Genomic DNA, 144,179 nt, shown 5'->3' on the forward strand with positions numbered 1-144,179 from the left:
GGCCTACCCAGGTCCGTCTCCCATTCCGCCCGTGCCCGGTCCTCCGCACAAGGGAGCAAAGCCGCGCACGCCTTGTACAGTCTCGAGACTATATGGGCCCCGTCTCTCTGTCAATAATAATGGTAAGGGGTTCAAAGGAAGCAGGCTCAAGGGGGAAACCCTCAATTGCCGCCCTGGCCGCGCAATAGAGTCGGCGCAGAACGAATCTGTCCATGAATGTAGCCTCGCTAAAGCGCGCTTCTTCCGACGCCGAGAATATGTGCCCTTCCGGGTATAAATCTCCCATCCTGGTGAGGTTAAATTTACTCAACGTTCGCTGCACAATCGCCTCGTCCGTGCCCGGCAGTAGTCCCGGGTTGCGAATAGGAAGCGAAGAGGAATATAGGCGAGGGTGAGCTAAATAGCTCAAAAGTTTCTTCCAGGCCCAGCTAGTGGTGGACACTGTTTGGATATCTACTGGGTTTCTGGGGATACCCTTGGGCAAAACGGCAGCCAACCGACCTGGGAGCACAAAGTCTGCCTCAGGGCACAAAAACGGGATTCGAGCGTCCGGATGGTACCAGGCATACGCATGTGCGCACTGCACGACCAGATAGTACCGGTACAGATCCGGTATGCCAAGGCCTCCCCTATCCTGCGGGAGTGTGAGAGTCTTCCAACGAATCCGGGGGTGTTTCCCGCCCCAGACCAGACGGATCAGGAGGGACCTCAAGGTGGAGAAGAAAGACCGAGTGAGGAGAACAGGGATATTGTTAAAAAGATACAAAAATTTGGGGAGCACAATCATTTTTATGATGGCTATTCTGGCCGACATGGAGAGCGGGAGGCTCAGCCAACCCTCCACCTGCGTCTCCAACCGCGCCACCGCGCGGCCATAGTTGAGGCGGATGATTTCGTCTGTGTTCAAATGGATCTGAATGCCTAAGTAGCGTACTGAGTCCGAGCACCACTCCAGTGGGAACTCACACTGCCATGGGGAGGTGCCACTAGTCAATGGGAATATAATAGATTTGTGCCAGTTGATGCCCAGTCCCGAGTGGCCACCAAAGCGCAGGATCTCACGAATCAGGGGGGCAAGATTGATCTGTGGTTCCCTTACATACAGGATAGTGTCGTCTGCGTAAAGGGAGGCCAGCAACGGGCCCGTCCTAAACTGGAGACCCCTGTGGAGGTGCCGCTCCTGGAAATGCCGTATCAGGGGGTCCATGGCTAAAATGAACAAGAGCGGGGAAAGCGGACAGCCCTGGCGTGTGCCACGTGTTAGGGAGAAAGGGCGGGATAACGTACCATTGATACGTAGACGTGCCATGGGGCGGCTATAGAGGAGACGAACCGTGGCCAGAAAATTCGCCGGCATGCCCATGCGTTCCATAACAGCAAGAAAGAATGGCCATTCTAAGGAATCAAACGCCTTCTCGGTGTCAAGTAGGATCGCAGCTGCAGGTGTGGCTGGGTTGATTCTGTGCAAAACCGTGAATAACGTCCGCAAATTCAGCGACGTCGAGCGGCGGGGGACAAAGCCCGACTGCATGGGCGATATAATGAACTCCATCAGTTGGGAGAGTCTGTTGGCCACTATTTTGGCTAAAATCTTATAGTCGGTGTTTAAGAGGGAAAGGGGCCTATACGACCCACACAGCAATGGGTCCTTGTTTGGCTTCGGGAGCAGGACCACGACCGCCTCTCGTAGAGTAGCCGGGAGCGAACCACGCTCAAACGCCTCCGCATAGACCTCTATGAGCCTAGGCGCCAACAGATCAGAGAAGGCTTTGTAAAAATCTCCGGAGAAGCCGTCAAGACCCGGAGCGGAAGAGCTCCGGAGCACTTTAATCGCTCCCCGTACCTCTGTCACTGTTATGGGCTCCGCCATAAATTCCTGCATGCCCCTATCCAGAAACACAAGCGCGATCTCAGACAGGTAGGCGTCCCGAGCGGCAGAGGATTCACCCAACTTGGAGGTATACAACTCAGTATAATAGGCCAGGAATTCATCCCGAATCTCAGTGGGCTGTGTGCGGAGCACACCATCCACTCCCCGCACCTCGGCTATCAGGGACTTACTATACGGCGGTCTCAAGACCTGTGCAAGCGTGCGCCCCGGCCGATCCCCCTCCCCATACCGCCGAGCCACGTGATATTTCCCCAGATACAGGATCTCCTTATCCGCAGCCTCCCGAAAGTCTGACAGGAGGCTCAAGCGCTGAGCGAATATCTCATCGGAGGGCGACCGTCGCGCCTCTACATCAACCGCATCCAGCTGCGCCTCTAAGCGCGTGATTGTCGAGCGTAGTGTCCTCAGGACCCCAGCCTGTTTAGCAATGCAAACCCCTCTGATATAGGCCTTGAACCCCTCCCACAGGACAGCCCATGAGTCCACTGAGCCAGTGTTTAGCGTAAAATAGTCTTCTATGGCCTCAGTCACCTCATGGACAAAGAGATCATCCAGAAGTGCCTTGCCGGGAAAACGCCACTGCCGCTCAAACCCCTCCGGGCGAGGGACGTCCAAGCCCAGCACCACCGGCGAATGGTCAGAATAGGTTCTAGGGAGGGTTCCTGATGTGCGATACCAGAGGGACAGGGCGGGGGATAGGAGCCAGTAGTCAATCCTGGTCCAGGTGTTGTGTTGCCCAGAGAAGTGTGTGAATGCCGCGGCGCCTGGGTTGCGCCTGCGCCATACGTCAGTGAGGGAGAAACGAGTGCAAAGGTCCAGGAGCGCGCGTCTAGCCCTAGGCTTGGAGTCAGCGGCCCCTGAGGTGCTATCTAGCCCCACATTCAGTAGCAAGTTGAGGTCGCCGCCGAGCAGGATGGCAGCGGGTGCAAGGGAGGCCAACTGGGCAGCAAGCGCATGGAAAAAATCTGGGGAATCCGTGTTAGGAGCATAGACACATACCAGAGCGACCACATGTCCCATCAACACTCCTTTCACAATGCAATAGCGCCCGTCCCTGTCCCCAAGGAATGCCTGGCAGTGGAACGGGATTCTTTTATGAACTAAGATCGCTGTGCCTCTAGCATAGTTGCTGAAGTTGGAAAAATAGCGATGGGCGCCCCAGGAAGCTGCAAAACCGGTATTCCCCGATGCGTGTAAGTGTGTCTCTTGAAGAAAGGCGATGTCAACCCTGTGTCGATTCAAGTAATGTAGTATTTGTTTGCATTTACGCTGATTATTAAGGCCACGGACATTCCAAGACATGAGGGAGAGATGGGCGGGAGTTACATTTAGACCTATCTGAGCCATCAATGCCAAACTGTACATAAGAAGAGCAGGAGCGAAGCAACATCTCTGTGTACCAAAGAGAACAATGCGCACAAAGCCATATCATGAAAATCAAACTTAAACATCCCCCCACCCCCCTCCCCCCACCCAGCCAAACCACGCAAACGTGAGGCAATCCCCAACCTGGAAGCAAGAAACAGAGCTCTAAATAATAATACCGAATGTACATCACAAAAAAAAGGCAGAGCTTCATAGCCCAGAAGTATACCCAACGGTTTCAACCAGAGGGGGGTGACGACGATCCGCATACAACCCAGCGCTGTATGGCAAAAAATATTTATAAAGTGTACAATATAGTCCTCCAATAACAAGATTCAACGTTAGCAAAGTTAGAGCCTGGGCGCCATCTCAACTGACACCGGAGGTCGCAAACAGATCCTGGCTGTGTGCGGAGCCACCGCGAGGGGAGGAACGTCCATCCTCGTCGTCCCTCGGTGGGCTCCGACGCGGCTTGTAGTTGCGACAGAATTCCTGCACCGCCGTGGGGGTATCAAAGAGCCTAGTGCGGCCCTCGACGTCGACCCGTAGCCGAGCCGGGTATAGCATTCCATACTTGAGGCCCAGATTTCGCAGCGCAGCCTTTGCACCCGCATATTTCCGCCTGGCCTCTTGGACAGTGGCCGTGAAATCGGGGTAGAAGGAAAGTCTCGAGCCCTGCCAAGTGATCTCACCCTTGTCTCTGGCTAGGCGCAGGGCAGTGTCACGGTCCCGGAAGTTCATGATCCGGGCAATGAGCGGGCGCGGCGGTAACCCCGGGTTAGGCCGCGGTCCCAAGGAGCGATGAGCCCTCTCAATCACAAAGCCCGGGGTGAAAGCCTCTCGCCCAAAAATGTCCGTAAGCAACTGTTCCACAAAGACGTCAAGTCTGCCCGTGGCCGTGGATTCCGGAACCCCGGTTATCCGCACATTGTTGCGCCGACTGCGCGATTCTAAATCTTCATTCTTGATGGCCACTTCTTTCAGGATACGCTCAAGCCTGTCCACCCGCTTAGACTCCTGCACAGCTCTGTCCTCTAGGGTAGAGACCCGGGCCTCCGCCTCACCCAGACGCTGGTCATGAGCCTGGATCTTAGCTCCCATGTTCTCCAACGTCTTGTCCAAGGCATCGAAGCGGCCATCCAAGGCCCTGAAGCCAGCTCGCATTTCCTGAAGCCAGGCCGGGGACGGGGCATCAGACAGAGGGCCGCCAAACGCCCCCTCGGCCGGGTCCGCCATGGCAGGGCGATCCTCCGCCGGCCGCCCCGGAAGTTTCTCGAATGGCAGTGTCTTCTGTTTAGGGTCTTTGCGACCCATGCCACCAACTGTTCGAGGGCCACCAGCCCGATGGCTGCAGAGTGAGGGCGGCTCAGCTATATCGGAGCAGTAGGCCGGCAGGACCGCCCAGCCTGTTGTCAAGCAGCTCAGGCCACCAAGGCGTCGCAGCGTCCACTGAATGCAGCCGCCGACCCGACTACATCGCGCCGCCGGACTGGGGCATCACCAGGTGTAGCAGGCAGGGTCCAGAATGTGTTGGGGGGAGCCGTAGCAAGGCCGACCTCGGCTGAGCATCAGCGATGCCAGGTCTGGCGAGGTAGGACAGTTCGACCAGGCCGCAGCACCCAGGTCGCGTCCAGGGAGGGCCCGCGGAGAGAGGCGGAGACAGCCCGAGCGCCAGACCAGCGCAGCGTCCAACCCGCCCCCCCACACCGCCGGCGGGCCACCCCGCAGCCCCCCCCGGTCCCCGGATCGCGCGACCAGGGGCCCCGGGGAGTAGGCCGCGCGCAAGGAACCGCCCGGCAGACCCGGCCAGGTCCGGGCGTCTGGCGCCCCCCAGCCCACAGCGGCGCAGGGAGGACCGCAGACACCCGCCAGTCCGCTCCCTGGCGCTCAACGCCCCCCCCCCACGCCCCGTCCCCGGGTACCTGACTCACTGGCAGCCTCCGGTCTCGCACTCCCGTTCGTGCAGCCAGCATCCGTCTGCCATCTTGGGACCCAGGGTGATACCTCCTCAGCCGGTCCCGAGCGTCCCAATCACCGTCGCGGCGTGCTCCGGGGGCTCAGGGTCTGCAGCGGTGACGCCAGGGGCACCGCGCCCGTGGCAGGAGGGGAGGAAAGGAGCTTCAGCGCCGGGCTGGCAGCGGAGCTTCAGAGCCGCGCAGCCATCTTAGCTCGCGGCTTACCCACGCCCCCCGGGAAAGGAACATTTAACTATTGGATTTCTATATAATTCTCTTAATTTACTAATGCCGGAAGATTTGATATTGCGTGCTAGGAAGTGGGAAGAGGAAATTGACATTTCGGAAGATTTATTTTTCCACTCAACCGAATTAGCACAGAGTCTGTTAATCCCGGCGCGGCTACAAGCCCAGTATTATAAATCCTGCTTTTCATTATATTATACTCCGAAAAGGATCGCGAAATGGGGGACAGGGAAGGGGACCCTTTGTCCTAGATGCTCCTTGTACCAGGCAGATCTTAGTCACATGTTTGCTTCATGTAATAAATTAAGTAGCTTGAAACAAGAGATCGCAAATTTTATAAAAGAAGTGCTTGGAAGGGACCTTGATCTCTCACCATCCCTGATCTGCCTTGGGGTGGATAAGGAGATCCGTGGAAAACCGGGAGAACAATTGGTCTTTATTTGCATGGCAATATATCGGCTTTGTCTAGCTTCAGCTTGGTCAGATCCAACCCCACCAGGATTTCATCAATGGTTAATATGATTATTATCAAACTATAACTTTGAAAAAGCTATTTATGGGAATAGAGGGATGCATGCTCGAAGGAAAGGCTTAAAGGATATGGGAACCACTGGCTAAATGGCTCGAGAGGTAAACTAATTTAATTTAACGAGTCAGACCTGTTAACATTACCTAAATGAATTTTCATGTCCAACCCCGGGGACGGGAGGGTAGGGAGGGGGGGGGGGGGGGGAAGTTAATCTAAAATTGTGCATGTTGTATAGCGTGAGATTTAATTTATATTCACTGTATTAATATATGCCCTAATGTAAATATGCCTGTATGTATGTAATACAGTATTCTAATAGTAATCATGCACTAATAAAATAAAAAATTAAAAACTTAAATTTAAAAATTTAAAAAAGAAGAAATGGGGATCTCTAGTCGACAGTGGCTGGCGCCGATGTCGAATAGCGACCCTTCTTCCTAAATCAGAGTAAGGGGGCTACACCCTTTGATAACCCCTGCTCAACCCTGTGGTAACGTAGCACGAGCAGACAGGCCTATTTCAGAGGCAGTGTGTGAAACATTTAGGACCATACACAATAACGCAGGAAAGACGCTACATAATAGACACCACAAGCAGTTATAAAAAAATAGTTATCTTTAAATAGATTAAACACGAAACTGAGAAAGGCTCAAAGAACCACAATGCACGTAATTACAGATTCGTCTGAAGAGCGAGGAAAGCACTTGTGCGTGGGGGTGGAACGAACTTGGTTCGGGGCCGGGATCTCTGCGACCCGGTGATGCACAATGTACAAGGTACTTAGGATATAAAGGGGCACGGGGCACAGCTCCTCAGGGAAGGTGCGGGATGGCAGGCGGACCCCCAGCGGCCACAGTTCCTGTGTGGTGGCGACGATCCGCAGCGTGCACTCTCGATAATCCTGTGACGGGTAAAAGCGGCACCCAGCGGTGCACGCGGAAGTTGACAAGGCTCCCGATGTGGGGCTAGCGTGGGCACTCAGCGGCGCAGCTCTTCAGCTGCATCGGCCCACGATAGCGATGATTCTTGTGGCAAAGTAGGGATGGGCACTCAGCGGCACAACTTCTCAATGGCGGCGGCCCAAAACAGTGATAGTAAGGACTCTCGTAGCAAAGCCAATGCGGGCGGTGGTACGGATTCTCGTAGTAGGGCAAATGCGGGCACCCAGCGGCACAGCTTCTCAGCGGCAGCAGCCCACAATAGCGACAAGGTTTTTGTAGCAAGGCCAAGGTAGCCACTCAGCGGCACAGCTCCTCGGCTGCGGTGGCTCACAATGGCGTCAACAATGGATCTCGTTGCAAGGCCTATGCGGGCACTCAGCGGCACAGCTCCTCCGCTGCAGTGGCCCACAATGGCAATAGCAATAGTTTCCGTAGACAAGGCAAATGCGGGCACTCAGCGGCACAGCTCCTTAGGTGCAGCGGCCTACAATGGCAATAGCAATAGTTTTCGTAGATAAGGCAGATGCAGGCACTAAGCTGCACAGCTCCGCAGCTGCAGCGGCCCACAATGGCGATAGCGATAGTTTCCGTAGACAAGGCAAAGGCGGGCACTCAGCGGCACAGCTTCTCAGATGCAGCGGACCACAACGGCGATAGAAATAGTTTCCGTAGACAAGGCAAAGGCGGGCACTCAGCGGCACAGCTCCTCAGCTGCAGCGGCCCACAATGGCGATAGCAATAGTTTCCGTAGGCAAGGCAAATACGGGCACTCAGTGGCACAGCTCCTTGCATGGCAATATATCGGCTTTGTCTAGCTTCAGCTTGGTTAGATCCATCCCCACCAGGATTTCATCAATGGTTAATATGATTATTATCAAACTATAACTTTGAAAAAGCTATTTATGGGAATAGAGGGATGCATGCTCGAAGGAAAGGCTTAAGGATATGGGAACCACTGGCTAAATGGCTCGAGAGGTAAACTAATTTAATTTAACGAGTCAGACCTGTTAACATTACCTATATGAATTTTCATGTCCAACCCCAGGGACGGGAGGGTAGGGAGGGGGGGGTAAAGTTAATCTAAAATTGTGCATGTTGTATAGCGTGAGATTTAATTTATATTCACTGTATTAATATATATCCTAATGTATATATGCCTGTATGTATGTAATACAGTATTCTAATAGTAATCATGCACTAATAAAATAAAATAAAAATAATTTTAAAAAAAATTAAAAAATTAAAAAAAGAAGAAATGGGGATCTCTAGTCGACAGTGGCTGGCGCCGATGTCGAATAGCGACCCTTCTTCCTAAATCAGAGTAAGGGGGCTACACCCTTTGATAACCCCTGCTCAACCCCGTGGTAACGTAGCACGAGCAGACAGGCCTATTTCAGAGGCAGTGTGTGAAACATTTAGGACTATACACAATAACGCAGGAAAGACGCTACATAATAGACACCACAAGCAGTTATAAAAAAATAGTTATCTTTATATAGATTAAACACGAAACTGAGAAAGGCTCAAAGAACCACAATGCACGTAATTACAGATTCGTCTGAAGAGCGAGGAAAGCACTTGTGCGTGGGGGTGGAACGAACTTGGTTCGGGGCCGGGATCTCTGCGACCCGGTGATGCACAATGTACAAGGTACTTAGGATATAAAGGGGCACGGGGCACAGCTCCTCAGGGAAGGTGCGGGATGGCAGGCGGACCCCCAGCGGCCACAGTTCCTGTGTGGTGGCGACGATCCGCAGCGTGCACTCTCGATAATCCTGTGACGGGTAAAAGCGGCACCCAGCGGTGGACGCGGAAGTTGACAAGGCTCCCGATGTGGGGCTAGCGTGGGCACTCAGCGGCGCAGCTCTTCAGCTGCAGCGGCCCACGATAGCGATGATTCTTGTGGCAAAGTAGGGATGGGCACTCAGCGGCACAACTTTTCAATGGCGGCAGCCCAAAACAGTGATAGTAAGGACTCTCGTAGCAAAGCCAATACGGGCGGTGGTACTGATTCTCGTAGAAGGGCAAATGCGGGCACCCAGCGGCACAGCTTCTCAGCGGCAGCAGCCCACAATAGCGACAAGGTTTTTGTAGCCAGGCCAAGGTAGGCACTCAGCGGCACAGCTCCTCGGCTGTGGTGGCCCACAATGGCGTCAACAATGGATCTTGTTGCAAGGCCTATGCGGGCACTCAGCGGCACAGCTCCTCAGCTGCAGTGGCCCACAAAGGCAATAGCAATAGTTTCCGTAGATAAGGCAGATGCAGGCACTAAGCTGCACAGCTCCTCAGCTGCAGCGGCCCACAATGGCGATAGCAATAGTTTTCGTAGGAAAGGCAAAGGCGGGCACTCAGCGGGACAGCTTCTCAGATGCAGCAGACCACAACGGCGATAGCAATAATTTCCGTAGACAAGGCAAAGGCGGGCACTCAGCGCCACAGCTCCTCAGCTGCAGCGGCCCACAATGGCGATAGCAATAGTTTCCGTAGGCAAGGCAAATACGGGCACTCAGTGGCACAGCTCCTCAGCTGCAGTGGCCTACAATGGCGATAGCAATAGTTTCCGTAGGCAAGCAAAAGCAGCATTCCCCACAGTAGATCCAGAGGCCTTGGATTTCACGACAGAGGCCTCACCTGCGAATAGGATTTCTCTCAATAGGAATCCGGGCTGCTGATGAATGAAGTCTAATGTCCCTGAGACTTCGGCAGGAGGCAAGCTCAATTCAGGCCCTTGGGTAGTTGCTTCACTGGATGGATGAAAGTTTCAAAGTCCTTTCCCTCTCGTTTCCACGGCCAGAGGTTCGGATCTTTATACCCCAAAAGTCTTTGTTCTTGAGAAAGTCACAAATCACTCGACCCAGCCAGAACCAGTTTGGTGTCGACTTGGGTCACTTTATTTACGAGGCTGCATCCTCCCTTTCAGGGAGAGGGGGCCCACCATCAGCCACCCAGCGGGAGGTGGAGCCCTCATTCACCTTGCCAGGCACAGCCCTGCTCAGATCAAAGGGGTCACCTCTCCCCATACTTCAACAGCAGATTGCTCCGTTCAACCCAGGTCAGCCCCAGCCTGCCCTGGACCTCTAAACCAGACGACCAATACACATATTAGTGAAACACACAGAATGACTTAGACAAAAAGATACCTACTTTCCAAAAGTGGCAGTTGTACACGCAGAATATAAAGATAATCACTACTACCAGATGCACTTTAATATTTGGAGCGGAAGCATACCTAATTCGACTTCCCTAACATGTTCCTTGGTACTACTAGGACTACACCGATTCATCAGTTATTTTATAATAAGGAGCATTCCCGCTGTGTCACTGAATGGCAGTGGCACAGAGCCCAGAACGTCTAACGTCAGCAACCATGACGGAGACAAAAACGACAAAAATGGAAGGGAGACCTACGCCAATGGTGCCAGGTCTAACAAGGAAGAACTGACCAGCAGCAACTCACTAAGACTTCATGAAGTTTGTAAAAGTATCCCTGACTCCGTGCACTTCACTTCAGTGTCTCCACTCTGCACCCACTGGACTGCAGGAAGCTCTCTTCCACTGGCTGGGGAAGCTCTCTTCGTCCGTCGTCGTCTGCAAAGCCCAACAAGACTCTCACCACACACAGTCATCACACATGTACTAGATGAATGCTAAACAAGCACATGTACTTCAGGTATACACAATATCAGAGCATGGATCAGTGTCACATAAAAGGATACACTTGCATAAAAGGGGTCAGTAGGCAACACTCTCAATGACACAGATAAAAAGGCCTGGTCACCTTTATACGATCCCAAGAAGCACCTATGCCGCTGCTGCTATATGTGCTAAACCCAGGACAGGGACAGCCGTCCTCTGCCCACTATGAGAGCATTCTTGGTGCGCCCCTTCAGGCCTCGAAATAGTTCCTGATCATAACATCATCATGGACAAGACAAGGCTTCTATGCGCATCCTAGAGCAGACTGTGATCAGGACACCAGTTTCATGTGCAGTCAGGAACGCAGGCCAGGGGTATTTGCAGGTTCAGCATGCAGGGGGCCTTTCTGTACCATCAAGGACCTGTCTGTGTGGTTTCAGTAGGCTGGGGCGCAGAAGGCGGTCAGTCTTATGGAGGCTGAGGGCTGGGAAAGGAGTTCTGGGGAGAGGTCAGGGTGTCTGAAGAGCCCTGAGGAGAGATACGTTGTGTGCAGGTGCCTCGGGACACAGTACGCTAGGGAAGAGAAGACAAGGTGGTAGAGACTCGTGGATTATGATCCCTTGTATAAAAGGTGCCTGCAGGGCTCAGAGTCACAGTAGGGGGTTGAGGATCTCCACACTGTCAAAGTGGTGGAATTTAAGGGTTACTAGAGAGACACCGAGGGTGTCTAAAAGTCAGCAGAGAGGGTCCGAGTGCTGGCTTATCACCTCTTTCGGAGTTTATAGATGGTGTCTCAGAGCCTGGTACGAGTCCCGGGGTCCTTCAGTCCCCTCTGGAAATCTGTGGAGGTTCTGAAGGGCTCTGAGAACACTTGAGAGCCTCAGCACTGTGGACAAACGGACAGTATAGAGGTGAAGAAGAATGAGGACTCTTTGAGGGTTCAACTGAGAAAAGAGGGTGAGGTTCGGCCATCTGGAGGTGCCAGAGGTCTGGCTGATGGTATCTATGGGCCAGCTGCGGACCTGTAGGAGGTGTTTAAAAGTGATAGAGGCCGCCTGGGGATCATCCGGGGGTCAGCCTGCACCTCTAAGGGATCGCAAAACGTGTGATGGCATTACTGAGGTACAGTGAGTGCAAGCTAAGGGCCCTTAAGAGGCAGCTGACAGTCTCTGACAGAAAGTTACAGCCATCTGACAGACATCTGAGGATGCCGAGTAAGTCACTGGCAATTAAAGGGGGGCTAAGGAGAGATTTGGGACAAGACACAGTCTTAGAAGATACAGCACCCGATATGAAGGGTCTGAGACGCTGTATGTCCTGTAGAGATGATCTAAGGGAGGGCTGAGAGCTGGGAGTGGGGCCGGAAGGACTATGGGCTACCAGAGGAACTCTGGGAGCCAGTTTAGACGTCTTGGGATGGGTGTTGGCTGAGGAAATGCAGTGGCCTCTGGAGTCTGACTTTCTGAGGACTGGGTGGGTGGAGCCCGAGGGACAAGTAAGTGTCAGGGCTTTCCTTAGGGAAAACAGGGGGCCTTCTGACAGGACTGAGGACAGTGTAAGAGGGGGGTAAGTGCAGCCTCAGGAGCTAAATGTTGTCTCATGGCATCATAAGGGGACTGAAGGGGTGGAGTCCAGCAGAGAGGGATAGAGTCTAAGAGACATGAGAGAGGTCCTGAGGACCGAGTTCCAGCTGTAACGTCTTAGGGTCTGAGAGAGATGGCTGGGCGAATGGAAGTGTTTCTGAGGCCTGGCTGGGTAAGCATGAGGGCTGGCTAGGAAGGAGTCTTGGGGTTTCTCTATGGAGTTCAAAGAGTTTCTGACTCCGAGGGTCTTCTGCCAGACAACTGGGAGCAGGAAAAGAGTGTCAGACGGCAGGCTGAGGGTGAGTGGGGAGGGTTTGTTGAGCTGAGGTGAGTGGAGAGCAGGGGACGGATGCCAAGGGGTAGGCTGAGGGTGAGTGGGGAGGGTTTGTTGAGTTGAGGTGGGTGGAGAGCAGGGGAAGGATGTCAGAGGGCAGGCTGAGGGTGAGTGGGGAGGGTTTGTTGAGCTGAGGTGAGTGGAGAGCAGGGGACGGATGCCAAGGGGTAGGCTGAGGGTGAGTGGGGAGGGTTTGTTGAGCTGAGGTGGGTGGAGAGCAGGGGAAGGATGCCAAGGGGCAGGCTGAGGGTGAGTGGGGAGGGTCTGTGGAGCTGAGGTGGGTGGAGAGCAGGGGATGGATGCCAAGGGGCAGGCTGAGGGTGAGTGGGGAGGGTTTGTTGAGCTGAGGTGAGTGGAGAGCAGGGGACGGATGCCAAGGGGTAGGCTGAGGGTGAGTGGGGAGGGTTTGTTGAGTTGAGGTGGGTGGAGAGCAGGGGAAGGGTGTCAGAGGGCAGGCTGAGGGTGAGTGGGGAGGGTCTGTGGAGCTGAGGTGGGTGGAGAGCAGGGGATGGATGCCAAGGGGCAGGCTGAGGGTGAGTGGGGAGGGTTTGTTGAGCTGAGGTGAGTGGAGAGCAGGGGACGGATGCCAAGGGGTAGGCTGAGGGTGAGTGGGGAGGGTTTGTTGAGTTGAGGTGGGTGGAGAGCAGGGGAAGGGTGTCAGAGGGCAGGCTGAGGGTGAGTGGGGAGGGTCTGTGGAGCTGAGGTGGGTGGAGAGCAGGGGATGGATGCCAAGGGGCAGGCTGAGGGTGAGTGGGGAGGGTTTGTTGAGCTGAGGTGAGTGGAGAGCAGGGGAAGGATCCCAAGGGGCAGGCGGATGCCAAGGGGCAGGCTGAGGGTGAGTTGGGAGGGTTTGTCGAGCTGAGGCGGGTGGAGAGCAGGCTAAGGGTGTCAGAGGGCAGGCTGAGGGTGAGTGGGGAGGGTCTGTGGAGCTGAGGCGGGTGGTAGAGCTGGCATACAGTTAGGCTGTGGTCTAAGAGAAAAGGATCGGACACAGGCTTTAAAAACAGGTCTCCGGGTAGATAATATAACACCAGCCGAGAGCAGCCGGCAGATGTGCAGGGCAAGAACTTTGTGGCCAAGCACTGAGCTGTGACGTGTACAGGTCTTAATTTGTACTGACGTCAGCATCAGTGATGGGGTGAGAGGGAGGGGCTAGGAAGGTGAGGGTACATGGGACGGCAGCCCTCTCCACCCAGCTGTCAGAAGCCCCAGTGGGCGCCATCGAGGTCCAGAGCAGGACTCACCGCCTCGGACTCCTTCTGTCTCGGGTGTCAGAGCCCAGGAGGAGAGGAGTGACTCCAGAGAAACGCCCGGAAACCATGCATCCACTGAGGCGAGGAGGCGCCGAATCCCTGCTGCGCATGCGCACGCTCGAGGCACTAATCACCTACTTTTTCTACAATTGAGCCGTCATATAAAAGTTTATAACTCACCGGGTCAGGCGTGAAGGTTCATATTTTTAGATGTGATTGAATATGAATTAAGACCTCTATTTTTCTCTTTCAAATCTCGCTCTTGTTTGTTCCTCAATTAACATACATGTAGTGCACATGCGCAGAACACAATACACTAACCTCTTATCACGCTGCGCATGCCCAGAGCTTCAGACATATTCGTACCTGCGCACGCGCACGCGCATTGCCTGATATACAATCTCACGGGCAGAGGATGCGGTGAGGCAGTGGCCTTTTCTGCCTTATCGGTCTAAACCTTTTTCCTATTGAACGTCCCTCAGGGCTCTTCGCTGTCATCGATGATTTTTTAATAATGTGTACCTGCACACTTAATTCATTTAATTACATCACAGGGTTGCAGGTGTATCTTTGTCATTTATTTTCTATATTTATGGTCCAGAGTCCTGGATGCAGGAGCAAACACTTCCCTCAATCAGATAACAGAAGTTAAAACGGAACATACAATACAAGGAAATGAATTACATGATATGTCATCAGTGATCTCATAGAACATTTCTGAGTGATGTCATGTGAAGTTCTAAGCAGTGTATGGTGGGGCGTGAGTTTTAGTTCGTGCTGCTAACTATATCTGGTGAATTTCTGTGTTTTGTTTAGTGTAAAACTTTAACGTTAACACTGACATATTCACCTAACTATGACATTATGACAGTGAAGGTATAGTAGGTAGTGGTGGTCGCATCTATGTAGTGATAGGACCTAGTTTCCATAAGAAAAACTTTTTTTGTTTTACTTATAACTTAGGCACCATTTGACAAATCTTCCTGAAATTTAAAAAAACTAGTTTGTCATTCACTTCAACTGCATCTGGAAAGTTTTGGGGTGATCTGTCATGGGGCAGAGAAAAAGGAAAATCTCAAAACACATTTTCCTCATGCAATTTCCCCATAGGGATTTTAGACACAACTACAGCCCTAACCGCTAAACGGAATGACACAACATTTGGCAGAAACCTACATCTTGTTCCAGAAAGAGTGCATTTTGTAATTTGGTGTAAATCTGTTCAGTAGTTTGGAGTTATTAAAGAAAATTGATTTATGTATATCTAGAGATATGGATCCACTGTGGTGGACCCAAGCGCCAACAGCACTGCCTTAGATTTGCCTGCTTCAGAAGTGGTAACCTTAGTGAAGATTAGTGTTTGCAAAAGAGAATAAAGTGCTAGGTGCTCTGTGCAGAACGTCCATTGTGAGGACAGACAGGCAGATAAGCAACAAACACAACAGACATACCTCGCCTTGGGTATGCAACAAGAAAGTGGACGGTGTTAAAGCAAAGTCTACTAGTAGGAACCTGTGGTGATGATTATTGACCCATTAGAGGTATGGCTCAGAGGTGGAATACGTATTAATGTGGGGGTGAGCAGCAACTGTGGACATTCCTCAATCTTTCTGCATCCTTTCCTCTGCACACTTAGCTAGAAACAAATTATTATGTGGTAACTAGCCCCAAAGGCGCTAGGATTCAAGAACAGCTCATCTATGTCCAACCAGTTACAGATCTCGGATTTGTGTGCAATCCAGGGTATTTTAGAGTTTTCTTCCAGATTTAAACATTCAGCCAAAAGTGTCCGTATGGTTTCCCCTTTGATCCAACCATAACAAAAGAGGCTAGTGCTTCAGAAAATCGCTTATGTAGTACCCTTGCCGAATTTCCTTGTGGCATATGTAGGTGCTGGTGGACTTTGGTACAGTGAGCAGCCTTTTATGGACCCATTTTCTACCTTCTCCAGTGCGGGATGGTCGCAGATTGCCCTGTCCCCCCCCCCCCCCCCATATGTTATGTCTGGGCAGAAGTGCGCCTTATAAATTGCTAGCAACTCTTTAATTGGTTTGCTGCTTAATGTGTTAATGTGGCCGCAAAGCCTAGGACCACTCTGATGCTTCTGACTAGAGCAGCAGCCCTGCCCGCTTTAAAAGAGCTCCAGGGTAGCCTGTCATCGAATAATATTCCCAGATAGGGGTAGGAGGGAACACTGCTTATCCTTGTTCCATTGACAAAGAAAGCCCTGCTTCCTTGTTTCAGCAGACAAAGACTATGGTATGGGGTTTTGACTGGTTTACCATCAGATCTAAGATAGAAATGAAGGAGCAGATGTGATCTAGTGACTGCTGCAACCCGATTGCAGTCCTGGCAAGCAAAACAGTATTGTCTGTGTAGACCAATGCCGGTATACGGAATCTGCCGACCATACGGCAGTCTGTTCTAAAATACAGTAATTACCTCTCCAAACCGTTAACATATAGGGAAAAGAGAAGAGGTGCCAGTATGCAATCCTGTCGCACACACAGTTCAAGTATAAAACGGTCTGTAGTTTCCACACACGCAGTTACCTCTGAGTGGAGCTTCCTTAGAAAATCTATGATACTGGGCTCAAGCCCTAGTTTGGCCATAATTGCCCAGAGTTTTAGCATATTAACAGAGTCAAAGGCAGAGTTCAAGTCCATATAGGCTGCATACATTTTGCTTTCCTTTGCCACCATATACTTATTTATTAACAGGTACAGTTTGAGACCTTGCTTTATGGTCCCTAGGTCGATACGGAACCCAAACTGGAGATTGGAAAGGACGTTTTTGTCAGTTGCCCAGGTATAGCCGCTCCAGTAGCATCCTGCCCATTATCTTAGCAATTGACGTTATTGGTGATATTGGACGATAATACTGGATCCTTTAAGATTGGGCCATAGCTCTATGGTCCCTAGGCTGATACGGAACCCAAAATGGAGATCGGAAAGGACATTATTGTGAGTTGCCCTGGGTTGTAGCCTCTCCAGTAGGATCCTGCCCATTATCTTGACCGTTGACACTTACAGATGATATAGGATGATAACACTTTGGATCCACTGAGATAAGTTATTTAAGAGTGGGACTATGGTTGCGTGTGACCAGGCTTTGGGAGGGCCTGTTGACAAGGCAGCCTTGAGAATGTTGGTCAAGAGGAGTGCCCGAAGACATAACTTAGCCCCAGAAAGATCAGTTGGAATCCTGACGGGCCTGGGGCCTTTAAGGCGGGGCGCTTCCCAATGGACTCTATCACATCAGTAAGGTCAACCTCTACATTGGAATGGGGTTGAATTGGAGCTGCCGGCGTCATAGATCGTGGTCGGAACATGCCTCTCTGAAATGGCAGGGTCCGAGTACAGTTGGAAAAAGTGCCTGACCCAGACCTCTGGAGGAATCACTGAATCTAGCCCAGATTCCTGTTCTTTCTCCAGGTAATTTCTGTTCACAGTTTGTCAGAAAAGCTTGCTATCTTTGCGGTCACTGGCCTTCATTAGGTCATGGTAGGCTTCCTCTCTTAGTGTCCCCTTTCTTGCCTGTAATTTAGTCTTACACCCTCTTCTGCAGGTACACACCCTTTCCAAATCTCTTGGCACAGCTTTAAGTGCCAACAGCAAAAAGCTTGTGCGCTTTAGTGCAGGTGGTATCAAACCGCCTCGTATTTTTATTATGATAGATGTTTAACCTCATGGTTGGGATTTCCCGTGCGAGTCCACAGATTTTATCAAAGCTACTGATCCACCTTCCCCCAACTCATAATGACCCCCTTATTATGCAAAAAGGATAAAGGTGGTAGTAATGGTTGGGCTATCATTTGCTGTTTGTCAAGGAAGGCATCGCTTATCGAGACTGCTATTAGCCTATGATCGCACAGGGGGGAATCTAGAACCTTATACGTTCCCAGCCATGCGCTCAGATTATGTGACGATAAAATAAAATCAATGAGGCTAAAATGACCATGCCCCACAAATGTCTGGCCTCTATCAGTCACTGACGGGCCCGCACTTAGGCTGGGCACCTCCCATGCTGTAGGGAGTGTCTGAGCACTTTACTGCACTGTCAGCAAGATGCTGTTGTGGTGAAGGGTGGGGCCTTCTCCTGCCCTGGGACTCGAAGTCCCTGAGTGCCAGCATCTGCTGAAGCGCCCCACTCTGCGGGGAGTGTCTATGCGCTTTATGTCAGTGCGGTGCCGGTGCGGTGAAGGGTGGGGCCTCCTCACTTGCACCGGACTTCGCAATATATTAGTATTGTGTGCAGGCACAGGTCATGCATTACTGGTTTCACCCAATGCCAGATCTGCTGCATTTGGCAGTTGAGGCCAACAATGCTAGGCTTCACCTGTTCCCTGCAGTGCTTTGTGCCCCCTTGTAAGCCTTAGAGGGGAGACTAACACTGTGAAATGCATAGTGTGGGCGTAGTATGGGCTGCGCCGCAGTGCCCAGCTGCCTTGCCTATATTCAAGTGGATTGAAGCTGGCACAAAATCCGATATTGCCCCTTACAATGAAGTGTATACCTGCTGTTATATTCCATATAGGTACCCTATATAGGCACAGGTAACATTGAAATCTTTCACCTATATTCTTCCCTACATTACATACCTAACGGTTCATAGGGACTGACCTTTTACCTAGATACGAAACTGCATTCACAACGCAGGTTTTTCCCTAGTTCGAATCTCATACATTATGCATGAGGCTTCTTGGAAGCACAGCAGGACTAACATCTCCTGTATAATATCTCTGTATAAAGTTCAGGCCCGACGTCATCCTTTGGGCCGACACAGTAGCACAGCAAGGTAGGACCCCTGGGAAGACCTATGGGTATATACATCACATCTTGCTTAGAAAGGAAGAGGAGACCGAGACTTCCCGGCTGACACACTGACCAGAGACACTGAGGTTCCTGCATGCAGACGCTCCAGCTTGCAGTGGTCTAACAACCCTCGCGGGGTGTCCAACTCGAGACCAGGACAGGGTACCATATTCTCTCATTCTCAGGTAATGGGGTTGACTAATTCCTAGAGAGATTCTTGACATAACACCTACACAGATGCTGGGTACATTTAGGTACATCTAGTTAGGGAGGCATCATAGGAGTAGGCACTTTTTATCATATGTGTTATATACTTGTATGTATTCATGATTATTACAAAATGGTAGAACTATACCATCCCTTTACTTTCATAGTACTTCTAATCATATATCTCTGCTACTGTCTAATGGTTGTTGCAGCTCATCTATTCTACACTAGAATAGCAGCTGTTTAATAAATTCTTATTGAAAATGCCCAGCCTGTTTATTCTGTGTATCTCTCTGAGACAAATTAAGTGAGCACGATTGAATGAGCGAGAAGTAGTACATTGTTTCCACGATTCTGAGGGATCAGGGTTGTCCTGTTCAGAGGTTCAAAGAAACTAATTTCTCCCCGATAAGAGGAGACTATAGTGGCACTGTGAGCTAGCTGATACAGACAGGCTAACATACCGGTGGGGGTGCACGGAATTTGTCTGCCACCAGTCCCACAGTTTATGTTATCCAAACACGCATATCCTGTATACGTTATATAGGAACTACACGGCATGGCGCAGCCAACGTTGGTTGGGTACTTATTTAACAGTAGACTCTGAGTAGTTCAGTCGTGCTATTCTCAGAGACACAAACTCACAAAACACCAGAGACGTCTTGAGTGGATGGGCACAAACTCCTCCACAGCTGAGGAGGCTAAGTCGTGCATAGTTTGCACCTCTCAGATGAAGAAGAAAATGTAGATGCAATTCTGATTGCAGAAAATTTTACCCTGAAACTACTTGCGCATGGTGTAACGGCCAGGGGTGGCACAGTAGCTTTCGTGATTGAGGCACACTAAGCATACAGAACAGAGGTATTTTATTCGTGGGTTACATTCCCAGCAGCAAATGCAAGAATAAAAACATTTCACTCCTACACAGGAGGAGATGCGCCAGCGGAATGTTGTCTGTTTGAGGACATTGAGGTTATGCTCGCGTGCCAGGAACATTTTATACTGGTTTAAAGGTGCCCTACCCCACATAAGAAGAGTGAGACATGGCCCGCTCGGAAGAGAAGGGACAACATGGCCAATATTACCAGCATACACTCCACATCCTGACATGGAAAACAATGCCACCAGGAGACTTACGCACACAACACAAAGAATTGATAATAATATACAGAAACTTGATGCAATTCATCATGAGGACACTTACAGTCCAACCAGCAATGGTTACAATAAATGGAACTCAATCTCAGAATACACCAACTAAAATCACACCACAAACATTACACGCGGTGATTGGTAAAATGCCCACAAAACGTGAACAAATGTCATTCGAGGTAGCTCAGAAAATAACACAGCTAGAGGCAGTATTTCCGAATACTACCCCTTATGAGAAACACAGAATGCTAACAATCTGCTTGCCCATGGGGATAACAACACAAATAGAGAATTGTACCACTTTGCTGCCATTTTTACCAAAACTCATGGTATCCCGTCATTAGCAGTAGTACCAGATGTATTGAGACAAATACAAAATGAGTACGGAGCAGAGCCTGCTCTGAACTTAGGGATGAAGTTACTAGGTAACTAGGCCCAGGTATCAGCCATATTATTAGCTAATATTAAAGGGGAAGCTGCTTCAGTGGCTATCCGCCAACACCTGCGGGAGGTCAGTCCTTTAGAACAGGAACAACAGAAAATAATTGAAACTGCGTATGCAGAATTAGGTAGAGACAGTTTGGGTGGAAAAGCTTTAAAACCCACAACTAATGGGCAGTTCTGAAAAGGACACTTCAAAGCAGACACCTGCTTCTTCTAAAAAGAAGTGGGACAATAAAAAACAACAAACATTTAAGGGAAACCGATCCCAATCCAGAGGTAGATCTCCTCCACAGGAGCCCTCTGAATAGAGGTATAATCTCAGGAATAGGGATAATATTAGGAAACCTGACACGTATCAGGATACTGATACTCGTTCCTTTCAGGGTTCATCAAAAGATTCCGAGGGGGAAGGACGGCCAGAAAGACAAGAAGAGCATATAAAGTCCAGTAACAAGCAGCACGCTCAAGAATACACTTCCAAAAAAGAAGAGAAGGTAAAGCAAAAGCCGCAGTTCAAAAAGAAGAAGGTTGCAGATCTAAAGATCAGACATGCCCAGAATTCTGAGGACTCGACCACTGAACGGGGAATGGGCTCAGACAATGCTAGACAGTGCGGCAGAAGTAACAATAGCTCGCCAGAACCTGATGACATTTCTGGTGACAGCAGACTTGAATGATTATAGCACCGTAGAGGCACCCGATACTAGGGGAAGTGTCCCACATAAGTTATATGAAATAACACTCCTAGTGAAATTGTCACCATCATTTGATTCAGGCAAGTCTCCAATTTACCCTTTGGTGAAGAGTATGTTTCACTTTTTAACAATGTGCAGCCAAATCACCACCTCAATTTCTCCAACAGGCCACAACCACGCTACTTTTTTTAGCAAACCTTCAACCAACAAGGAGGACTACAGCTAAAAAGTGGTACACTTAACGGAATGTGAGGCGTAGCGATGGAAAATATACCTTCCACAATTTGATTGTTAGGTGTTAGTAACACATACCCCGTTTTTTTCATTATTTTTAACAGACACCACCACGTCCAGGTCCTGATGAAAACCCCACAATGATGACGGGGTTGGAAAAAAATTGACCGCGGCATCTGGGATAAGACACCCTCTAAGTGCTCAGGGAGAAAGTTTCAATTAATTTCCCTCCCTTGTTACCAACGCTTCAAATTAGAGGCCCCAGAGCTGTGCACAGAGGCAGGAGACAACACACACATGTAGTGTTTAGACAGTTTGGTAATTTACTCCGCCCAAGTGCTATTATCATTTTTTTAGTCAGGACAGGTGCCTTATATTGAGCTACCCAGTGTTAAATCAATTGTGCAGGATTTATGCAATTTACAGTATATGTTGATGTTTGATGCACACTTGTAAATATATGTTGAAGTCTGTCATACATTTGTAGAATCGTGAAATGTTTATGTAACACAAATTGTTCCATTATTTTTTTTGTTACCCTTGTAAATGACATGATTTAAATATATTTACATTTTCTGGAAAAAAGTATAAGAAAAGTGGAATAAATCACACAAGCTTGTGAATTCAGTACATTGGCTTGTCATTTGAGTAACTTTGAGAATTTGAGCTGCTGGATCGTTCCTCATAGGGCGCACCCAGAGCATTCGCCTCCTTACCTCACCTCCACCCCAAGCGCATCATCTGCAGTGCCCCTCAAGGCTCATCCCTCAGCCCCACCCCCTTCAACATCTATATGATGCCGTTAGCAGACATCGTCAGAGCCCACAACATCATCTCCAACACTGAAGACACCCAGCTCGTCCTCTCAGTGGACCCCACCAAGACAACAGCCAACTCCCACAACCGCACGAGGAGCGCTTCAGCCTGGATGAAGGAGAACTGCCTGAAGCCCAACAGCCTGAAGCTGATTTTCCACAGACACACCACTCTCTGGAACAACTCCTGGGGGCCATCGGAACTCGGCCCTGCACCCACTCCGAAAGACCATGCCCGCAACCTCAATATCATCCCAGACAGCTGACTCTCCATGAAACGACAGGTCAACACCGTCTCTACAGCCTGCTTCCTCACACTCCGCATGCTCCACAGAATCTTCCAATGGCTACCCGACAACACCAGCAAAATAGTGACACAGGCCCTCCTCACTAGCAGGCTCGACTACTGCAATGCACTCTATGCAGGCACCACCAAGGAACTCATGAGTAGACTCCAGATGATCCATAACACAGCATTCAGACTGATCTTCAATCTGCCCAAAAGGACCACATCACTTAACACCTGAGAGACTGCCACTGGCCCCCCATCTAGCAGAGATGCCAACTCAAGCACCTGACCCAGACCTACAAAGCCCTTCACAACCAAGGACCGGCATACATGAATCACTGCCTGAACTTCCAACCACCCAGAAACCTCCACTCAGCCCACCTTGCCCAGACACTACGCTTCCGTCAATGTACTGGAGGACTTTCCTTCTCCCACCTCGCCGTCAAATTCTGGAATGCTCTCCTCCTTCACCTCGGAGCCGCACCATCTTCAAAAGATTTCAGGAAGGGACTCAAAACCTGGCTCTTCAATTGAACACCTGCAGCAATGCGCCTCGATGCCCTCACGGGTGATAAGCCACACTTTACAAATACTGATTGATTGCTTGATGGGGGGAAATGATTTGAAAGAGTGAAGACACAATGTAGAGACTAGCGAAGGTAGCAGGCTGAGAGTGAATGAGTAGGGTAGATAGCAGCATGTCTCGAAAAATCTACTCGCCCGCTCGCTATGGCGAGTCATATTTTTTCAGATCAAGATATTTTTCGCACCTACTCTTCCGTTCTGGCAAGTGAACTTATACTGGAAGTAACAGGTGTTCTGTTCATTCAGAAAGTGAATGAGCAATAAAGATTCCTTTAAATCTTGTTTTTATCTTGACACATTTGCTGCCTGTTCAAGGACAGAGGTCATATGTCAGTTGTCTTTTTACTAATGGTTTCTTATGCTCTCCTGGAAGACAGAGTTTACTGTTCTCTCTCTTATTACGGTCTGAGGATTTTGTCAAGTGAGCTCTCTGACAATCATTGTGGAAAAAAGTCTGTAAGAGGTCAGTTTTTTTCTCAAACACTACATTTAAACAACTTGTAAATGAAAAATACAAGTATTTCAAAATATATCAGGAATTACGAAAGAACATTTTTTTGTAATTCAGAAGTGTGATGCAAACAAAGATTTAAATAGGAGCAAAACAAATCAGAACACTTTCCTTGGTGATGTGCAAATGATAAATATTTGCAGAAACTCGGTTTCCAAACATTAAACATACACTATATAGTTTAATCTGTAAAACCACATACCAGTGGTAAATGTTGTGGCAATTTCAATGGAAAATCTGCTGATTGCAAATAAGTGCGCTACCACTTCATGCTTCAGGCATGTATTTATTGGAAGTGATCATTTTAGGATTAAATCTATTTTATTGTCAGAGCCCAATCCAAGGAACAGGAGGAAGATGCCTACAACCCAGAGGGCCGGCGTACTGTGTATCCGCTTATATCAAAAGGCAACAAACTATATAACATTGTCCACAATTAAACACAGCAAGTCGCCTACAACCCTTCTGGGCCGGCCGCGTCTGCAAAATGTGGGTAGTAGCTCATACATGTCGCCCGAGGGCCTTGTGGAATAGTCAAGGGACCCCAAGGCCGTGCCTGTAGGCAGACGACCTGCTGAGACTATAAGCTCCAAGAGGTGCTCCAGAATTGAACAGGAAACCAAAATGAAACACAAAGAAAAGGAAGAATCCAACTAACTTAGAACTCCCATCCCACCCAAACCCCCCCTTTCCTGAGAACGTAGCTTGGATCCTTGCCGCCCCTCTAAGTAGTTCTGCAGCGGCACTCTCGCGAGGGTCCTAAGCCCCCCCCCCCGTCCCCTCCCACTCCTGTTCCTGCCCCCCCCCCTCCCCACGTTCGGAAGTGATCATTTTAAAACCTAAATTGAGAAACATTCCTAACCCAGCCCTGATGACAATGTGGTTAATGTTTGTACAGCAGACATGCTGCATATTTGAAGGTGCTCTTATATGAGATAAAGAAGAAATGGCAGCTTGGTGAATTAAAATATATGCCCAGGATCACGCCATCTGAAACCAGTTTATGGATCCAGAGCATTGTAATCAGGCTCAGTAGATTATTTAAGTCACTGGATCTCAGGTCTAGTAACATTTACATGATTTTTCAAGGCCTGTATCTAGTGGGATGAGATCGTAATTGTGTGTAACATCTACAGGATAGCAAGGAGATATAATGGGATGTGAGCAAAAGAGGCCGGCAAAAACACCGCTTCAGTTTTGACTGATGTTCTGCTTTGAAATATGGTCATCTTCCGCATGTCATGTATGTATTGAGACATTCGCCATTTCCTGATATAAATTCTTCTGATGAGCATGACAGCAATAAAAAGTCAAAAAAAAATTTAAAAAGCTTCAACCTCCTCTTTAAAATTAAAATTGTGATTTTTGTATATTTTTGGGGATTAAGGACATTTTGTTATAATGATTTATGTAAATGGCAGCCGGAGAGCACATGTACAGATTAGAGAAAGGATGTGGAGTATGAATGTATATAATGGAAATGGCATGTGGGAGGCGCGGAGCTCAAGGTCAATATGGATGGCAGATGTACCGTTTGGTGAACAGATGCTGAGAGCGGGTAGAAAGAGCAACAGGCGGGCAGAGATAGAGGTTTCTAAATGCACGCCAAGAGTTGTGACAGGTGTAGAGGATATGCACATACAGAGAGTTGCAAGCGTGTTGAGATGGCATGAGAACACATGTACATCATGGTGAGCGGTTAGACAGTGTAGAATGGATCTGGACAGCACATGTATAGGGTGTAGTGCAGACACAAAACACTGATAGGGATAATGGAGACATACGAAGAGGCACAGCAGGTGTAAAGTGGGTTTGGAGAGCAGATGTCCTGGGTGGAAAGCAGATTTTTTTTTTTTTTAATATATTTTTTTTTTTTTTTTTTTAAATTTTTTTATTGAACAATAATTCGGTTACAAGCACGGGCCTACAACCACCAGGGCCGGCCGCCAGGTACAGAATGAAATATACATTTATCAAGGCTGCAGTCAAGTCCCGGGGCGCAGCCCCGTAGTGGCTCCGGATAGTTCTAAAGGAACAGGAGACTTAAGTCCAACAGACACAAAAACTAAAAGAAAAACGAAAGGCGAGGCATAAGGGCAAACAGTGCGGGTCAGGCTTCCTCCGGGGAACTCCAGTGCAGACCATTAAGCAGCCGGCAAAAGGAAGGAGTACCGGGAGGCTGGGGACGGGGGGGGGGGGTCAAGGGAGATGAACGTCCATATGTAGTTATTCCAAAAGGTGCCAGGAACCATCAAGGGTCAGGGGGACATGGCGATATCGGTGTCCACCAGGGGGGGCGTACAGATACCCCCGCGATACGCATTCCATTGCCCCCAGATTCTACCCCATGCCCCCGGCTTACCACGGGCCACATACACAGTCTTCTCCCTGAACATACACCAGTCCATATTCTCCTTCCATACTGACACGGTGGGCGGCCGTTGGGCGCCCCAAAGCTGCGCTATATCTCTCTTGGCAATCATGTTCCCCAGGGCCGCCCACCGAGTCTGAGCCGCGCTGTAATCATTGGGCTCCCACACATTCAGGACACAGCGACGCACCTCCGGCAGCAGCACAACCCCAGTGACCTGTCCCATAACCGTATGGACCCGGCGCCAGTAGTCCGCCACCTCGCGGCACTCCCACAGGATATGGAGAAAGGTGGCGCTGAGCCCACAACCCCGCCTACAGAGCCCGTCGTCGGAAAATCCCATCGAGACCAAGCGAGGACCCGTCACATACACCCGGTGAAGAATCTTGAGCTGTACCAACCGGAGACGGGCTGGAATGGCGACCTCCTTGGGGGACGACAGTGCAGACTGCCAGTCCTCGTCGTCCAATTCCACCCCATCCCCCGTCCAAGCCTCCCGGAGGCGCACAAAGAGGTCAGCCCGATGATTAATCAGTTTTTTATAAGTTAAAGAAATAGTACTGTCAGGGACATGTCCATCAAGTATGCGGTCCTCGAGGGGCGAGGAAACCGGGATCTTGGTCCCCTCCCCAAAGACCGAGAGCAGGGCGTGTCGAACCTGGGCATAGCGGAAGAACTCCCTGTCCGTAAGCTCGTATTCGGCCTGGAGCGCCGCGAAAGTCTTAACCGTGCCCTTATGCCACAGGTCTCCCACTTTGCTGATACCAATCGTATCCCACTGGTCAAACCCCTTCGTAGTCCAGAGGCTGCCCAGGCGGTCGGAGGCAAACAAAGGAGTAGCACATGTTAGTCGCTCACTCCAGCCCGTGGCCGCAGTGGCAGCCCTCCAGGTCCGCACCGCAATCTTAGTAGGACCCGTAAGGGTCCGGCCAGCCGAGCGGGAGTAAAGTGCCCTGTTATAGTTCCCGCCGGGAAGCAGGAACTTGTCCATCTCATACGCCGGATTCAAGCCAGGCGCATACGTGGCATGGTTAATGGCCGATAGCTGCGAGGCCCAATAGTACCTGCGAATGTCAGGAAGCGCGATGCCCCCGTCGTACCAGGGGAGAGTAAGCTTAGCAAGAGCAATACGCGCCCGCCCGTCCCACACCAGTCTCCTCTGCAGGCTCTCCACCTCCCGAAAGTAGGCCACTGGGATAACGTCGAAGGAGTTCTGGAGTGCATAGAGGAACCTGGGAAGGGACATCATTTTGAACAGCGCGGCCCGACCCAGCGGGGACAGGGGCAGCCTGCACCACCGGGCCGTGTCCTCTCGCAAGGAAAGCAGATTTAAAGTGTGCTGAGGATGTTCGGAGAATGCATATGCAGAGTGTACATGTGGAATGTGAAGAAAGAATATTCTAAACGGAGACGACTTGTGGAACTGGTATGGTGCATGTACAGGTTGTAGCGCATATGTGGAGAGTGACTGTGTAGGGTGGAAAGTGTATGTGTGTGCTGGGGGCAGATGTAAAGACTGGATGCATAGGATGGAGACCACATATAGAGCAGGATTTATGACCAAGAGTACATACACAGAGTAGAAACCAAATTAATAGAGAGGAGAGCACCTGAGAAGGGCAGAAAAATGCAGGTAAAGTTAAGAACATAAGGATGGAGAGTAGAGATATGTACACACACAGACACACTGTGGTGAGCGGTTTAGAGAATGGGCGTGGACTCCGGGTGTATAGAGTGGAAGTCTAAAGGGGAGCAAGCAACTGAAAGCTTGATCCAGATACCTGGCTAAGCTGAAGGTGGAAACTCGAGTCCCAAACCAGCTGAGTTTCACAGGACGCGATGTGGTCTACTGGATACAGATGGCAACCATGCAACATGCATTACCAAATTCAAAAACCCCACCTGAGCCTCCTTTGGAACCCCACAAATCTGTCTTTGTCAAATAAACTAGCATTGGCAAAGCTAATAGATTTTGTCTACCCTAGAGCTACTGGCTTTGCCAATGTCCTTTGCCATGTTATACAGCACTGTGGAGTGGAGTAGAGTGGCATGGCATGCAGTGGATTGGAGTGGCATAGAGTGGCATGGCATTGATGAGAGAGGGGTAGAGTGGCATTGTGTGGATTGGCAGAAAGTAGAGTGCAGTGATGTAGACTGGAGTGGCATAGAGTGCAGTTGCATAAAGTAGAGTGGTGCAGAGTAGAGTGCAGTGACATACAGTGGTACAGAGTAAAGTAGAGTAACATACAGTGCATAGTAGAGTGGCAAAGAGTGCAGTGGCATAGAGTAGAGTGGTGCAAAGTACAGTAGAGTTGTGTAAGGTGCAACTGCGTAGAGTGCAGGGGAATATAGTGGTGTAGAATGCAGTGGTGCTGAGTAGCGTGCAATGGCGTAGAGTGGCTAAAAGTGAATGGCGTAGAGTGGCTAAGAGTGAGTGGCATAGGGTGGAGTGGTGCAGAGAGGTGTGGCATAAAGTGTTGTGTTGTAGAGTGCAGTGGCATAAAGTGCAATGACATGGAGTGGTGCAGAATAGAGTGTCGCAGAGTGTAGTGGCCTAGAGTAGAGTGATGTAGAGTGCAGTGGCATAGAGTGGTGCAGAGTAGAGTGCTGTGGCGTAGACTGCGGTAGTGCAAAGTACAGGGCACTGAGGTAGAGTAGAGTGCTGTGGCATAGACTGCGGCAGTGCAAAGTACAGGGCACTGAGGTAGAGTAGAGTGCTGTGGCGTAGACTGCGGCAGTGCAAAGTACAGGGCACTGAGGTAGAGTAGAGTGCTGTGGCGTAGACTGCGGCAGTGCAAAGTACAGGGCACTGAGGTAGAGTAGAGTGCTGTGGTAGGAGTGGGAGGGAAAAGAAGCAACATGGAAGGGGGACGGGGAGAGGGAGTAGAAGCAATATGGATATTAGGAGATGGACTGAAAACACAACCCCTCATATGGAGAACACCCCCCCCCCCTCCCTCCCCCTTGTGGGGACTATGTGTGAACACCTGCCTTGTGGGGACTCACCTTTCCCAATGTTTTAAAAACACACCAATGACAGAAAAATGTTAAGAAAAAAATCATTATATAGGATCCTGCTTCAAATCTGCAAATATATTGCTATTTAATCGCGCGCACAGAAACATCTTTGTGGGGACTTGAACATGTGTTACCATCCTTGTGGGGACTCAATAATTATGATTTCTGATTGAATACATTCACATACAAATGGCTAAATGTTGTTTTTCTTTGCTTCATGATAGTGTCAACATATGTGAATGCTTCTTTGTGTCCTAGGAGCATCCAGCAAATAGATTTTAATGATAATGCATTACTCGCTGGAACAATATAGTGTGTGTGTGTACACACACACACACACGTGAGAAATCTATTGTTTTAAATGTAAACTTAAAAAGGTACATCCTGCCTCATCTCTTTCCTGGCTTATCATTGGTTTCTGTGTGTGCCACTTGCTTTTCCTCCATTTCTATTGGCTGTAGCATACTCGCTTGCATTTACCAATGCTTGTTCCTCGTCTGCTTCTCTTTTCAGTTTCCCTTAGCCGAAATACTGTTAACATCCGCTTTGGTGGACTATTTTTACAAAACATTTTGCCTCTTTTTGCTTTCTACTGCTGCAGCATATTTATACAACAATTTATCATCAGGAGCGATTAAGTGATTTGCATAGAATCACAGGATGTTGCGTCAGGGAGACTCGAATCGGGATCCCCAGCTATCAAGTCAACAGCTCAGACCGCTGCTCCACACCCTCTACACTCCTGTGTTATTTGTCAGGGATCTCTTTCCTTCATCCAGGACGATGAATGATAAAAAAACATAAACAGCTCATTATTCATCACATATGCGAAACCAATGCATTACCAATGCTTGTTTATTTTTCCATCCCTGCAAAGTCCGCCATAACGCATTTTGGGCAAACAAAGGACCTTGTTCACATGTGTACCGCGACATCTTAGTTACTCTTTGACCATCAAAGTGAGGAAAGACTAACATAATTAGTTTTTTATCCTTTCTTTCGAACTCACACAATTTGCAAATCATAAATCCTATTAAATCCTAAATAATACAAATAAATGTAAAAATATGTATCGAATGTAAATTCAAACTGAATTTGAATGCGGCATGAGAAAAATTGCAATGCAAATCACACACAAATAATGGGCTTGAAATACATATTAGATAATATCATCCTTTCTTCTTTTTATATTGTGACGATGCACTGTTTTCAAATTAATCATAATTAAGCAACATTGCCGAAACCATACGTCATTACAGTTCCTCTTATCGTATGCATCAAGTACTACACATCAACTATGCAATAGATCACATTTGGCAAAATTGAGCCCAAGTGGGCAGACAAGCCTTTCGATTGATACATTACAATGTTAGAACTCATAAATTCATTCATTATACCTCAATGATCTTTGTAATGAGATTGGATACAAATTTAACTTTTTCAACAGATGCATTTGCCCCCACATGTCTAAGTCCAAATGTACTACCAATATAACTTAATTCATTTATCATCATGCCACTTCAACGCTAATGATAAACTTCCAGATAGATCTTTCTTTCCTCATTGATATATATAAAAACAACTTTAAATTGAGCACTATTAAAAAATTTTAAAAATGGGATTTCAGCAGCATATATTTAGTTAAAAAAGAAAATAGCTCCTCTTCGGTGTTAAAGCCATTCAGTGACTTGGCGTTTAAGTTGATTATGTATCTACTCTCCATCGGTCTCAACAATCGCTCCAGATAGCCTCCTCTGGAGTGTCTTGGGACTGCATCCTTCACAAAGTACTACAAGCACCTGATATAATTCCTGTGACATTTATTCACGTCTATCCACCACATATGACCGATCATTTTATGCAGCCCTTGAGTGCTGCAAGATTCTTTTGTGGACCTGCAAAATTGTGCTGCCCACATTTTGCAGCACACAATTACACAGCAGTACATACACAACAAACTCGTGCTACAATTAAATGAGCCCATTATCTTTCATGTTTTCTCCTTGAAGGGTGTATTCAATGATGTTAAGCCAATGGGCATTTATTGAAGCCCTTGGCAAGCTGTAACCAACTTTATACCTTATGGCTTTTGGACTACTTTTAACTAGAGTGTCCCTTATAGAGTACGGTCTCAAGTACTCAATGACAGGAGATCTGGGAATGGTCGGCCCTAAAATCAGATCCCCTCAAGCTAGGTGCCAATACTTTCTCAGAATGCCTCTTAGATGACTTTCTTGCTTGCTGTATGTTGTTATTAACCTAATGATTGAGTCACCTTTTCTGTTGTGCCTTTTAGGTAAGAGTAGGGAATCTCTGCTCTTTAGTTCAACCCTTGCTGCTGTTTTGACAAGGGATTCTCTTGTGTAGAGACGCTGCCCACATTTACCAGCCATCTCATCCATACCAGTCTTCCAATCATCAATGCAACTGCAATTTCTTCTTAATCTCAGCATTTCCCCATATGGGATGTTGGATTTTAAATGGCTTGGGTAGAAACTGTGTGCATGTAGGGTGGAATTCCCTGCCGTCTTCTTCCTAAACAATCTGGTTTCCAGCCTGTCATTGCATACAACCACTCACAGATCAAGAAACTATTTGTGTTGCACTAATGTGCCCCGTAAAGTCTAAGTTCAGATTGTTTTGGTTGATTGCCTCTATGAAGGCATCAGCTGCTTGTTGTGAACACCTCCATATAACAAATAAGTCATCAATAAAGTGCAACCAACATATGACATGATCACTCCACATAACACCATTGTCGTTGATGAGCACCTGCTTCTCCCATCATCCCAAATGCAAACAAGCATAGCTGGTGCGAAACAGGTGCCCATGGCCGCACCACGTAACTGCCTAGAAATTTCCTTGTTGAGGTAAAAGTAATAGTTCTTTTCAAAACATCATTTAACCATGGATAACAACATCATTGTATGTTTGTACAGTTTAAGCAATTGCCCTTCAGGAGCATTAATTCGGTCATTGTAATTAATGCTGGTATATGAGGTCACATCGAGAGTTATTTGAAGGTAATCCTCCCTCCAAGTCATAGATTCTTTTCAGAAAGTCACCCATGTCTTTGATAAAAGAGGGTAAATTGCATACATACCCCTGTAGAAAATAGTCCATATATCTCGAAGTATTTTCAAATAAACTTTCATTGACCGAGATAATGGGCCTTCCTGGTGTTGTGCTGCATCCGTATGTACCTTAGGTATAAAATACGTAACTGGTGTCTTTGGGAAGTCATTCCTCAAATAAAGATATTCATCTTGATTCAGCAAGCCTGAATTTCTCCACTCCATTAGTTCCAAGTGATATTGTGACTTGACTTTTTGCATGCTCTCCCAATAACTCCTAGCGTAGCAGAGCTCATCATCCAATTGCTTATAGGCCTCAGTTGTAGACATTCAAGGGGGCCACAGCACAATGTTGCATCATTTGCCTGAATTGTGGGTCACAACTTGCTTTTTTGATTGGAGTTTTTTGATCAAGTTATAATATGACCTTTGTCGATCTTCCAATTGTTTGCTCGTTTTGTAAGTTGTACTATATAGTGGCTTGACCTTAATCATACACTCATTGAATACATCAATAGAATATCTTGGGGTTACTGGTACAAAAGTTGTAGCCGATTTAAATGGAGTGTCAGCTTCCCCACAGACATCCAATTCATGGTGTCAATGAGAAGTTGCTCTCCGATTCCATCAAAAATGCCCAAGGTTTCATTTTCCAATTCCTGGAGTTTCTGTATCAATTGTATGTCCGAAACTTGTAGACATGCCTGATTAGTTACGCTCTTCACTTCTCGTGCAGTTTGTCGCATGACTTTCTCAAGATGGTACTTAGTTTCAATTTTTGGACAGATTTACCAACGTGGACTCTCCCCTGTGTGTAATTCATAGTACTTTCAAGGCAATACGACAGTCCACACGATGAGATCTGTTGTTCAGCTTTACTTAGTTCTTAGTTCAATGTTAGAAAGATTAATGACAGTCTTGGTTGTGTCTCTTCCATTGTGGTTGTTTTGATTTTGTGTTTCCTAGTGCACCTCTTTCGCTTTTGTTCCTTCTTTGTGGGCCCCTCAGTGTCAGCGCTTGGTGTCAGTTCAATCTGAAAAAATACAGCTCATCTGTGAGAGATAGCGTATTAGGTGCTCCAGAGCCGCCAGCAGCCACTCTTCCAAATCAGTCTCAATTTCCGAACTGCATTCTGTGCCAATTTCCCTTACTTCAATAGCCTGTAATTCTATATTACCCTCAGTTAGCCTCTGCCTCTTTAAATTGTCGAAACGCCTGGAAAATGTAAATATTTATCCTTGCTCATAATCAACTTTTTTGCCGGGAAAAATTTGCGCTTTTCTTGCTTTAATGATGTCTTCCAGCTTTCTTAAACATGTAAACATTTCCTCACAAATTTTTATCACCGTTTATTGTTGCGCATGCGCACTGATTTCTTCATTAAGCTGATCGATTTTGATTTTCAAAGTGTTTTGATTAATTTCAGCATATACAAAAATATTTGCATGAGGCCCATTCCTTCATCATTTCCACATTGGGGTTCTCGTCACTGGGGGCTATTAGAATCCTCAACTCCCGGGAGATACAGCCAACTTCATTTTAGTTAAAGATCTCATCTCCCACCACTTGGCTTGAGAGATGTATCTATCAGGAGCACTCCGCTTGCATCCCTGTTGCCACCAGTTTAGGTAACGGAGCACAGACCACGTTGTAGTGCAAAAAGTTGAAGTTTATTCAGCTCCTCCAACACCAACCATCAAGACGCGTTTCGACCCCTAAAGGCCTTGATCACATGACTTTTTTTAGGTTGGGCATTCAGAGTAGGGATAGGGTTTGGCCGGTATGGGATGTCATGTGCTGACCAAAACTTGCCTTAAGCAGGAAACTTTGCGGACAATGGATTTTTCTACCCATTGTGGGTTCTCGTATGTTGAGTGAAACTGTCCTTACCTCTTCAGCATTTTTTAGCATGGGTAGGGCTTTTGCACATTGTGGGTTCTTTCATGTAATGTAAGATTAAATTTATGAATGAAGCTTTTCTGGCATTCAGAACACTGAAACAGTTTTTCCCCAGTGTGGGTTCTCTCATGTACAGTGAGATTGGCTCTTTGCATGAAACGTCTTTGGCATTCAGAGCACTGAAATGGTTTTTCCCCAGTGTGAGTTCTCGCATGTTGAGTGAGAATGAATTTACGACTGAAACTCCTCTGGCATACAGAACACTGATAAGGTCTTTGTCCAGTGTGAATCTTCTCATGCTGCTTGAGAATATTTTTAACACTGAAGCTTTGCTGGCATTCAGAGCACCAATATGATTTTACCCTAGTGTGGGTCCTCTCATGTAGTGCGAGAACGGATCTACGACTGAAGCTTTTCTGGCATTCAGAGCAGTGATAAGGTTTTTCCCCAGTGTGAGTTCTCTCATGTAGTGTGAGACAAGATCTACGACTGAAGCTTTTCTGGCATTCAGAGCAGTGATAAGGTTTTTCACCAGTATGGCTTCTCGCATGCTGAGTAAGATGGATTTTGCAACTGAAGCGTTTCTGGCATTCATTGCACTGATAAGGTTTTTCTCCAGTGTGCGTTCTCTCATGCAGTGTAAGACCGGCTTTATGCCTGAAGCATTTCTGGCATTCAGAGCACTGGAAAGGTTTTTCTCCAGTGTGGATTCGCTGGTGCTGAATGAGTCTGGAATGATAGGCAAAGCTGTTTCCACATTCAGTGCACTTATATGATTCCTTTCTTGAGTTTATGTCTCCAAGTTGGGATTTGTCTTGCATGCATTCCATGGTAAGATCTGAACCTGATTCAGAATAAGTTTTGATAATGTACAGTATCAACTTGTCAAGTACGCCACAAATGTTGTTCTTAGCACTTTCATTATTGCTTTTGTCGGGAGATCATAACTTGTCATCACTGTAGGCAGCCTAAGTCATTCTATAACCTTTCTCTGAGAAGACATATCTTTGAGAATGTCTTCCTAAAGGTTATTATCTCTAATATCTCCATGTGGGTTGTCTTATGTTGAACTAAACTTATTTCGGAACAAAAGCTTTTCTCACATTATAGATTATTAGTAGCAGAACGTCGGCTCCTTTTCAAGTTTCTGCACCCAGTTCATGGTTGCCAGCTGTGTGCATAAGGCAAAAGCAGGGCAATTGAGAATTCGGAAATCAAGAAGTCTGAAAGTTCCGAAACAACTGAGATCAATCCCAAGGGGCAGAGTTGGTGGTTAACATCATTTTACACAGGCTAAGGTGCTCTAGTGCTCTGCGTTGCCGACATGTTAAAAAATGACTTCCTTTTGTGGTGCGTGTTCTTTCCTCTCGCATCAGATATGGCTTCAGAATAAAGCTTTTTCTCCCATGTGGAATCAGATGGTCTTTTTGGTCATGGTTTCTTTCACTAGCGTCCTCCTCGCTTCCAAATAAACCGAGTGAACAACAGATGTAATTTTTAAGTGAAGATTTTTAAGATTGCTCTCTTCATTTTTTATTACTTTGGAAAATTGTAAATGTTCTCTTGAAGTAAACATATTCTTACAATTAGTCTTTACATCTGGCTTTCAGTTTACCTGCCTTTGCTGTTAACAGAGGAGAGGTTATTTGTTCCCAATAACACATACTTGATTAACATCTCGGATCATTTTACTGTGGATGTTTGATATCTATAATGAAATGTATACAATTAGGGAAATAATTTTCACGTTTAGCAGGTTTCTCCTCTACTACTCCTCACTCCTAGATACTGATCGCTTCTTGCAGCTTTGAGGCATCTTCCATTTTAAAAACAAATATACCATTTAAAGGCACTCCGGAATGAATATCTGACACAGTTTCACGAAACCACCATCTTGAAAGTTCTGTTGTAGCTTCAGTCACCTGTAAATAAAGGTCAGAGATTGTCAGCGAATATCAATTGAAACTAAGGAAAAACATTTATGACCTGATTAACTGCAAGTAATCTTTATTGCTTGGTAAAAACTTTGCAATGCAGTACATGATAAATACATAAAAAATATAATAACGTAATACATTAAACTGACACACAATGCCATCACCCTTCCCCTTAAAAGAAGTCCAGTCCCATCTGTAAGGATGTTTTGTGGAAAGATTTAAAAGGGACTCACTTCCTACCCTGTGGATTGTGGTAGGTCGCCCCAAGCCAATTAATGTCAAATTGTCTTGACTGATGGAAGTATATATATATACACACAATTAGGGCTCGCCAATAGCGTGTTGCCGGTTTACTAGGTGTGCTCTCCCTCCCACAATGCGATACAGTTTTGCATAAAGCAAATGTTACAATCAATAAAACCGTGAGAGTATGGGTGCAGCGGATAAAGGGCGTTGTGCCTAGAATAAAGGTTAAACTGTGTCAAAGCACAAGTAATTAAGCTGCATGAGCAGTTATCGAAAGAAAGTTAATGTGCAAGGATCTAGGGGCCAGATGTACGAGCCTTCCATTTTGCAAATCGCAAATTGCGATGTTTTGCGACTCGCAAACTTGAATGTACAACAGTGTCTCAGACACTATTTGCATTCCTAACGGGTTCGCAAATGACCAGCCTCATCAATATTCATGAGGCAGGTCACAATTGGCGACCCATTGGGAATGGCCAGCACACGCAGGGATAGTTGCCTGCTGGGATCAGCAGACCACCATGTCTGGGACTGCTTTTTCAATAAAGTAGTTTTTATATTTTTTTAATGCAGCCAGTTGCATTTAAAAAAGAAAAATGAAACGTTTCCGTTCCATTTTTTAGGAGTAGGCAGTGGTCCCTGGGACCACTGCCTGCTCTTTAAAAATATTTACGCAAGCATTCACAAAGGGGAAGGGGTCCCATCTCGTTTGCGAGTGCCTTACCACCTACTTGAAGTGGTGGTAAACTGCGAGTATTTTGCAACCGCAGATGCAGTCGCAAAACAATAGTACATACAATCCTGAATCGCTATTAGGAAGGGGCGCACTTGGCACGCCCCTTCCTAATAGCGCCTTGCAAACAGTAATTTGAGAGTCATTGACTCGAAAATAGAGTTTGTATATCAACACCCTTTTTTACAGTCGCAAACGGGCCGATTTCCCGTTTGCGACCGCAAAAAACAGTCGTACATCTGGCCCTCGGCATTTAGAGACTTTGGCCGACTGATAGACCTACGTGCACCTAATGAGTCATTTAGAGGGAGGTCTTGCTGATGTTCAAAGTGATGAATAGTAGGAGTAGACTAGATTAAATGCAGATTGATAGCATTCTAGGACTCTAAGTTGCATTTTTGGTAAGATTGAAAGGGCTCTAGGTTCTGTGCAGATAGGGAATGTGTGACCAGTAGAACGCAAGATCGGGAAGGTCATGCAAGTAAGCACAGGTGAAGGCACTGGTCACCAATGCAGGCTCTGCATGCATGGGCGCATCCTACTTCAAATTGAACTGCGCCGAGTCTATTGAGAGTGCAGAGTCTGGCAATGTTTACAAAGTGTCAGTGCAGCTTATCGGAATTTGGAGGTTACACTCCGCAATGACGCCTCACCACTAAATTAGGATCCTATGTCAGGACTGGACAGTCGGATTATGCTTCTCTAGCTTTACTGCTAAAAATTTACAGCAGTCAGCAAAAATATGTTATCAAAAAAATACTTTTCCCCATGAATACCTTCTCATGACATGTCCATCCCTCCACTAACCAGGGTACACTTTGCTCTATAAACGCATGAGTAACCATAGTTCTTCATCTTTCTTTGCTGCTCATCAGCCAAGCTAAGTACCGCATGTTACCAATTCTAATGTTGATTAAGGACTGTATGATTCATCTGATGCTTAACCAGCACCTGCGGCCTAATAGACAAAGCGCGACAAGCGCCTATCTGAACACTGACTGGGTGGCACGTAATTTTGGTTTGTTACTTGTGTGTTTTGACCCCCATTTCTTTTCTTTAGGTTGCCTTCGTTCCTTCCAAGGAGTGGAGACCATGGTCTCATATCGGCGTGGAGCAGGAGTATTGGTGGGGGATGCCCAGGCCTATGCACTCTGTCACTCTTGGAAGTCTAAAGAGCCCTAGAGACCACATTAGATATGTTGGTTTATTGGGTATAACATCCCGTTTCTCGGAGTCTTTTTTAGGCAACCGTACTACAAAGTTATTGCAGCATGGAACCTTGCTTGTGCATTCCTGATTTCTGTTTTGGAATGCCAATTACCTCATCGACAATGACTTTCTAGAGAACATGCTGTAGGACATTTCAACAACAGAGAATGATTTTGGGATTTAAGTGTAGCTGGAAATCAAACCTCAAACTTTTCTTGAACATAAGATTTATTAATCAAAAACTTTGGGATTTATTGCATTTTTAAAACTTTTGACTCCTTCTGTGAAGGAACAGAAAAATATCCATCATCAATACGTGTATTTAGATAGTGATTGAAATGTAAACGTACACAACCATGGAAATTCACCAGTTATAGTTAGCTCTGGTAACTAACTCGCGCCCTGCAATGCACAGTTCTAATCAATAATTCCATTGCAAACGTTGCAGTAATATTATCAATGATGTCATGAGTGACGTAATGTGGAGATGTGTGGGAATAAGCAGTGCATGGCGAGGGCACGAGTTATTACCCTAGGGCTTAACATTACGTTGTCTTTGAAATTATCACCAAAATATAACCTTACTATAGCCTCTGTTTTTTTCAGGTGAATTTCTAGTTTTCTTCTAACGTAAAGTAATAGTTTATTACAATATGTAAAGCCAACGCCAGGATGCGCAGCGACTTTGGCTGTGGGCACCGGGCTGTTAGCCGCAGAGCCTGGCCTGCAGCCAGTCTCTGCTTCCAACCCAAGGTAGGCAGCCAACCCCATACAGAGAACTGCCTTTGGCCACGTATGGTGGGAGGTTGGACACATAGCCCTGTGGCCAACCCGCACACAGCCAACCTCACGCTGTGCTTGGCCTTTGGAAAAGCCCTGTGGCTAAACAACCTGGAGACAACCTCACGCTGCACATAGCCTTTGGCCTTGCACGGTGAGAGGTTGGCCACAGGACCTGGCCTGTGGCCAATTCCCCTGCAGACAGTTAACCCCCACACAAGACCATTCTATTCAATTCACAGGTATAGAAAAAGCCCACTGGGGAGTTCTTGGCAGAGACTCCACTGGCATTGGGGCAGAATTACCCAGGGAAATATTATCACCTAAAAACCTCACCAGTGGCAAAATTGTACTGGATTCTAGGAAATAATGAAATTTATAAACGGCCAATCTGATGCCAGGGAAAGCATAGCACATTGGTGGTTCTGAAGACGATGCGACGGTCCCAAGATGCGGCGGTGCACGTCTGTTGCTTCAGTTCTGACCCACGCTGTAGTGGCGATGTGCCAGTTCTGCTCCACGCAACATTGGCGATGTATCGGTTCTGCTCCTGCAGCAGAGATGTGTCGGTTATGCTGGAGTAAGCATCTTAGGTCCACTTACAAGGGTTCAGGACTGGGGTTGCACCACTTGGCAGGGCAGACTCGCAGATGGCAGAGTCCAGGTGCAGCAGCAGGGTGATGGGAAGCCTTTTATGTCCCTGAGACTTCAGATCGGGAGGCCTGCCAACTGGCACTTGAAGTCACTCTGGATTGGAGAGATTTAGGTCCAGTCCTTCTCAGTCCCAGGCAAGAGGGCAGCAGGTCAGCACAGCAAGGCAGGGGTCCAGCAGAGTAGCAGTCCTTCTTCCTGGCAGAGTATCCACACCTCCAGAACTTTACTGAAGTGGTGGTGGCAGAGGTCCAGTACTTATACCGAGTTGAGCCTTTAAAGTGGGACAGACTTCAAAGACATGCCTTTGAAGTGCACAGAGAGACTACCCTTCCTACCCTGGCTCCAGGCTCACTACAGGGGGTTAAGCAGCCCTTTGTGTGTGGACTAGACACATCCTATACAGGATTAAGTGGGACTGTGCCCAGCTCCTTCCTCCCTTCCTTCCCAGGATGGCCCATCAGGTTACACAAGTGTACCACCTATGTGAAGTTTTGCCTTGCTATTGCGCGCTCACTAACGGCAATGCACGGTCTTCATATATTTGTGGTCATGCTACCTAGTATATCTATATTTCTCTGCTGCATCACATCTTTTAAAGGTGCAATAACTGAGACATTTACACAGATGACTAATCCAGATCGGTTTGCATCTTATTTTTCAGGTCAGATTGTTTACTTATAATTAGTCAACAAAAGTACAAATCTCCCCACACTAGTTGGGGGACTTTTGGTTTGGGCACCTATCCACACTTGATTATCGACCCAATCAAATGTAGATTAGGTTCACTGCGGTACTGACGAATTGCCTAGATCATTCATGACTTTAATTGGCAAGAAACATGTTGACACTTTTTAAAATTTCCCTCGAACTGTGAAGGACCATTATCACATTCATCGCTCCACATTGTTTTTAGTCATTAGAAAATACACCACTTTAATAAACACTAATTAGGCAACACTAAGTTCGTTAGGTAACTCATTCTTATCTTCACACTTTTCCAATCTACACTCTTAGCACCCTCACTCCTGACTCATCATGGCTGATAATATCTAAAAAGATCTCAGGCAAAGAGCCACCTCGAGGGGCCCGTTGAGCATTGAAGCGCCAGCCGAAGAAGGAGCTGCCCGATGATGGAACATGCCACCTAACTGGGTGGGTGAGGGCTTTTGAATATTCAGATTCCTCAGAGCATTCTTTATAACAGGGAACTTTCCCTTTTTGTAATATCATATGAACTACATACTCTTTATTGATTTATCTCAGGAGCATGTATGGTGGACCTGCTTTTGCACTCCTAGCCCCCCTTTTTTCATTCATCTGTTGTGCCTGGCACTTGATGAGCCTCTGCCATGCCCTCGGGGCTTTCTGGAGCTCCCACTTCTTGGTGCTCTTCTTGGTGGGCAGCACCCTCTCCTGACAAAACTCCTTGAGCAGGGCCACAGTGTAGCTCTCCAGGTTGGCCAAACTACATCTTTGCAGGTGATATCACAGACAAAAGAGTCAGCTAGAGGGAAAATGAATTTGACAAAAACAAAGCCAACTAGGGAGAATTTAAAATTCGAATTGGTCTTAAATATGGGATGGCAGTGTACACAAAATCCCTGTATGGCACTGCACAAACACAAGTCAAATCCTCACCGCTGATCACCAATATGAAAGATTGGGGTGCTGGTTGACTGGGTGCGAGCCCTGGTCAAGCAATTCTTGTTAGATCAAGGCACAAGCAAGCCTCAAATGAATCCGTGCTCAACCTCTGGTAGCTTGGGACAGAGCAGTGAGGCTTAACTTGAAGGCAATGTGTAAAGTGTTTGTGCAACACTCAAACAGTAGAAGCAGTGAACGAACTACACAAAAAGCGCACTACATAACAAGCATTTGCACTGCAATAGGTCTCGCATGTACGCCAGTTTGAGCTATTGGCAATGAAAATGACAATGCCTTTTATTTATGTTTTGGTTTTTAAAACATAAATAAAAGGCTTTGTCATTTAGTAAGTGTTATTCTATAAATGACTCATTATTGCACTTTGAAAGAAAAGGAGTTTATTTTAGTTGGTATATTTAAAACAGGCCTTGTGTCAAGGAGTAAAACAAATGTTTTAAGTTTAAAAATAATAATGCCTTGGTGGCAACTCTTATATAAGTGAAATACTGATTACAGTTGCAGTTTGAATGTTTCTGCCTTGAAAAAGCAGGTTTTTAGACTGTCTTCTTAGGAAGCAGGTACCAGATAAAAAGTCAAACTGGGGATGAAACGGTTCTCTATAGTCACTTGTGGCTATTCATTATTATAGTCTTACAGTAGAGGAGAACATAGCGGACAGGCTCTGTCAGTAGAAGTAATTTGAAAGGTCCAGCCAAGACGAACATAATATTGATGAGGGCTGGACACAACAAGCCCAAAGAAGTTTGCATACATCAGCACGGTGCCATCCTGCTTTTCATGTGAGTGTTTGGCTGAACCGTACTCCTCTTTCGCCTGTAAAGAGGTAATGTTCTTCTCAAGGCACATCCAGACAACACGGTGGCCCTCTGAACGAAGAGATGCCAGAGCATGAAACTAATATAAACCAACACACAATTGAATATAACATATGCAACTCCATAGCCACCCAGGGCCAGTTACGGCTAAAAGAACTTTCACTAAGGAATAACAAGGGGCTCAAGCTGAAATGAGAGGGCGGAAAAGTCAATAACAATCAGGGGCACATATTCACACTTTAAGAGAGAACTTTGGTCTGAGAACTGAAATAAAATGTTAATTATTCAGAATTTCTGTACACTGTACACACAATGGAGTCTAATTCAGAGTGCAAAATACTTACTAGTAGGAAGTAATTTAAAAAAATACATAAATACATTTCTTTTTTAAACTGGATACACACGATTGTCTGATACAAGACATGAAGTCCCTTCTAAGATATTTCGTTTTCAAGAATAGCCAATAATATACAAACAACCAAAATCGTTGTCCTATGTAATCGTTATGATGGGGTTCCTAATCTCAGGTTAAGTCAAGTCTGGGATAATACGAAAATGAATTATACAAAACAAAAAGAAAACATTCCTGAGGGATTTGGGTTGGTAGCCCCTTTTTTAACCCAGTACGAATGAAAACAAAGGATGACTCACTAGAGCCACAATTAAAATGGCTCGTTTTAACACTAGTCTGCTCTTAAACCTGTTTAAAGTCGCATTTCCAGATACACTTCAAAGCATTGCCTACATTCGGCGTTCAGTGACTAAACACATGTATGAGAAGTTCCCTAACCCCTCAAGAGGCACAGCTGCAATGATATTCATCGCATATTTAAATGTCGGACCCCATCCTACTGCTTACTTTGAATTGCTATGAACTGGTGGAATATTTTGAAGAACCCCAGCAGGAAATATGGATTTTTCTGGAATAAAAACAAGAGCAGCCCCCTCCAAACGAAGTACAGGGGCTTCTTACTGCTTTACAAAAACAGAGAGAAAACCGAACCGGTCCTGTTCAGGAACAGACAAACTTGTGTGGAAAGAAGGCTTGGGCGGAAGGGCCAGGAACAAATTGCCCCCGGTCGGCTGGCTCACAAGCCTCGCAGCTGCCGGCTGGGCCAAGCCACACAATGCAGCCCGGCTCAGCAGCAGTCCCAGCTATCACAGGAGAAGCATTGGCAAGGTCAGAAAGTCAAGCAGGCACCTGCTGAAATATTAAGCATGGCGCCCATATGTTGCGAATGCTGAACGTTTAGCACGCGCCCCGGGTCGGGACGGCAACGAGGAGCAAGCTGCAACACTGGCTAAAGAAAAAGGAACGAAGGGGCGCAGCCGCTAAAGTTAAAGCGTGCAGTGCTTGTAATAAATAACACAGATGCTCTTTATCTGGTCTCTTTTAGAATTCCCTGACGAAGAGCCTTATGGGCTCGAAATGCATTGAAGAAACAAACGCCGTGCTCACTTCTAAATCTAAATTGAGATCAATTTGTACGTACCGTGGTACGAAGCCTAGAACGGCATACAGTCGGTATTAGAAATGTTTAATAAAGATTACAGATTGATTCACGCTGTCTCCGTTGTGATGAAGAGTAGTAAGGAAAAGTAAAAAAAAAAAAAAAAAAAAAAAGAGGGTGCAAGCAGGTGAATACAGGTGCACTCTGGAATACCAGGATGAATGGGATACTTTGGCGGGATAAGATCCTGAATCTCACAGTGCGACAATATTGAGCACGAGAAGAGCGCTGTGTTTTGAATAAAACTTTCTAAAGTTGCCATTTTCAGAATTGCAATATAAAATCGACTTCATCATAAGTCAGGATTTTAAATTGTGATTCCAGAGACACCAAACTTGTGGGGTGTTAATAATAATAGTGGCGCTTGTAAAGAGCATAGCTACTTCGGAACGAAGTGTCCCAGCACTGCGGTCCAAGATCCCATGTGCTACACACTCGCAAAACATAACAGATCAATTCGATCTAAACAACCAAGTTTAACATTTTTTTTCTAAAAAGGAGTCTGTCGGACAGAAAGGGGCAGTGAATTTTTTTTGTTTTTACAGAGTTTTATATAGCGCGAACTTGACCCGAATCCAATCAGGTATCAGAGCGCTTTACACAGCACCAGTTACGTTACATGAGGAATTCTACAATTTTGAAGCTAAGAGAGATGCCACCATGGCACATTCTTCTGACTTTCTGGGTGCAGACCCTTCTCGCCCTGGAGGATGAGATTCCTTAGAGGGGTGTAGGGTTGAGTGAAAGGCTGTATGTACCGAAGGCCACTGTTTTGTCAAAGCTTTATAGCAGGAGTACAACGCCTTGAACAAGATCCTCTGCTGCACAGGGAGCCAGTGTAGCTTCGTAAGTGAGGATCCCATGGAGACGAGTTTCGGGAGATTGAGTAGCAGGCGAGCCCCCGCATTCTGCACTCGGAGTCGCATCATACAATACTGTGACACCTTCAGGTACAGCACATTACTGAAGTCCAGCCTCGAGATGATTAAGGGCTGGACCACAGCTTTCTTTGCGGATTCTGGAGCAAATCCAGGATCCTTTTCAGGGTCTTGAGGATTCTGAAGCATTTCCCAGCCAAAGCTGTAATTTGTCTGTCAAAGACCGCTTCTGGTCACACCAAATGCACATGTTTTTAACCTCTGGCTTGAGGCTGGGTAAAGGGCCAAGAGTTTCAAGCCACCAAGAGGTCAAAATATTTTGGGTTGTTTGCAGAGTATTAAGACCTCTGTCTTTCCTGCATTCAATTTTAAACAATTTTGGCCCATCCACCTGGCAACTTCCTCCAGACAGGATTGTAGTGGTTGCAGCATTCTGGGAGAGGGTGATGGTCAGCTGAGTATCATCACCATATGAGATCACTGTGAACCCATGACATTCAATGCGCTTAGCCAGAGGGAGTGTGTATATATTAAAGCAAGTTTGGACCCAGGAAGGAGCCCTGAAGTACTCCCAGCTGCAGATTAAACACTTCAGAGAGGTGTGATTTTTGACACACTGGAAGGTGCATCCCTCTGCAAAAGGAGGCAACCCACAGTAAGGCCATAAGGCAGGCACCACATCTTCACATATGCTTAATAAGGAGATTGTGGCTATAGGACGGGCAAAACCTCGACTGTGTCCTATGAAAAAGATAGCCTCGAACATAGAGAGCAGTCGATGTAGCCAAGAGTGGCAGCAATGAAACAGGTTGGTAGTTTTTCAGATTAGTAGGATCCAACAGTGGCTTTTTAAGAAGAGGGTCTACCATTGCACGCTTCCACTTCATCGGGACCTGGCCCACTGCCAGGGAACTAGTAAGTAGCTCATGGACAAAAGGCAACACCGCTTCCACTCCTCGTTTCAAGATAGAGGGCACAACTGGATCGAGTGGGTAACTCGACTCGACAGACATAAGCAGAGCAGACATCTCCTCAAATTCAATAGATTTGAAATGCTTCAGCCCTAAGCGATCTTTAGTAAGTTCAAACCATGAATTTAGACATGCAGATTCTCTAAACTCTGCTGGAAAAGAGTCATAGATCTTTGTCACCTTGTCTGAGAAAAACTGAGCGAGGTAATTACAACCCTTCTCTGAAGGTACGATGGCTGCTGAGGCGTGGTACAAAGAAGTAAGAGTCTTTACAATAGCAAACACTTCTCGTAAGGAATTTTGCGCTGAGAGAATTTTATTAGAGTAGTAATCTCGGCAAACATACTTCATGTGCCCATGATACTGTTTAAGCGCAGCCAAGTAGTTGATTTTGCTGTCAGGATCATATGCCCGATGCCAAAGGCATTCAACACACTTACAATTCTTTTCAGCTCTGTCAGTTCATCACTGAATCATTCAGCAGATGGCTTCTGTCTTTGAAAGGACCAGTGTGTCAGAGGGGCTCTTTGATCTAGGGCACCTCAGATCCAATTTTCCAGTAAGAGACTTTCTTCTTCAACACAGCCGACCAAGTTAGGTCGGCTATCATTCAAGTAGAAGTGGTCACTTTTGTGCTTGCGCTCTCTGGGCACGAGAATGATTTGCACTCTGTTTCGAATAAGGAACCGATAACAGGATAGTCAAGTGGTCTGACCAAACAAGCGAAATAGGAGGGCTGGACACTAACTGGGCTTAGTTGGAAAAGAAGGGATCTAGAATAAACCCCATTCCGAGTATGGGCAGAGACAGGCTGGGTGAGCTGTAAGCCCTCATGTTCTGCAATCAAGACTGATGCTGCTGTGCAACCTGAATCGTCGAAATAAATACTGAAATCACCTACGAACAAAACAAAAGGTGTAGCGGAGAACCAATGGGAGCAGAGCAACTGCAAGAAAGGTGCAGAAATTGGCAACCAGCCCAGGCAGGAGGTAGAGCTGAATCCTTGAAACAATTCTTCGTTAGAGCAAGGGACAAAAAGGGCCGCGCCACAACTCCCTCAATAGATCACTTAGAAAGGGAGCGTTGCAAAGGGAGTTTAAAAATCATAGTAACTCCTGCCCCTCTATGAGAGTGCCCATCCTCTCTCGCTATAACAAACCATTGTCAAATGGCTTACATAATATCCATCAAGGAATTCTCATTGAACTGCTTAGCAGTTGTAAAGTGTGCAGAATTCTACGGCCAACAAAAACAAAGTCAGCTAAAACAGGAGGTCTGAAGGCAAAATCTGGGGAAACCATGCCAGGTCTTACAGCTATCAAAGGACAAATATGACTCCTCTCAGTTGACAAGGCAGAGAAAGCCCTCTTGAAAGTAAAAATGAAACTTTATGACACACTATAAATTGCATGTAATTCAGCCAACTGGCAAAGTGAAGTAAAATAAAGAGTAATTGTTTGGATACAGGGATCAAAGCGGTACCTGGTCTATGATAATAAAATCACAGCATACATGTTTATATCACTTTAATCTGCAATTTGCGGCTACTCACCAAAGGGGAGAAATGTCTAACAGTGCATCAAGGAACCAAACGGTGGGTTTTCAGTCCCCTTGAGGTGAGGAGGTATGAGAGTACATGTCCAAATGAAGACAACCATGGGTGGGGAGCTCCCAAAGGAAAGATGGGACACTCTGCGAAAGACAATGATAACAAGCACAGTCAAAGCCAACCAGTCTGATTTCTTGTTGGGGGAAGGTTTGATAATAGATGGGCGATTCTGTGTACATTGTTGCCAGCCTTCCTAGTAAGAGATACCAAAATGAATCAACTACTCGAGCTACAACAGTATGGAAGTTGGGAGTAGGGCTCCTCTATAGAACAGACTCTTTTAATGGATTTAAGTTGCATCCTCAAGGAGAATTATAAAAGAAAGAGTCAGGAGATTAAGTCTGCATAGTAATATTGGGCTGGATAGGTAAAGATTCTTTTAAAAATGGGTCAGGTTTTCACTGCAACTATAAAAAAAGTTGGTGTGTGTGTACATCTTTGTGAAGAAGATAACAGTTCCTAATAATACCACACGTTATCAATCCAGCAAAATAAAACAAAGGACCTTCTAAGGGTGATTTGCGAATAGCCTTAGCCTGCCATAAAGACAAACAAGGCACGCTTCCTAGCAAAAGCACCAGAAACCAGCAATTCAAATGTTATCAGGCAGCAAAGTAAAAAGACCACAGAACAAACACTGACCTGAAGTACAAGCCACACACCATCACTTCCGAAGTCCAACAATAGGATTACTTGAGCACCACCACCACTGGGTAAACAAATATGCCAATGACACCGTCTTCCTGATACTCCAAACTATGGCCCAATCCTGAATCTTTAACTCCCACTTAGGTCAAGAAACTCCCACAAGGAAAAAGCTTATTGCCTCTCCTATCTGTGCGTCCCTGTGGAAAACAGTCTATCGCAATGTTAAACAACGGCAAGATTAGGATTCTGTCAACAGCTGAACTACTGGCACTCTCCAACCACAAGTTCAATTCTCTCCAACATTATGTTTTTAGCCCCTTCGCTGTTAGGCCTCCCCCCGTGCGAAGCCTTTTTTTGGCTATTTGGGGTACTTCACGCTTGGGCCCCTGTAACTTTTTGACCACAAGGTATCCACGCCAAATTTGCGTCCTTTTTTCCAACATCATGGGGATTCTAAAGGTACCCATGGTTTGTGGATTCCTCTGGAGGGGACACAGAAATTAGCCAAAATGTAGGTACATTTGTTTTGGTGGGGGGGGGGGGGGGGGGAATTAGATAAAAGGGCTACAGATGAAAGCATCTTTTTCCCCCCCTGCAAATGGTATAAAAAAAGGGGTTGTGGTGCTGAAATCACCATCTTTCCAGCTTTCAGGGACAAGCAGACGTTTGTCAGAAAACAAAACATTTTCACACAGTTTTGGCATTTTTCTGGGGCATAGCCTATTTTTGCTATTTTTTGTGCTTTCAACCTCTTTCGAGTTAATGGTAGAAATGGGTATGAAAGCAATAATGGATCCTGGAAAGTTATACATTTTAGAAAAGTAGACAATATTCTGAATTCAGCAAGGGGTCATTTGTGTAGATCCTTCAAGGTTTCTTTATAGAAACTAACCGTTGAATATAGGAACAATTTTAAATTAGTTGAACAAAACAGCCATTTGTGTCAATGTTTTCACCTGTAACTTCTCCTAATTATGACAGCTCTTTGACAGCATTATACCGTTACATCCGCTGGACCATTCTGGTTGTGGGGATATATAGGACATGTAAATTCACCAAGAACCCGACAAACCCAGAGCCAATAACTGAGCAGCGTCTTGCAATGGTTTTTTTATCATGTTCCGGGTATATAGCAATTAATTTGGGAAAACATATACATGGAAAAATTGGTATGAAATACACCTATGTATTTCTGAAATTGGAATAAAATATAGAGTTTAGAAACAGTAGATATTTGCACATTTCCAAAATTGTGATTACCCATACTAGCATGAGAATTATAGGTCATCTTTCAAAATGACTTTTTTTTTATACATTGTCTTTTATTTGGAAGGCAGATATGCATCGAAAGTCAATAGGTAATAACAGTTGCTCTACACTTCTGTGTTATCCTAAGGCTCCCGATAAAAACGGTACCTCACTTTTGTGGGGTAGGCCTAATGCCCGCGACAGGAAACGACCCAAAACGCAACATGGACACATAACATTTTTACAGTGAAAACTGACCCTTTTTAGGTCTCGCCTGAGCCAGCGCACGCGTTGCTCTGGCGAGACATTTAGTAAGTGGGTTTAAAAAGTGCTACCAGAGGCTTTTGCTGGCCTCAAGCGTGCGTTCACGAGCGCAAGCACGCACGCAGCCGCCATGTGGCTTTCCTCCGTCACGGGTTATTAAGTGCATCGCTCGTGGGCACCCTTACAGCCTGCCATTACTTTCACTTTAACGCACCACTCACGTCCACTTTTTGCTCACGCTTCTTGTTTAACTTTAAGTGCGAGGCACGTGCGCTTGTGTTTAACTTGTTTACTTTAAATCTGAGCGCGGCACCGCTTCACAGACACGTGCTCGGTTTATTTATATATTTCTTAACTTTAGCACTGAGCGCAGCGCCTGCTTCAAGGACACCGCGCTCCGTGTTAAAGTTAAAAAATATATAAATAAACCGAGCGCGATGTCCGTGAAGACTCCCTTGTGTAGCCGGCCATTAGGATGCGATGACCCTGCACAAACCTTGAAGTGGATCCTTCCTTCCTCCTACGCCTGAATCACATTCTTGTCTAGCTGGAGATGCCCTGGAGTGTTAGCAGCTCTGCAGGGCTCCTCTAATCTCAGCTCTGAACTACAGGGCTGTTCTACATCCTTTTCCAGCGAGCCTGCTCAGGGAGTGAACCCCTCAGCAAAACTCCTTGCGATAAAAGCTGTGCTCGTCGCTTGCTTTAACAAGGGTTGCATACTTCCAGAACGCTTGGATTACCAATAAAGAAATGGACAGGATCCTACATATATTCTAAAAGAGCACAATCGGAAGTTATCTCTGAGCCAAACAGGAAGGCTGTTTCTGGTTATGTCTGAAAAGAAAGCTACTCAGTTACCTCGCTTATGATATTAATACTGAAAACGGGTAATTTTCTACGTGAGCTTCAACAAAAGTTCTCTAAGGTGATTCCTCTTGGACTCTATGGCTAGGCAGAGCATTTCGTCACCAAGTCCAATGGCATCAACTTCTGCTAAGGCTCTCAGGCTATCTAGAATTCTGTAAAGCCATTAAAACTTGTCTGTTCCAATTACTGGGAAGTGTGCAGGGCACTTCCAACTCACACACGCCCTGATACCTCTTTAATGCTGAAAGCTGTGCTTTAGAAACCGAGTTAACAGAACAAGTTACACACCTGTTGTATTGGTGCTAGCTAATAGGCAGATCATATGTATTTAAAAGATTAGGAAATTTAGCTTCCTTAAGGAAAAGTTCAACATGCCACGCTTAGCTTTACTGAAGCTCAAGAAAGGACACGAGTTTCTTTAAAAATAAAGAGATGCGCAAGTCAATTTTTCCAAGTTATTTTGAACAGCAAGGCAACAGACCTTTTCTATCTATGCACCCTGGATCTGGAACAACATCCATCAGGGCCACCCCAACGCTGATCCAATTTAGGAAAGAATTGAAGACTCACCTCTTTAGAGAACACTACATCACAGTACATTAACAGTCCACAGACCAGCTACCTCTCCTCTTATTGACTTTATGTTTGGTTTTGACCATGTACAGCACTTCACTGCCATTTAGCTAGGTTTGTGCAATTGTTCCAAAATATCTCCAATAGCCAAGCACACTAATATAAAATCACAACTTTGAGCTACGTAAAGCCAAAAAAAACTAAGCACTGGCATAGCCAATAGGTCTTGACTTTGGGACATTATAAGTATTTAGTTATGCAGCACAATATCCATGGTGCAACAACATCAACGGTTGCCTGGCTAGGTCCCAAAGGCGAAACCTATTGGCTATGCCAATGCTTGTTTTGTAAAGTGCCTAGCTGTAGATTTTGAACCTTAGCTCTGCCGGCACCTAGAGAAACCTAGCAAACCTATACATTGTTTTAAACTAGACACCCAGGGGGAACCAGGATGGGGTGACTTGACTGGCCCTCACCAGGTTCTATTACCCAGAATCCCTTGCAAAACTAAAAATTTGTAGAAAACAAACACATCTTCCTCACATTTCTGTGTTGGAAAGTTCTGGAATGTTCGTGGATCCACAAAATTCCACCCACCCCGCATTACCCAAAGTCTTCCAAGAAAAATGGTGTCTCACTTGTGTGGGTAGGCCAAGTGCCAGCGACAGGAAACGGCCCAAAACGCAACGTGGACACACCACATTTTCACTGTGAAAACGGACCCTTTTTTTGCAAAGTGCCTAGCTGTAGATTTTGAACCCTACCTCTGCCGGCACCAAGGGAAACCTAGCAAACCTATACATTTTTGAAAACTAGACTCCCAGGGGAATCCAGGATGCGGTGACTTGTCTGACTCTACTAGGTTCTGTTACGCAGAATCCCTTGCAAACCCCAAAATGTAAAAAAAAAAAAAACACAAAAAACCCAACATTTTCTTCATATTTCTGTGGCGGAAAGTTCTGGAATCTGTGTGGATCCACAAAATTCCACTCAGCCCGCATTCCCCAAAGTCTTCTGAGAAAATTGGTACCTCACTTGTGTGGGTGGGTCAAGTACCCACGAGAGGCAAGGGCCCAAAACCTATTGAGGCGACCTCAAAATTACCTATCACAAAACAACCTGGTTTTGCAAGGGGGTCACATAAATGTTTGGCCCCGGTGGCCATCTAGGGAAATGTTGTAATAATGATACACTCTTGAAAGCAGGAAGATATTCTTTATTCCACCTCCACAGTACACATCCAGCAGCAGCAGGTCTGCCAGTAGGGTTCTGTCACCAACATTCTAAAGCAGCCTCCCGGCCAACAGTGTGGAAATACCAAGTGCGGAAAGCAAAGGGTGAGAAGGAGAGAGGAAGGAAGGTAGGAAGATTCCAAGAGGGGAAAGGTGATAGACAGAGAAGGGAAAAATACGCTCCGTAATAGGACAAGATTACAACACATCTTCCCCTTAACAGAAGAAGAGAAAATCAATAATCTTACAGTGACCTAAAGGAAAAAAAAAGGTAGTAAGATCGTTATACGAATAAACACCATCCAGTAAGATAAAAGACTTTATCTTGATAAACAACGCTACATAGTGAAAAAGAAGATAACAAAAGAGATTCTAAACAGGTTCAGAGCAACTTGACAGTCTATCCATGCTCCAGCTTTGTCCATTTTCAAGAGTAACTGTATTCTGGTTTACCTTCACAATTTTCAAAAGGTTCCATGAATTTGGATTCACTTCCTCCACTACGTGTTGGTCTTCTAACCAACACCCAGTCTCCAATTTCCCATTTCTTTTCTTTTGTACCATGTTTTACATCATAGTAACATTTATACTTAACCTGGTTATCAACAACTCTTCTGCTTCGCTCTACATCATTCTGCTCCAAACTTTCCCCCCCACCAATCCAGTCGGGGAAGAATTTAGTGCCCGGTTTCCTCCCACTTAGGGATGAAAATGGAGAGGTGCCAGTTATACGATTAGGAGTAGTATGGTATGCCCATAACATTTCTTGTAAAACTTTCTCCACTGGTAATTGGTTATAACATGCAATTTGAATGTGTTCTTTGACCATTCTGTTGACCCTTTCAACCATGCCGTTTGCTCTGGGACAATAAAGAGCTATCTTAAATTGTTTTATGCCTAAATTAGACAAAAATGACGACATGGCTGAAGAAGTGAATTGCACCCCATTATCAGTCACAATTGTCAATCGAATGCCTTCTGAGGCGAATACGTCTCTTAAGAAATTTAAGAGTGCCTCTGTAGTGGTTTGGTTCACCATTCTGAGGACTACCCAGTGAGAATGGTAATCAGTTAAAACAAACGCAAAACGTTTATTTACTCCTTTTTTGTTGATAGGATCTATGATATCGAGGGCTAGTTTGTCCCATGGTTTGCAAGGTATAGAAACCGGAGACAATGGTGCTTTATATGTAATCTTTGACTTGTCACTATTTGCGCACACGTTACAATCTTTCACTTTCTTTTCTACTAATGAGTCCATACCCGGAAACCAATAACGCTCCCTAAGTCTTGATTTAGTTAAGCTACGCCCCATATGTCCTTCATGAACAAGGTCGATGATTTTGTCTCTTAACCCAGATGGTGGAATTATCTTGTCATTCCTCAACACCCGGTCTTTGTTTAGATTAATTTCATGTCTCACTTCCCAATATTTTTTAATATTTTGGTTAACTTCATCCTTTGATTCCGGCCACCCCTGCAACGTGTAGTTCTTTAATTGGGTCAACACCTCATCTTTGTTTTGGAAAGTGCACCATTCATCAGAGCTTATGGTGGTAGAGTGTATTTCCAGTATAGGGTATTCTGTGACATCATATTGTTCTTCCACTTTTAGTGGTGCTCTTGAAAGGAAGTCTGCGGCTGAGTTGTTTTCCCCTGCCACATACTCAACCATAAAACAGAACCCCTCTAGTCCTAACACCCACCTTGCTACTCTTGGGGTGATGTTAAAAGTTCCTTTAGGATTGAACATAAATATAAGGGGTTTGTGATCAGATCGCACAGTAAATTTTATACCCCATAAGTAGAATTTAAAGTGTTTAATGGCCCAGAAAGAGGATAGAGCTTCCTTTTCAATTACGGAGTAGTTTTTTTCCGACTCACTAAGGGTGCGTGACGCAAATGCTACTATTCGCTCTTTGCCATCAATTATTTGTGACAGAGTTGCACCAAGACCCTTGTTGCTTGCATCTGTGGTGAGAATTGTTCTTCTATTAGGATCGAAATTGCAAAGGTATGGAGTTGAGAGGATGGCAGATTTAATTTCTTCGAATGCTTTCTCATGTTCTTCTTGCCAATCGAACTTTATGTGATTTTTAGTAAGGTCTCAAAGGTTGCTTGTTAAATCTGCTAAATTTCTAACATACTTTGCCATGTACTCAGCTAAGCCTAAGAAAGATACAAGTTCTTTTTTACTTGTGGGAGCAGGGGCATTCTTTACCGCTTCCACCAGGCACATTTTAGGTTTGAAACCATCCTTTGTGATGGTGTGTCCTAAGTACTCAACTGTGGTCACACCTATTTTGCATTTCTCTACTTTGAGTGTAAGTCCCGCTTACTTAAATTTAGAAAGAACCTTAAAGAGATTATTGTTATGTTCTTCTGTAGTTGCACCATAGATTAGAACGTCATCCTGGAAGCATAATGTCTTAGGTATGCCTTCCAGAATGTGCTGCATAATTTTCTGAAATACAGCGGCCGCTGTTGCCAACCCAAAAGGCATTCTGCAAAACATGAATAGCATGTGCTGCATAATTTTCTAAAATACAGCGGCCGCTGTTGCCAACCCAAAAGGCATTCTGCAAAACATGAATGTGCCCAAGGGGGTGGTGAAAGCTGTAAGTGGTGATAGACAGAGAAGGGAACAATACGCACAGTAATAGGACAAGATTACAACAGGAAACCTACCAAACCCACACATTTCTGAAAACTAGACACCTGGGGGTGTCCAGCAAGGTATGGCTTGCATGGTTCCCCAACATTTCCCTGCAAACCTCAAATTTAGCGAAAACAATCACTTTTTTGTTCAAATTTGTGTGGGAAAGTTCTGGAATCTGCATGGATCCACAAATTTCCTTCTACTCACCATTCCCCCAAGTCTCCCGATAAAAATGGTACCTCACTCGCGTGGGAGGGTCAAGTACCCGCAACAGGCAAGGGCCCAAAACCAAGTGAGGCGACATCAAAATAATTTATTACTAAACAACCTGCTTTTGCAAGGGGGGGGGGGGATCTCATGAGGTTTTGGCCCCGGGCTCGGCGGCCACCTAGGAAAACCTACCAAACCCACACATTTCTGAAAAATAGACACCCGGGGGAGGCTTGCGTGGTTGCCCCAACATTTCCCTATGCAGAATCTCATGCAAACCTCAAATTTTGTTGAAAAATATAATTTTTTTCTAGCAATTTCTGTGTGGGAAAGTTGTAGGATCACTGGGCTGACACAAACTTCCTACCACCCAGGTCTCCCGATAAAAATGGTACCTCACTTGTGTGGGTAGGCATAGTGGCTGCAACAGGAAAATTACCTATAACAAAACTACCTGGTTTGGGGGGGGCACCTGGGGTTTTGGCCCGGGCTCGCCGCCATCTAGGAAAACATATTAAATCCACACATTTCTGAAAACTACACACCCTGGGGCTTCCAATGAGGTATGGCTTGCGTGGATCCCCCAAAGTTTCCCTACCCAGAATCCCCTGTGTAAGCACCCGCGTCCCCGAGCCGTCCGCACCCACTCCTGATCGGCCGGCTACAGCGCCGCGGATGCAGAGGTGTAGGGCAGGCTGCGACCGCAGGAGCCTTCAGAAGGTGTGCCCGGCTCCCGCCGCAGTCACCGCAGCAGGAAGAACCACCATCGGGCTTAAGCAACAGCAGCGGTTAAATAAATAACAACACACTAACTCTACCGCTTCTACATATTCATACCCCGCGTTATAAAGAGGCAGGGCGGCGCCTTTGAAGAACAAGCTGTTGGCAAAAAATGAGAATGTCACGTTTGTCCTCATAATACCGTCGCCGCATGCCGAGCCAAAAATAAAAGTCCCCAGTGTGTCACGCCGCCAGTGAAGCATTCAGCCCTCGCGTGCACATCTTCTGTCCTCCTCTGTCCGTTCATGTGCACGCTTTGGAATCCTTATCGATTCCAAAAGGCATGGCGAGAGCAGCGGTTGTGCGCTGCCAACACCAGGCGAGACATAAAAATGTACAGGGTTGGGAGGTTTCCCTATGTGCCGGCTGCGCTAGGGCCCAAAATCCACAGATAGGCACATTGCTAAAAATAAGTCTGTGCCTAGTGGGCTTTCTGCCGCCCTGGGGGGAAATCAAGTGGGGGGGGGGGGGGTGAGGGTTGCCCCGATATACCCTGGCTATTTTTTGGGCGGTGGGGGCATTGCTATGCCCTTTCTGGGCAGCCTGACCCCCACGCATAAAAAAAGCCAGTGGCTGGTGCCTATTGGGCTTTCTGCCCCGGGGGAGATCAGGGGCCACTACCACCATCCGCCCCCCAGGGGGGGCATAAAGACTGTGGCATATTTTTGGGGAGATATGGGCATTAACATGCCCATTCTGGACTGACATCACCTGTGAACTACAAATAAATAAATCCTGAGGCCTAGTGGGCTTTCTGCCCTCCCGGGGGCCCCCACCCCTACATTAATAATAATAAAAAAAAATCCCTGGTTTTTAGTGGGCCCCCAATCTGCCCTCCCGGGGGCAGATTGGGGGCTACTGCACCCTTTTGCTACCCAGGGGGGCAGAAAGACTGACATTTCTGTGGGGGGGGCATGGTCATTCCCTTTTTTGGGGCAGATTGGGGGCTACTGCCCCATATGACCCCTGGGGGGGGCAGAAAGTCTGACATTTATGTGGGGGGTGGGAGCATTGCCAAGCCCATTTTGGGCAGCCCCCACCCCAATGTCAATAAAAAAATCCCTGGTGTCTAGTGGGCTTACTGCCCCCCTCCCCCCGGGGGACAGAAAGACTGTTGTGCCCAAAAACAAATGGAGGGAGCAAACATCCTTGCCCAAGGGGCCGCTCCCCCCTCCCTGGTGCTAGTGGGTGGATCCCTACTTGGGATCGCCCTCCTGGGGTGATCCCCAAGCAGGGATCCACTAGGGAATGGTACCATTGGAAAGGGGAGATTCTCCCTTTCTCCATTGCGTCATGAGCCTTTAAAACGATGGGGACCTCTTGCTAATTGCACTATATACCCGGATACTACCATGCGTGATCGTCCCCCTCGTGGCTCGTGACGCCACTGGCTTCAGCACTGCAAATTGAAATTAAGGAATTACCTTTTTCGCAAATCAGATTGAGACCATTGTGTCGCATTTTGTAGCTTTTATCTGTCTACACATAGTATCTAATTTTTTGTTGACATTGTCATACAAGTCATGTGAGTAGGGTAGGGATCTGGGTACCCACCCTGAAGAAGAAGCAGTACGCTTCGAAACATGTTGACACACACAGGAGGACTTGTACATTGATACAACACACCTCCACCTCACACTTTTTTAATAATACCGGCACCAAGGCATATTAAAAAAAATTCTACTCCACAGGTGCTAGGTAGTTTTTAACATTCACTTATCATTCACTCCTGACCCTACCACTCACCCTCTCTCACACTACACATAGTGGAAACATCAGTGCTCCCGCGTATCCGCTGGTAGTAGCACGCCGGGTTCCGTAGATGGACGCGAAGACCCCTATGATGAAGCATGACACCAAGGGCCCTTTTGGTGTGTGAGGGGTATTTAAGAAACACAATGTGCTTCCCACCAATGTAGGAAACGCACTTGACCCTTGATCAATCATCATCCATCGCAATCTCCCTTGGGTGGATCCTTTTGTTTATAAATAATTGTTAGGGGAGGTCGAATCCACCCCAGGTGTTCGTGTAGGACACCCTCTCTCCACTCCCTCCTTTGGTATTTAATGAAGTCAGATTTGACCACATACTTTGCAGATGCACCTTTGTTACGACACACACTGGCAAAATGTCCATTTATGCTACATGTGGAACAATGTTAAAGAGCAGGACAACTTTTAAAGAAGGCTAGATGGTCTTTACTCCCACATTCATAACACAACTTAGTAGATGACATGTTCTCCTCCCGTCTGTTCTCTCTATTCCATGTAGATTTACTTGTATTTTTCTTGAGATCATTAAAGGAAACACATGGTGACTTAACAGTGCATACGGAATCCTCTTTCATGGCACTCTTTAGCGCTGCATTGGCACATTGTTTAGATAGTTCTGGTTTTTCTCAATCTCAATAGCTTCTTTCAAGGTGGTTTCACCATTGGCCCACAAATGTTCTTGTATGTTGGAATCATTAGCGTGCATGAAAATTCGATCCCTTATCAACTCATCATGAAAGCTTCCGAATTTAACCCCTTCCATGCTGCGCAAATTCCGCCGCTGTGCTGACGGTTTCTTGCGCGGGCGTGGTCATGACGGAACGGTTCCGTCATGAGCACAGCTCAACCGTGGCTCATGACGGAACCGTTCCGTCATGAGCACCGAAGGGGTTAAAGGGAATTGCCAATCTTTTAAAACTGCTATAAAGTCATCTAAAGATTCCAGAGCACCCGGATGCCTTTGAAAAGAATTAGATGTGTACTAAAATACATACAGATGGTTTGAAGTAGCTGTGTAAATGTTCTAGTGCATGAGCAAACACATAATTGTCGTCCACAAACCTTGTTTTTTCCATTTGATCATAAATTCTTAATTCTTCCGGCCCTAACATGTGTAATAAAATCTTTGTTTTTCTTCTTGGTGAAAATTCTTCCTCGGAATGATCCTCAGTTGTAGATATGTATTTGAGGAAATAAGATTTACACTGGGGCCAATTCATCAGGGGTTCACCTGGAGATACCAAAAACGGTTGGGCAGTGTCAGGGAAAATGTTTGTGCATAGATTGTAACTTTAAATCAATGAAATAAATACTGATTCCATTGAAAAGCTAAGAATTCTCTGGAAGTTACAGCTCCTAGAACACACAGTACATTAACCACTTACGTGTAGAATACCAATACTGCCCAAAAGAAATAAAATACCTTATGTGTGTTTCCTCCTTAGGTTGTAAATTGTCGCCTCATCCGAACCAAAATAAAGCGCAGAGAGAAACAGAACGATTACTCAACCTTAAATGCAGTGTCACGTAACCAGTGTTTGACGTCACGCGAATGGCATTCTGGGGGCGACTGTAGTCTTAAGCACGAGGGTCTCACGATGATGGTCTCCGTCGCGCTCAATCCACAATACTTTCGAGCATGTGGAGCATCAGGAGCTCAGCACTGGCAGTGTTGCCAGATTGGGCTATTTCCGGCACAAATGGGCGATATTTTTCCCATTTGCGCGAGAAAAAACTAAATTGGCGGGAGCCTGCTTTTGAGCTTTTATTTGCCCTTTGTGCGCATTTTTTTAAGGTTGGGGCGGCGCTTAGAAAACCTCACTGGTGCATTAATTTGGATGGACCTGAGCCCAGTCTGACACCGTTGCAGAGCAGAGGATACAGCAAAGTCTCTGCACATGCCACTCTACAGGGTCCCACCCCATCTTTAGACTTCCCGGGCAGCAGGCCCCTGGACGCTGCTATATATTTGCTGAAGTAAATAAAGCTTTTCAGGCGTCATGCGCTTTTAACATCTTTAGTGCATTATTTAGCAGATTTCATACCATGTAACACAATGACTCTCTTCCAATTATTTTTCCTCTTTTAAATTGAGTGCTTTAAAAAAGTATTGTGTGTTTTATCTGAAGTGAGGTTTCATTCAGTTTGTGTAAAGGTTTTAATTAACACGCATTTGAAATAAATGGTTTTAAAAATAGTGAGCTTTGATTCCATAGTATTTGAAGGAAAATGCTACTTACCCAGTATGCATCTGTTCTTGCCATGTAGAGCTGTAGATTCACATGCTTTGCATAGCCTGCCATCTAGTGTTGGGTCTGGATGTTTGCACTTGTTCGAAGAAGTTTTTTCCAGTCATGAGGTAGGTGACTCCTCCTTTCGGTAATAGTGCACAGGGGCATCGGCTCCATTGTTGAATTGTTTGCCGAGTAGTTAGAGATGTCCATGTATATATGTATGTATCTAAATAAGATATTACTGCAACAGGTATAGGAACCCGGGGAAGCGGGTGGGTGCATGTGAATCTACAGCTCTACATGCCAAAAACAGATGTATACTGGGTAAGAAGCATTTTCTGTTTGAGGCATGTGAGCTGTAGATCACATGCTTTGCATAGACTACTGGAGTCAAGCTATCCTGGCTGATGACGGCTGATAGCCAGAAACCGGTCCTAGGATGCTTGATTCCGGTCCAGGGAAGACATGGCTTGGCAGTTCGGGCTGGACTGTTCCCATGAGGCACAGGGTCAAGACTGATTTGCATATGGCCATGTCTGAACTGGGGTGGCGTAGTGGGCAAAAGAACGATGGATTTAACCCAGATCTCTTGACTGGGGGAGAATGTCTGCATTGTCAGCATTCCGTCCATCATTTGTTTGTAGTAGCGCTTTTGGCCCTAAGTGGGATGGGTATGCCCAGACGTGGGTCCCGTGCTCACTACGCCACTGGAGTCAAGCTATCCTGGCTGATGACGGCTGATAGCCAGAAACCGGTCCTAGGATGCTTGATTCCGGTCCAGGGAAGACATGGCTTGGCAGTTCGGGCTGGACTGTTCCCATGAGGCACAGGGTCAAGATTGATTTGCATATGGCCATGTCTGAACTGGGGTGGCATAGTGGGCAAAAGAACGATGGATTTAACACAGATCTCTTGACTGGGGGAGAATGTCTGCATTGTCAGCATTCCGTCCATCATTTGTTTGTTGTAACGCTTTTGGCCCTAAGTGGGATGGGTATTCCCAGACGTGGGACCCGTGCTCACTACGCCACTGGAGTCAAGCTATCCTGGCTGATGACGGCTGATAGCCAGAAACCGGTCCTAGGATGCTTGATTCCGGTCCAGGGAAGACATGGCTTGGCAGTTCGGGCTGGACTGTTCCCATGAGGCACAGGGTCAAGACTGATTTGCATATGGCCATGTCTGAACTGGGGTGGTGTAGTGGGCAAAAGAACGATGGATTTAACCCAGATCACTTGACTGGGGGAGAATGTCTGCATTGTCAGCATTCCGTCCATCATTTGTTTGTTGTATTGCATAGACTATACAGCAGTTATCTCCCAAAGCAGGGGCTAACCTGTAGCTGTTGCAGTCGTCTGAAAAAGTGTGCGTAAAACCGCTTGGCCCACACTAGCTTGCTGTCTTGCTAACACATCTACAAAATAGTGTTTTGTGAATGTGTGAGGTGTAGACCATGTTGCAGCTTTGCAGATGTCATCTATGCGTATATTCCCTAAGAATGCCATACAAGCCCCTGGTGGGCGTGTGGAGTGCGCCCTAGAGGGAATTGTCAGTGTTCGTTTTGCCTTTGGAAGCATGTCTGAATGCACTCGACTATCCACCCTGCAATGCCTGATTTTGATATAGGATTGCCTTTATGTGGTGGCGCAAAAGCGACAAACAGTTGTTTTGTCTTTTGGAAAGGGGTCGTCCTTTCTACATAGTAAAGTAGTGCTCTTTTCACATCTAATGTGTGCAAAGCACGTTCTGCCACAAAATCTGGTTGAGGGAAGAACACAGGTAACTCAACAGATTGGTTGGTATGAAAGGCAAAACAGACCTTTGGTAGGAATTTAGGGTTGGTCCTAAGAACCACCTAGTTTTGGTGTACTTGCAAAAATGGTTCTTCCATGGTTAATGCCTGAAGCTCACCTACTCTCCTCAGTGATGTGATAGCTATGAGGAAAGCTACCTTCCAAGTGAGAACTTGCAGTTCACATCTATGCAGTGGCTCAAAGGGTGCACCCTTCAGTCTGGTAAGGACATTGTTGAGATTCCACACTGGAGCAGGTGGAAGTCTTGGAGGAATGATTCTTTTAAGTCCCTCCATTAAATGCTTTAATGACAGGTACTCTAAAGAGAGACAGATGTCTGTTCTGTAGGTATGCAGCTTTTGCAGCAAGGTGTAAGCGTATGGAAGAGTACGCTAAATTGGAACGCTGCAGATGTAATAAACAGCAAATGATGTTTGGAACTGAAGCGTCCAGTGGATCGATTTGATTGTTATTGCAGTATATTACAAATCTCTTCCACTTTGCTGCATAGCAGGCTCTTGTGGTAGGACGTCTAGCCTCTTTGATGATGTTCATGCAGTCTGGCAGGAGATTAAGGTAGCCAAACTCTAAGATTTCAGGTGCCAGATCGCAAGATTGAGATGACTGGGATTTGGATGTCTTATCTCTCCATGGCTCTGAGTGAGAAGATTGGGAGTAAGATGTAGTTTTTGGTGATGAAGTAGTTTTTGGTGATGAACTACTGAGAGCTCTAACAGTGTTGTGAACTAGGGCTTCCCAGCCCATGTGGGAGCAACTTAGATTAGTGTCAGGGACGCCTGCCTGAGCTTCCGAACCACTAATGCAATGAGTGGGAGAGGTGGAAAAGCGTAGGCAGATATCCTTGACCAATTCATCCATAGTGCATTGCCTTTGGACAATGGGTGTGGATGCCTGGATGCGAAGCTTGGGCATTTTGCGTTTAGGTTTGTGGCAAACAGATCTATGTCCGGAAAGCCCCACATTTGGAAAAATGGGAGACAAACTTGAGGGTGGAATTCCCATTTGTGAATCTATTGTCTCTGACGACTGAGCAGATCTGCAATCTGATTGTTTACTCCTTAAAAGGGTTCTACAAAGAGATACATTTTGTCACGTATAGCCCATCTCCAGATGATCTGTGCTAGTTGTGACAGCTGGAGAGAGTTTGTCCCCCCCCTGTTTTTGTATGTAGTACATTGCTGTCATGCGGTCTGTACGGATCAGTGCAGCTTTGCCTACTAGATGTACTTGAAATGCTTTGAGCGCTAGAAAAAATGCTGGCAGCTCTAGATGATTTATGTGAAGCTGCTTTTGCTGCAGGATCCACATGCCCTGAATTGTGTGGATTTGGAGATTAGCTACCCAACCTGTCAGTTAAGCGTCTGCTGTTAGTACTATCTGTGGAACCGGGTCTATGAAGGGCCGCCATTTTGAAAGGTTTTATGTATTCCACTACTGCAGAGAGCGATGGGTGCAGCCATCCACCAACACTAGATCTGATAAGAGACCCTGAGCCTGGTTCCACTGACATGCTAAGCACTCCTGAAGGGGACACATCTGGAGTCTTGAATAAGGGACTATTAGAATGCAAGACGCCATCATCCCTAGTAGCTGCATGAACACTCTAACTGGTAATGTGTATTGAGGCTGAAACTGACAGAGCAAAGTTTGCATGTTGCGGATTCTGGCTGGATTGGGCTAGGCCAAAGCCTTTTGTGTATCTATTGTGGCTCCCAGATACGCCTGTGTGTTGGATGGTTGTAGATGGGATTTGGACAGATTTATTGTGAATCCATGATCGTGGAGCAACTGCACTGTTTTGTGAGTGTGACGTAGACAGCTCTTTTCCGAGTTGGCTTTTATGAGCCAGTCGTCCAAATATGGAAAGAAGTGAATGTGTTGTCTTTGTAGATGAGCTGTGACTACTGCCAGGCACTTGGTGAAAACCCTGGGTGCGGTAGTTACTCCGAATGGGAGCACCTTGAACTGATAGTGCTGGCCTGCTACTACGACCTGAGTTACTTACGGTGAGCAGGGTGTGTTGGAAATAGGCGTCCTCCAAGTCCAGAGTGGACAGAAAATCACCTTGTTGATGAAGCAGGAGCACTTGCTGGAGTGTGACCATGTGAAAGTGGTCCGTCTGAATGTATGGATTTAGTTCTCTGAGGTCTAGTATAGGCCTGAGAGAGCCGTCCTTCTTGGCAATTAAGTACAGGGAGTATTCCCCTGGCCCTTGATATTTTAATGGAACTGGTTCTACAGCTCCCTTTTGTAACAGAGAGAGAACTTCTTGCTTAGAAGGGTAAGAAGTTCTTGTGACATTGCGTGTGATCTTGGAATAATGTTTGAGGGAGTTCCAGGTAGTAACTATTTTGGATAATTTGTAAAACCCATTTGTCTGAGGTGATCGTGTTCCAGACAGGGAGAAATTGTGAGAGACGTCCCCCGAGAGGAGTGGGATGATCGGCGGTAGCAGAAGAAGTCACTGCTTGTTATTTGCGGAGAAGTGTGTGTGGAGTTGCTTCTGCCTCTTCCCTTACCATTGTTTCCTCTAAAACCTCCTCTGAAATAGCCTCTTGGTGAGGGAGATTGGTTGTTGCCCTTGTAAGAGAAGGAGGGATTTTCTGTAGAAATATTTTTGGAGCCACCCCTGTAAAAGGAGCCACGAAAGGAACCCCTATTCGCAGGTAACTGCAAAGCCCCCATGGACTTTGCGACTTCTGTATCTTTTTTCATCTTTTCCAGCGAGGTGTCAACTGCCGGACCAAAGAGGTGCTCTTTGTCAAATGGCTGGTTGAGAATAGAGGCCTGTACCTCAGGTTTGAAACCTGAAATTCTCAACCAAGCATGTCTGCGTAGCAGTACGCTGGTGTTTACTGTGCACGCTGCTGTGTCTGCTGCGTCTAGGGCTCACGGGATGGAGGTATTAGTGATAAGTTGCCTTCCTGAATAAGATCAATTGCCTTAGATTTATGTTCATCAGGCAGAAATTACATGAGTTTTTCTAACTCATCATAATGAGCCCTATATCTGGCTTACAAGGCCTGAGCATTAGCGATGCACCAGTGATTAGCCGCTTGTGAGGATACCCTTTTGCCAGAGGCATCAATTAACTTGGACTCCCTATCAGGAGGAGGGGCCTCACCTGTGGTCTGCGAGTTAGCTCTCTTGCGAGCATTAGAAACCACAAGACAGTCTAAGGGCAGCTGACCCTTGATGTAAGCAGGGTCAGTAGGTGCCGGTTTATATTTTGTCTCAACTCTAGGCGTGATGATTCTTCCTCCTACAGGATCTTTGAAAACCTCATCTGCGTGTTTAAGCATCCCCTTTAGCATTGGCAGAGTATGGGTAATGTTTTGAGAGGAAGTTAGGGTCTCAAACAAGAAGTCCTCCTCTAAAGCCTCCTTATGCAGATCCACCCCATGATAATGAGTAGCCCTGTTAAGAAGCTCAATATACCCTATAGTGTCGAAAGGTGGTGATGGTCTGGACGGATATAAGTCAGGGTCACTATCCATGTTTGGGTCAGTGTCGTAATCCTCCCATGGGTCAACATCATGTGGTCTATCCTCATCCCCATTCCCATTCCCTTGATCCTGTGGGTCAGGTGATAGTGGTGGTGGTGAATTAGTGGGTGTGATGAGTAGTTGAGGATTAGTGGGCAAAGGAGGTGGAATATATGGTGGTGAAGGGTTAGTACTCACATTTTTTCTCTCTTCAGGGAAATGTGGTACTCTTCCTGTTGGCCCATTTTCCTTTTTTTCAGGCAATTTGGCATGGATATGACCAGTGTCTGGGTTTATAACCAGTTCTTTCTATTTAGGAAAAGAAGGTGGAACATGGGACCGAGGCTCTTTTGGTTGAGTCTTTTTATCTTTGCTCGCCGTTTTCGGCGTCGAACGTTTCGGCTCTGAACTCTTCAGTACCGGAGATTTAGTCTTTGATAAAGATGGAAAGTGGATCACAACATGCTTTAATTTCGGCTCGAGGATTTTGCTTTAGCGCCAACATGGGGCCGTCTCGAGCCTGAAGGCTTCTCCTTATGTTTCGGCGCCTGGCCCGGGGCGCTCAAAACCTTTTTTTGGTGCCGACCTTGGCCCATAGGCAGAGGAAGGACTGGAGCCTTTTTGGTCTTGTGTTGTTGGGGCAAGGGGGTTTCTGTACTCACGGTACGCTGACCCAGTATAACTTGCTCCTCTTCTTCCATGTCGGAGTCGACCTCGGACACGGAGATGTGCTCTTCTTCCTCAGCTCTTTGAGCTTGTGTGTTTCTTCTCGGTCGGAATCTTTGCCGAAGATGTCCAGTACAGAGACGCCTTGGTGTTGCATCTCATGACGTTGAGCCAGACTGTCACGGAGCGTCTTCTTCGACGAAACGATCGGCTCGCGTTGCAATCTTTCTCGTCGTGTTCCAGGGATAAACAGAGGTTGCACACTTTGTGCAAGTCGGTGCGTGGAAATTTGGCGCGACACCAAGGACAGAGCTTGAATGGAGTTCGTTCCATCGACTGCTAGCCAGCCCGGCGCGGGGAGGCCCACCGACCCTCCACCTGTTTTCCGATCGAAGATATTTGAGACTTAACGATACGCACAAAATGGGAAACACGATTGAGAAACAATACTGTCGAGGGTAGTGGATTGCATGAAGGGTACCCAAGAAACTGTGCTGAACCAGAGTGCAGCAATTCACATCCGAACCTGATGGCGGAAAAAAACAATCTAACAATGGAGCCGATGCCCATGCGCACTATCACCGAAAGGAGGCGTCACCTACCTTGTGACTGGAAAATACTTTTTTGAACAAAAACAAAATGCAAACATCCCGACTCAACACTAGATGGCAGGCTATGCAAAGCATGTGATCTACAGCTCACATGCCTCGAACATAACATTTTAGCTCACAAATGCTCCCCATTTTATCCTATTCTGCTGATCGGCATTCATTGAATTTAACCTATTGAAGGTCATATTTGCAAGACGGTTGAATTTTTTAAACCTAGTTCTCAACTTCTTCATGTTATACCTGTATGTTTTTAAAATGGGATGAAAGCCGTTTTACAGTCTAGAAGATATTGCCTCGATTTATCAACTGTTGTGTCGGTCTTATATCCCAGTCCGCCCAATAGACCCTATCATTTGACCCAGCTGCAAAGGCTGAGTCAATGAAGCCTTAAGGTATTTACTCTCCTTTAAGTGGGTGGCGCTTCCACTGGGCTTCCATTTGAAAGCGTCTTTGGAAAGATCTGGATCTCCCTAATGTCTACAGACTGTTAGGATCTTACACTCACACCAGTGATCTAGTGACTGACATGGAAGGGGTCTTGCAGTAAATCAGTCATGCGTGGTCTTCATTAAACAATATCAGAGAGACCAGCCTCCAGTGGATAGCCTACTAAACCAGAGATTCCCAAAATGTGGGTCACCAACTGATATCTGGTGGGTCGCAAAAGAGCTATAAATATGGATGCATTTACATTTTGTATTTATCTCATCACATTTGCTGTGCTTTACAGACAGAGGTTAAGTATCAGGCTATATCTTCTGACAAATTACTGCTTATTTCTTTAACATGGGGAATGGTACTTATTTTTCATTCTCGGACTGCAAAGTGAAAGGAGTTTTTAAAGTTAACTATACAACAATCTTGCTCGGGTACAGGAATGTGCAAGGAAAGGTTGTAGGGTGTCAATTTTTTTTATAACACATAACAAAATGAAAATACCTGTAAATGAGCTGCACATATATTTTAGAATGTATATGCAGTTCGGAAAGCAAAAATGAAGCACATTATTTATCACTCTAAATAGTGATGAAAACAAAGATTTTAATAGGTAAAAAAAAAAACGAGACACTAACTTGGTAATGTGCAAATTATAAATACGCATTGAAACCAGATTCTCTCACTTGTGTGCTATTTAGTTTTATTAATAAAACGAAATATGTCTGTGCAAACTTAGAGGCCATTTCAATGGCAAATGTGCAGTCTGGAAACGACAGTGCGCTGCCACACAGTGCTTTAACCGTGTGCTCCAAAATACACTACCAGATATATGCTATGGGCCTGATGTATTAAGTAACCATTTTGTGATTCCCTAATTGCGAATCCTTGCAATTCGCAATTAGGAAATCGCAAAACGGCATATATGAAAGTGTGGTAAGCACTTTCTGCGATTCCTAAGTGGTCGCAAAGGACCTACCTCATGAATATTAATGAGGTAGGTCACAATTTGCGATCCCCTAGGAATCGCTAAAATCACGGGGATGGTGTTCTGCTGGGATCAGCAGACCACCATGTCCGCGATTGCTTCTGAATAAAGCAAACTTTTTTTTATTAATGCAGCCAGTTTTCCTTAAAGGAAAATGGGTTGCATTTAAAAAAGGAAAATTAAGTTTCTTTTAATTTTTTAAGAGGATTTAGTGGTCCATGGGACCACTGCCTGCCCTGAAAAAAAGTTTTTGCTGCCATTCCTAAAGGGGCAGGGATCCCTTAGGGACCTCTTCCCATTTGCAAATGGTTTACCACCTACTTGAAGTAGGCGGTAAAATGTGAATGTTTTGCGACCGTATTCACGGTCACAAAATATTCATACATACTGTTACGTTTCGGTATCTGGAAGGGATGTCGTAAACACGCCCCTTCCAAATACCGAATTGCAAACCCATTTTGCGATTCGGTAACAGGTTACTGAATCACAAAATAGGGTTTGATACATGAGAAATGCATTTTTCTGCGTTCGAAAACGGTCCGATTCTGAGAACTGCCCATTTGCGAACACAACAATTCTTAATTCTTAATACATGTGGCCCTAAACACTTACCACGCGCCAACTGAACAGATTTGCTACACATTTAGTGAAGCTGGGATTTTTCACAATCCCTACGACTTCTGTGATGCAACACTGATGTGAGTCCACCTACTTTGAAAATTGTTCCAGCACCCCTGGTGCAAAGATGCTGAACTATGTTCCTAAGTGCAGTTTTGAAACAAAGCAATGCAAGTATTATGAAAGAAACTCCCATTCTTTGCTGCTGATTTTTACTTTACAAAAGCATTTTATGAGAGAATGTGCTCATTACACACGCTCACACACACACAATTATCTCACTGGTGTATAACTTTCATAAATAAATTGCGAAATATCGGCGTGATCTAATGGGCAAGCTGCCTACTAAGGAGTTAAGAATACATGCGCATGACTCCCTGGCCTCACTGGAGAGATGGTTATTTAAATGCCAGTTGTAATGTTCCAGATGTGTTTTCGTAGTTTTCATTTTCATGCAACATTCCAAGTGTGTGGGTGAGTTCAGAGTGTGGATGGATTTTTGTGAAGGGACATAATTGACGGTTGAAGTGGAGGCTGAAAACTCTGTGTGTGTGTTTTCAAAATGCCTGCTGCGGTCAGAAAGGCTCTCATAGTACATGCTCATCTAATACTTGCCGTGGCCACTCTACAGAGCACAGAGAGCAATATATAAGAATTTATTAAAACCATTACAATTTTAGCATAAAATCATCAAGTGTAACAAGGATCCTACTTACATTTTGAATTGTGAAAAGTTAAAAGGATCGTTAGACCTTCTTAAATGAAACATTGAACATAGTGTATCTAATACCAAGTCAGCATATTTGGGTCCGGAATGTAAAAATATACGCTGACTGCTTCATAGTGATTATAAGAAACGTCATACTAATAATTAATTTCAATTCTTAGCTCTAGTCTAAAAAAGTTAGCGATATACCTCTAAAATCGGAAAAGAAAGTGAACTATGTGCAAGTTAGTACCAGATAACAGTAGTCCTCCTTTTCAATTTTATGTACATCATCCCAGTGCCTTTTTTTAGCTGCCATGCAGTAGGAGTTTGTGTGCAAATGTGCAAATTAATGTAACAAGGATTTCGGAAATGGCGCAATCTTTAACAGCTGGGCATGCTGTTCATCTAAAACAAGAGAAAAATGTGCGGTGTACAAGTTGATGCCAAATGACAGTTGTCCTCTGTTACGATTTAATGTACATCTGCGCTGTGCCCTTTGTAGCTGCCACATGATTTGGAGTTTGTGTGCAAAATTCAAACGTGTTTGATAAATAGCACCACTAAACACTATTTGTTTGATATGTGTAACAATTTGCTGACTTGTTGCAAGAACTTGGCTGCCCTGCATGAGATCTGTAACGACTGGCTGTTTAGTAATGCCATTACGGCAGGTCGGCATTATCGAATCCGGAGAGAACGGAAGGCTGGAAGTAAAAAATGCCGTCTCCAGCTATTCACAGCTGGACAGATAAACAGGTTCTGTTCTTTTGAGCAAAAAGCTTCTAGTCGAATCAAGAGTGGAAAATGCTGTACAGTTGGCGTTATGTGTTGAACCAGATACGGCTGCGGTGACCGGACCTCATTCGAAGATAGAACCATCCATCCATGTGTTTTCTTTGCCAGGTCAGCTTCATCCAATAGCCAAGCTTTTTGTTTTGCAGCATTGTTTCCTATTTTTTTTAATGCAGGGAAGCTATAGTTTGTGCCCCATGCTTGTTGTAAATTGATAGAGAGTAATGCTTGGTCAAGTACAGTTGGCCAGGCTTTCTTTCCTTTAGGGTGATTATTCAGTTCCATCCAGCAAGGGCCTGGCAAGGATTCTTCTTGAGCTGCTCTCACTTCCAGCACAATTTTAGTATTGCTGCTTGCCTTTCTGTGAATTGATTAAGTAGCCCAGATTACAAGCGAACTTGTGCCTGGGATGTAAATTGCGGAATCCTGAAAATTTGTTTAAAGAGGCAGGATTGTTGGAGATTCAAAAAATTTGCATCTTGGCCCTTAAATAATTCGGAGCCATAAGTAAGGATTGGAAGAAACTTCGCAGCATTAACTTTTAATAGGTGGAAGTTGGATGGACACATACATTTTTGTCTCAGAGTATTTAGTGCAAAACGTAATTTGTTCGCCTGGGCTCGTCTTTTAATTATGATGCTCTTTAAATGTAAATCTGGAGTCTACCACCACTCCTCGATATTTGTAAGAGCCGCTCAGACTATACTGTTCCCTGCTGCATACCACTTGTGTTTTTGCTGCGGGACCCGGTGTTTGCAGAGAAACAGATGACCTTTGTTTTATTGCAATTTAGAGATAATCCAAGCACCTCTGTGTATTCCAACAGCTTCGTTATCAGGCGCTGTAGGCCAACCGGGATCTGACTGCATAGGACAATGTTATCTGTGTACGGCAGACTTCTGACTTGACGGTGTGCTAGCTTTGGAGGGTCGCTTTGGACTTCTGTGAGCCTTTTATCTAGATCTGCTGTAAATATGTTAAATAAGCTGGGGGCTAGCACACACCCTTGTTTTAGGCCTCTTTGAGTGGGTATCCTTGCTGTGGTTCTTTCTCCATTTCCTAGCTTTATCTGGACCCAGGTAGCGGAGTACAAATTGAGTATGGCCCTTAATAGCTATTGCAGGATGCCCCACTTTTACCATTTTTTGCCATAGGAGTTCTCTAGGTACCATATCAAATGCCACTTTCAAGTCGACAATACACGTATACAGTTTTATGGACTTATGCTGCGCTTTTTCGACGAGGAGATTCAGGGCCAGAAGGTTACACATTGTGCTTGTGCCTGGTTTGAAGCCTGTTTGGGAGATTGGAAGGATCTTGCTGGAAGTGACCCATTCTTCGAGGTCGATAAGAAGGTTTGACGCATAGAGTTTGGCTTCTAAGTCAATATGCGCAATTAGTCTGTAATTTGCCGGGTCTGATCTGGTGGCAGCTTTGAATATCAGGTGCAGAACGCGACCTCTCCATGATGCAGGTATGTTGTTTGATTGAAAAGCGAAATTGAACAGTGGCATGAAGAATTCGGCCCAGAAACGTTAATCTATCTTAAAAAGCTTGTTTGGCAAGCCGTTTGGGCCCGGGGCTCCACTAGATCTAAGTTTGTTAAGGACTATCTCAACTTGATTAGTTCGAATCCAATTATCCTCTGACACATTTTGTATGTGGTCACTTTTCTGTTGGTTCTGGGCGTGATGATGTTTGTCCATAGCTACATGTTTGTTGGTGTGGCTCAGATGGGCTACCCAATCTGCCTCAAGGATGTTTGCATTGTGATGACAAAAGGAGCCATTTGATATGTTATTTATTTATGTCCAGGACTTCTTGTTAGTATGTGATTTACTTGTCTGCAGCAGCTTGAGCCAGATGTTTGTTTGATGTGATTTCTTTGCAGTCCATACTTCCTGTTTGTATTTCCGCCTTAACTAATTGATTTGGGGATTTATGTTTTCGCCTGTTAGTGCATTGCCACAAAGTCTTCTTATTTCCCTGTGAAGCATCCTCTTTTCCCTGCCAACAAGCTGACAAACGCTGGTATTACTTTCCCAGTTCTGTTCTCTTGTTTCTTGTTATGTGATGAAAATTAAGAAATAAGCATCATTATCATATTTTCCCAGTTTTTCCATGACCAATGCGTGTTTTGTGCTCGTTTGTTTACCGTCATTTTTTATGTAATTCATTAATACACCGGCATTTTTGCCGTTCCACGCTAGCCTTTTTAGGTTATACGGGCTGGGGACTTCCAGCAGGTCATTAGTTTCAGCAGCTCTCAGAGTGTGAATGCGAAAATCAATTGCCTGGAGGCTCTGGTCGCTCTCTAGTCGGTGCATTATTTGGTAGCTGGAGATCATTTGAAGTAACTCTGTATCCACTATAGTATAGTCTAAAATGGAGTTAGCATGCTTCGATATTCTAGTTGGTGCGGCTGGTTGGTCTTGTGGTAAACGGCCATTTAGGGTTAGCATCCCTATTTTGGCTAATTATGAGACACAAAGTTTGCCGTATCGGTCATATTTGCGATGATTTGTGATTTCTGAAGGAATGTTTTTCCCGTTGAGTTTGTTTTGTTGTATGATTTGGAATGGGTCCGATAGTAATAGGAATATAGTGAAATCACCTGACAGCACGATGCCTGCTTGCGGGTAGGTGAATTGCAACAATTTGAGTAAAGCTATTAGGGACTTGATTTGCTCTGATTTTTCCTTTGATCCTGGATGGATATACACATTACATATTAGTAATGAATATTACTCATATTCGCGAAGCGATTCACTAAGCGGTTTTACGGTAGGGAGATTTTAATGCACTGGATCCAGGTTTGTCCTAACTCAATCAATTCCGAGGTCCACCGTATGTCGGTGGTAAGGTAGATTGATAAACCACCAGAAGCTCTGCCTGATGCTTTCCCCTTGATGGCGCATTGGTGGCATTCTTTAAAGCCATTGATCGGTATAGGTGCCATGGCCCAGGTCTCCTGAAATAATAAGATGTCAAATTTTGGGAGAAAAGTTAATAGGTCGGCCTCCTCTATCTTACTATCGAAGTCGCTGATGTTCCGAGAGCACAATTTAAATCGCTTACTCATCCCTCGCTCTTTGTCATCGCAGTACCCTAAGCTATCGAAATGAAAACGTGTCTGTTTTGACTGCTGCTCCAGATGCTGCGTGATGAGTAATGCGTAGATTGGACTGGCTCTCCAGGGCGCTATCGGTAGGCCCTGCGGCCCCCGGAGTAAACCGCTTACAGTTTACATTCTGGCTTCTACTGTTGGATATAACGGGCCTGGATACTGTTCTGTTTCAATTGTTTTTATTTTAACTCCCCATTTTGTGAAGAGTTCTCTGTGGCGCCAGACTTCCGTTGTGATTGTTGGATCACACCAGGTTACATCCGTTATTTCTCTCCTTTTTGCACTTGTGTCTGGTTTGAATTTTACACTGTTAATATGATCTGTGTCAAGCTGTTTTAATGGAGCTCGCAAGCTTTAATATAGCGCTGTAGTTGAGAATGTCATGTCGTCCTCTTGCGTTATAGTGAGGACTCACTTCTAATGTTAGTAAACCTTCAGGTACTATCTGACCATCGTTGCTAGCATGCATGTCAGCACTATGGAGATGTGGCCGGCAAAATTTCCACTAAATTTGTTTTCTTCTATTGAGGGTTTCATTTCGGTTGGATTTTGTATGAAGTTTGTTTTTGTCCAGTCTGTTGCCATTTTCTGGCTGTCAACTTTCTCTCGGATTGTGGAGCACGGAACTGTTTGGTTTGCCAAGTAATGAGACACTTTAGCTGGTGGCTGCGTTTCATCCAAACCTTTTCTGCTATGTGCATTTGGTTGTTTTGAGAAAAATTGGCATATAATTGGCTGTTCTATCTGGGGATTGTGCGGTGAAATGCCATGATCTTTTTGATCTGAAATGGGGAGAGATGGTAGCAAAGTGACTTTGTGGCTGCTAATCTTAGACGTTGAAACGGAAGGAATTGTGAACTTTCCTAAGTGATCTGTTTGTGGTTTGAGATCAAACATGTTATTGGGGAACTTGTGTTAGCCTTATTTCCCAAGACCCCATTTCCGAGGTTTACCTTATGCGATTGCACGTGCTGACCACGTATAGCGGACGGCGTTCGAGGTAACTCTTGTACCTGTTTTTGAGATGTCTGAGCTGTAGCTTGCTGCCTATTCTGTAAGTTATTCCTCGATTTCCTCAGTCGCTTGTGTTCCGTTTTAGTTAATGGGTCGCTGGGTTTTTGCTGCTGTGGAGTTGCGACTCCTGCACGGGGCGACGGACCGCCACATCGTTGATTGATTTGAGAGGGTGCGTTATTTGAGATGTCATTTACTGACTGGATTTCATCTGAGTCAGAGTCTCTCATGATGCAGTCAATTTCACTCTCACCAGTTTACCCGTGGAACTGGTGAGAATCAGTTTAGCCGGACCTGTATTGGTTGGAACGCTAGGTGATGAGACGGTGTTCCGTGGATTTTTTACTTCTGCCAGGATGTCTGTCAGAATCGCCAGGATGGACTTCAGTTGATTCATGGTGCTGGAACATTGACATTGATGATACGTTGTATGGGGATCTTTTTGCACCCGCTCAATTATGGAGTTTAGGTCTTGGAGTTTTTTCTCGATGGCAGAAACATGAAACGCTAGGGCTTGCAGAAGATCAACTTGCAGCTCTAGTTTTTCTGAGTGCTGACATAGCGCAGTGGAGATGGTCTTCATTATGTTGATGAAGGGTGACCATAACGGGGCTGCGAGAGGTAAAAAGTGTTCTGTCTGCTGTGCATCCATGCGCTGGCTTCGATGGATGCAATTGCTTGATTTGTTCATGTTGTCCTCCGTGGCATCCATCCTGCACCGGACTGCTGCTTGATTGATTAATGATGCCGAGCCCTGGTTGAATCTTTATTGGGAGAGAGTAAGGTGTAATAATTGTGGAGGGGTCCAGTGATAATTTTTGCGTTAAGTGGAGGTATTTCTTCCTTCTGGGCTTCCTGTGTTAGCTCAAAGGAGCTAATTAAGAATTTCTGTGTTTCCACTATGACATTTGGCGGGGCTTCTAACAGATCCCTAGAGCGTTATCTTCTTCAATGGCGAAGGCGTTATTGTCCTGGCTATCCCTGCTCACAATGGGTACTTGACTTTCGCCAGTTGAGGTCCCCAAAGTCAGGGGGAGGTAATTAGGGGCTGCCAATGTGCTGTTGTAGTGCTGCTTCATTTACGTTTGTTTGTGCTGCTTCATTTACATTTGTTTGTGCTGCTTCATTTACATTTGTTTGTGCTGCTTCATTTACATTTGTTTGTGCCGCTTCATTTACATTTGTTTGTGCCGCTTCATTTACATTTGTTTGTGCTTTCACGATTACTCGATTGCCAGCTGCTGGGGTTACTATAGCTGTCCTCTGGCAGGTTACTGGTTCGCCCTAGCAGTATGTTAGATGTAGATGCGGCTGGAGGTGAAATGCTTGTGGTAGAATCCTGAATTCGGAACCCTGTGATTTTTGTCTTCCTGCCTGCTGGTTTTTTTTTTAAGACGGTGGAGACAATATTATTGGTTGTTCAAAGTTTGCTTCCAACTGTATCTCTTCCGTGGTTGGAGCAGGGGCTCTTTTGTTGTTCTTTCTTGTACTCAGGCAAGTTTTTTTCCCTGGCTTAATTTCAGATCTTGTCCTCCCCGATCTCATTGTGGCCCTTCTATCCACAGGCTGTGTTAGACCTGTCAGCCCTAGGCTGGTCTTCCCCTACATTTTTGCCCCTTTTTGCCTCGCTATTAACTGCCATTTTTGCTGGACATAGAACTCTAGGCGCCTTACCGCTGCTAATCAGCGCTAAGGTGCAGGGGCTCTCTCCTAACATGGTTGCCACAGGCCCCTGCCACTGCAGTGAGGCCACTGTCCTATCTGCGCACTAGTAGTTGGAATAAGGCTCGGACTTAATGCTATTGTAACGTTAACCGTCCCGCCTCTTGTCACTATAGACAGATAGACAGCCACCACAGAGTCCCCAGATTCTTCTGGAACCTGCCAACCCCCCCCCCCCTCCCCCCCATCCCCCATCTTGCTGCCTTTTTGAAGGGTCACCTGACCTAGGGGTATAAAAGTAAAGGAGGGAACCTGATAAGTCAGTTGCAGCACTGAACCTGGGGACCCTCCGCTGGAGTGAAGGCTGCTGAGCTAGGGGGATTGCTACACTACTGAGGCTAACTGATCCTAGGACCTGCTGCCCCAAGTTAGATGAGTTACCCTGCCTGCCTGCTGACCTTGCCCTGTGGGAGGGGAACCAGGGATACCAGCCTCAGTGTGCCTGCCCAGGACTGCCATATTCCCTTCCCCTACAACTGACACCTGAAGCCCACTACCAGCACTGTGACTGCGAAGCACTTTGAACCTGAGAGCGCCGCTGCTGCCTGGGGACCTATGAGGTACTGTAAAGCGCTGTGCATCCAGCATCTGTCATCAATGCCAGGCGCTGTGTCAGCGAAGCGATGTGTGTCCTAAACTCGAAATTAAGGTCAAGCGCTGTGTTAGAGAGCACCATGTGTCCAAGATCACTGCAGCGGGTGCGAGCGCTGAGGCTGTGGAGCGCGCTGTGAGCAGGAGCGCTGTTGGGCCCCAGAACACCGTAGCCGTGGGAGAGAGGAAGCGCTGTTGTGCCGGACTCACCGCCGCAACCCCTGCACTGCTGAGAGAAGAGTCGCTGCCTCCCAGATTACCGCCACGGCCCCTGAATCAAAGTGAGGGCCGCTGCGGTTACTGCTGAGGCCGTGCTGAGCTGGAGCGCGCGAAGGAGAGCGTCGCTGGGCAACCGGGGCGCCAGCCACGTCATCAGCCGTGCCCCAAGGAAGCCGCGCCCTGATTGGCTCTGAGACCCGGAACCATCCCCGAGGGCCGGGGCTCACGGTGAACACACGTGAGAGGGGATCCGAGAAGTGCAGGAGCCCCTGGATCCCACAGACCAGGTTCCTGGAAGCAGAGGGCCCCGGTGATGCCAGCGAGTCAATCCTCCTCCCCCGGTCGAAGCCCCAAGTGAAGCCAGGAGCGGGCTGACCGGGGAGGGGGCGTTCTGCGCAGGCTGGAGCCGGCACTGCTTATGGCCTAGATTCCCTCGCAGGGACAGAGCAGTGAGTCAGGGGGATCTGGGGCCTACGCCCACACGGAGGCCCCATCCTGTGTGCCGCAGGGGTAGCCCCAGGGGCTCCTGGGGCCTGAAGACCTGGCACAAATACCCAGACACGAGTAGTTTGGGAAATGCCCCCCTGCTCAAATGTCCTCTTGGAAACTGTACCCCAGCTCTGCCTAAGAAATGTTAACTGCAATTAATATATGTCTGCCTAAGAATTATTACCTGTACTGCATATCTGAATGAGCCTGAATGAGCCTTATTACCTGTACTGCATACCTGAATTGAACATATATTTGCCTAGGAAAATGTTGCCGGAATTCAACATATATTTGCATAGGAATTGTTGCCCGAATTGAAGATATATCTACATAGGGTTGTGGCCTATATTGACCTGAGCATACAAAAACCGTTTACTCTGCATACTGCGATACTTGTTCTCATAAATGAAACTGGAGTGGTGTCTTCTTATTGTGTGTGCTTTACTGTGTCAGAGTGGGAGTGTGCTGCACAACTACTTCACACATAGCCTCGGGCGTGCCTACCTGCCTCGTGCCAAGGTACCGTGTCGGAGTCAGTGGTCCCCGGGACCCCGGTTCAAACATTGGTGTTCAGCGGTGGGATGAGGACTTGTGCAGCACCCTACAGTGACTCAGTGTGCGCCACAATCTGACACCTGTTGTAAGGCAAGCTCAAAATTCTCCCCAATTGGAAGTGCTCTTGTGTTAAGCCTGTTACCCAAGTCCTAGTGGTTTCCCCTGAAATTGTCCAAGGCCCTACCTAGCAAGATGGAATTCGAGCTGGCCAACCTGGAAACGTACACGGTGGCGCAGCTGAGGGAGTTCTGCCAGGGGAAGGGGGTGTTCTTCAAGCGAGGCGCCAAGAGAGAGGAGCTTCAAAAAACCTTGAGAGCATGGGCATTGGCCCACCTGGAAGGGAGAGGGGACGAGGGGCAGGGGGAGCATGATGCTCCAGGAGAGCTGGACCTACTGCATATAGATACTAGCGATAATGTATTGCCAGGAAGGCGTTCCAGGGCAGGCAGTAGTGTATCAGTGAGGAGTTTGTCTGCCGAGGAGTTCAAGGACAGGAGGGAGGAGAGACAGCTTAAGCTAGAGCTTGCCAGGTTAGAGAAGGAGCGTGAAGAGATGAGGCTGGCTATGGAGGAAAGAAAACTTGTCCATAAGCTTAGTCTGAAGAAGCTGGAAATGAAAGCCCTACAAATAGGAGCTAACAGCAACGCAAATGGTGGCAGCGTACCTACTGAGGCTTCACGGGAGTCTAGGTTCTATATGCCCAAAGATGTGGTGGCCAGTTTTAATGTGGGGGACGATATCGACAAGTGGCTAGCGGCCTATGAGGGGTCTTTAACAGCCCATGGGGTCCCTGAGGATTATTGGGGGGTGGGGGGGGCTAGCCTGTACAGGTTACTGCCTCCGGTGGGGAGGGACACACTCTTGACACCAGACAAGGCAGATCAGACCAACTATTCTGTTATGAGGGAAGTGTTACTTAAGAAGTTTGGTCTTACCCCTGAGAAGTATCGGCAGAAGTTTAGAAATAGCCACAAACTTCCCACACAGAACTGGGTAGATTTCCTGGACTACGCCTGCAAAGCATTGGAGGGTTGGGTGCGGGGCAGCGAGGTGACCGATTATGATGGGCTGTACGATTTGTTCATAAGAGAGCACCTTCTAGATAAATGTTTTACAGAGCTGCGCCAACACCTGGTTGACCGCAAGTTGACCGACCCGAGGGAGCTTGCGGAGGAGGCGGATACCTGGGTCAGTACCAGGGTTTCCAACAAGGGATCCGGGGGGGGACCCCCAGAAGGGTGGACGTGGTTTCCCCCAGAAGAGGGGGGCGGGGGGTGAGATGAAAAGAAGGAGTTCTCCAAAGGCCCCCAAAACAGACCGCAAGGGAGAGGGCTTGGATCCCAGCCCCAATCTGGCTACCAGAAGCCTACTTATCCTGACAAAGGTCAGCAGCCCAGAACTGTCCGGTGCTATCAGTGTGGGGAGGTTGGACACTACAAGGCAGATCCCCAGTGTCGTAAAAGGACCCCAGCCCCTACTGGAGGTAAGAACCCCGGGTGGCTAGTGTAGCACTGGGGGAGGAGTTGTCCCTAGATAAGGGGGGCGAGTGGGCAGGCTTGACCCTAGTATCCCTGGGAGACAGGGAGATGGTCCCACACACCCAGGTGCCCTCAAATACTGCTAAGTACAGGCAGAGGGTCCTTGTCAACGGGCAGGGGGTGGAGGCTCTGAGGGACACAGGTGCCAGCATGACGATGGTTAGGAGACAGCTGGTGTCCCCGGAGCAAGTGATTCCTGGTGTATTCCACCCGGTTGTGATGGCTGACAACAGTGTGGGACACTACCCCGTGGCCCAGGTTCCCTTTGAGTGGGGAGGGGTTTCGGGCCTTTTGAGAGTTGCAGTGAGCCCTGCCATGCCGGTCGACTGTTTGTTGGGAAACGATATTGAGCATACTGCCTGGAAGGAGGCAGAGTTTAAAGCACACGCAGAGATGCTGGGATTACCAGAATGGACCTGTGCGATTACGCGGTCCATGGCTGCCCGGCGTGGGAGTCAACCAGGGCTGGAACCTGGGACAATGGCCCAGCCCACTGCTAACCAGGAAAACGCCTTGGAGAACGCACCCCGTGAGGTGGATGGGGCACTCGCTGCGGTCCCACCGGAGTCCACAGAGGGTGACGTTGTTCCCGTGGGGGACTTGCCAACCCCTGCAGAGTGGCAGGTGGAAGGAGTGCTTACCCCGGAGGAATATTGTCGGGCACAGAAGGAGTGCCCCACCCTTGAGGGCATGCGGCGACAGGCCGAAGCCCAAGCAGCCGGAAATGCTAATGGAAATGACCACATTTACTGGGAGGATGGCCTCCTTTACAGTGAGCCCAAGGCTCCGGTGCATGGGTCATCAAGGGCCTTAGTAGTCCCCCAATGCTATCGGGCCTCTTTGTTGGGATTAGCGCATGAGATCCCCCTGGCAGGACACTTGGGCCAAGATAAGACTTTTGCTCATCTGGTGCCACACTTCTATTGGCCCAGAATGAGAATTGCCTCTGATGCCTTTTGCAAGACTTGCATGACCTGCCAAGCGAGTGGGAAGACAGGGACCAAGTTGAAGGCCCCCCTGGAACCACTACCGGTCATTGGTACCCATTTTGAGCAGGTGGGCATCGACATTGTCGTCGACCTCTTCTGGACATCGGTTCATCCTAGTTTTGGTGGACCACGCCACCTGGTACCCGGAGGCTATCCCTCTGAGGACCATCACTGCACCTGCGGTGGCGCGGGCCCTGATGGGGATTTTTACCCGGGTGGGTTTCCCCTAGGTCGTGGTGTCAGACCGGGGCACCAACTTTATGTCCATCTATATGCAGGCCATGTGGAAGGAGTGTGGGGTGACTTACAAGTTCTCCACCCCTTACCACCCTCAGACCAACGGGCTCGTCGAGCGTTTTAACAAGACCCTGAAAGGAATGATCAGGAGTCTGCCTGAGGAAGAAGTGGGACGTCCTCTTGCCCTGTCTGTTGTTTTCCTACAGGGAGGTGCCGCAGAAGGGGGTAGGCTTCAGCCCCTTTGAGCTTCTGTACGGACACCCTGTCAGGGGACCCCTCAGTCTGATGATGGAGGGGTGGGAGAAGACTCCTAGGAGGCTTCCCCAGGATGTAATGAGCTATATGTTGACTTTCCACCGCCAGATGGCTAAGCTGTGGAAAAAGGCATCTGACAACTTGGAGGCCAGCCAGGCGGTCATGAAGGAGTGGTATGACCGGAATGGTGTGACCAGCCTGTGGAGTTGGATGTGGGACAAAAGGTGTGGGTCATGGAGCCCGAAGAGCTTAGCGCCCTCCAGGACCGGTGGACTGGCCCGTACGAGATACTGCAGAAGAAAGGCCAGACCACTTACATGGTGGATCTTAAGACCCCAAGGCAACCCCACCGGGTGTTGCATGTCAACCGCCTCAAGCCGCACCAGGAGAGGTCTGAACTTACCCTCCTGATGGTGACCGATGGGAGCGAGGAGGAGGAGAGCAAGCCTCTCCCGGACCTGCCGGCGTCCCAGGAAAAAGACAGATTGGTGGAGGGAGTGGTTCTCTCCCCGTCCCTGACCCCGGAGCAACAGAGGGACTGCCGCCAAGTGCTGGAGCAGTACTCTTCCTTGTTCGCCCTCATCCCTGGGATTACCCACCTGTGTACCCATGATGTGGACACAGGGGACAGCCCCCTGTCAAGACCAAGTCTTATAGGCTGTCGGATAAGGTGATGGCCAGCATCCAGCACAAGGTCACTAAGATGCTGGAGCTGGGAGTGATCGAACCGTCCAGCAGCCTCTGGGCCAGTCCGTGGTGTTGGTACCTAAAGCTGCCCCACCGGGCACCACACTTGAACTTCGGTTCTGTGTGGACTACCGAGGACTTAACTCCGTGACCAAGACAGATGCTCACCCGATCCCTAGCGCGGATGAGCTCATTGACCGGCTGGGGGCCGCCCGATACTTAAGTACCTTTGACCTCAGTCAGGATACTGGCAGATCGCCCTGACGGACGGAGCCAAAGAGAAGTCTGCTTTCTCCACCCCGGACGGCCACTTCCAGTTTAGAGTGATGCCCTTTGGGCTGAAAAATGCTCCTGCCACCTTTCAGAGGTTGGTAAACCAGTTGCTCTCTGGCCTAGAGGCCTTCTCCGCTGCTTACCTGGATGACATAGCCGTCTTCAGCAGCAGCTGGTAGGACCACCTGGAGCACCTCCAGGAGGTGCTTCAGGCCCTATAGCGGGACGGCCTGACCATCAAGGCCAGCAAATGCCAGAATAACATATTCTCAATTTTGTTGCCCCTTCATCTAGATGTTTAAATTATAATCTACACATCTTAAAATCAAAAATCTATGCAAGTTAAACTAATCTGGGGGCAATGCGTTGATCTGGTAGGTAAATTCACTATATTAATGTGAACCTTTTCAATATCTTTGTGTGCAATTGGCAGGCCACTGATTTGAACCTTGGTTGGTTGACTTGTAGCGTATTTATAGTGCCATGAAGTCCGACCCTGCGAAAGTGCTATGAATATGTAAATCACCAGATTAAAAAAGTTACTGCACCCAGTGTAAAATATGCTGCTGAAGTTTAAATAAATATATTATATACAGTATATGATAAACGTCACAACGTTTGCAAAAAGATTCAGGATTTAAATGCTTAACATCTATTTTAATGTACAGCTTTCAGAACCACACTGCTGAAAGTGCTTTGACATTCAGGCCTTTAGACTTCAATGAGCTGAATTATATATTTTGCTCATATACAGTTCATTCAACAATGCAAGATTTGGGTTTGTGTGACAGAAGTACCAGTTCAAAGGGCACATTGGGGACTGATCTTCAGATGAGTAGACATTAAGTGAATATGAACAGGACTGTGGCAGTACACAGGTGCTCACTGAGCCCCTTCCACTATATGCTTACTGAATAGTAATTAGAATTCTGCTTAAATTGTTTCCGGAAGGCTCTTCTTGTGTTATTTGAGTTATACTTGGGCAGCTTTTTTTGGGGTGGGGGGAGGTACATGTGTATAGAGGACACGTACCAGGGTCAGCTGGTAGACTCCCTTAGTGCGAACACATGCCCGGCCAAAAGAAGGGGCTTCGTCGCTGTCGTTCTCCCCAGCTGCCACCACCTGCAGCTCGGAGCCCTACAGGGCGAGTGCACATCACTGCATACCTGCCAACTCACACGGTGCCACTGTGTCAGGGTGACCCGAATTTTAAAGCCAAAACCCGGGACATTTCCCAAAAATATTAGAGAAACTACAATTTTACTTCAACCCAGTGCACAGAATGACAGTGCTCCTAAGCAGAGAATTACAGAAGAGGCAGTAAGAGCATACATAAAATGCAATTTTTAAAGCCAGCAGCATGCTGTTAATTAAATTGCTTTATTATAACAGCTGCTAACTATTCCTGCTTTGCAAAACATAAAGAGATACCTCCCACCCTCAGACAAGCCTCTAAAAACAGGGACATGAGCTTAATCCCATTAAATCTGCCGGGACAGCTGGCGGAACACTGTGACCATCCGGGTAAATCCAGGTCGCCTGGTCACCCTACACCGTGTGTCACACGTTATCGGCTCCCTTCACACGGCGAGGAGCCGAAATCACACGGTGGCAGGGAAACGAGCGGCAAACCAATGTAAACAGTGGATTTTCAGCTCGTTTTCGGAGGCTTTACAGTGCAGACGTTCATTCTAAGGTGTGAAAACACCCCAGGCCATCGGCACCAGCGTCGGTGACCCTTTTTATTACTTGTTTTAGAGTGGGGGGGCGGCTGGTGAGGGGCAGAGCACCTCTTAGGCAGCTCTCGGCGCCTGGCCCTGCCCTCTCCCCCTCCCCCTCATGCGGCATCAATTTGTAAGTTGGCAGGTCAGGCATAGGCCAGGCATAGGCCAGGCATGTCCCAGCGACAAACAACAGAGCCCCCCCCCCCCTCCCCCCCTCCCCCGGCCAAGAGCAGCACTCACCGGCTCGGGGTCCTTCCGGAACATCCCTCTCCAGCCCCTGGACGCTTCTGTCTCGGGTGATCCTGAGCCCAGAGATCCGGGGTGAAGGCAGAGCCCAGCAGCGCCTAGAGACCTTGGATCCACCGAGGGAGGAGGCGCTGGTTCCGAATCCCTCTTCCGTGCACTGCGCATGCGCAGAGCATGAGATACTGACCCCCGACTCTACTAATACTGAAGAGGCATACCTAACCTTTCAACCTTGTCAGACGTGAGACTCCATATTCTTCAAACAAAATGTTTAATTTGACCTTTATCGCACTATAAATTGGCTCCCTTTCAATACAATTAATCATGAAAAAAGCGGAACTATTTCTCTTTTAAATCTCCCTCTTTCTTATGCCTGAATTGGCAAACATGCAGTTCACATGCGCAGAACACCAGACACTATCGTATCATTGCGCATGCCCATTGCATGAAACTTGCAGAACACCAGACGCTATCCTATCACATTGCACATGCCCAGAGCTTTAGAGGTGGCCGTACCTGCGCACGCGCATTGCTTGACATAAATCTCATGTCATGGGAGGCGGCAGGCGGTGTCCTTTGCCGCCTTATGAGTCTAAACCTTTTCCTATTTAACGTCCCTGACAGGTCTCCCTGTCACTGATGCTTTTTAATGTGCACCTGCACCCCTTAAATTCCCTGTACCCGTTAAATCAATTAGTGGATTCCAGGGAATCATTTTCATATAAGTCAAGTGGTCCGTCGGCTCACTTTGGTGCTGGAAACCAGGGTTCGAGCCTCGGGGTCGCGTCCACATCCTGTGATTCTGGGCAAATCACTTAATCTCCCCGTGCCTGAATATGTAATGTAAATACGGTGCTCATGTACAGCACTCCAATACCTTCGGGTTGAGTTCACGCTATACAAATATGCAACAACAACAAAAAATAAAAATAATAAAAGCCATATAATATGCATACAATGTGATAACATGAGATAAAATGTCTTAAAAGACAAGGTCAATAAAATTACAAAAAGGTTAGAAAGAATTCCATACCATAACAATACTTATAATAAAATGAATTATGATTAGGAAATGAAGAATTTTGATTTAAAACCATTATGGCACAAGGTTTGGACAATACGTTCTTGTTTTTTTGAACAATTTACCTAGGGTGGCAACGAGAAGACGACATCACACACTATAAAACAGGTTACTTAGTGCATTGCAAACCTACATTTATTTGTAAATATCCCTTCTGAGGGCCCATGTTCAACTCAAACATTTAGCCATAGCTATAACTACGACTTCACTAGTATCTGTCTTTAGAATTCGTAAAGGAGATTGCATGATCTTGTACCAATTTTTTGACAGATCGGCTTGAGCCATTTGTGACGTGGGCCCTTGTATGCAGGGCACACAAACAAGACATGGGTTAAAGACTCTTCCTGGGATGGGCACCTATGGCATTTTGTGTCTAAATCGTCACCCCAATTAGCCGTAAATGATTTTAAAGGGAGAGAACCCACTCTAAATTGGTAAAAAAGCTTCCTGTCACCGGGTCTCGTAATAAAGTTCCAATAGGCCTCCAGCCTATGCTCGTATTTATGATCTAGAAAAAGGCCAGTTAAGGAGGCACTATTCACCAGTGACAGGGACTTCTGACAAGCCATGTCCCTATATAAAGCTTTGAAATCTTTTTTAGTTGGGAACAAGTTCCCTTCTGGGTCCTCCCACAGATGGCTGAGCCCCATATCAATTAGTGTGCCCTTAATCTTTTGTAGCCATATAATTTTTGAGGACTTGTCGGCTTCTCTAATATGCTTAAGTGCTTTAGCATAAGGTGATAGCTCCGGGGATGTCCATAGTTTTCACCAATAGGCAAGAGGTCTAAAACCTGCAGCCTCCTCAAAAGAAATACATCCCAAATCTAAAAGTAAAGGTTTAAGAGGGGACGATTGAGGGAGACCGGTCAGTGCTCTCAGGAACTTATTCTGGGCTAGGACTAATGGACCTAAGTTCTCAAAACCCCAGAGTTCCGCACCATAAATTATTGAAGCCCTAACTTTCCCTTGGTAAATAGTGAGTGCTGGTCCAACTGGTTTGGTGTGGGATAGCCGGTGTTCTTTTAAAAGGGCCCCTGCTAGTTGATTGTGCCTTAAAATTAATAACTCTATCTGTGGCTTCCAACTCATCTTTTTACCCATAGTGACGCCCAGGTACGTAAAGGAATCTGTTTGCTCCAAAGGCGCATTATTCATTTGTACTCTGGCTTTCACTATTTTATGTTTATGCAACACCATGAACTTGGTCTTGTCAACATTGACTACCAAGCCATGGTCGTTGCAAAATATAGAGAATCTGTCATGGGCTCGTTGCAGACCAGATTGTGTTTTGGACAGAATTAAGGTGTCGTCCACAAACATTAAAAGCGGAACCCTCGAACCAGCAAGAGTAGGGGCGTCCGTTGGATACTCAGTATAGTATGAGATCACGTTATTTATGAACAACGAGAAAAGGGTAGGGGCCAAAACACACCCCTGCCGAACTCCCTTGTTCACAGGAAAACAATCTGTTTTCTCACCCTGTTGTCCCCACCGAACCTGGGCGTAAGTAGACTCATGAAGCTTAATAGTGAATGATAACATCTCAGGGGGCATCCCTGCTTCCTTAAGTGTGTCCTACAACTTGGAGCGGGGCACTAAATCAAATGCAGATTTAAGGTCTAGAAATGCTGCAAAAAGAGTCCCCCCCCTGCTAAAACCACTGTGTTCCAATATATCATCATGAATCTAAAAACTTAGTGCTCACGTGGGAGCGAAATCCTGCTTGATAGGTGGATAACATTTCCTTATCATCTATTCACCTATTTACCCTACTTAGCACTAATCTAGCCACAATCTTTTGCAAGGTGTCTATAAGGCTTATAGGCCTATAGTTACTTGGACTGGCACGGTCCCCTTTTTTAAAAATAGGGATGATTTCTGCCCCACACCAGGATTGTGGTATGGGGGCACCTCTAGCCAAACCATTGGCTAGAATAAGAATATATTTAAGCCAAATCTGCCTATCGGCTTTAAATATATCCGCCGGGATACAATCCGGGCCCGGGGCCCTGCCTTCTGCGACACCATCCAAAGCTCTCTCAATTTTCCCTTGATTAAAGGTTAGGACTGAATCAGAAATTGCTCGTGGATAATGTCAAGGACTATCTATGGAGGATGAAAACTGAGTCTGGTAGTGCGCAACCCAAACATCTGGTGGGACATTATTAACTGGTACCAGCCCTATATCACCACTACCCCATTTAATTAATTGCCAGAACCGACACCAGTTTTTCCCATTACTTGCATGTAGCAAATCCTTCCATCTGTTTTCGTCGAAGGTCTTCTTTGCCCTTTGTTGGGTTTCTTTATATTCAGACCTTGCTTTCCTAACCTCCTGGGGTGCTCCCAACCTAATAGCTTGGGAGAGGTGCCTAAAAGCTAGCCTGCATTCCCCATCATACCATTTTGCAGATTTTTGAATAGGCAGCTTATAAGATCTTTTTTTGTAAAAACAGCTTTCAACTTTGCAAACAGGTCCTCATGGGCCTTTGTAAGGGCAGGGAGAGTGGCCTCATCAATTTCAAGATGAGAGAGGGCTAAAAGAGTGTCTTCAGGGGTTGACTTTATCCTGGCTCGATTCGTTTCACCTGAGGCCTTCCGTTCTGTTTGGAGCACCGCGTTGACTCGTGCCGCATCAGTCCTGATTAAATCTGACCTCGAGCAACATTTCCGGGGATTTCGTTTAGATGCATTCAATTCATCCCTTCAAGCCTCGTCATTAAGAATCGGCCATCTACCTATACCGCACCCGGAATTCTCTCAGCAAGAGATCCGTTACCGACTCTGAGAGCGTGTATTTTCCCTTCAGTAGAACTATTTCAAGCAATCGGCTTGATTGACTGCCTCTAACCTGTTTATTCGCTTCACGTGACTTCACAGGTCCCAGCCCTAAACCATACTATGACTCTTGGTTTCTGCTCGCCCTGAGGAAGGTGGCACCTATATTTCGGTACATGCACCGAAACGCGCGTCGGCGCACACATGAGGCCCACCTAAACCCTGCTTTTCCTTAAATTGTGAACATTTGTTCGCCAACATAATGTTGAATATTCATTGAATTATGTTAACACTTTGAATTTTTTGGACGGTTTATATCCTCTATATGTGAATGTGCGAATTTAGCATTTATGTTTTAGAATGATTTTGGTATGAGTGTGTCAGTTAGTGTGTGTTTGAGTCCGTCTGGGACCCCGATAAGCATGCTCTCTGTTACTTGAAAATTCTTTATGTACTGAATATATTTCTTCATAAATCAATTTAATTTGAAAATAAAATTATTAAAAATTCACCCTTGTTTATGTTTTGAATCATACTGCCCTAGTCCAAGTGTAGATATATTAAAGAGACGATACATTGTACGTTCTGAAACCTATAGGTAGAGATATTTGTGTTCGAATTTATTCTGTCCCTTTTCCCCTGAATCTCTACCTACATCCATTGTACAGGGGTTCCCCTTTTTTTCATTGGTTGACTTTATCAAGACCACGGTGCCCTCTGTAACGCCCTGAACGTCTCAGGATCGTTTAACAGACACGACAATGAGGACGCAACCACTTGTGAAGGGTTAGTTCTTTTAATGAAGGCAAATAAAATACAAAGAACAAACAAAAGTTATAGTCACTGGAATCCTCCAGGCTAAGTACGTTACCAGCCCACAGCACGGATGGTCCTAACCGTCCTCTGCATATACGCCGATCCCGGCGTATGCCAACAGAGGGCAGAAATGAAATGGCCGACAATGCCAATCGGTAGGCTGTGAGGGGCACGAAGCGTGTTGGTGAGAATCGAGGAGTCAGGGAAACACCCAGCCGGGGTCTCTACCTGAAGGGAGCAGCCGCTCAACCTCTTCCTCAGACTGCACCGGGACGCAGAGTCACCTCCTGGTGATGCGTCACCGATACCCCAATCACAAGCAAGAAGACTGAACCGAGAGCAGCCGCTCGATCGATCCTGTGGACTTCCGAGTCTGTAACGCGGCAAACACCTCCTGGTGTGCGTTACAGCTGGCAGTCCCTGTGTCTCTGGTCGGGCTGGGAGTTACGACTCCAACCAGCAAAAGCGCCACTGCGCTTGGACTCAGCCGAGTCAAAAAGCGAAGCTCAATGGTTGACCGGTAGAGCTTCCGGGTCCTTCACCGGTGACGATGGGGCAAGACACGGCCCAGGGAGTAACGACTCGACCTACCTCCGTTCTTGCCTTACTGGAGCACCACTCCGGAACACTGCTCTTCACGAAGCAGGTACGTCGGTGTAAACACAATATCCGACAGCCTTGTACCTCCCGGTTCCTCCCTTTATAGGGCGTGTTTTCCTTGAGTTATGTAACAGCTCTCCTGTTTACATAAGGGCGTGTTTCCCTTGAGTTATGTAACAGCTCTCCTGTTTACATAAGGGCGTGTTTCCCTTGAGTTATGTAACAGCTCTCCTGTTTACATAAGGGCGTGTTTCCCTTGAGTTATGTAACAGCTCTCCTGTTTACATAAGGGCGTGTTTCCCTTGTATGACAGGAATTCTTGACAGTACATCCTCCCTCTCAGCGGCTCCCCACGGGTCCAGCGCTGGCAGGAAAACGCCGATGGAACAAGGAGACCAAGCGCGGAGCATGAACCCCTTCAGCCGGTTCCCATGAATGCTCCTCCGGGCCATAGCCTTTCCACGCAACCAGGTACCACAGCTTCCCCCTGCGCCATTTGGACGCCCGTATGCCCGACACTTCATACTCCACCTCCGACTCCACGCATACCGGCCTAGGTGTCCCAGACGGCTTGGAGGGTGCTGGTTTGAGCAATGATACATGAAAGACAGGGTGTATCCGCAATGACTGGGGCAAGCACACCTTCACGTTCACGGGACCCATACACTTGGTAATTCGATAGGGGCCCATGTACTTGGGATGGAACACACTGTTCTTTCGAAACCTCATGTTTCTTGTGGATATCCAGACGTAGTCTCCAGTGCGGTACAGTGGCCCGGGCCTTCTCTTCCTATCTGCCGCAGCCTTGTATCTTCTCTTGGCCTCTATTAGGACAGCCCTTGAGCGCATCAACGTGTCTTTTATGTGTGCCACCCTGTCCGCTGTGGCGGGAATCCTGTCCTCTCTGAACGGATGTAGAAATGGCAAGAACCTGGGATGTTGGCCATAGTTGGTATAGAACGGAGATGACTGTGTGGAGCTGTGAGTGGCGTTGTTATAGGCTATCTCTGCAACCCATAGCAAGTCGACCCATTCTTCCCTGCCCTGGTCCACAAAACATCGCAGATACTGTTTGAGCGTTTGGTTCAGGCGCTCGGTTTGGCCGTCCGTTTGAGGGTGGTAGCTGGTGGACAGGGCGGTCTTAACATGCAGCGCAGTGCACCAAGTCTTCCAGAATTGCGCAGTAAACTGCGACCCCCGGTCCGACACGATCACCCCAGGTAATCCATGCAGTCGTACCACATTCTTTAGGAGTAGTGACGCCAATTCCCCGGCCGTAGGGACTCTCTTGCAGGGGATGAAGTGCCCCATTTTCGTCAAGTAATCCACCACCACCAGTATTGCCGTCATCCCCTGGTCTACCGGTAGGCCCACCACGAAGTCCAGTGATATGCTATCCCATGGTCTATCCGGGGTCGGAAGTGGATGTAAGAGCCCTTGGGTTCGGCCATGGTCGGCCTTCATGGTAGCACACGTAGGACACTCCTGTCCCCACCTCCTGACATCCACTCTCATGGTTGGCCACCAGAAATGCCGTCCCATGCTAGCCACCGTTTTTTCAAAGCCCAAATGACCTGCGCATGGAGAGTCATGGCACCAGATGAATGCTTGTTTCCTTAGCCTAGGCGTGGGTATCAATAGGCACCTGCCCTTCAGGGGTATCCCGTCCTTCAGCTGCCATTCTCTGTGACTGAGGAGCCACCTCCGCCATGCGAATGACCTGATCCCTCTCTTTATTCCCCTCAGGAAAGTATCCGGTTGGATAACCCCCAATACCATCCTCGGGGAAATGATGGAACGCTCGGTTGCAGGCAATGGTTCCTTAACTGCAGATTGACGGGACAGGGCGTCCGCCTTCCGGTTTTCCGTCCCCGGCCGATATGTGATGCGGAAGTTGAACCCCGCAAAGAAGATCATCCACCGCAGCTGCCTGGGAGAAAGGTGTCTAGTGGCCGTCATGAACTGTAGGTTCCGATGGTCCGTGTACACCGATACCACATGTCTTGCCCCCATCAACCAATGCCTCCATTCGGTGAAGGCGTCCTTGATTGCGAGAAGCTCCTTCTCCGCAATATGGTAGTTGCGTTCGGCGTCGTTGAGTTTGCGGGACATGTACGCAACGGGATGAAGCACCCCTGTGTCGTGGTTGCGTTGGGACAAGATAGCCCCCAGCGCCACATCCGACGCGTCCGCTTCCACCACGTAGGGGAGATCCGGATCGGGGTGAGCCAACACCGGCGCCTTACCAAAGGCGCTTTTCAGGGCCTCAAAGGCTTTGTTCGCTTCAGGGGACCAGACAAACTCCTTGGACTTCCTCAGTAGCTGTGTGATTGGGGCCACCACTCCTGAAAATCCATCTATAAACCGCCTGTAAAAGTTGGCGAAGCCAATGAAACTTTGGACGTCCTTCACGCTTTGGGGCACCGGCCATTCTTTCACCGCCTTGATCTTTCGTTCTGCCATCTCCTGTCCCTCTGGACTCAGCATCACTCCGAGGAATTCCACGGATGTGACGTGGAAGTCACACTTGCTGAGTTTACAAAACAGCATGTTTTCCCTCAGCTTTTGGAGCACAGCTTTGACGTGGTGTACGTGCTCCTCCACACTGGACGAATAGATGAGGATGTCGTCGATATATACGACCACGTAGATATCCAACTCCTCTCTGAATACCTCATTCAAAAAGTACTGAAAGGCTGCCGGGGCGTTGCACAGACCGAACGGCATGACGAGGTACTCAAAAAGGCCGAACCTGGTCTTAAAGGCGGTCTTCCACTCGTCTCCGTCCCTCATGCGCACCAGATGGTATGCCCCTTTCAAATCCAACTTGGTGTAGATACGAGCTTTCTTGACCTGTTCCAGAAGTACACTTTTGAGAGGCAAGGGGTACCGATTTTTTATGGTTATCGCATTCAATGCCCTAAAGTCCACACAGGCTCTCAGCTCCCCATTAGCCTTCGGGATGAAGAAGAGTGGCGAGGCGGCCGGAGACTTGGACGGGCGGATGAATCCTAGCTTGAGGAGTTTATCCAGGTACCCCCGGAGATGCACGTTTTCAGGCTCCGTCAGGGCATACAGCCTGCCGCTGGGAACGCTGGCCCCTGGCACCAGGTCGATCTGGCAGTCAAACTGTCTATGTGGTGGTAGCACTTCCGCCTTCACCTCATCAAATACATCCTCAAAACTGTGATAAGCCTGGGGGAGAGCCACATCTTTTTCTGCCGCTGTAGCCACCGTCTGACTCCCGCTCTCATCTGCGTCAAGGGATTCCGTTCTTATTCCACAATGCAGGATGCAATACGGTGACGTCATTTCGATGCGATGTGTTGGCCAATCCACAAAGGGGTTGTGTTTCTGTAGCCACGGCAATCCCAATATGACGCCATATTGGGGCGCTCGGATGATGTTAAAATCGATTTGTTCCAAATGGTTCCTCCCATATCTCATCGGAAGGACCCCCGTGTGCTGTCCGATGGGCCCCGTCACCAATCGCCTTCCGTCTACCGCATAGACGTCTTCGGGTACTGCTTTGGGAAGAAGCACTAGCCCTAGCCTGCATGCCTCGTTGTGGTCCATAAACATGCCAGTGGCCCCTGAATCCACCATGGCCACAACGGGTATCCACTGGTCATGCACTCCCACGTGCACCGTGATAAACAGGTGTCGTTGTCCCTTAGTGACCGAGTTGGAAAGTGAAGGGATGGATGAGTGACTCCGAGATGCCCCTTCTCTGGTCTTGGAGTCCTCTAGTTTTCCGCCGGTATGTCCACCACGGCTGTTACCGACCGGTTGGCCCGATAACGTGATGTCTTCGGTTTGGCAGGGCATTCACGTACGTAGTGGCCTTTTTTGCCACAATATAGGCACAATCCTTGTTTACGGCGTGACTCTTTCTCCGTGGCTGTGAGGCTCGCTCGTATTGCGCTGAGGTCCATGGGTTCTCCCTTGGATGCGGTGGAAGTTTCAGGACTTCCCACCGTCACATAGGATGGAAGGGATTTTCCTTTTCTCCCATGATCCCCCATTCTTTCACGTAGCCTATGTTCCAGCCGTAATACCAGGTCGATAAGGCCCTCACATGTCTTGGGTTGAGGGTCAATATGAGCCACGGCGTCCTTGAGCTCATCGCACAGCCCTTGATGGAAGAGCGCCGTCTGTTTAGCAACAGGCCACTTGGTTTCCGCAACCAGCCTTCGGAACGCGTTGAGATACTGCACCAGGTCGTTGGATCCCTGTCTCAACTCAAGCATTTCACGGTCCGCCGTGTACGAGTCAGCCCTTCTGTCGAATACCTTCAGGAATTCCTCGCGAAAAGCACCCCAATCACATAAGAGGGGGTCGTCCCTGCTCACCAGAGGTACGGCCCATTGTGCCGCGTTTCCAGCCAAATAGGATATAAGGAAAGCCACACGAGCCTGACTCGTGGGGAACGCCTTTGGTTTGCACGATAAATGTAGCGCCACTTGTGTGAGGAATACCTGCACTGTGTTAGGATCCCCACTGTACCTCTCTGGTGTTGCCAAGGGGATGGCTACCGGCATTTCCACTACTACCGCAGGGGTCTGGTTCGTGAGGGAGGTGCTGGGCGTGAGCGGGTCCAATTGGATAGCATCCAGTCTGGCTTTTACATCGGCTGTTTCTTGCCTAGAGGCAGCCACTTCAACTTGCATGGCCGCTAAAGCAGCCAGCACATCATCAAGTGTTGCCATGTTTGTTATCGACCGGGAGACAGTTAGTGTTATTAAGGTCGGATATTTTGTAACGCCCTGAACGTCTCAGGATCGTTTAACAGACACGACAATGAGGACGCAACCACTTGTGAAGGGTTAGTTCTTTTAATGAAGGCAAATAAAATACAAAGAACAAACAAAAGTTATAGTCACTGGAATCCTCCAGGCTAAGTACGTTACCAGCCCACAGCACGGATGGTCCTAACCGTCCTCTGCATATACGCCGATCCCGGCGTATGCCAACAGAGGGCAGAAATGAAATGGCCGACAATGCCAATCGGTAGGCTGTGAGGGGCACGAAGCGTGTTGGGGAGAATCGAGGAGTCAGGGAAACACCCAGCCGGGGTCTCTACCTGAAGGGAGCAGCCGCTCAACCTCTTCCTCAGACTGCACCGGGACGCGGAGTCACCTCCTGGTGATGCGTCACCGATACCCCAATCACAAGCAAGAAGACTGAACCGAGAGCAGCCGCTCGATCGATCCTGTGGACTTCCGAGTCTGTAACGCGGCAAACACCTCCTGGTGTGCGTTACAGCTGGCAGTCCCTGTGTCTCTGGTCGGGCTGGGAGTTACGACTCCAACCAGCAAAAGCGCCACTGCGCTTGGACTCAGCCGAGTCAAAAAGCGAAGCTCAATGGTTGACCGGTAGAGCTTCCGGGTCCTTCACCGGTGACGATGGGGCAAGACACGGCCCAGGGAGTAACGACTCAACCTACCTCCGTTCTTGCCTTACTGGAGCACCACTCCGGAACACTGCTCTTCACGAAGCAGGTACGTCGGTGTAAACACAATATCCGACAGCCTTGTACCTCCCGGTTCCTCCCTTTATAGGGCGTGTTTTCCTTGAGTTATGTAACAGCTCTCCTGTTTACATAAGGGCGTGTTTCCCTTGAGTTATGTAACAGCTCTCCTGTTTACATAAGGGCGTGTTTCCCTTGAGTTATGTAACAGCTCTCCTGTTTACATAAGGGCGTGTTTCCCTTGAGTTATGTAACAGCTCTCCTGTTTACATAAGGGCGTGTTTCCCTTGTATGACAGGAATTCTTGACACCCTCATCTTCTGAGACCCGTGCCCATTTTAATCTACGGCAATCTTGGGACATAATTACATCTGCCATTGCAATTTCCATTCCTACCCTCGGCAGTGGGTGGCCCTTTGCCTCTAGTGTCAATATCAAAGGATCATGGTCACTCTCTGATCTTTGAAGAACCTCCACATCCCCTAACCTTGTCCATAATTCAAAATTAATAAAAAAGTAGTCAATCCTACTACTTCTGAACCCATTATTAAAAGTATGGGAGCCTTCGCTATCCGATTTCGACCTCCCATTAACAGCCCTGAGGCCCCTCTCCAGAGATAGGCTTTTTAATTGGAGGACTGCCTCTGTCCATTTATTAATTGGGGGAGCGTCGAGGATGGTATACCCCAACTCTCATCCTCATCACTTTTAAGACTTCCGTCATCTAATCCAAGTGGCTCGAACGTACAGTTGAAATCACCAGCGATAACCCGATGACTTGTCCCTTTTAAAGATTTAATAAAAGAGTCCAGGCTAGAAATGGTTGGTGAGGATTTCCCTCCCACAATCCCTCTTGCATAGACATTGACCAATACAAATTCTAGCTCATATTCACAGTGTAGTTTAATAGCCAGAATATCCGGAATATCAATCACTAGCTCTTCTACCTGGAAGCCCACCTGCTGTCTGGCCCAGATAATCAATCCCCCAGATGGTCTCCCTTTAGATCTTACGGTTGCTGGTTTACCAAAGGCCAAATAGCCTGGACGAAAAATCGTACTCAATGACCAAGTCTCCTGAAAGGCAATGATGTCATAGTGTTGTAAATTGGCGGCGATTGGATTAGCATTAGCGGAATCCATCTGGTATTTAGAGGCTATCTTGTCAATTTTGTGGAATCCATTTTGTATTTCTGGCAGCCATTTTGTCTGCCATGTGCTCACCAAGAGCTGTTTCCTTCTTCACTGTTGTTTACCCTTGTGCTCTGTTTAAAGGACTGGCTATACTTAGACTCTGCTACTCTGCACATGTGCAGAAGAATCTAACTGTCCATACATCTGTTTTTAACCTGTAGCTGTCAGGTTGTTTCTACCAGAGTCAGCAACTGCTAGCTCCTCCTTTACTGTTGACTGTGCATTTCTGTATGACCATCTATGTATGTAATTCTCCTATGTGTGCTTGTTCCGCCCTCTTTTTGAGCCCCTGTGTGGGTATAAAAGACCCATGGTTCTTCTACTTTGTGTGCTACATTCCTTCAGCACCACAGGGTGCTGTGTGAATGTGGTTCCACTTCATGAAGGTTTATTACACTTTGTATTTTCTATTCCAGTTTCTGTGCCAACTTCTTCCTATTAGTCTGAGGACTCTGTGCAGAGAAGGGCGAACCCCTTGCACTGGAAGGCCTAGCTGAGGTCACCATCAACAAATTGGCGCCCAACCAGTGGGGCTCATCAGTGACTCGGATGCCCAAAGGATTGGTCGCGACGAAGGATTGGAATCTCGCTCTGGACGCGATCGCTGCCCGATGAGACCCGAGTCTTGGCAACCACGGCGTTTTTCCTTTCCTTCTGATCTGACCATCCAGGTGGTGCCGGTCCTCGACTGAGATCTCTTCTGTTGATTCGCCGTGCAGTGACCATTTGGTCGATTTTAGAACTTGGCAGTTGGAGCCTGGACACCAAGTGATTGGTAAGTGTCCTTCTGCGGCGCTTGCTGTTGGTTTTGATGCCTGGGATTGGTAAGGTAGTTTAGTAATGCTTACTGTGGCTTTTTGGATATTTTGAATCTGTGTTGGCCAACGTGGTTTGTTATGATATATATATATATATATAAGTTGCAACCTATATAGTCAGGTAATGAGGAGAATTTTCTCTATCTGAATTGATTTGAACGGCACATCGTACTAAAGGTACCTTAAGTGCTACTTTGTTTATAATACTGCATATTCTGCACTATTTTTGGCATGCCTGTTTTTAGCACACTTCGTAGGATGTGTTGCTTTTGTAGAGGTACCAATTTGAATTTTAAACTAGATGAAGCACAACCGGCCCCCCCGGAGGGGACGCCTAATAGGGATATATATATTAAGTATGGTCTTTCTTCTATAATGTACAGCGCATTATGGAATAAATATATGCGTAAGGATCCTGAGTTGCGTTGGCCTATGTATGGGTCATTTGATGTACGAAAGATTGAGTACGTGGAACAATGTATGTTTAAGCGAAAGACTAGGCAAGATATGTTTGATTGTGTACGAATGTGGGAGAAAGAAGTGCGTGAACGAATGAAGCGTGAGCAAGCCTTGATTGAAAAAGAACAGCGAAAGAACATTTATGTGAAAGCATTAGAGCTGAAGAACAAAGCAGTTAATTGTAAGCAAATGCGTGATGGTCTTTTTGTTTTCCCCCAGGTGAATTTATGAATGTGTTGCTTTCTTGGATGTACCATTTTTAAACTTGTATATAATTAGCCGGCTCCCCTAGAGGGGATACTTAACTAGGTTTAGGTATAAAAAAGTATTTTTTCGTTGGTGACTAGTACCCCGAGGAACTAAATATGTACATAGAAAGGATCCTGGTCTGTGCACTTAGTAACATTCATAAGTGGTGATATGCAGAGCGTTTTTTTCTCGGTGTTCTGCCAGCCAAATCTAGTGAATATGACTTGCAACTAGTATTTACAAATGGTTTGGTTTAAGAACAGTCTGTGGGCTGTCTTTTGTTTCTGTCTTAAGTGTTGATCTGTGGGTTAAATGTGTGTTTAAATGTCTGTGGTTTGTCATTAGTGGTAAGTAAGTAGCGATTGCGCTCTTGGTGCAAGCATGGCTAGCCTTAAGTGCCCTGTATTATGTGTATGACACCGTTTTGAAAATGTCTGGAATGAGTTCAATGTTTTTTTTTTGTCATCATTCTGTTATGCAAAACATCATTAAAATAAAATATATTTTAAAAGATTCCAGCAATGAATTATATAATATATGCTAAATAGCTGCACGCTATCATTAAAATGGCAGAGTAAGACATTATACATGTGCGCAAATTGCCACAAAATAAGATAAAATTAGAATCCACATTGAATAGGAATAAAAAGCTTAAAAAAAACGAAATTGTGTGTTTTGCAATAGATAAAACTAAAGATACAAAATGTCACAGCATTTATCCTTCTGTATTAGGTATTAAAAGGCATTCACATTATCTGAGTGAGTTGGTTGTTCCTGCACTAAAGTACACATTACAGAACAACAGATTTGTGTTGGCTTGAAAGGTTGACTTGAAAGGCGTGTGAATGCGACGCCTTTACGTGTCAAGCAGCTGTGTCAGCACAAGGCTATTTCTGACTCCGGCCACAGAAAACAGCTAAAATTACTACCCCTTAAGTCAGTTCAAACACGGAGTAAAATCCTGCATTTCAGACTGCTGTTTTAAAAGTTAGAAATGTAGTTTCATTATTTTTGATAAACAGAGGACAGATTGACAGTAGGGATTTCTTTTGTTAATGCCTTTTTAAAAAAGGATAAGAGTGGTTTTTGATGTTAAATAATAATGACTGTCTTTTAAAAGTGGCGCAGACTTAAGATATTTCAAGTTAAGCTTCTGTTCTTAGGGCTGTGAATGAATGCGTTTAAATATGATAGGCAAAGGGATGCAGCTTGCTTTTCATATGTGGACTCATCAAAATGATGACATTTATTCATTAAAAAAAAAAATATTTTGATTATATAAAAAAATGTTATTTAACATAGGTGCATTAAATTCATTTTTTAATATTCATAATGCCTAATCATGATGCTGTGACCTCCTAGCATCCAAATTGAATTTAAGCCGTGCTATACAGCAATAGGGGGTCACTTACATGTGAAATGTCACTTTACCCAGGCGTACAAAACTCATTTTTATAAGGGTATACATTATACATTTCTGATGCCACATCTCTGGGATATGTAGAGGACATTCTGGGGATGACTAGAATGCAAAAACATTGTAGGATATTCATTTTTAAGAACCCTAAACATCAAAGTCGAAATTGAGTAAATTTCACTATTTAAATGAGGTTTCTCCAGTCATAGCAGCTTTTAAACTGCCTTAGGCTCCAGTAAATGCACATATGTAAGCATAGAATGAATAGCTGACATCTATACTGCTAGACAAGCACTCGGCACACTGCTTACAAATATAAATATGTACAAAAACTGGCAGAAGTTATTAAGCTTACCTCTGAATTGCTTGTAGACAGGAATGGAGTGGGTTTGCTGTTGCGCTCTCAGTCTTCAGGGTCACTTTGAATTGGTACGACTGCATGAAAACCTTGCATACAAGATGGAACAGCTGCATAGGTTAAAGGCCAAAGTCCTACATTTAGAGGCAAGGCAGCGCAACATGAGCTTTGACATTTCGACATTTAAAAGACGAAATGGCAGGGCAGGGAAAGAAAGAGGTTTTGCTTACCTTTTTTTTTTTGGCAAAAGCAAGTTTTTATGCACTCAATGAACATAGTATAATGGTATATGTGACCTCTCTTTAAAAGACAATGGCTCTGCCATATATATAGCACTAATGCTTTTAGGGCTGAATTCAGGAAGCAATGGGATTTAGTTTGAATTCATACGGCCTCATGTTACACTACTACATTTGCTACGGGAATATGTTCTTTAGCTAGCTCAATGTGCTATTTAGCTCCTCAGAGTTTGTTTATGCCCAGTTGCTACAAATTGGGGTTGATAGTGTTGACAGAGTGAAACCTGTTACAGGTTTCCTACTGTCAAAAATGGGGGAGGAGGCTAGCTCCTCTACAAATTAAGGGTAGGCAAATTTATGTGTTCTCTCTCTTTTTCTCAATTTCTTTTGAGCCTGTCTAAACTGTCTGTGAAATAGCCATGAGACATTTAATTGGCTATTCATTAATACTGTTTTAAACATTATTAGCATTAATAAAATGAATAAATATATTTTGCTATGTTACTACCCATCCTCTCTGATGGAATTATGAAAGGATGAGTAGTCTAGATTGCTGTTTCCCTATTTGATCTTTAAGGGGAACTAGCTGTGGGTAGTTTTTATTCTAAAATTCTCAGGTGATAACACCACTATTGTTTGTTATTCTCATGCTACATACAGTTTTTGCAAGGGCATTGCTAGTTTTTATTAGCTAGTCTGTGTAAATAAACTGACAGTCCTTACTAGAACGGATGTTGCATAGTTTGGATTGTGAAAAAGTAGAATGCAGGGAAGATGCCCATGTGATCCTTAGCAAACATTTTTGAGGAAAATATTGTTTTATAGGAGTCTGTTAGTCACAAGATGTTCCGCTGGAGGACATGTACCCATTATGTTGAAGTTTTTAGTTCTTTATGTAATAGGAATCCTTGTTAAATTAGCAGTGTTAGATTTTCCTGTTGCTCCTATAACATGAGAGCATGGTCCTAAGCATACAATGTAGGTGCTTTTATTAGGAGAAATCATTTTAGAAGTGTCTGCAGTCCTGTACAAGTAATGCAAAGTCTATGAGTAAAACTGTAGAACATTTCCTTTTTTCTTGAGGGTCTTTAGATGATTAAGATAGGAATGTACAGATGTAAGGATTTGGAGTATGTCTGTATTGTTTTTCTCTTTTCCTCAGAATTTGGTAAATGAACACAGACTTCCTTGGCTGCTTGGGATTGGGTGACGTATTACTCTTGTCAGTTCACCAAAGAGTTCCTTTTATACTTGCCAATAGGTCCAGGCTGTTGTTTTTTTTTACTCTCACATAGATGAAAGTGGTTCTTGGGTGCCTTGCTAATATATGGGGTGTCCCTAGACTAGGAAGTATTCTGAGACTATCCTCTCTGTTGATAGATTATTTCTGTGCCTTGTCTAAAGACCTTTTGTTCTGTCCACCAATAGATATTTGCTGCTTTACAACCATTGCCAGAGGGGTGCGGACATCAGATCCAGCTTGAGGAGTCAGCACCAGTCCAGCTTGAAGTCAAAGTGAAGGTAATCAGCACAGGCATTGCTGGCAACCAGGACCTCAGTGAAGGTAGAAGGCCGGAAGCACTGGGATGTGAAGTGTGTACCCCTGCCACTGTCTTGGGCGAAAGACGGGGTCACAAATCAGAAAGGAGAATTAGTGGAACAAGTTTTTGATGCCCAGCCGAGAGTCACAGACCGACCAGGAAGGCGAGAAAGTTTTTGCTTGAGGTAACCCCCTTTGAAACAAGGGTTGCTTCAGAGATCCTAGCATCAGGCCTCTGAATCCTGGTCCTAAAGTGGCTGTAAAGTTTTCACCTTTGTTGGTCAAGAGATACCTGGGCACGCTGAATGCAATCTATGGCCCCAACGAAAGAGCAGTGTGCCAGCAGAGCAATACAGGAGTTAGGGAAGGACTTGAGTTCAGGGTACAGGTGCTGTGTCTCTGGTGCCTGTTAGATTGAAATGAAGAAAACTGGTGCACTGCCTGAGACACTGGACAGGATTGCTGAGCGCATTTGCCCTGGTGGGTGATTGCCCTATCCTGAAAGAAGAAACTTTTCCCTTGAAACTAGGCCATGATTCCTGAGTTGCGAGTTGTGCAGCTCCACCGTGGGAACAACAAGAGCCTGCCTGTGAGGCTCAAACGGACACAGGGAGAAGACTCCCCTCTGGTTGGTTGTACAGCTGCTTTAATTTCCCAACGACTTCTTTTTCTTTTTTGTTGGAAATGTACCCCATTGGTCGTCCCATTTTTGAGGAGGAGCAGCCCTTTGCAGCTCTTCGTCCTAATTCTCATGGTCCTGTGTAGTCCTCCTGGTCCTCTGGATCCAGGATCATCTTTGTAATAACATGTCTGACTGCTTTCATAATTGTATTAGGAATAATGTTTATTCTATGAGAGAAAAGTTCATCTGAGCAGTTGAAAAATATTACATTTCCTTGATAATGATTAATACTCTAGCCCTCATAAAGGAAACACTTGAAAAGTCTAGTGAAAATGTTTTTATTAGATATGTACTGTTGACTATTTTGAAGTTGAAATGGAAGGTCACTGAAATGCATAGAAGCCTTGAAAATGTTTTTACTGGATGGTTCTAGGATTTGCTTAGGACTCGAAAGCTAATAGTTCTGTTTCTGATAATAGTAATTACTCTCTCCTGCTATCTGTATGACCCAATTCTCTGTTCCCTTTGTACTCCTGCTTATACCTTATACATACCCGCTTAACAATATTTAGAATGAGAAATGCCCACCCAGCAATGAATTAGGATATTGATAAATTTATGAAAAAAATAATAATAATAATTAAAAATGAATATGCATATTTTTCGTTTTCCTACTGGATAATGGGAGATGTCTGTAGCTAATGCTAAAAGGGTCGTCTGTTGTAAATTGGCGGCGATTGGATTAGCATTAGCGGAATCCATCATGTATTTAGAGGCTATCTTGTCAATTTTGTGGAATCCATTTTGTATTTCTGGCAGCCATTTTGTCTGCCATGTGCTCACCAAGAGCTGTTTCCTTCTTCACTGTTTGTTACCCTTGTGCTCTGTTTAAAGGACTGGCTATACTTAGACTCTGCTACTCTGCACATGTGCAGAAGAATCTAACTGTCCATGCATCTGTTTTTAGTCTGTAGCTGTCAGGTTGGTTCTACCAGAGTCAGCAACTGCTAGCTCCTCCTTTACTGTTGACTGTGCATTTCTGTATGACCATCTATGTATGTAATTCTCCTATGTGTGCTTGTACCGCCCTCTTTTTGAGCCCCTGTGTGGGTATAAAAGACCCATGGTTCTTCTACTCTGTGTGCTACATTTATTCAGCACCACAGGGTGCTGGGTGAATGTAGTTCCACTTCATGAAGGTTTATTAAACTTTGTATTTTCTATTCCAGTTTCTGTGCCAACTTCTTCCTATTAGTCTGAGGACTCTGTGCAGACAAGGGCGAACCCCTTGCACTGGTAGGCCTAGCTGAGGTCACCATCAACAATAGCTCTCTATGAAAATTGACCAATCAGAAGAAATAGTCTTTGGTAGAAGACCAGCAATATTCCAAGATATTATACTTAGTAAGTTAGAGACTGTACTGCCTCCCCCTTCTACCGGTGACAGATTCCCAGTATTCTCCATAGGGATAGATGCTACTAACTGAGGACTTAGGTCAGACATGGGGGGAAGAACGGGCTGATAAACAGGGATCACTATCCCAGATAGAGCTACAGATGGTAGACAGTCACAAGCATCTAGGCCGGACAGGGTCCGAATCTATTAGCCATGTTTAGGTCAAAGGGTCTATGTATGGATGTATGGGGTACACATGGAACACCCCCCCCCCCCCTGTCGATGTGGGATAGCTGGGTCTATAAAAGAACTCTAAAGGCAGAAGGGAGATTTTCCCAAGATGATGCCCTTGGTTTCTATTACCTAGAAGGTCCAAGAGAAATCTGACAGCATGCTCATTGTTGAAATTAGCAACAACACAATCACCCCCGTGCTTCATGGAATATCCTATCCATGCTGAACGCCTAGCCATTATCAACTGGTTACAAATATCCCAGTCCCATACCCCGACTTCCTTCAATTGTGTGGTAAGCCAGTGCATGGTTTTAGCCATTAATTGGTCAGTGGCTTCAGTCTGTCCAGCCTGTAGGGCCGGAACGTTCGTCAAGACCACCACCAAAGGGGAGGCGGCCGGTGGGAGGTGTAAAGCTCGGGATCCTTCTGGGGCTGAACTGCGAACCAATCTAACATGCCTAGCAGAGGGATCAAGGCCATTTGGCCCAGATATGGAAATGGCCTTATTTGCAAGGTCATGGGTGGTGGCGGGGAATTGTGCAGTATTGCTTACTGTCCCTACACAAGATCTGCTTCCCTCCCTCCTCGGAGTACTCGGGATAAACTGAACAAATTCGCCAGACATATCCCCTGTCTCGCCCATATTACCACCCATTACCACAGCATCAGCATCATGTTAGACTTGGGGGTCTCTGGTTGGCGCAAGGTTGCCCTTGTGTCAAGCAGGAACCCTCTCCTCTACGTCAGGGCGCAGGATAACCCCTTTTGAATGACCCTTGCTCACCCTCTAGGTGCGTGGCGTGAGCAGCCAAGGCTATTCTCCAGGCGATAGTCAGTTAAGCAGTTGCAATCATACACACAGTAAATACATCAATCCCCCCAGAAATGGACACCAGACTTGGATATGTAGGAAAATACGCTTCTTTCTGTAAAAATAGGTATATATATCTCAGCAGACTTATCACAAGACCAATAACGTTTTCGCTATGCCACCAGGTTGTAAAGCAGGCAAATGTTCTTTGTTCGTAGTTTCAAATGGATACTTTGTAGTCTCTCGCAAATGTTACTTGTGGTTCCAGTACTTACAGAGATCGGCTCCTGCGAACGGGGAAATAAGGCGTTGCGGGCCCCGAGCCCGATACTGGAATTCTTAAGAACGGGTAGTTGCTTTTGGGAGTCGGCACAGGAGGGTGCGACTCAGCAAGGATGGGGGCACCTTTGGATCCTCTTGAGCGGGTGCGGGTAGTCAGGCAGGCACGGCCCACGACCCTCAGCATGGCAGTGCGGGGGTCTCCTCAGCGGGGGCGGCACGGCCTGATCTTAGGTCGAGATCACGAAGCGGGGTCACAGGGCACGGTCCGTGCAGCTGGGGACCCGGCGGGGATCACGATCGTCGGACAAGAATTCCGGCGGGAGGGGCGATAGCGCTTCAGCGCGCTCCAATAGCAGGCGGTGGCAGAGGTGCCGGCGGCCTAGCCCGGGGTAGAGGGCGACTCTGGTCGGAGCGAGGCTCTCAAGGGGGGGGCAAAGGCAGGCTCCCGAGTGTCACAGCCCTAGGAGGGGCGATGAGGAGCGCTGTCTTCCTCAAGCGGGATACTCACACGGCTCGAGTGGCAGGACGAGCAAAGGCACAAAGAACCCACTGGTCCTGGGGTTCAGTTCAGGGGGCAAGCTCAGATCAAGCCCTTGGAGAATGTTTAAAGCACAAAGCAGCAAAGTCTTTTCAACAAGTCTCTTCCTCTCCTTTCTCAGCAAGGCAAGCAGCAGGCCAGTCCTTCCAGCGTCTTCTTCTCCTTCTAGTCGGGCAGAGGTCCTTTGTGGTAAAACAGGATTCTAATTTCTTAGGAGCCAGGCTCCTACTTTTATACCGTGATTCTTTTGTTCCTTAGCGCCAGGGGGCCTGGGCCTGGCCCAGTCCAGTTCTGGAGCACTTTGTTATGGTGACTCTGCTCTTTCCTTTCAGCAGCAGGGCAGAGACATCAGCCGCTCCACAGGGGGCGGCGCCGGCTTTGTGGTGGCAGAGCATAGGTCTATTCAAGAGTCAAGGTGTTCTCCTCCCACCCATCCTGGTGTCATCTCTCTACCCACCACCTGGCAGCCAACCTGTCTCTGGGGATTCCCCAACCCTGCTCCTTACTGTTGCTAGGCAGAACACACACACACAGCAGAGGCGGACTGAAATGGCCAGGTCAGTAAATACTAACTTTCTAAAAGTAGTATTTACAAACCCAGGATATTAAAATAAACTTGACTACAAGAAGTATTTTATTATTCTGAGTTCATGCATACTAAGCTTGATATTCCACCATGCTCTCTGAGTCCACTGGGGTCACAGCATGTAGTGACTCCAGCAGCCCATTCTGGCCTATGGAGAGCAGGTAGCCTTCAATAGTGAAGAACGAAAATGGCTGTAATTCACTACTAAGACATGCCACACACATCAGGGCATGTCCTACCTTATGCCTACAATGCACCCTGCCCTTGGGCCTACCGAGGGGTGGCTAATATGTAAGTAAGGGAAGGTTGAGGGACTGGCAAGTGGGGGCACTTGCGCAGTCAGCGCGACAGTCCCGGACTGCACGCAGGGTCTGCGGTGGCAGACCCTAGACACATTTTACAAGGCTGCTTTCTGTGGGTGGCGCAACCAGCGCTGCAGCCCACCAGCAGCATTGGCATTCACAAGCCCTGGCACCCCTGGTGCACTTTACTGGGGACTGACAGTAAATCCAATAAACCAATCATGAACATCAATTACAGGTACACTTTACCTAGGGAGCACTTGCACTGCGGCACGGATTAGCCGTGGCGCAGTGCCCTGAGCGGACAACACCAGCAAAACATCAAGGCACACCATCAAAAAAGTGGAAGGGAAACTCACGCCAAGGTGCCAGGTCTAACACATCAGAATCGATAGCTGCCATGCCGTCACTCCTAAGTGTTGGAAGCGTTGGCCTTATTGTTGGAGGATTGGCGGGTGTAGGTTTAGGTATTACATGATTACACAGCTCGTTTGTTGTAATTACAGGAGACCGATCAATTTTAGCCAAAGAACCCTTGATAGTACGAAAATTGGACTTAACATTCAGTTCAAAGTTAGTTAGTCTCTCCTCAATCAATGTCAGTCTTTCCAAGATTGGGGATAAGGATGTTAGAATTAAATTCCCCATTTTATTCCACATAGCCTCATATGCTTCGGGGGAGGGAACACCTACTAAGTCTAAGATAGGTCAGAGGCTCTACTATAATTAGTGGTATTGGAGATGGAGTTCCTCCATTCTTATTTGTCCTTTGCAATTTTGCATTTTTCTGCCTCTGGGGACTCCCCCCCCCCCCGCTTCCTCTTCGTTGGAGGCTCCGAGATTCTCACATACTTTACAAAGAAAATTCAGGACATCCTGACGGAGATCGACAACTCTCCCTGCACACCTCTACCCAAAATAGTGGATGACTCACAAGTCATTACGGCCGATTCCCTTTCCTCCTTCTCACTCCTCGGAATGGATGTCCTTCGAGGTCTGGCCAAAAAGACTAAATCTGGCTCCCCAGCCGACCCCTGTCCGCCTAGTATCTTCAATCTTGCATTCCCAGAAATTGAGCACGACATTCTGGCTCTTCTCAACGCCTCCCTACGCTTAGGGAAGGTTCCTAGCTGCTTCAAGGAAGCTAGAATTATCCCCCTCCTTAAAAAACCCGGTGCGGATATATCCAATATGAAGAATTACCGCCCCATCTCCCAACTTCCCTTTCTCGCTAAAATACTTGAACAGCATGTGCTGCAGAATCTCTCCAGGTTCCTTCAAGATCACCATCTTTTGGGGGACAGGCAAGCAGGCTTTCGTGCTCACCATAGCACCGAATTGGTTATGCTATCGGTCCTCGACGACATCAGATTAAATGTCGACAATAAGATGCCTTGCGTGCTGGTCCTTCTTGACCTGTCGGCAGCGTTCAACACGGTCAACCACGCTACCCTTCTGAAAAGATTACGTTCATTGGGATTGGGGGGATCTGTCTTACAATGGGTCACCTCTTTTTTGACAGATCGCACCCAAAGAATCCAGATGGGTGATTGGGTCTCGGAGAAAGGCCCTATTACCTGTGGAGTCCCGCAAGGATCCGCACTCTCACCCCTTCTGTTCAACATTTATCTCAGCCCTTTAATCAAGGCTTTGTCGGCTATGGACTGCCAGATTTTTAACTATGCAGATGACACTCAGCTCATTCTCCACATTGAGAACTCTCCCCATGCACAATCCAGGGCAAAAGAGATTTTAAGCTTTACGGTCAATTGGATGACGGCCAATTCACTTAAAATTAACCCTGACAAAACCGAAGTCCTGGCAATGTCAGATGACCACAATCCGTGGAACTCTCTGTACTGGCCCCAGGAGCTGGGTGAGGCCCCTGTCCCGATCCCGGTGGTTAAAAGCCTGGGCATCAAAATAGATGACAAACTCACCCTGGCCAATCAAGTTTCCACGGTCTTTGGCACCTGTGTGGGACTTCTTCGACTGCTAAGGAGGCTCTCCCCCATTCTCTCATTCTCCACCATGAGAACTATTGTATCTGCCATCTCGACTACGCCAACTCCCTGTATATTGGACTTCCTGACTTCTTGGTTAAAAAACTGCAGATAGCAATGAATGACGCTGCTAGGCTAATTTTCAAATTACCAAGACACACTCGAGCCTCAACTCTTCTCCAACGCCTTCATTGGCTCCCTGTGAAACAAAGGGCTAAATTCAAGGGCCTGTGCATCGCCCATAAAGCAATTTATGGCCAAGCTCCCTCATATATCAAACAACGCCTCACAAAATACGTGCCAGGGCGCGTACTCAGGTCCTCCACAGGAAGTCTGCTTTACTGTCCCAGTTTCAACTATGTCTCCAAAGGAGGTAGGGCCTTCTCCTCCGTTATTCCCACTCTTCGGAACAAGCTTCCCAGCCAACTTCGAGCTGAAGACCGCCTTCTCCCTTTTAGGAAACAATTGAAAACCATCTTGTTTATAGAAGCCTGGGCTTAACATAATCGATCAGTGCTCTGCTAAGAGTCTACGCTACTCTTCTTCTACAGCGCTTAGAGACCTTTTTGGTATTAAGCGCTCAACAAATCCAAATTAACATAACATAACATAACATAACATTGGGTTAAGAGTTTGGTTTTTGGATTGAGGCACAGACCTTGTAGCAATACATGGAAGTGAGTTGCTTGCTGTGCCCTTTTGTGCCAACTCAGCAGACGATGAGATGTTAGGAGCTTCCGATACAATAGATGTATCCAATTGCACATTCGGGGACTGTCTAACAGCTCCTGCCAGCACGTGGGAGTTGGTGTCTGTGGCCAAACATCGTTCAGGAGTACGAGCAGACATCAGTCCACCCAATGATGATCGTTTAAAATGGAGGGGATCTAGGGATAGGCGGCGCTCGGTTAATGCATTCTCGTGGGCGATGACCGAGCTAGCTCTAATTAAAAATTGGCCCAGCGTCCCCGCCACACTTCCACCAGGTGGTGCGCCTCTCCCCCTTCCCTCTCGTACATTCATCCTGGGCTGGATACAATAGCAACAGAGTTCCAAAATGTAAGTGCCCTCAGGCAGACAAACAATAGACTAAAACAGACTGACCTTAAGCTGTAGATGGATTTAGAGGGGGGGCCCGGCCCGGCCTCAACTGGTCTTTAACGGGCTCAAACGGGCCCGCCCTTGGCCCATGCTTCGCCCGGCGAGCGCCCACGCGTGTCCCGCAAAACGGGTGCCGCGAGCGGTAATGTAGCCACCCCACTGGGTCACACAGGTGCAGGCAATGAAGGCAAGGTTTCTGGGACTTGCAGTCCCTTGCAGCTCACGTAATCCTCCAACAGTGATGCACGTCCAAGTGGTGTCATACGTTCCCTTGGCAGGACACACCCAGGGCTTCAGATAATCAATGAGTTCCTATTGACAATGGTTTCCTCAAACCTTGATGTATCAGGAACAGAAGTCAGTGGCACCGTCCACGCGAAAACTCATAGAATATACATATTCATATATATATATATATATATATATATATATATATATATATATATATATATATATATATATATATATATATATATCCTGCTCAGCTGCACCTGGGAAGCGCGGCACGCTGAAGGCGGGTGCTTCAAATGCGGAGGTGCACCGCAATCTCTATTAACGCTCCATGACTCCTTCAGGTTTCCAGGAAAGAATCGAGCACTCACGGGTAAGTAGTATGGCAGCTTCGTTTATTTCAGAGGAGTAAACAACAGACGCGTTTCGGAGCTAGTCCTTCCTCAGTGTTGTTACTAAGTTCATTGCAAGCTACATCTTATATACATCGTTCAAAATTAAACATAGAGGAGGTCAGAGGGAACAGCGGTCCGGGATATTTGGGCGCCATCTTTAAAGGGTCAAAAAATAATGGTTCAGATACAAACATATATGGGTATATGATCATGGATTGGCTGTGAAATTTAAACAGTTAATGTTTTTCGAAATACATGAAACATTTCATCAGTACAAATGCAAAAAATAAAATTATCACATTGGATATGTTTCACAGTACAATCTCTTAGTTATAAAGCCGTGGATCGGCAGTCCGCCTATATCAGGCGATTTGTGACCCCGTAGTAGGTGCCAGACAAAACTGTTCATTTGACCTAAATTATGCAGTTGTCAGTATTTCGCCATGTATCGGCACTACTGGCTAATAAGTCAAATGGTAAAGAACAATCAATTTAGAAAAAGGAGGAATGGTGCAAGGAAAGAAAAAAGGTAAGGGAAAAAACAGGAACAGAAGAAAGAAGATGTGACACATATTTTTCGAGAGTCAATGCTAGACAGCATATTCAGATAATACACATTGGGTCACAATCAAAATTACAGTTGATGATTAGTAGGTCAAGTATTTCTGAGTGGCAATGACTCCTGGAGTATCTATTATCTAGGTCCCTAGATGTACAATCAGTTCTTCTCCTGAGTTTAACCCATATGGGGTCTTAGTTTGGAGATCAATTATATACCTTGACTCCAGTCGCCTTAATCTTGCTACTCTGTCCCCTCCTCTGGCATGTGCCAAGACACAATCAATCGCAAAAAACTGCAACAGATCCCTGTTGCTGTTATGTTTTATAGCGAAGTGTCTCGCTACGGGATAGGTAAGATCTTTTTTCGCTATCGCCCGCATGTGTTCCAGAATTCTGAATTTAACACTGTTCACTGTACTTCCCACATACATGAGCCCGCATGGGCATTTTAAACAATATACCACGTATGGTGTTTGTCAAGTCAGAAATTTCGAGATGACTCTTTCTTTAGGCAAGCCCTTAACATTGTAGTGGAATACTCTTTTGCTAAAGGCGCAGGCTTTACACTTCCCACAGGGAAAAAAGCCCTTCATTTCTTTTAAAGTGCCCTGTTTGCGGGAAATGGGGTCTAGATGGCTGTGTACCAGGTTATCTTTCAACGATCGAGCTTTTCTGTATGTGATTTGGGGAGTCATTGAAACATCAGACCCAATAATAGGGTCAGTTTTTAGTACATGCCAGTGTTTTCTGAGGATAGACCTCAACCTCAATGTGTCACTGGAGTAAGTTGTGATAAGCCGAAATTGGCCTTCCGTAACTTTCTCAGATTGTTTGGTTTGCAAAGTTTGTTCCCTAGGTATTTTTCTGACTCGTTCAAGAGTGTTCTCTAAAAGATTCGTATTGTAACCTCTCATCTCGAATCGTTTGAGGCTGCTCTCTGCTGCTCTTTCAAAATCACACTTTCTTGAGCAATTTCGTTTTAATCTAAGGAGCTCGCCATATGGAATGCTATTTTTCAGTTTTTCAGGATGAGCGCTAGAGGCATGAAGGATACTGTTCCCGGCTGTGGGTTTGCGATAAAGGTCAGTTGTTAATTTCCCTGATTTTACTTCTACCTTCAAATCTAGATAGTTTACTGCCACTAAACTAATCTCCCCTGAGAAGTGTAGATTCACAGTATTTACATTAAGGTGTTGAATGAAATCATTTGCTTTGCCCGTGGAACCTCTCCAGATTATAAAAAGGTCATCGATATATCGATGCCAAGATACAATCTCCTTTGTCCAATCTGAATTTTCAACGCTCCAGACCACCTGCTCCTCCCACCAGCCTACGAACAGATTCGCATAGCTGGGAGCGAAGCAGGTGCCCATCGCGGTTCCGGAGATCTGTCTAAAGTATTCTCCTTGGAAGAGAAAAATATTATTGTAAAGACAGAATTCAATAAGTTCCAATAACATTTTGTTATGGGTTGCAAATTTTAGAGCTCTCTTCCTGAGAAAATGTTCAATGGCTTTTAGTCCTTGGTTATGATTGATGCATGTATAAAGACTGGTAATGTCTAATACAATCATACAGAATGATGAGTCCCATTCAATTTTTTCAAGTTGGTGAATGAAATCAGTCGTGTCTTTTATATAAGATGGCAGTCTCAGTACAAATTCGAAGAGAAAGTGATCTAAAAACCTGGACAGGTTTTCCGTTAGGCTTCCCATGGACGAGACGATTGGTCTTCCTGGTGGTAGTATTGCATTCTTATGGATTTTGGGTAAATGGTAAAAGGTGGGCGTTACAGGGTTTGTTGTTCTCAAGAACAGATACTCTTCCAAGTCCAACATTGTTGTGTCGTGCCATTTCTTAATGATAGAATGCAATTTCTTAATACTCTCTAGGTAGTTTTCCTTTGTGGTTAATTCATAACAATTAGCATCTTGTAATTGTCGTAAGGCTTCATTTACGTACTGGTCACGAGGTATTAAAACGATGTTGCCCCCTTTATCTGAGGGTTTAATAATCATGGTGGTGTCCTCTTGTAGATTTTTTACAGCTTCTTTCTGTGTAAGAGTCAGATTCTGTTCAGTTTTGCAATTTCCTGCTCTCGCTCTTAATTTGATTAGGTCTTTGATTACCCCTTCAGAGAAAACATCAATGGCGTCCATCGGCATTTGGGGTAAAAATTGGGAAGGTTGTTTGAGGCCACTCGTTGGTGCTTCTTGTGTCACATTGCTTGCTTCAATCCTTTGCGTTGAAGTCATGTATATCGAGGTTTCTTCTAAGGTTCCCTCTTTCCTTAGATTTTCTAACACTTCCAAGGTGGTTAGGTCGTTTACCGTCAGTAGATCAGTGTCTTTATGTTGGGTTTTTAGGAATCTGGCTTCCTGTTTTGTCGGTTTTAACTTAAAGAATTTGTGTAATTTCAACTTACGCACTAATTTAAAGATGTCAATCCTGGTTTGCGTATATTCCAAACGGGTTCGTGGACAGAAAGAGAGTCCTAGTTTCAGAACTGTTTCTTCTGTCGGAGTCAAGATTCTAGAAGTTAAGTTGATGATGGTTAGTTGGTCAGTTTCTTCTACCATCGTCCTCCCCTTTTGGCTCGTGTTGTACGAGGGGTTTGATTCCTGGTTTTTCCTCTTCCAGCCGCCCCTTCTGGTTTGTTTTCTTTTTCGGGGGGCTTGCTTTTGCCTCCTCTTAGCCACGTCTGGCGTATGATGTTGAACTCCAATTGAAAAGGAGTAGTATGTTCACCAGAGGAGCCGGCTGTTTCATCCTCGGAGAACTCATTTTCGGTAACATCCGATTCTGAGGTTACCACTTGAACTGTTGTTTCCGGAGGCATGGTTTTCCTTTTTTGAACTTCTTTTCTGGATTGATCGAATTTCTTTTTGCGAAAGTTAACACTCTCCCTGAAGCGTAGTCTCTTTCGTCTCGCTGAAACTTCTCTTGTTTACGTTGTTTGATCTTCGTTTCATAAGCAGAGAGTCTTCTTTTCATCGCTGATCGTAATAGATCTAGTCGATTTTTGTCAGTTTCTTTGTTGATTTCCATTTCTAATTCCTTGATGTTTTTCAAAGCCTTTTCTCTGTCGCTCCACGCGAACTTAACCAATAGTTCCAGCGTGCCTTTGCAAAACGCGGCTGTATGTAACGCCCATGCCTCGAGGAGAAGTGGGTCGGGATTCTCATAGGAAGGCACCGTGTAAACGCGTAACCCTCTCGGTACTCTCTCTACTTCAATATAGTTCTGCAGGGATGTGGCCTCCCACCACTTACGTATTTCTCTTTCATACAACCTTTCCAGCTTCGTAAATTGTGATTGTAACGTGTTGGGAATATCCCCTACTTCCGTTGTTGATGTTGTATCAGTGTCCGGCATTTTCTTTTTAAAAATGCCCGTTGCCGCTTCCCTCCGGTCTGCCTCGTTAAACATCTCCATTATGTTTGTCGCAATACTCCTGTTGAAAACGAAGCTGCCACTACCTTCCCTTCGCCTAGCTTCAATTATAGTTTCAGAAATCCGGCGCCCCAATTGCATATGCAGGGCTTACCTTGTCCGTCTTGACGGTTCGCCGTGGGTATGCCGGTTGTTTTCGCTCCGTAGATCGTAGATTCGTTAAGTCTTGAAACGGTGCCAGCGCTTGATAATATCCTGCTCAGCTGCACCTGGGAAGCGCGGCACGCTGAAGGCGGGTGCTTCAAATGCGGAGGTGCACCGCAATCTCTATTAACGCTCCATGACTCCTTCAGGTTTCCAGGAAAGAATCGAGCACTCACGGGTAAGTAGTATGGCAGCTTCGTTTATTTCAGAGGAGTAAACAACAGACGCGTTTCGGAGCTAGTCCTTCCTCAGTGTTGTTACTAAGTTCATTGCAAGCTACATCTTATATACATCGTTCAAAATTAAACATAGAGGAGGTCAGAGGGAACAGCGGTCCGGGATATTTGGGCGCCATCTTTAAAGGGTCAAAAAATAATGGTTCAGATACAAACATATATGGGTATATGATCATGGATTGGCTGTGAAATTTAAACAGTTAATGTTTTTCGAAATACATGAAACATTTCATCAGTACAAATGCAAAAAATAAAATTATCACATTGGATATGTTTCACAGTACAATCTCTTAGTTATAAAGCCGTGGATCGGCAGTCCGCCTATATCAGGCGATTTGTGACCCCGTAGTAGGTGCCAGACAAAACTGTTCATTTGACCTAAATTATGCAGTTGTCAGTTGCCTTCAGCGTGCCGCGCTTCCCAGGTGCAGCTGAGCAGGATATTATCAAGCGCTGGCACCGTTTCAAGACTTAACGAATCTACGATCTACGGAGCGAAAACAACCGGCATACCCACGGCGAACCGTCAAGACGGACAAGGTAAGCCCTGCATATGCAATTGGGGCGCCGGATTTCTGAAACTATAATTGAAGCTAGGCGAAGGGAAGGTAGTGGCAGCTTCGTTTTCAACAGGAGTATTGCGACAAACATAATGGAGATGTTTAACGAGGCAGACCGGAGGGAAGCGGCAACGGGCATTTTTAAAAAGAAAATGCCGGACACTGATACAACATCAACAACGGAAGTAGGGGATATTCCCAACACGTTACAATCACAATTTACGAAGCTGGAAAGGTTGTATGAAAGAGAAATACGTAAGTGGTGGGAGGCCACATCCCTGCAGAACTATATTGAAGTAGAGAGAGTACCGAGAGGGTTACGCGTTTACACGGTGCCTTCCTATGAGAATCCCGACCCACTTCTCCTCGAGGCATGGGCATTACATACAGCCGCGTTTTGCAAAGGCACGCTGGAACTATTGGTTAAGTTCGCGTGGAGCGACAGAGAAAAGGCTTTGAAAAACATCAAGGAATTAGAAATGGAAATCAACAAAGAAACTGACAAAAATCGACTAGATCTATTACGATCAGCGATGAAAAGAAGACTCTCTGCTTATGAAACGAAGATCAAACAACGTAAACAAGAGAAGTTTCAGCGAGACGAAAGAGACTACGCTTCAGGGAGAGTGTTAACTTTCGCAAAAAGAAATTCGATCAATCCAGAAAAGAAGTTCAAAAAAGGAAAACCATGCCTCCGGAAACAACAGTTCAAGTGGTAACCTCAGAATCGGATGTTACCGAAAATGAGTTCTCCGAGGATGAAACAGCCGGCTCCTCTGGTGAACATACTACTCCTTTTCAATTGGAGTTCAACATCATACGCCAGACGTGGCTAAGAGGAGGCAAAAGCAAGCCCCCCGAAAAAGAAAACAAACCAGAAGGGGCGGCTGGAAGAGGAAAAACCAGGAATCAAACCCCTCGTACAACACGAGCCAAAAGGGGAGGACGATGGTAGAAGAAACTGACCAACTAACCATCATCAACTTAACTTCTAGAATCTTGACTCCGACAGAAGAAACAGTTCTGAAACTAGGACTCTCTTTCTGTCCACGAACCCGTTTGGAATATACGCAAACCAGGATTGACATCTTTAAATTAGTGCGTAAGTTGAAATTACACAAATTCTTTAAGTTAAAACCGACAAAACAGGAAGCCAGATTCCTAAAAACCCAACATAAAGACACTGATCTACTGACGGTAAACGACCTAACCACCTTGGAAGTGTTAGAAAATCTAAGGAAAGAGGGAACCTTAGAAGAAACCTCGATATACATGACTTCAACGCAAAGGATTGAAGCAAGCAATGTGACACAAGAAGCACCAACGAGTGGCCTCAAACAACCTTCCCAATTTTTACCCCAAATGCCGATGGACGCCATTGATGTTTTCTCTGAAGGGGTAATCAAAGACCTAATCAAATTAAGAGCGAGAGCAGGAAATTGCAAAACTGAACAGAATCTGACTCTTACACAGAAAGAAGCTGTAAAAAATCTACAAGAGGACACCACCATGATTATTAAACCCTCAGATAAAGGGGGCAACATCGTTTTAATACCTCGTGACCAGTACGTAAATGAAGCCTTACGACAATTACAAGATGCTAATTGTTATGAATTAACCACAAAGGAAAACTACCTAGAGAGTATTAAGAAATTGCATTCTATCATTAAGAAATGGCACGACACAACAATGTTGGACTTGGAAGAGTATCTGTTCTTGAGAACAACAAACCCTGTAACGCCCACCTTTTACCATTTACCCAAAATCCATAAGAATGCAATACTACCACCAGGAAGACCAATCGTCTCGTCCATGGGAAGCCTAACGGAAAACCTGTCCAGGTTTTTAGATCACTTTCTCTTCGAATTTGTACTGAGACTGCCATCTTATATAAAAGACACGACTGATTTCATTCACCAACTTGAAAAAATTGAATGGGACTCATCATTCTGTATGATTGTATTAGACATTACCAGTCTTTATACATGCATCAATCATAACCAAGGACTAAAAGCCATTGAACATTTTCTCAGGAAGAGAGCTCTAAAATTTGCAACCCATAACAAAATGTTATTGGAACTTATTGAATTCTGTCTTTACAATAATATTTTTCTCTTCCAAGGAGAATACTTTAGACAGATCTCCGGAACCGCGATGGGCACCTGCTTCGCTCCCAGCTATGCGAATCTGTTCGTAGGCTGGTGGGAGGAGCAGGTGGTCTGGAGCGTTGAAAATTCAGATTGGACAAAGGAGATTGTATCTTGGCATCGATATATCGATGACCTTTTTATAATCTGGAGAGGTTCCACGGGCAAAGCAAATGATTTCATTCAACACCTTAATGTAAATACTGTGAATCTACACTTCTCAGGGGAGATTAGTTTAGTGGCAGTAAACTATCTAGATTTGAAGGTAGAAGTAAAATCAGGGAAATTAACAACTGACCTTTATCGCAAACCCACAGCCGGGAACAGTATCCTTCATGCCTCTAGCGCTCATCCTGAAAAACTGAAAAATAGCATTCCATATGGCGAGCTCCTTAGATTAAAACGAAATTGCTCAAGAAAGTGTGATTTTGAAAGAGCAGCAGAGAGCAGCCTCAAACGATTCGAGATGAGAGGTTACAATACGAATCTTTTAGAGAACACTCTTGAACGAGTCAGAAAAATACCTAGGGAACAAACTTTGCAAACCAAACAATCTGAGAAAGTTACGGAAGGCCAATTTCGGCTTATCACAACTTACTCCAGTGACACATTGAGGTTGAGGTCTATCCTCAGAAAACACTGGCATGTACTAAAAACTGACCCTATTATTGGGTCTGATGTTTCAATGACTCCCCAAATCACATACAGAAAAGCTCGATCGTTGAAAGATAACCTGGTACACAGCCATCTAGACCCCATTTCCCGCAAACAGGGCACTTTAAAAGAAATGAAGGGCTTTTTTCCCCGTGGGAAGTGTAAAGCCTGCGCCTTTAGCAAAAGAGTATTCCACTACAATGTTAAGGGCTTGCCTAAAGAAAGAGTCATCTCGAAATTTCTGACTTGCCAAACACCATACGTGGTATATTGTTTAAAATGCCCATGCGGGCTCATGTATGTGGGAAGTACAGTGAACAGTGTTAAATTCAGAATTCTGGAACACATGCGGGCGATAGCGAAAAAAGATCTTACCTATCCCGTAGCGAGACACTTCGCTATAAAACATAACAGCAACAGGGATCTGTTGCAGTTTTTTGCGATTGATTGTGTCTTGGCACATGCCAGAGGAGGGGACAGAGTAGCAAGATTAAGGCGACTGGAGTCAAGGTATATAATTGATCTCCAAACTAAGACCCCATATGGGTTAAACTCAGGAGAAGAACTGATTGTACATCTAGGGACCTAGATAATAGATACTCCAGGAGTCATTGCCACTCAGAAATACTTGACCTACTAATCATCAACTGTAATTTTGATTGTGACCCAATGTGTATTATCTGAATATGCTGTCTAGCATTGACTCTCGAAAAATATGTGTCACATCTTCTTTCTTCTGTTCCTGTTTTTTCCCTTACCTTTTTTCTTTCCTTGCACCATTCCTCCTTTTTCTAAATTGATTGTTCTTTACCATTTGACTTATTAGCCAGTAGTGCCGATACACGGCGAAATACTGACAACTGCATAATTTAGGTCAAATGAACAGTTTTGTCTGGCACCTACTACGGGGTCACAAATCGCCTGATATAGGCGGACTGCCGATCCACGGCTTTATAACTAAGAGATTGTACTGTGAAACATATCCAATGTGATAATTTTATTTTTTGCATTTGTACTGATGAAATGTTTCATGTATTTCGAAAAACATTAACTGTTTAAATTTCACAGCCAATCCATGATCATATACCCATATATGTTTGTATCTGAACCATTATTTTTTGACCCTTTAAAGATGGCGCCCAAATATCCCGGACCGCTGTTCCCTCTGACCTCCTCTATGTTTAATTTTGAACGATGTATATAAGATGTAGCTTGCAATGAACTTAGTAACAACACTGAGGAAGGACTAGCTCCGAAACGCGTCTGTTGTTTACTCCTCTGAAATAAACGAAGCTGCCATACTACTTACCCGTGAGTGCTCGATTCTTTCCTGGAAACCTGAAGGAGTCATGGAGCGTTAATATATATATATATATATATATATATATATATATATATATATATATATATATATATATATATATATATATATAAATATATATATATATATATATATATATATATCAGGGCCACTGGAATGATGTGTTTGTGCAGCGATTTTCAAATAATTGTAGGTTTGCACATTAGCCATCACCTGCTGCATAATCTGCAGATTTTAACAAAAATGTTTTTGTTTCTGACTCAAACGTTTTAAAAGTTACTGAAAATACAGTTACACGTGTTTCCGCGCAGTGTAAGGCCCTTTGCAAAGCTGGACTGGTCACCTTTCTGATGCTTATTGCTAAGTTTGGGTATTAAACTGGTACTAATGAGGTGCAACCAATGTTCAGACAGTGTTACCAGGTTTAACAAGCATTTGCAATGCAAATTGGTCTTGCATTTGTGAGAGTTAGAGGTACCGGTGTTGTAAATGACAACACCTTTTGCCCATGTCTTTTGTATTGGAGTGGAGCAGATCATGGGTGTAGGAAGCGTGGGGGGTGCGGGGGATATATACCCCCCAGTTTTGGAGTGGGAAGACTTGGGGGACAAGGATGGGGGGGTGAGATGACGAAAGAATTTCCCCTCTTCTGTCTCTGGCAAGGCCATTAGCACGACAAAGTGCGAGTGCTTTGACATGCTAATGGCCCTGCACTTGACTTGTGACCTTCCCTATTGTTGTGCGCAAAAGCTCAAGGAATTTTTCACACCTGATCCTTGCCACCGCCACCACTGCATGCAGTCAACTTACAGGAAAAAGGAATAGAGGTAGTCTTAATTTCTGACTGCATCCTGCCCCTCCTCAGCTAGGACCCTACCTCATTTGAACTGTTTCAAAATGCGCAATTCAGCCACTCAAAGCCTAATGTTTTGTGAAAATGTTCATTTTGAGCAGTTGAACCTCACCCTGGAACATGAGAACAATTAGCATCAGCCATAGTCTAAGCACTCATCTCGGGTTATGTTGTGTCAGATGTGTTTGTCCTAATATTTACGTAAATAACAATTTAAATACCACTAGTTTGTCTTATTTCTTTTATAGCGCTTCTCAGCCCAATCCAGGGTGTTGGAGCGCTTTAAATCACACATACATTTACAATAAACCATATGTGTGTAAATCAATTTACAGTACGTGTTACATAAGTTAGTGAGGGTTACAAGGTGTAGGACTCACATGTCCTTTCCTTTATAATTCACTTTGCTATATTAGAAGGATTACAAATTATGAACTGCAAGTTACTAAAGGATCTCTGTGTTAAAAGCAATAACACACTTACCCATCTACATAAAACAAAAATCTGTCATCTGTGTGTCACATGATGTGCTTTGCGTGAGACATATTGACCCTCTATGCTACATTGAATCAAAACTGGGACTAGGCAAAACACCTGTCTCTCCAGAGGAGCATTAACCTCCAGTGTTATCTTACAATTATTATTATTAATTCCTGCGATTTACTGGGTACATATAGATCTATGCAGCAGGTGCCTTAACTCCATAAGATATTTTAAAATGCAGACTTTGCAACCAATTAAGCAGAACAGATATACAGCCACGTTTCTCCTTGTTGCCAATTTCTTTCAGGCAGAGTAATAAATGTATAAGTGGAGGCCTAGATCTTGCACCGGGGTTGCATCACTTTTTTGACACATCTCAGACACAAACTCTCATTTGTTAAATATTGTAATGCGCTCGAATGTACTCATGATAGACCTGCTTAACATATGCGAGGTCTTAGAAACTGATGTAAGTTTTTGTGATATCACTCCATGTGAGGCCATGGGTTGTGTTGTCATGTGCAATGTCATGCGCTGTGATGTTGCATACATACTGCCTAACTTGGTTAGTGCCCCACTTCTGTTTTTAAGGACTTGTGCCCTGGTGGGAGAAGTATATTGGAGAACTGGTGTTGGCGGTTGTGGGAGGCTGGCTTAGGATATGGTGCACACTCTCAGGAGTGATGCACCTTGAACTAATTCAGGCAACCCTTATGGTGATTTTAGGGGTCTTTGATAACCATAGAAAGCTCTCAAAGGGGTAGCTGTGGAGAGAAGGTTTCAGGCTTATCTCAAAGGAGTGTACAGCAGTTTGTTTTACCACATTTAAGCAACAGTGTAGATTAGATGAAAAAGAACCTCACAGTGTTTATAAAAAGTAAGGCTATTTATTATGCAACACAATCACTAACACATTGGTATATCTCCTACCCGGAGATATCAACACTACACACAAGAATACTTCCAAATAATTAAGTAAGTAGCACAAATATACACTGGTGTCCAGGGGAAGACCAAACCATATACTTAGAAAGTGGAATGCAAACTTCAAGGAGAACGGGACTTGGACCAGAAGATTCATAGGAGATGGGGACACAAGGAACTACCCAAGGTAAGCACCCAGGAACCCCCCGGAGGCTGTGTGCAGAGTGGAAACACAGCCTCAAGCCCAATGGAAGTCAAGTGAGAAGTTGCGGTTGCAGTTTTACAGAAGAAGGACCCTTTCCAGAGGACACTGAAGAAACCCTTTGGAAGATGGGAGGTTAGAGAGTCACCCCACCCGTGGATGCCCCAGGAACCGGGTTACCTGCACCAGGGAAGCCTGGTGCATAGGGGTGAAGTGACTTCGGAACCTGCTGTGGACGACAATGGAAGACTTCAAAGAAGATGCCTCTGATGAAGCATGTGAAGGAGTCTGGTGGAATCCAAGAGTGGATTCTTGAATAAGAGAACCTGCATGCAGAGGGGACAGAGTCTATGCTACTCAGAAGTGACCAGGAGGCACGGAAGCACAATGCCCACCGATGTTGGGAGGTTCAAGAGTGAAGACAGTGACCTTGTTGCTGCAGCCGTGAGAACCAGGCAATGCTGCAGAAGACCAGGAGCCATGCACGAGCTGTCCCATTTCGGGTGTCGGTTTTCAGGTGGTCTGTGCCTAGCGGGAGAACCAACAAGCCTTGGTAACTGCAACTGACGTGGAAAGCAAAAAAATGCAAACATTGGGACCAGTAACATCCAAGCTACCCACCAGAGCAAGCAGGGGAGCCCACTGAAGCATAGGAAGACCCATAGAGGATCCACAGGCCGAAGGCACAGGAGTCGCAAGAGGACCTCAGGCAGCTCACCAAAGATGGAGGCCCACAGTGCAGAGGATGTAGTGAGGATGCTGATCTTTGAGGGATAAGGGTGCTAGAGGCTGAAGCTTCTTGTAGCCCAAAGTTCTCTGGAGTGCAGAGCGAGCAAGCCTTGGCAACGGCAAGTCAACGCAGTGCACATGGGTTTGGTCCCAGTGGCTTTGATGAGGGATACTGTCCTCCAAATTGCAGCGAAGACAGGACAAACCTTTAGGGAGCTGCAGAACTACCACCTGTGTTGCTGGGCCTTGGGAAGTCCGTTGGATAACAGGAGCAGCAGACCGGTCAGCTTTGTTTCGGTGCCTGCAGATACAGGGGAGTGACTCCTTCACGCCAAGGGAGATTACTTTGGATATCCTTGATGCACACAGGCTTTCTGGAGAACCTGGATGCTGCACAGACACAGACGATGCAGAAAACTTGAAGAACAGCAAGACCAGGAGAAGTGGGAGTCTTCCGTGATGCAGTCTCGGGTCCAGTTGAAGTCCGACGAAGACCAAGTGTCCAAACGGTCGAAGAGTGTCTTGGTTTCAGAGGTGAGCCTTGTTCCACGAAGAATCTGAGGACCTACCCAAGGACAAGCCCTTAATTACACTAGGTATATGGTTGGAACGACTTGAGGGTCCCTCCCAGAGGAGGGGTTGGACGGAGGGGAGGATACTCTCCTGTTCTTTGTCCAGTTTCGCGCCAAGATGGAAACCAGGGGTTCCTGAACTGTCTAAAACAGAAGTATGCAAGGGAGGCACCACATTTGCCCTTCAAAGCAGTCTGGTGTCACTGGCAAGCTTCCCTACCCCAGCCGAATACCCCAAGTCCTCTCTGGGAGGTGGTCACACTCCCTGTGACAGGAAACATATTGTTCTACCTTCCCCTGCTCAAGCTCATCTCAGCAGCAAGAGGGCAGAATCGTGTCCATGGTCGGGCAAAAGCACTAGGTTGCTGGCAGACCCTGAAATGCTGTCACTGGGAGTACAAGGAGGTCCCCTAAGGAGCTCCCCAGTATTTGGTATCATTCTTCTAGCGCCGGAATTGGTGTTGGTGTATGATTCCAACATGTTTGATACAAAACATGACCAGGTCCAGTGCAGCTATTATATAGTTAGACATCTTGTTAAAACTGATGTCCACTATAAAGCTTAAAATGGCTGACCGCACTTACAAAGCCTGGAGAATCGACTCCAGGGTTTTTAGAGGTGTCCTGCTCATGCAGGGGCACTCTCACATTTGTAACCAAGCACCCTGCCTACCATAGGGGTGACTTATAGTTTTTAAGCGCAGGGACCTCAGATATAAGGAAACGTATATCTGCTGTGAGAGGTGCAAGCACCACAAGGCCTGTAGTCAAGTTTTAGTGGAATCCCATGGGGCCTCTCGTGTACCTATGCCTTGGCTACTTTAGTACCATATACTAGCGACTTATAAGGGTATACCAGTAGCGAGTTATGGATGTACCAAAGTACTTACCAGAGCCAATTTAGGGGAGAGAGCACAGTTGCTGGGGTCCTGACTAGCAGGATCCTAGCAGTCTACAGTCAAAACACACTGACACCAGGCAAAAAGTGGGGCTAACCATGAACGCAGATCCTACTTTCCTACAACCCCCCACCCCAAACGTAAGGAACAGGCTAACCATGGCCATTTAAGTCTTCATATTCTAAGTGGAAATATCTGGAAAGTCCACCTTCATTGGCATTTTGACTCCCAGGTCTATGTTCCACTGAAAAGTCCATCCCCTGTAGGGAAATGGACCATCTCAAAAGTCTGAGGTTTTCACCCTTCATCTGTTTAAGCCATTAGAGGGGCTTGTGGTCTGCCTGAACATTGAAGTGAGTGCCAAACAGGTATGGCCTCAACTTCTTCAAAAGCCTCCCTCTCAGAAGCTGTCCAACACTTCTCCCTTGGGGTCTACTTTCTGCTTATAAAAGATACTGGTTGATCCTGTCCCTCTGCATTAAACTGTGACAATACTGCACCTATCCCTGTCTCGGAAGCATCTGTATGGACAAAGAATGGTTTGGAGTAGTCAGGACTTTGCAGAATTGGAGCAGAGCAAATGGCCTGCTTCAGGTTATCATATGCCTTCTAACAGCTAAATGCTAGATTTGCCACACTATAGACTTCCAGACCTGTTAAGACTTTATTCACCAGCCTCTGAAATGTGGCAGGTGTATTTTTCAACCCAAAAGGCTTCACAATAAATTGATAATGCCCACTGTGGGTTGAAAATGTGGTTTTTGGTTTGGCATCCTCATTGAGTCTGATTTGTGAATACCAGCAGTCAGGTCAAATGTACTGAGATAATTGGCATAGGACAAAGTATCAACCAGTTTATCTGCCCTTAGAATTGGATGGGCATCAGTCCTAGTGACTTTATTGAGGCCTCTACAGTCAACACAAAACCTCATCTCTCTCTTACCATCCTGGGTGTGAGGTTTTGGTACAAGGTTTACACAGGACTTACCCAAGGGCTATCTGAAGGCTCAATGACTCCCAACTCTAGCATCTTTTGGACATCTGTCCTGATGCATCTCTGACATGGTCAGACTGTCTGGAGATTGTACTCTTCACAGACAGGCTGTCACCTCTGTCCACTTCATGGGTACACCAGGTGGTTTGACTGGGTGTCAGAGAAAAGAGGCCAGAAAACTGAGAACCTGTCTACAGTCAGCTTGCTGTTGATCAGTGAGGCTGTCTGCAAAGGCAACTCCTTCAACTGATCCATCATCAGGGTTCTGTGAGAGCAGGTCAGGGGGTGGGTCACTCTCTTCCTACTGTTCCTCATCAGCGGCCATGACAAGCTCAAGTCAGCCCTGTCAACAAAAGATTTTGGGTGAATCACATGAAGTACCCTGTGAGGACTCCTTGGAGTACCTGGGTCAACTAAGTAGGTGACCTCACCTTTCTTTTCCAGTATAGTTTGGGGGCCACTCCACCTCACTTGGATAGCTGCTTTGGCCACAGGCTCCAACACCCACACTTTCTGTCCGGGCTGGTACACAGTCAGCACAGCCTTTTGGTCATGCCAAGCTTTCTGAAGCTCCTGACTGGCCTCAATGTTTTTGCTGGCCTTCTGCATATTCTCAGCCATGTGAGAACGCAGGCCCAGAACATAGTCTACTATGTCCTGTTTAGGAGCCTTGGGAGGTTGCTCCCATCCTTCTTTGATTAGACATAATGTACCCCTAGCTGGATGTCCAAACAGAAGTTCAAATGGGCTGTAGCCCACCCCCTTCTGAGGAACATCTCTGTAGCGAAAGAGAAGGGAAGGTAGTAAGACATCCCATTTTTGTTTCAGCTTTTCTAGGAGTCCCATGATCATACCTTCGAGTGTCTTTTTGAACCTTTCAACCACCCCATTGCCCTCTGGATGGTAGGGTGTGGTGAACGTATAGTTAACACCACACTCTTTCCACATAGCAGTGATGTAGCTAGATATGAAGTTAGTACTTCTGTCTCACAAGACCTCTTTAGGAAACCAAACTCTGGAAAAGATTCCCAGGAGGGCCCCGGCCACTACATGAGCTGTAGTGGTTCTAAGGGGAATGGATTCTGGATATCTAGTGGCATGGTCCACCACCACTAAGATAAAACTATGTCCAGATGCTATTGGAGCATTTAAGGGACCTACAATTTCTATCCTTACCCTCTCAAAGGGAACCCGAACCACTGGTAGCAGGATTAAGGGGGCCTTTGAAGTGCCACCTGACTTACCACTGGCCTGGCAGGTGACACAGGAGTGACAAAACTCCTTGGTGTCTTCAAACATGTGGGGTTAGTGAAAGTGAGGGCCAAGCCTACACCAAGTCTTGCTTTGGCCAAGATGTTTTGCAAGGGGAATGTTGTGTGCCAGGGTCAATAAGAAACCCCTGAACTTTGGAGGCATGAGTTGGGGTACCAGGGTTGGGGTTCTACTTTCAGAAAAAAGGAGCCCTTCTCTTTTTCCTAATAAGTCCTGTGGTACACACTGACATTCCCTGCTTGATGTCTGAGTTGTTCAATAGAGGGGCAGATCTTCTGCTCCAGACTCCTTGAAGGACCCCTGCCCCCAGTTGCTCTGCCTTGTCAGACCCAAGCTCCTATGGGACTGAGATCATTTTCCTCAGGAGGCTGATTCTCATTGGGAATCTGGGAGGAGGATACATCTTCTTGCTCCTTCTCTTGGGAGCTGGCTGGTCCATTTCTTTAGGATCCAGAGCTCCCTTGGTGCCTAAAAGCTTTGCCTCTGCCCTAGTGATAGCAAAGACTCTGGCTGAAATTCCCATAATTTCTGCATGAGTCCTGAACTCCACTTCAGACCAGGCTGAAGTTTCCGAATGATTGCCCAGTAGACAGTCCACGGGTAGGTCGGGGGATGCCACAACTCTCTTTGGGCCAGTTACCCCTCCTCAGCTGAGACTGGCAACTGCCAAGGAATGATCTGTCCTGACAGTGCTAGCATTGGTCACTTGGTAAATCTGACCAAGTAGAATCTCCTTAGGAGACACAAGTTTCTCTGTCACCATAGTGACGCTGGCCCCTGTTTCCCTGTATGCCACAGCTTCCTGACCATTGATGAGAGGCTGTTGTCTGTATTTGTCTAATTTAGTTGGACTTACAATAAGGGTGGCGAGCTCAGTGCCACCATCACAGACTAAAACAGCCTGAGTGACTAGACCAAAACACACTTCAGTACCCAAGGTTAACCCAGCTAAACTCTTGGGGGCACTACTACTACCAGTGCTATTGCTAGGGGCACTAGGAGGTTTAGGAGTAGTAGTTGCAGTATTGGGGCTAGACTTGGAGCAATCGACATCCTTCACCCCTTGGCCTTTTTCCTTAAACAAATAGCACCAAGGTTTCTTATTAGAGTAGGAAGAGGAATGGGACCTACCCCCAGAGGAAGTTTTTGGGGACCTTCAGAAGACTCTTTTATCTTTAGATTTCTCCCCACCTTTCTCTTGGGTGGGCCTCAGAAGAATCTTGCTTCTTCTGGTCACTGCCACCATGAGACTTTTGTTTTACCCTGGTGCGGACACACTTGTCTGCCTTCTTTTCCAGTTCTTGGGGAGAGGTCAGATCGAGTCCACCATGCACTGGTGCAGTTGCTGATTTTGACAGTTGTTAAGAATGTGCTTCCTCACAAATAAATTGTACAATCCCTCACAATCATGCTCATTACTTCCATGAAGGCAGCCTTCCAGAGCCGTAATAGTACTATCTACAACATCTACCCAGTCTTGGGTGTGTGCCTTCTGTGCATCCCTAAACTTAAACCTGTATTGCTCAGTGGTTAACCCAACCCCATCTACGAGGGCACTCTTCAAGACTTTGTAATTGTCTGTATCTTCTTCCTTCACAGTCCTGCCCCGGAGGAACCTTCTGAACTTTACCTGCCCTCTGCAAAGCAGTAATCCACTTATGCATGCCATCACCCTGCTGGTAAGGAGGGACTATACTGCTCAAGTTCCTAGTGTCAAAGAAGTGTTCCCTAACACTTCTTTGACATTGACTGACCTGTGAGCGCGAGCTCTGTCCTGCGAGGTCCTTCCTGTTGGGCTGTTTGTTCTGCTGCTGCACTTCGCGGAACCCGCTCCGCGGGTCCCGCTTCGCCCGTGTGCCTGGGCGCATAGTTGCTGATTCCTGACAGGGGAGCTGCCTGAATCTCGGGGAGCAGGGCTGCGAGCGCCAGGTGAGGATCAGGGACTCCATTGCCCAGGAGTCCCTGTGCTGCCATCATTTCCTGCACCTGGACGCTCTCCCTGCTGGCCACGCCCCCTAAGCACAGCTGAAAAGAGCCTGCTTGTCCCTAGCTCTTTGGGAGACATTGACTGACCTGTGAGCGCGAGCTCTGTCCTGCGAGGTCCTTCCTGTTGGGCTGTTTGTTCTGCTGCTGCACCTCGCGGAACCCGCTCCGCGGGTCCCGCTTCGCCCGTGTGCCTGGGCGCATAGTTGCTGATTCCTGACAGGGGAGCTGCCTGAATCTCGGGGAGCAGGGCTGCGAGCGCCAGGTGAGGATCAGGGACTCCATTGCCCAGGAGTCCCTGTGCTGCCATCATTTCCTGCACCTGGACGCTCTCCCTGCTGGCCACGCCCCCTAAGCACAGCTGAAAAGAGCCTGCTTGTCCCTAGCTCTTTGGGAGACATTGACTGACCTGTGAGCGCGAGCTCTGTCCTGCGAGGTCCTTCCTGTTGGGCTGTTTGTTCTGCTGCTGCACCTCGCGGAACCCGCTCCGCGGGTCCCGCTTCGCCCGTGTGCCTGGGCGCATAGTTGCTGATTCCTGACAGGGGAGCTGCCTGAATCTCGGGGAGCAGGGCTGCGAGCGCCAGGTGAGGATCAGGGACTCCATTGCCCAGGAGTCCCTGTGCTGCCATCATTTCCTGCACCTGGACGCTCTCCCTGCTGGCCACGCCCCCTAAGCACCCTCCCCCCTATATCAGGTGCAGCTTCTTCCGCGGTGCGGGAGCGCGCGGGAGGGCGCCGGGAGAAGCCCGGGACAAGGGCGGGACCGTCTGTGGCCGTCCGGGGCCGAAGGTGGCCGGGCTGGGCCTACCCTCTTGGATTGTGCTTCCGACCCCTGGTCTCTTACACTCGGTGGAGCCGCCCGCCGAGTTTAATTTATTGTGAACATTATGCCGTCCCCTTCAAGGGAGAGCACCCCACTAAAACCGGGTGGAGTAAAGAATAGGACTCTAGAGAATTATTTCTCCCGGGCAGTGGGGGAGGGGGACAAAGAGTGTAATCTGTCCAGGTTAAGGGCAGAACGGAGACGCTCAATAGATAATATGAAAAACACGCCCCTCGGAGACCAATTTATTTTACCAAGGGAGGAGTTGTCCCGAATTGATGATGTCCCACTATTGCTGAGGGATTGCACTAACATGTCACCAGTTGAAGCCTTGAGTATAGCCCCAGAAATTAGTTCTAGCCCCCCAAGGGTGACCATTGATTTAGTGTCCCAACCCCCTCCGGCCCCTCCAGCCTCGAAGATTAGGAAAACTAAATCTAAGCCAACTAACACACAAGTAGCCTTTGGACCTCCTCCAAATAAACGCAGGAGGAAATCGAGGGGAGTTCAAGGAAAGAGCAAACCCAAGGTTCCACACTCGGATTTTGGGAAGTTTTTAAAAAAACCCACATTAGTAGAGAAACCATTGGTCGATTTACACCCTAAACCCATTGTTCATGAGGATCCAGCTCCTACTATGATAAAAGACACAGGAGTTGGTATTGCTAGTATTCCCTTGTCTGTTGTCCCGCTGGGAAACCTAGAATTTTTGCTAAGGTCCCTGTTATTACCGATCAGCGAGAGTATTAAAAAGATTGAGATCAGACTAACCATTTTAGAGGCCACATTGGGCAGTCTGAAAACTCCAGCTGGCAGACAGGGAAGGCAATCAGAGTCCACTCCCTCCACTGTAGCCCCTAAGCAGTCGGCAAATAGTGTCGCCAATCCAGTCCCTCCACAAGCTATGAATGTGGCACCCTCGCAACAACCCACAAGGCCAAAGCCTGCAACAGCTAAGCCCCCTAACACCAATATGCCCAACCCTCCTTTAGGATCTGTACCCCCGGCACAGCCGGTAGACAAGAGCACCCCGACCCCTTTAATGAAGCTCACCCTGAGACCACGCAGACCCAATTTACCTCCAGAGACCAATGCTTTTACTGTCGTTATGGCAGGTGTCCCCCCACTTGAGGAAGGTGAAACGGAGGACTTTTGTGCCCTAAAAAGTAGGGTAATCAAGTGGTTAAACATAAATAGACCCCTCCCGACACATTTTAATAACGAAATTATAATGGTAAGAAGGGTACCATGGGTGGGAAGAACACAAAAATCCATTAAAGGGGACTGCATACTGGTGAGTTTTAGGGACACAGGAACGGTGTCCCATATATGTCAAGGGAAAAACAGATCTAGGGAATCCACCATCCAAACCCTCCATGTGTCGTTCTTTTTTCCCATCATCCCAGTCCTATCTCAGCAACCCCAAACTCATGACAACTGGGAGAGGGTTGGCAGGAGGGGGAGTCACCAGGCCTTTAACCCCAGGCCGTTTTTTGGCCGACCTGAACAACCCTTTTTTTCCTATAACCGGTTCCATTGCCTAAATGGCCTTGAAGGGGTCGATTGACAGACAGACAATGCCCCCCAGGGTTGTATAGAAATTGGAGGTACGGTAGAAAGACTGGAGGAGCAAAGATCTAAGGCTCAGCAAATCCTGGTGGTTGGTGAGGGGGAACCAAACTGCGTTGTGCCAAAGGAAATAGTTGTAGACAAGACAGGAGGGGGACATGGGCAGGGAATGCAAAGATCAATGTGGGAAAGAAGACCAAGGGCCCAGGGGGGTGCTGAATGGAGTGGAGAGGGTGTGAGACTTATCTCATGGAATATAGCGGGTATAGCGGGCTAATTCAACAATAAGGAATGGGTGGACCTCATTAGAACATTTCACATTATATGTGTACAGGAGACATGGGCTGTGGAGAATAACTACCATCTGCAGGGGTACAAGTGTTTTTTTGTTCCCGCCCGAAAATCTAGCTCAGGGAGAGCAATGGGCGGTTTGTCCATCTATGTAGATTTAGACCTGCCAGGCACCTGGTCCTTTCCAGACTGGTTCTCATATGGGATACAGGCGGTTCGGTTCCAGGGAAAGGGGTTACGTTTCTCTGTTTTTAACATATATAGCACCGAGTTAGAAAATAGCCACACCCCGGTATTAACTGAACTCGACCAAAGGTTAGGAAAAGAAATCATATCCCAGAATAAGGGACCGTCTGGTGGACTGCTTGTGGTGGGGGATTTTAATTGTCACCTTTGTCCGGCACTGGTCAAAAAGAACATAGATTGGGCGCAATGCCCAATTGAGAAGGGACCGCATTTTTCTCACTCGCCTACTGGGTCGGCTCTTAGGTTGCTTCGGCTTAAGTATGACCTAGAGCACACCATTAATATGGTAGACCCACAGTCGGATGGTACACTCCCACCAACTTTTAAGGGCAGGGGCTGCTCGTCTATTATAGATTATATTCTGGTCTCGAGATCCCTGGTTAATAAAGTAGTCAGTGTAGGGATAGACTGGAACACTTTCAGCGACCATAACCCGCTTGTTTTAATGCTCGCATATAGGGCGGGTATTGGCTCCAATGCCCATCGTTCAATCGTGGAGAGGGTCACCGATCAAGGCAGGAGACTGAAATGGTCCAAAATAGATGGGGCAAAGTTCTATAAAAACCTGAGCGATAAGGGTCTGCTGGCCATAAATGAATGTTTGGATCTGGAAGTCCAGGGACCAAGGTTATTAGAAGCATTTAACCACATTGCCAACCTGATAGACGGATTACTAAGGTCCAGTGCGCCCACGCGTAATCTGGTCAATCCCCGGTGGTTTGATAAAGATTGTTCCAAGGCACTGAGGGAACTGAAATGCTCCCTTAAGTCAAAACCACGAGATCCACAAGTAATCAGGGCATGCAGAGAAAAATATAAAAAAGAGACCAAAAGGAGGAAACTTACCCTGCAGGCAGAAGCTTGGGCAGATCTGAGAGAGGCAGGGGAAAGAAGGGACCTAGCGGGGTTCTGGAGAATCATCAATAAACCGACCTTTCAAGAAAATGATTCTCCGGAGATAGGGGCTAACATCCTCCCGGAGCAGTGGGTCACACACTTTAGGAGCCTGTATAACCATGAATCGGGTCCCCACGTAGAGTCATCAGTAACCCCAAGTCCGGCTCCTCCGGTAGTATTTACCCTTAAGGAGATCACGGCAGGGATGGAGAGTCTAACTAAGAATAAAGCCCCGGGCCCAGATGGAATTCCCCCTGACCTTTTTCTTAGTAATATAGATCTTTGGGCCCCACTGATGACCAGGGTCCTAAACACTGCTATCACCTGCGGTCTCCCTCCATCATGGTCTAAAGCGATCATTGTGCCAATCTTTAAAAAGGGCAACAAGGACGACCCCAAGTGTTATCGGCCTATTTCCCTGATTGACGTCTCGGCTAAACTTCTGGGAAGGGCACTCCTGAACAGATTGTTCGAGTGGACCGAAGAGAACAACATCTTCTCGGACACTCAATATGGGTTCAGGTCAGGGAGGTCCACCAGCGACCAATGCCTGAACCTATATATGCTGACTGCCAAATATACTCTGGCCAGTAAGGAACCCATTTATATGGGATTCATGGACCTGGCAGCAGCATTCGATCACGTCAACAGAGGGAAGTTGTGGGACATGATGGCAGGGATGGGGATCGAGAGCGGCCTAATTACCATACTAAGAGAGCTGCATAGCGACACCACGGCTAGAGTTAGATTTAACAGGGAGGGAGGTTTGACGGACTCCTTTCCATGCAAAAGTGGAGTCAGACAAGGTTGTATTCTTGCCCCTTTTTTGTTCTCCCTTTACATTAATAATTTGGAACAGTTTCTTTTGGGCTTAAAGGCAGATTCCCCAAGGGTTGGGACGCGGCAAATCCCTGTCCTGCTTTACGCAGACGACGCGGTCTTGCTGGCGCGTACACCACGAAGCCTACAGATTCTGATAGATGGGTTCGTCAAGTTTATGAGCGATCTGGACTTATCTGTCAACCTAAGCAAATCTTACGTGCTCCTGGCAGGCAAAAAACCTTCCTCAAAATGTTCTTACACAATAGGCTCCCATTGTTTAGAGGAGGTTAAAACGTTCTCCTATCTCGGAGTAACCTTTGATGGTGCTCTTCAATTTAACTCCTTGGTGGAAGAGCGCTGTAACAAAATGATTGCCTCTAACGGGGCAATAGCCGGATATGGCAGGAGGTTGGGCAGATGGAGTCCGGAACAGGTGATGAACCTGTACGGCTCCATAACATGCGCTAAAGTAAGCTATGGGGCAGAAGTTTGGGGCTTCGTGAATACCTCTAGAATTGACCAGGAAGAGAACAAACATCTGAAATCTATCCTGAGGGTACCACCCAGCACTGCTGGACTCATAGCTCACAGGGAGCTAGGGAGGCCATATCTGGTCGATTTGTTAAAACTTAGACCAATTGTGGCGTGGCTAAAAATCTGGGTAAATCCAGACGCGCATCTAAGTAGAAAAATCTTACTGGACTGCCTAGGTAGGACCCACTGCATGCGCATCCCATGGCTCAAATATGTGAGAAACACTCTTGAGGAACTAGGGTTTGGAAACCTCTTCAAGAACCCCACCACCATTTCAGCACAGCACAAGAAACAAGTAGGGGAAATTTTCCTAGAGCGGAAAACCCAATGCCGTGCTCTGGCTGAAGGGGAAAAAAAGTCAATAAGGGCTCATACTTTGGTGAAGAGTGTGGAGGGTATGGAGCCCTACCTGTATCTTGTACACAATACACAGGACAGATTTCTTATGTGCCGTTTCAGACTGAGCCTACTTCCTTTTATGTTGGCCTCGCCAGCAGGCTTTACCATGTCAATCGAGCAGAAGGGACCCTGCGGCTGCGACAACCGGTCTCCGCAGGACTCCCTTCATTTTACTCTGCTCTGTCCCTATTATTCAATGCCCAGGCGTAGATTCCTAGTAGACATCCTAAAAAAGGCCCACCTGGAACATGCCAGAGATGCACTAATCTACTTGCAAAAAGCTTCTGACCCGCTAACCTTGTGTTGTGTTATGAATTTTATCAAGGTTGCGGTCCGACTAAGGAAGACGAGGGGAGAGGATTAAAAGACTTGTGACTCCCTGTTTTAAATTTACAGCCTTGTATGTTAGTATTTTATTGTTATTTATGCACAAGGATCTTGACTAATATTTAATGCCGTTTTATCTATGTATATGTATGTGTGCTTTTATGGTGTTTTTTAATCACCGAATAAAGATTCTTGAAAGAAAGAAAGTGTTCCCTAACTATAGGTTCACTAGTGCTGCCACCACGGGACTCTGATCCCAAATTCTTCCTAGCCCTCTGTACTTCTAGGGTTTCCTTATCTAGGGCCAACTGTTCCTTCATGATTCTGAGCATGCACGTGGTACTCCCTTTCTAAAGAATCCTCTCTCTTGCTAGTGATGGAGGTCCCTATGGAAGTGACAGAGGAGGTTGAATTAAATGAGGAGGACCGGGACCTCCCCTGGACACTTTGTACCCTCCCTGAAGGAATAAAGGGGCATCCCTCTGTGCCACTAAAGCTGGTCCCTAGGGAACAAGAGTTCTCCAGTAAGGGGTCTTCAGACTCCTCCTGGACACTCTTGGCTTTTCTTCTGGAGCATCACCATCCATATCCAAGTTATCCTGCCCACATGACCTTTTTTCTTGGTAGCAATAACTATTCCCTAAAGATTACTTCACTGTTGATATGCAACTCTCCAAATGTCACTTGTAAATAAATCATCATAGTCTTGAGCACGGCCTCCATGCCTTCAATTATTGTTTGAATTAAATGCACAATAGTTTGGCTGAAATAATCCTAGCACGAGGTATATTTGCTTGTTTTGAGCATTTTATAGTTTTTGTGAGCCTCCCATAAAACAAAGCTTTTGTGCTTTAGTGCATCCATGCACTACACATTTGTGACTTTCCACCCACTCTATTCATTTGTACGCTTCACATACAAACTCCATGTTTCTGGTGTTCATCACTAACACCTCATATCTGAGCTTTGCCACACACCTCATTCTGCATATCTCACTATACCTATCTTCTGTGAGCATCTCATAAGTGTCTCGCACAGCAGGCCTTTTTACATTGGTAAGCATCTATCTGCCATAAAAACACTGTACATCCCATTTTTGTGAGCATTTCACACAAGGCTAACTCTTATTGCAAATGTATCTCTTAGGGCTTCTTACATTTTTGTGCAAGATAATGCGGTTTGAGTGCACTCTACACTCGTATAATCCATATACAATAACGCTTCTCATAGATTAGACAACAAACGTTTCTGTATTTTGTTGTATACTCTGTGAAGCATTAAGGGTTTCTTCACCGCCAGTCACAGGAATGCAGGCGATAAACATCCAGTGTTTGAGAAACTATTCTCGCTCTCCTTCTTGTGCCCTGCTAAACCAGGGGTTTCCAAAAGGGATCCAACTGACTTTAATACTCAGACACACAGAATCCTATACCATACTATTAGACCTGCCCACCTTAGGGCGGTCTTTCCCCAAACCTTTTGCATTTTTACCTCCTCTTTTTGCTTATTCTTTTTGTTGGCCTTAGGACTCTGAGTACTTTACCACAGCTGACCAGTGCTAAAGTGCATGTGTTTCTCCCCCATGGTAACATTGGTGTATACACAATTAGCATATTTAATTTACTTATAAGTGACTTATTACAGTGCTATACCATATACCCAGGGCCTGTATATTAACTGCTGCAATTGGGTCTGCAGCACTGATTGTGCCACCCACACAAGTAGCCCTTTAAACATGTCTCAGGCCTGCCACTGCAGAGCCTGTGTGTGCAGTTTTAGTGCCATGTAAACATGGTGTTAAAACCCCCTTGCCAAGCCTTAAACGTCTCTTTTATTACACATAATTCACCCCTAATGTAGGCCCTAGGTAGCCCATAGGGCAGGGTGCTATGTTACTAAAAGGTGGGGCATGTCCTTGTAATGAAAAACACCTACATTCGTTTTTCACTTCTGTTTTTCTATTCCTCAATACACTCTTTTGCTCTGTAATTCCTGATTAGAAAGGAGTAGCTGTGCCATGTTTTGCATCTTTGGAATGGAAACGATAAATCCTCTCTACTGGTAAGGTTGGATTTCATATTACTATTTTAGATATGCCACTTTACACGATATTTCTCCGCTCTTACAGCTCTGTGTGCTTGTAGCCTGTCTCCATTACACTCCAATATTAGTCCAATTGTATTTTGATGTCATCAGTGATGTCACTGACCATGTCATGAGTGATGTAATATGTGATGTCATCAGCAGTGCTGTAGGAGCCGGCCTCGTGGCGTGGTCCTGTTCCCCCTCGCCAAGCCGCACGAGGTCCCCTGCACCTCGGGGCTCCTCCATTTTGGATTATACGTGACTCTACGCAACCGCCTACGTGACCCCGCTCCACCCGGCCTCGGTCCCAGCGAGGCCCGACATCGAGGCGCCAACCCCTGGCCAGGGGGATACCACGTGAACACTTCCCTGCTCCCGGCGGAGGGCAGTATCGATGGGACCCCCAACCGTCCTCCCACACCTAGGTGCGATCGCCCCACAGCTCTCTGGGGCCTGGCGCCTCTCCTGCTGGGCGTCTGGCCGCTCCCAACCCGGCCTCTCCGCCCCCCCCCGGACGCAAGGGTCCGGACATCAAAGGGCTCCAGACCTATATCTGGGGCGACCCGGCAACAAGACAGCAGTTGTATCCCGGAGTCAAGAGCCCTGCTGATCGGATCGCGGCTGACCCTACGGAGAAAAGACTCATCCTGGAACCACGCTCTGAGCCCTGCTGACTACGTCGCGGCTCCACCGTGCTTAAAGACCTTCACGAACCTTTGGGGCCCTGCTGACGCTGTCGCGGCCCGACCTTGTTGAACTTACCATCCGAGCCCAGCTGACCTCGTCGCGGCTCGACCGAAGCGGACCTACCACCGGAGCCCTGCTGACTGTGTCGCGGCTCGACCCAAGCGGAACTACCAACCGAGCCCTGCAGACACCGTCTCGGGTCTCCACGTCCAAGCTGCTTTGAGACCAGCACGCAAGGTCTGGCGCAGAGCCTCCCCGTACCAGGCTGGTACTAAGACTGTCCCGCTACCCTGTCCCTACAAAGACATTGAGACTCTTCCTGGATCACTTGATCACACTGTAAATATTGAATGTGCTACCATTGATAAAGTACCGAGATAAGCAACTGATACGGAGTCCTGTGTGGTGGTGTTACTGGGCCTAGTACGATCACAGGAGAAGGACCTCGCCTAGGAGGCTTCTCAGCGGCGCTCGGCTATAACTTTGCGGTAGGAAGGTGCCCCGGAGTTGTCCCCCTGACTCCCCGGTGGTCCTCCCTCCAACAAGTGCATTGCAGGGGCGTGAGTTATAGTTAGCTCAACTAACTATAATGGCCCAATTGCTCTGGTTTTGTAACAGTGAAATGTCCAACTAACTATAACATCCCTGAAAACTGTGTTTTTTTCAGTGAATTTCTAAGGTTTTTTTAATGCTAATTTCTAACTATAACGTCCCTGCAACCTATGTGTTTTTCAGTGCATTTCTAAGGTTTTTTAACTGTTAATTACTAACTATAACATCCCTGAAACCTATGGCTTTTTTCAGTGAATTTCTAAGGTTTTCTAAATGCTAATTTATAACTTTAATGTAGTAGTCATGTTTGCAGAGTGGTGCAGAAACTGAAAGGAGGTTGGGCCTCCGACCTGCGTTCAGAAATTCCGCTGCGTTGGACTTACAGGAGATACCAGGAGGGCTTCTTGGCCCCCAAAGTCCCTCAGGAGTAAAGTGGACTTCATCCCCCAACTCGCAATGTGCCAGGAGGTGCATTTGCAGAGTGGTGGAGTAAGGGGGGGCGTGGCCTCCGAAGACCTCTTAACAGTACCACTGTGTGGGACTTACTGGAGGTAACAGTAGGGGTAGTTGGCCACCAAGGACGTCCTTGGGAGCCAACTACCCCTCCTATTACCTCCAGTAAGTCCCACACAGGCAGCATTGGTAAGTTCTCATACCAGACCACGCCCCCTTTACCCACCATTCTGCAAACGCACTCCCTGGCGTGCTCTTGGATGGGTATTAAAGTCCCCTTTGATGCTAGGAGGGCTTAGAGGCCAACTAGCCTACCTGACACCTCCAGTAAGCCCCAGATAGTGGGATTGCTAAGAGGTGGAAACAGGCCACGTCCCCTTTCTCCACCACCCTGCAAACGGGCCTCCTGGCACGCTCTTGGTTGGGGGATGAAGACCCCATGCCTCCTAAGGGTATCTGGGGGCCAACTAGCTCTTTTGTTATCTCTAGTAAGCCACACACAGCTGGATTGCTGAGAGTGGTCCGAGGCCACGTCCCCTTTTTACACCACTCTGCAAACGCACTTTGTGGTGCACTACTGCTCGGGGGTGAAGTCCACTTCAGTCCTGAGGTCCTCAGGACACAAGAGGACCTCATCGCCAAACCAGCAGTGAGCCAAGAGTCGCATTTGCAGAGTGGTGTAAAAAGGGGCATGGCCTCGGACCACCTCTCAGCAATCTCACTGTGTGGGGATTACTGGAGGTACCCGGTGGGCTAGTTGGTCCTTAAGGATCCTTAAGGATCTAGGGGACCTAATCCCCCAACCCAGAACGCATTTGCAGAGTGGTGCAGGGAGGGTGCGGGGACTCCGGCGAGATGCCCGCTTTTTTTTCTTTGAAGGGGGCCCCCCTTCACTCAATATTTTGTGAGCCCTGGGGACCCCATTACCCAGGGCCAGCAACATTTTTTATTTTATTTTTAAATGGGAAGGGGGTGCACGGCCCCCCCTCCCGAGGCCGATTTAAGCCCCAGGGACCCCATCCCCTGGAGCATGGCCACATATAGTTTTTTTTAATAAAAACATTAATTTTTAAGGAGGTCATTATTGGCCCCGGGGACCCCATACCCCGGGGCATTGCCTTGTTCCCTTTTTAAAACATTTATACGGCAGGGGGGCCTGGTGGCCCCCCTTCCCTGGGCCACTTTTGGCCCCGGGACCCCCTTGCCATTGCCTGGCCTCATGTTGGGGACCACGGGGGAGCCCCAATGCCCCACGGTCCCAGCCGGCTCCCTGCCTCCTGCGGGAGCCAGCATTGCTTTTGGACAAAGGGAGCTGCTGCCATGCAGCCCCCCTTGTCCAAAAGCAATCTGCTTTGCTTCTTGGAAGCGAGAGCAGCCTGCTCTCGCTTCCATGAGGCAAAGCAGAGTTTGCAGTGACGGGGGGAGTCGTGCTCCCGCCCTGTCATTGCAAACTACAATGTCCCCGGGGTGGGCACCCCTGGACATTGCTGGAGCCGGCCCTGGAGGGTGGCGGTCCCAGGGCCATGGACGGCACCAGGAGGGGTAAACATAGCCTCAGTGAGGTGGTGGTCCCCGGGGGTCCCCCCACACTTTCCATTTGAAGTAACGCCCCAAGGAGGTAGCGGTCCCTGGGGTATGGGGGGGCCCGCAAGGCCCCCACTCCATAATAAGGAATGCCCCGGGGAGGTGGTGGTCCCCAGGGCAGTGTGGGGGGCAGGAACCCCATGCACTTTTTTCAAAGAAGCCCCGGGGAGGTGGCGGTCCCCGAGGCTGCGGTGGGCGGCGTGCCCCCGCATAATATTAAAAAAGCCCTGTGGGTGGCGGTCCCAAGGCCATGGAGGGCTCCAGGAGGGGGGCGGCGAGGCCCCTCTCCCAATGTAAACATAGCCTCGTAGAGAGGTAGGGGTCCCCGGGGCAGGGGGTCCCCCCACACTTTCCATTTGAAGTAAAGCCCCAGGGAGGTGGTGGTCCCCGGGGCTGTGTGGGGGGGGGGCAGGAACCAAGGCCACGCCCCCTTTTTACACCACTCTGCAACACAGCTCTGTGGCGCTTACTGGAAGTAGCTGGTGGGCTAGTTGGCCCATAGGGACCCTAAGGACTCAAGGGGACTTAATCACCCAATTTACAATGCACCAGGGGGTGCGTTTGCACAGTGGTGCAGGGATGGGGCGTGGTCTGGTGTGACAAGTGTGTAAACGCGCCCTGTGCCGAGTTTTAAGTTCGGGATTAAGTCCCCTTGAATCCTGACGGTCCCTGGGGGCCAATCAGCCCACCAGGTACGTCCAGTAAGTGCCACAGAGTTGCGTTGCAGAGAGGTGTAAAAAGGGGCGTGGCCTCAGACCACCTCTCTGCAACGCAGCTGTGTGGCGCTTACTGGAGGTACCTGCTAGTTGGCCTTCAGGGACCCTCAGGACTAAAGGGGAATGAATCCCCCAATTTACAATGCGACAGGGGGTGTATTTGCTCAGTGGTGCAGGGAGGGGGTGGGGCCTGACATAGCAAGTGAACACCTTTCTGCAACACAGCTCTATGGCGCTTACTGGAGGTACCTGGTGGGCTAGTTGGCCCCCAGGGACCCTCAGGATTCAAGGGGAATTAATGCTCCAAATTAAAACCGCCAGGGGGCAGGTTTGCACAGTGGTGAAGGGAGGGGGCGGGGCCTGATGGGACATGTGTGTACTTATGCAATCACTCCATCGAAACCCAAGTACTTATAAATTCACCATGTACTCTCTTTGCAGCACTCTAATCATCAAGTCACTACCCATGAACCCATGCAATGAGCCAGGCATTAACTCATGGCAAATACAGAGGAGGTCATGCTAATTACAGGGGTACCCCAACGCATAATGTTCCCTAGTGTATGTAGGCGTTTTCACTGTATTCTAAGTGTCTTTAAGCATAGCACTGGCTCCGGTCCTGGTTAGTCAGAGTCAGTTACCACCAGTACCTGTCACTAAAAAGTTGGGGGCACAGGAGGACTTTCTGCTCCTCTGTTGGTTCTTTCTGCACATCTCTTGCTTCTTCCTGCACTTTTCTTCATCTTTCTGGACTTCTGTTGCCTCTTTCTGCATTTGTCTTGCTTCTTTCTGCGCTTTTCTTCCTCTTTCTTCACATGTCCTATCTCTGTAGGCAAAGTTAGATATTAGCATTTAAAAAACCATTGAAATTCACTGAAAAAAACATAGGTTTCAGGCATGTTATAGTTAGAAATTAGAATTTAAAAAACCTTAAAAATTCACTGAAAAGACCATAGGTTTCAGGGACGTTATAGTTAGTTGGACATTTCACTCGTACAAAACCATAGAAATTCCACCATTATAGTTAGTTCAGCTAACTATAACTCGTGTCCCCGCAATGCACTGTTGATGACGTCACATATTACATCATTCATGACATGGTCAGTGACATCACTGATGACATCATCCAGTGACTGTGTGTTTCTGTAAAGTTTAAATATGTTTTATATATATGCCAAGGTGTATTGAAGAATGAGTGGGTGTATAAGTGTCTGGATGAAGGATTTAGTAGGTGCGTGACTGACTGTATAAGTGAGTGATTAAATATGTCTTACTGAATGCATGGGTTAGTGACTAAACTGACTTATAAATGAGTGCATGAACGTTCAAAATAAACATGCAATCATGCTTACATTTAGTCACGTTTTTGCATATTTCCTGAAAGTTACACGTGAACATGTATAATCATGTGGTCAACGTTTAGGCTAACTGCTGAATTATCTTAGCCTGACTACAGACCTCAGTTGAAATGTGCTTTGCCTTGCTGGTATGTTTTTCTGTTTTTGCAGGTGCGTTATCATGTTTCTCAATAGCTAGAGAAATGCTTATTGTTTGTATTAAACTGTCGATAGTGAGGCCTGAAGGGGAACTTGGCAGTTACCGTGGAGAAATGATGGTTCAAAGAAGCCTCCTGTTCACATGCACCAGGACAATAGGCTGTTCGTGTTTAGGGTCTACAGTCTCAGTTTCGATGCGATGGGAAACAAGGGAGGGTGCAGACGTTATGTTATGTTGGATGCTCCTCTCAATGGATGATTTGGTTGGTCCTTGGCGGTGTGAGAAAGGGTAAGGACGTATCTGAATCCCCTGTTGTCATAATTGGTGGTCTCGACTTAGAAGGGAATATTCCTCTCTGCTTTCCTTGTGAGGGTGAAGCTTTGTGCTAAACACTTATTCCTTCTCCTTAGACTTCTACAGGGGTCTATACTATTCTGACACCTTCCAAGTTCCCTAAACAGAATCCCTGATAAATAACCCTATGGCCGCTCTATATTTAGAGAGAAAGGAAGCTTCTTTATGGAACACCTATTTACTATCCTTTGTTTCTGGCTGTTACTATCCCTATCACTATCGTTGTGGCTATTACTGATATTATCACTGTTACTATCCCTATCACTATCGTTGTGGCTATTACTGATACTATCACTGTTACTATCCCTATCACTATCGTTGTGGCTATTACTGTTACTATCACTGTTACTATCCCTATCGTTGTGGCTATTACTGATACTATCACTGTTACTATCCCTATCACTATCGTTGTGGCTATTACTGTTACTATCACTGTTACTATCCCTATCACTATCGTTGTGGCTATTACTGATACTATCACTGTTACTATCCCTATCACTATCGTTGTGGCTATTACTGATACTATCACTGTTACTATCCCTATCACTATCGTTGTGGCTATTACTGTTACTATCACTGTTACTATCCCTATCGTTGTGGCTATTACTGATACTATCACTGTTACTATCCCTATCACTATCGTTGTGGCTATTACTGTTACTATCACTGTTACTATCCCTATCACTATCGTTGTGGCTATTACTGTTACTATCACTGTTACTATCCCTATCACTATCACTGTTACTATCCCTATCACTATCGTTGTGGCTATTACTGTTACTATCACTGTTACTATCCCTATCACTATCGTTGTGGCTATTACTGTTACTATCCCTATCACTATCGTTGTGGCTATTACTGTTACTATCACTGTTACTATCCCTATCACTATCGTTGTGGCTATTACTGTTACTATCACTGTTACTATCCCTATCACTATCGTTGTGGCTATTACTGATACTATCACTGTTACTATCCCTATCACTATCGTTGTGGCTATTACTGTTACTATCACTGTTACTATCCCTATCACTATCGTTGTGGCTATTACTGTTACTATCACTGTTACTATCCCTATCACTATCGTTGTGGCTGTTACTGATACTATCACTGTTACTATCCCTATCACTATCGTTGTGGCTATTACTGATACTATCACTGTTACTATCCCTATCACTATCGTTGTGGCTATTACTGTTACTATCCCTGTTACTATCCCTATCACTATCGTTGTGGCTATTACTGTTACTATCACTGTTACTATCCCTATCACTATCGTTGTGGCTATTACTGTTACTATCCCTATCACTATCGTTGTGGCTATTACTGTTACTATCACTGTTACTATCCCTATCACTATCGTTGTGGCTATTACTGATACTATCACTGTTACTATCCCTATCACTATCGTTGTGGCTATTACTGTTACTATCACTGTTACTATCCCTATCACTATCGTTGTGGCTATTACTGTTACTATCCCAATCGCTATCGTTGTGGCTATTACTGTTACTGTCACTGTTACTATCCCTATCACTATCGTTGTGGCTATTACTGTTACTATCACTGTTACTATCCCTATCACTATCGTTGTGGCTATTACTGATATTATCACTGTTACTATCCCTATCACTATCGTTGTGGCTATTACTGTTACTATCACTGTTACTATCCCTATCACTATCGTTGTGGCTATTACTGATATTATCACTGTTACTATCCCTATCACTATCGTTGTGGCTATTACTGATACTATCACTGTTACTATCCCTATCACTATCGTTGTGGCTATTACTGTTACTATCACTGTTACTATCCCTATCACTATCGTTGTGGCTATTACTGATACTATCACTGTTACTATCCCTATCACTATCGTTGTGGCTATTACTGTTACTATCACTGTTACTATCCCTATCACTATCGTTGTGGCTATTACTGTTACTATCACTGTTACTATCCCTATCACTATCGTTGTGGCTATTACTGTTACTATCACTGTTACTATCCCTATCACTATCGTTGTGGCTATTACTGATACTATCACTGTTACTATCCCTATCACTATCGTTGTCGCTATTACTGTTACTATCACTGTTACTATCCCTATCACTATCGTTGTGGCTATTACTGTTACTATCCCTATCACTATCGTTGTGGCTATTACTGATAATATCACTGTTACTATCCCTATCACTATCGTTGTGGCTATTACTGTTACTATCACTGTTACTATCCCTATCACTATCGTTGTGGCTATTACTGATACTATCACTGTTACTATCCCTATCACTATCGTTGTGGCTATTACTGATACTATCACTGTTACTATCCCTATCACTATCGTTGTGGCTATTACTGTTACTATCACTGTTACTATCCCTATCACTATCACTGTTACTATCCCTATCACTATCGTTGTGGCTATTACTGTTACTATCACTGTTACTATCCCTATTCTGTTACTATCACTATCGTTGTGGCTATTACTGTTACTATGCAGAAAGCTCACTATATAACAAGGAAAAAATGGGCAAAAAAAGTTTGGCTGGTTGTTGCTGGCCCAGGCATTGGGCTGTGTCCCCACTCCAGACAGAACAAATCCAATAGTTCTTCCTGCCTCCCAGGGACCGATCGCCCCCTTGACACCAGGGGTGTTTTTTTTTATTTTTAGGAAAAACAAATATGGGGAGCGGATGGAACTCCGAGACATTGAGAGTATTCCTGAACCCTAAAATGCCAACAGTCTTTCTGTCTGGAGCCTAGGGCATTCCATCCTCATGTAAGCCAGAGTAAACTTGAATTTTTAGGGCATAGTTTTGACAAATGAGCACAATGAGTGAGGGAAAATCCAAATTTACGTCTCAGAGACTTGCTGAATGGCCGCACAGTTTAGGCGTGGCCACAAGTTTGGGAAACCTACTAAATCCAGACATTTCTGAAAGGTAGCTAGACAAGGAGATCTAGGCTAGTGTAACTTTCTTGGATCCCATTATGTCTTTTAGAGCACAGTACCCCGCAAACCTCAAACATTGGCTAAAAACTTTTATTTTCCTCAAAAATCTGTGAGAAACAATTCCAGAATCTGTTGGGGGTCTCAAATTCATCCAAACCAGTATTCCTACACTTCTTCCAATAAAAACTATACCCCACTTATGTGGCTGAATAAGTGTCAATGGCAGGAAAGCCCCCCAAAAGCGATTAGGAGACAACAGAGAGCAAGAGAGATATGTGTGTATGAGAGAGAGGAAGAGACAGAGCTAGTGAGATTGAGAGAGACAAAGCGAGAGAAAGGGGGTTTAATGATCAAGAATAAGAGGAGAGGTGCGAAAACAGAGGTAGCTAGAAAGGATTTAGGTAACAAGAGAGGTGATGTAGAGGTAACAGAGGTAGAAAGAAAGAGGAGAAGTGTAGAAGGGGGTTGCAAACTCAATTTAAGGTAATTTGAGAAGCAGACTGGTAGAGAAAGAAGCGGTAGTGAGGGAGATAACTAGAGAGTGAAGTGAGACAGATAGGTGAGTTGATGGTAAGACAGAGAGAGGTGAGGTAGTGGAGAGCTAGAATGGTGAGGTAAAGAGAAAGATGAGGTTGAGATTGAGGTGAGGCAGGTGGAGAGACACAGGAATGTCAGATGAAGAAAGCAGTGAGGCACAGGGAGGGGGTTGAGAGGGACATATGTAGCAAAGAATACTAGAGGGAGGCGCGGTCATAAGG

General features: G+C 46.5%; 2 protein-coding genes across 3 annotated transcripts in view; both read right to left on the reverse strand.

Moving 5' to 3' along the window:
* LOC146839091 (uncharacterized) overlaps positions 1–13,839 on the reverse strand; it is a 192,569-nt gene extending 178,730 nt beyond the window's left edge. Inside the window, exon 1 of one of the 2 annotated variants that reach the window (XM_085603100.1) lies at positions 13,725–13,839. The gene's annotated coding sequence lies outside the window, so the exon portion shown is untranslated. The remainder of the gene's footprint in view (positions 1–13,724) is intronic. The other variant, XM_085603099.1, reaches the window with a different exon arrangement.
* Positions 13,840–29,694: 15,855 nt separating this feature from the next.
* Positions 29,695–83,294, reverse strand: LOC146839097 (uncharacterized). The gene is made up of 2 exons (XM_085603128.1): positions 83,116–83,294; positions 29,695–35,763 (listed from the first exon to the last, which is right to left on the reverse strand). Exon 2 carries the CDS (start codon positions 34,669–34,671, stop codon positions 33,847–33,849), a length of 825 nt encoding a protein of 274 aa, XP_085459254.1. The 5' UTR covers positions 34,672–35,763; positions 83,116–83,294; the 3' UTR covers positions 29,695–33,846.
* Positions 83,295–144,179: the final 60,885 nt, after the last annotated feature.

This window comes from Triturus cristatus, chromosome 4_2, assembly GCF_964204655.1.
Source record: "Triturus cristatus chromosome 4_2, aTriCri1.1, whole genome shotgun sequence".
In the NCBI taxonomy this organism is placed as follows: Eukaryota; Metazoa; Chordata; class Amphibia; order Caudata; family Salamandridae; genus Triturus; species Triturus cristatus.

Bases quoted from the DNA above. Each gene is read 5' to 3' on its own strand.
- LOC146839097 (XM_085603128.1), bottom strand. From the start codon at position 34,671: ATGGAATGCATGCAAGACAAATCCCAACTTGGAGACATAAACTCAAGA.